The 138,120-nt window shown below is 52.8% G+C and overlaps 8 protein-coding genes across 20 annotated transcripts in view; 4 read left to right on the top strand and 4 right to left on the bottom strand.

Annotated features, from left to right (window-relative positions):
* ITGA7 (integrin subunit alpha 7) overlaps positions 1–12,198 on the bottom strand; it is a gene marked incomplete at both ends in the record, with an annotated part of 14,878 nt that extends 2,680 nt beyond the window's left edge. The window contains 9 exons of the mRNA XM_083880985.1: positions 1–52; positions 1,210–1,403; positions 3,050–3,257; positions 5,944–6,063; positions 6,182–6,313; positions 7,367–7,622; positions 8,495–8,574; positions 8,651–8,778; positions 11,966–12,198. The exon at positions 1–52 is cut by the window's left edge and continues 37 nt beyond it. Of these exons, the coding sequence (XP_083737111.1) occupies positions 1–52; positions 1,210–1,403; positions 3,050–3,257; positions 5,944–6,063; positions 6,182–6,313; positions 7,367–7,622; positions 8,495–8,574; positions 8,651–8,778; positions 11,966–12,198 (1,403 nt within the window). The remainder of the gene's footprint in view (positions 53–1,209; positions 1,404–3,049; positions 3,258–5,943; positions 6,064–6,181; positions 6,314–7,366; positions 7,623–8,494; positions 8,575–8,650; positions 8,779–11,965) is intronic.
* A 5,731-nt stretch (positions 12,199–17,929) lies between these two features.
* BLOC1S1 (biogenesis of lysosomal organelles complex 1 subunit 1) lies at positions 17,930–20,996 on the top strand. The gene is made up of 4 exons (XM_083881058.1): positions 17,930–18,007; positions 18,319–18,391; positions 19,348–19,480; positions 20,681–20,996. The coding sequence occupies exons 1-4, from the start codon at positions 17,947–17,949 to the stop codon at positions 20,789–20,791; spliced, it is 378 nt and encodes a 125-aa protein (XP_083737184.1). The 5' UTR covers positions 17,930–17,946; the 3' UTR covers positions 20,792–20,996.
* Positions 20,997–23,948: 2,952 nt separating this feature from the next.
* On the top strand, positions 23,949–27,624 carry RDH5 (retinol dehydrogenase 5). 3 transcript variants are annotated; one of them, XM_083880914.1, is made up of 5 exons: positions 23,949–24,342; positions 25,445–25,703; positions 26,299–26,326; positions 26,599–26,734; positions 27,399–27,624. In XM_083880914.1, exons 1-5 carry the CDS (start codon positions 24,006–24,008, stop codon positions 27,620–27,622), a joined length of 984 nt encoding a protein of 327 aa, XP_083737040.1. In that variant the 5' UTR covers positions 23,949–24,005; the 3' UTR covers positions 27,623–27,624. The 3 variants fall into 3 exon arrangements, with proteins under 3 accessions (XP_083737040.1, XP_083737042.1, XP_083737041.1); XM_083880916.1 differs by lacking the exon at positions 26,299–26,326 and adding an exon at positions 26,179–26,236 and having other exon boundaries at positions 26,629–26,734; XM_083880915.1 differs by lacking the exon at positions 26,299–26,326 and having other exon boundaries at positions 26,571–26,734.
* Positions 27,625–28,067: 443 nt separating this feature from the next.
* On the bottom strand, positions 28,068–37,101 carry CD63 (CD63 molecule). Of its 2 annotated transcripts, none has more exons than XM_083881154.1 (8): positions 37,063–37,101; positions 36,277–36,354; positions 33,523–33,711; positions 32,379–32,453; positions 31,136–31,231; positions 29,751–29,894; positions 28,875–28,958; positions 28,068–28,261 (listed from the first exon to the last, which is right to left on the bottom strand). In XM_083881154.1, exons 2-8 carry the CDS (start codon positions 36,340–36,342, stop codon positions 28,196–28,198), a joined length of 720 nt encoding a protein of 239 aa, XP_083737280.1. In that variant the 5' UTR covers positions 36,343–36,354; positions 37,063–37,101; the 3' UTR covers positions 28,068–28,195. The 2 variants fall into 2 exon arrangements, with proteins under 2 accessions (XP_083737280.1, XP_083737281.1); XM_083881155.1 differs by lacking the exon at positions 37,063–37,101 and adding an exon at positions 37,007–37,030.
* A 1,294-nt stretch (positions 37,102–38,395) lies between these two features.
* INPP1 (inositol polyphosphate-1-phosphatase) lies at positions 38,396–41,942 on the bottom strand (the record flags this gene model as incomplete). The annotated part of the gene is made up of 5 exons (XM_083881114.1): positions 38,396–38,896; positions 39,589–39,763; positions 40,662–40,865; positions 41,590–41,650; positions 41,739–41,942. 5 exons carry the CDS (start codon positions 41,940–41,942, stop codon positions 38,404–38,406), a joined length of 1,137 nt encoding a protein of 378 aa, XP_083737240.1. The 3' UTR covers positions 38,396–38,403.
* A 2,072-nt stretch (positions 41,943–44,014) lies between these two features.
* GDF11 (growth differentiation factor 11) lies at positions 44,015–57,026 on the top strand. Its single transcript, XM_083881209.1, has 3 exons — positions 44,015–45,317; positions 52,391–52,764; positions 55,890–57,026. The coding sequence occupies exons 1-3, from the start codon at positions 44,927–44,929 to the stop codon at positions 56,268–56,270; spliced, it is 1,146 nt and encodes a 381-aa protein (XP_083737335.1). The 5' UTR covers positions 44,015–44,926; the 3' UTR covers positions 56,271–57,026.
* An 8,001-nt stretch (positions 57,027–65,027) lies between these two features.
* SARNP (SAP domain containing ribonucleoprotein) lies at positions 65,028–79,673 on the bottom strand. Of its 2 annotated transcripts, XM_083881141.1 has the most exons (12): positions 79,609–79,673; positions 77,451–77,550; positions 75,744–75,790; positions 74,152–74,222; positions 72,810–72,861; positions 72,085–72,158; positions 70,783–70,811; positions 70,595–70,620; positions 69,123–69,191; positions 68,077–68,157; positions 67,007–67,077; positions 65,030–66,115 (listed from the first exon to the last, which is right to left on the bottom strand). In XM_083881141.1, the coding sequence occupies exons 1-11, from the start codon at positions 79,642–79,644 to the stop codon at positions 67,036–67,038; spliced, it is 627 nt and encodes a 208-aa protein (XP_083737267.1). In that variant the 5' UTR covers positions 79,645–79,673; the 3' UTR covers positions 65,030–66,115; positions 67,007–67,035. The 2 variants fall into 2 exon arrangements, with proteins under 2 accessions (XP_083737268.1, XP_083737267.1); XM_083881142.1 differs by lacking the exon at positions 69,123–69,191 and having other exon boundaries at positions 65,028–66,115.
* Positions 79,674–80,924: 1,251 nt separating this feature from the next.
* On the top strand, positions 80,925–98,208 carry MCRS1 (microspherule protein 1). Of its 9 annotated transcripts, none has more exons than XR_014592074.1 (15): positions 82,271–82,487; positions 83,747–83,902; positions 84,565–84,674; positions 86,430–86,538; positions 87,550–87,688; positions 88,541–88,616; positions 89,376–89,404; positions 90,174–90,266; positions 91,831–91,913; positions 93,318–93,405; positions 95,249–95,376; positions 96,826–96,937; positions 97,258–97,288; positions 97,535–97,599; positions 97,694–98,207. XR_014592074.1 is itself a non-coding variant. In XM_083881111.1 (14 exons), the coding sequence occupies exons 1-13, from the start codon at positions 81,023–81,025 to the stop codon at positions 96,910–96,912; spliced, it is 1,356 nt and encodes a 451-aa protein (XP_083737237.1). In that variant the 5' UTR covers positions 80,925–81,022; the 3' UTR covers positions 96,913–96,937; positions 97,175–97,476. The 9 variants fall into 9 exon arrangements, 5 of the variants coding, with proteins under 5 accessions (XP_083737237.1, XP_083737239.1, XP_083737238.1 ...); XR_014592075.1 differs by having other exon boundaries at positions 97,535–97,620; positions 97,704–98,207; XR_014592076.1 differs by having other exon boundaries at positions 97,175–97,476; positions 97,547–97,599; positions 97,777–98,207.
* The last annotated feature ends 39,912 nt before the right edge of the window (positions 98,209–138,120 follow it).

Below are 138,120 nucleotides of genomic sequence, written 5' to 3'. Positions count from 1 at the left end.
TGGTAAATGAACACTTTGCCCGCCCCGTCCAAAGGAGCCCCCACCGCCAGGTCTGGGGGAAAAAAAGGGGATTTTTTGGGGGAAAAAGGGTTTTTTTTGGGGAAAAAAGGGGTTTTTGGGGGTTCAGGGACCCCTTTGGGGTGCAGACCCCCGAGGGGGGTGGGAAATTCTCCTCAGCAAGACCCCAAAAAAATCCTGAGACCCCCAGGGTCGGTTTTGTCATGGTGAGGTGACCCATTGGAGCCATGCACAAAAAAATCCCCTAAAAAACCCCCAAATACCCCCAAAACCCCCTAAATCACCCCCAAAATCCCCTCTAAACCCCCCAAAATCCCTTTAAATCCCCCCAAACCCCCCCCAAACCTCCTGACCCTCAAACCCATCACACTTGAGGTCCATCCCAGACCCCAAACCCCCTCAAACCCCCCCCAAAGCTCCACAAAACCCCCTGAAACCCCCCCAAATCCCCCCTAAATCCCCTCACCCTCAAACCCATCATGGTTTTGGTCCATCCCCAGACCCCAAACCCTCCCCAAACCCCCCAAAATCCCCCCCAAACCCCCCAAATCCCCTCACCCTCAAACCCATCACACTTGAGGTCCATCGTCAGTACCCAAACCCCCCCAAAATCCCCCCCAAAAACCCCTCAAAACCCCTCAAACCCTTTCCAAATCCTTCCCAAACCCCCCCAAATAACCCCCAAAGCCCCTCACCCTCAAATCCATCACACTTGAGGTCCATCCCCAGACCCCCAACCCCCTGAAATCCCCCCAAATTCCCCCCAAAACTCCCCAAGTCCCCCAAAATCCCCCCAAACCCCCTCACCCTCAAACCCATCGTGGTCCAGGTCCCCAGCCGAGCTGAGCGCCGCCCCGAACATTGACCCCCATAAACCCCCCTCCAAGCCCCCCAAAACCCCCCAAAACCCCCCAAATCCCCCTCAAATCCCCCCAAATCCCCCTCAAACCCCTGATGTTCCCCCCAAATCCCCTCCAAACTTCCCCAAATCCACTCCAAACCCCCCAAATCCCCCCAAAACCCCCTGAAGCCCCCCAAAATTCCCCAAAATCCCCCTCACCCTCAAACCCATCATGGTCCAGGTCCCCGGCCGAGCTGAGCGCCGCCCCGAACATTGACCCCCATAAACCCCCTCCAAGCCCCCCAAAACCCCCTGAAACCCCCCCCAAAACCCCCCAAAATCCCCCTCACCCTCAAACCCATCATGGTCCAGGTCCCCGGCCGAGCTGAGCGCCGCCCCGAACATTGACCCCGGGGCCCCGTTGAGGCGCAGGGGGGTCGCGCTGCCCCAAAGCCCCCCCGGGTTGATGTAAATGTAAACGGCCCCCCCCAGCTCCTCCTGCCGCTCGAAAAAGTGCGGGGCGCCCACGGCGAGGTCCTGCCAGCTGGAAAATATGGGGGGATTAGGGGGAAAAATGGGGGGAAAATGGGGGGAGAAATGGGGGGAAAATGGGGGGGAAAATGGGGAAAAAATGGGGGAGAAATGGGGAAAATGGGGGGATTATGTGGGAAAAATGGAGGGATTATGGGGAAAAAATGGGGGAGAAAATGGAGAAAAATGGGGGAATTATGGGGGGAAAATGGGGAAAAAATGGGGAAAAATGGGGCAATTATGTATAAAAAAATGGGGAAAAATGGGGGGAAAATGGGGGGAAATGGGGGATTATGGGGAAGAAATGGGGGAAAATGGGGGAAAATGGGGAAAAATGGGGGAAAAATGGGGGGAAAATGGGGAAAAAATGGGGGAGAAATGGGGGAAAAATGGGGGGGAAATTGGGGGGATTATGGGGAAAAAATGGGGAAAAATGGGGGAATTACGTGTTTAAAAATGGGGAAAGAGGTGACAAAGGTGACAGGGACCTGTCCCACAGTGACAAAGGTGACACAGAGGTGTCCCACAATGACAAAGGTGACAGTGACTGTCCCACAGTGACAAAGGTGACAATGACCTGTCCCACACTGACCACGGTGACACAGAGGTGACAAAGGTGACAGGGACCTGCCCCACACTGCCCATGATGTGACAAAGGTGACAGGGCCATGTCTCACACTGATCAAGGTGACACAGAGGTGACAGGGGTGACAATGACCTGTCCCACAATGACCACGGTGACACAGAGGTGACAGGGGTGACAGGGCTGTGTCCCACAGTGACAGAGGTGACACAGAGGTGACACAGAGGTGACAAAGGTGACAGAGACCTGCCCCACAATGACAAAGGTGATGGGGACCTGTCCCACAGTGACAAAGGTGACAGGAGTGACAAAGGTGACAAAGACCTGTCCCACAATGACAAAGGTGACACAGAAGTGTCCCACAATGACAAAGGTGACAATGACACGTCCCACAATGACAAAGGTGACACAGAGGTGACAGGGGTGACAGGGCTGTGTCCCACACTGACCACGGTGACACAGAGGTGACAGAGGTGACAATGACCTGTCACACAATGACAAAGGTAACAATGACCTGCCCCACACTGACCACAGTGACACAGAGGTGACAAAGGTGACAGTGACCTGTCACACAATGACAAAGGTGACAGTGACCTGTCCCACACTGACCACAGTGACAGGGACGTGTCCCATAGTGACAAAGGTGACAGAGACCTGCCCCACAATGACAAAGGTGATGGGGACCTGTCCCACAATGACAAAGGTGACACAGAGGTGACAAAGGTGACAGTGACCTGTCCCACACTGACCACGGTGACACAGAGGTGACAAAGGTGACAGTGACCTGTCCCACACTGACCACGGTGACACAGAGGTGACAGGGGTGACAGGGCCGTGTCCCACAGTGACAGAGGTGACAGTGACTGTCCCACAATGACAAAGGTGACAGGGATGTCCCCAAGAGTGACAAAGGTGACAGTGACTGTCCCACAATGACAAAGGTGACAGGAGTGACAAAGATGACAATGACCTGTCCCACAATGACAAAGGTGACAGGGATGTCCCCAAGAGTGACAAAGGTGACAGTGACCTGTCCCACAGTGACCAAGGTGACAGTGACGTGTCCCCCCACGCACCCGTCGCTGTTGAGGTCCAGCACGGCCAGGGCGTGGCCGAAGGCCGAGGTCAGCTGCTCTCCGGCCAGCACGGCCTCGGCCACCAGGCGGTTGGCGCTGTCCTGGCGCAGGATGACCACGGCGCCCGTGTGGTTGGCCCGGGGCGCGCCGGTGACAAAACTCAGCTCCTGGCGCCGGGTCAGACCCGCCCCGGAGTCCACGGAGAAACCTGGGGGGACAGCCAGGGGTTGGGGACAGGCCTGTCACACCAGGAGACCAAAAATCCTGTGGGGACAGCCAGGGGTTGGGGACAGGCCTGTCACACCAGGAGACCAAAAATCCTATTGGGACATGGGGACAGTGAGGGGTTGGGGACAGGCCGGTCACACCAGGAGACCCAGAACCCTGTGGGGACAGCCAGGGGTTGGGGACAGCCAGGTCACACCCAGGAGACCCAAAACCCTGTAGGGACATGGGGACAGCCAGGGGTTGGGGACAGTCCTGGTCACACCCAGGAGACCCAAAACCCTATGGGGACATTGAGGGGGTTGGGGACAGTCTGGTCACACCAGGAGACCCAAAACCCTGCGGGGACACGGGGACAGCGAGGGGTTGGGGACAGGCCTGTCACCTCCAGGACACCCAAAACCCTGCGGGGACATGGGAACATTCCAGGATTTGAGGACAGTCCTGTTACCCCGGAATCACCCAGGACATTGTGGGGACATCGAGGGGTTGGGGACAGGCCTGTCACCCCCAGAAGACCCAAAACTCTATGGGGACATTGAGGGGACAGCCTGGTCACCCAGGACACTGTGGGGACATCAAGGGGTTGGGGACAGGCCGGTCACACCCAGGAACACCCAAAACCCTATGGGAACATGGGGACACTGCAGGGTTGGGGACATTGCAGGGTTGGGGACAGTCCTGTCACCCCAGGAACACCCAAAACCCTGCAGGGACATTGAGGGGACAGTCCAGCCACCCCCTGCCCGGTCACTCAGGACATTGTGGGGACATTGAGGAGTTTAGGGACAGTCTGGTCACACCAGGAACACCCAAAAAACTCTGTGGGGACATTGAGGGGACAGTCCGGTCACCCCAGAATCACCCAGGACACTGTGGGGACATGGGGACATCGAGGGGTTTGGGACAATCTGGTCACCCCAGGAACACCCAAAAAACTCTGTGGGGACACTGAGGAGACATTCCAGAGTTTGGGGACAGTCCTGCCACCCCCAGCCCTGGGAATCCTCCTGGTGGGAAAGGGGGGAAAAATGGGATAAAAAATGGGGGAAAATAGGAGGGGGAAATGGGGGGGAAAATGGGGGAAAAATGGGAAAAAATGGGGGAAATTGGGGGATTCTCTAGGTGGGAATTGGGGTGAAATGGGGGAAATCTGAGTCTGGAAATGGGGAAAAATGGGGGGAATGGGGGAAATCGAGGAAAAATGGGGGGATTCTCTTGGGGGGGATTGGGGAGGAGTGGGGGAATTTCCTCCTGGGAAATGGGGGGATTGTCCCAGTGGGAATTGGGGTGAAATGGGGGAATTCTGCATTGGAAATGGGGGAAAATTGAAGAAATGGGGGATTCTCCTTGTGGCAGGTCCAGCCCTCCCTCAGCACTGCCAGAAGGGCAGAATTTGGGGAGAAAAGAGGAGAATTTGGGGGGGAAAGAGCAGATTTTTTGGGGGAAAGGGCAGATTTTGGGGGAGAAGGGGCAGATTTTGTGGAGAAAATGGCAGAATTTGGGAGAGAAAGTTCAGATTTTGTGGGAAAGGAGCAGAATTTTTGGGGGAAATGGCAGAATTTGGGGGGCAGAGAAGAGCCTCCTCCCCACATGCAGTGATTGCTGTGAACAGCCCCCCAAAAACCCCCCAAAGCCCCCCGAGCCCCCAGGCAGGCTCCAGCCCCCCCCTCACAATCCATGCACCCTCCCCATGCAAAAACATCACCGGGGGACAGGCGGGGACAGGAGGGGACAGGAGGGGACAGGGATGGTGGGGACAGGAGGGGACAGGGGGACACAGCAGGTGCTGGGACCCCCCCTCAAAGCTCTGGGACCTCCCCAAAACTGGCAGTGCCCCCAAAACAGCCACAGAACAGCGAGGGGACAGGGATGAGGACAGGAGGGGACAGGGATGGGGGACACAGGGATTGGGGACAGGGACGGAGATTGGGGACAGGGACTGGGGACAGGGATGGGGACAGGGATGGGGACAGTGTTTGGTGACACCGGGGGGGAGGTGACAGCCACAAGAGGGGCGGGGCCGTGCAGTGGCGGGGGTGGGGGCGTGATGCGGCCACACGTGTGCGGGGTGACACCTGTGGGGACAGGTGTGTGACACCTGTGGGGACAGGGGCATGTCCGGGGACACCTGTGGGGACAGGGGCGTGTCCAGAGACACCTGAGGGGACAGGGGCGTGTCCAGGGACAGGTGTGTGACACCTGTGGGGACAGGGACGTGTCTGGGGACACCTCTGGGGACAGGTGTGTGACACCTGTGGGGACAGGGGCGTGTCCGGGGACACCTGTGGGGACATGGGCGTGTCCAGGACAGGTGTGTGACACCTCTGGGGACAAGGGCGTGTCTGGGGACACGAGAAGGAGGAATCCATGTCCAGAGGGGGGACACATGAGTGCACAGGTGACACCCGGGTGTGTCTCACACCTACACAGTGACAAAGGGACACTCCCCAAGGCCACACCCCTGCCCAGGTGTGATGACACGCACGTGCCAGCACCCCATGAGCCACGTGTGTGACACAAGAACACGAGGCCACACCCGCGAGGGGGACAGGGACAGGTGACACATCACAGGGGAAAGGCCACACACGTCACATGGGAGGTGACACACGCACACACAGGTGACACCCAGGCGGTGACACGGCCCTGTGTGTGCCGCACGCACGAACCCAGGTAGGAATTGTGCGCCACGTCCGCGGCCGCGCCGGGGACCCTCTCTCCGGGCTGGGGGGTCCGGAAGACCCTCTGGTCGGGGGCGGCGCTCTCAATGTTTGTCACAAAGAGCAGCCCTGGCACCGCGACACGCACACACGACACACACACACAGAACACACACGCAGAGAGGGGAGGGGGCGTCAGGGCGGCTCAGGGGAGGGGTCGGGGGTGTTGCCCCCCTCCCCAAAGTACCGAAGTAGCTGTTGGCGGGCACGGGGATGAGTGAGGGGTCCTGGTCCTTCTCGCCCCCCGCCTCGAAGGGGCCGGCGTCGGGCCGCAGCAGCTCCAGGGAGTTCTGGGTGAGCTGCTCCACGCGGAGGGTCCCTTTGGGGGGGCCGGGGGACATGGGGACACCGTGGGGACCCTCTGGGGACCCTCGAGCTCCGGGGAATTTGGATGGAGCAGCTCCATGGGCAGGGACCCCTCCCCAGGTGAGAGGGGACATGGGGACACCGAGGGCTCCAGGGAGTTCTGGGTGAGCTGCTCCACGCGGAGGGTCCCTTTGGGGGGGCCGGGGGACATGGGGACACCGTGGGGACACTGTGGGGACCCTCCTGAGACCCTCTGGGGACCCTCGAGTTCCAGGGAGTGCGGATGGAGCAGCTCCATGGGGTGAGAGGGGACATGGGGACACCCCAGGGACACCCCAGGGGACACCCCAGGGGACACCAAGGGCTCCAGGAAGCTCTGGTGGAGCAGGGACCCCTCCCCAGGGTGAGAGGACATGGGGACACCACAGGGGACACCGTGGGGACCCTCTGAGGACCCTCTGGGGACCCTCGAGCTCCTCCCAGCTCCATGAGCAGGGACCTTTCCCAGGTGACAGGGGGGACATGGGGACACCGTGGGGACCCTCTGGGGACCCTCGAGTTCCGGGGAATTCAGATGGAGCAGCTCCAAGACCAGGGACCCCTCCCCAGGGTGAGGGGGGGACATGGGGACACCGTGGGGACCCTCGTGCTGCAGCGAGCTGGACTTTTGGGTCCCCACCGCCCCTCACCTTTCCAGTTGTAGGTACCAGGGTCTCTGATCAGGAACACCCACCCAGACCCCCCAAACCTCAATTTTGGTGTCCCCTGGCCCCTCCCCTTTCCAGTTATGGGTACCCCCAGACCCCCAAACCCCCAACTCACCAGATTGTGAGTATCCCCAGACCCCCCAAACCCCAATTTTGCCCCCTGACCTTTCCAGTTATACGTCCCTGGTGCCCCCAGACCACTCAGACCCCAATTTTGGAGTCCCCTGGCCCCTGACCTTTCCAGTTATAGGTCCCCTGTGCCCCCAGACCCCAATTTTGCCCCCTGACCTTTCCAGTTGTAGGTCCCCGGGGCCCCCAGACCCCCCAGACCCCAATTTTGGGGTACCATCTCCCCTGACCTTTCCAGTTGTAGGTCCCCGGAGCCCCCAGCAGCACGTAGCGGCGGTCGGGGCTGAAGGCCGCGGCCAGGCCCTGCTGGCAGGTCCCGAAGCGCTCGTGGCCCTGGGGTCTCCCCTGGCAGAATTTCCACTCGCCGCCGTCCAGCTCGTCGCGCACCGTCAGGTCCTGGCTCAGCACGAAGCAGCGCCCGATGATGTCCCGGGTCTCCAGCGGCTGCCGGACGCGGTGACGCACCTCGTAACGGTGGGCGCAGGTCTGGGGGGGAAGAAAGGGTTAAAAATGTGGTTAATTAGTTAATGGATAAATGTATTTAATTATTTTAGATACATATTAAAATATATCTATTATATATATAATTATATATAATTGTATATTTAATTTTATATATAATTATATATAATGATATATAAAAATATATATAATTATATATATAATTATATATAATTATATAATATATATATATAATTATATATAACATATATAATTTATATATAATATATATAATTATATATAATTACATATAATATATAAATATATATATTTAATTATATATATAATATATATAACTGTATGTCTAATTATATATATATAATTATATACAATCACATTATATATACTTATCTATATACAATTCTATTATATAGAATATATATTTAATTATACATATTTAATTATATATATTAATATATTATATATACATATATAAGTGTATATAATATATATATGATATTATATATAATGTTACATGTAATAGATAAATATTATATAATTGATAAGTTTCTCAATTGTCCCTGGTGTCCCTCCTGTCCCTCAGTGTCCCCAGTGTCCCCCCTGTCCCCACTGTCCCCAGTGTCCTCGCTGTCCCCGGTGTCCCCAACATCCCCAATGTCCCCAGTGTCCCTGGTGTCCCCCAGTCCCCAGTGTCCCCCCTGTCCCTGGTGTCCCCAGTGTCCCCAATGTCCCTGGTGTCCCCACTGCCCCCAATGTCCCCAATATCCCCTGATGTCCCCACTGTCCCCAATGTCCCCGCTGCCCCCAGTGTCCCCCCTGTCCCCACTGTCCCCAGTGTCCCCCCTGTCCCCACTGTCCCCAGTGTCCCCCCTGTCCCCACTGTCCCCAATACTCACCACAATCTTCCCCCCGGGCCCCTGGCTCTTGACGCTGACCCCCAGCCACTGGTTCTCTTTGCTCTCCCTCTCTGGATCCTCTGGGGTGGGGGGCACAGGGAGGGCTCAGCCCGGCCAGAAACCCCCCCGGGACCCCCAGAAAGGGTCAGAGCTCACCTCCCTCATCGATGGGCACCCGCCAGCAGTCGGAGGGCTCGGGGGTCAGCGGGCAGGCAAAGAGACCCCCCGTCCTGTTGGCGGCTTGGCCGGGCAGGGCCAGGGCCTGGGGGGCTCCCACCAGCAGCCTGGAGGGGGGGGACCCCCGTTAGGGACTGGGGGGGGTCCCTGGGGGGCCAGAGGGGTCATGGGGACACTGTGGGGACACTGTGGGGGCACTGTGGGGACCCCCGAGCTCCGGGGAGTGTGGACAGAGGGAGCAGCTTCATGGGTAAGGACCCCTCCCCAGGGTGAGGGGGGACGTGGGGACACCGTGGGAACACTGTGGGGACACTGTGGGGACACTGTGGGGACCCCTGAGCAGGGGGAAGCAGGTTTATGGGCAGGGACCCCTCCCCAGAATGAGAGGGGGGACATGGGGACCCCCAGAGACACCCCAGGGGACACCAAGGGACCCTCGAGCTGCAGCCAGCTGGGCTTTGAGCACCCCCAAACCCTCATGGGGGGCGTCCCAGCGCCCCTCACCCTCCCAGTTATGGGTCCTGGGGTCTCCTCTGGGCCCCCCATGTCCAGCTGTGCCACCCCCATCCAGCTGTGCCACCCCCATGTCCAGCAGGTGCTGCCCCGACCCGTTTGGGGACAGCAAGTGACACAACCGGGACACCCCAAACACCCCCAAAACACCCCCCAGGACACCCCAAACACCCCCAGACCCCCTCAGGGACACCCCAAACACCCCCTGGGGCACCCCAAACACCCCCAGACCCCCCTGGGACACCCCAAACACCCCCCAGACCCCCCTGGGACACCCCAAACACCCCCCAGGACACCCCAAACACCCCCAGACCCCGCTGGGACACCCCAAACACCCCCAAGACCCCCCAGGACACCCTAAACACCCCCAGACCCCCCTGGGACACCCCAAACACCCCCCCAGACCCCCCAGGACACCCCAAACACCCCCAGTCCCCCAGGGAGGGGACCAGAGACGTTCCCCGGTGGCCCCGGGGAGGTGACAATGGCCCCGGGGGGAGGACAATGGCCCCGGGGGGGGGTGATAATGGCCCCGGGGGGGGACAATGGCCCCGGGGGGGGGTGACACACGGGGGGTGGTGACAGAGAGACCGAGGCGGTAAAAATAAACTGGAATTCACTCAAAATAACCCCGCGGCAACATGGCCAAAAAAGGAGGGAGCGCACGGGTGTGTCCCACGGGTGTCCCCCCCGGCCAGGGGACAGGGGGACAATGCCAGCCCCGGGGACAGCGAGGGGACAGCGGGGACACCGGACACCGGCGGCCAAAGCCGCCCCCGGGGACAAGAACGCGGGGCGGGGGCAGAGCTGCGACACCGCGGCGACAACGGCGACACCGGGGGGGACACGGGGTGGGGTGGGGGACAAGGGGTGACAGAGCTGCCCGCGCTGGGGGTCCCCACGGGTGAGACCCCCGGGAGAGGATCCAGAGAGACGGGGGGACATGGGGGATATGGGGACAGGGGACACAGGGACATGGGGGACACAGGGAGGGAGACACAGGGACAGGGGGACAGGAGGACATGGGGACAGAGGGACACACAGGGACACACAGGGATGTGGGTTGGGGGACATGGGGACACACAGGGGCACAGGGACATGGGGACAGGGGGACACAGGGATAGGGGGACAGGGGGGACATAGGGACAAGGGGCATGGGGGATGTGGGGACACACAGGGACACGGGGACATGGGGGACAGGGGACACAGGGACAGGTGACATGGGGAATACAGGGGACACGGGGACAGGGGGACAGGGGGACAGGGGGACAGGGGGACACGGGGACACAGGGATAGGGGGACATGGGGGATATGGGGACACAGGGACACAGGGATAGGGGGACATGGGGACACGGGCTGGGGGACATGGGGACACACAGGGATACAGGGACACGGGGACAGGGGGGCATAGGGACAGGGGGACACAGGGACAGGGGGACACAGGGACAGGTGGCATGGGGAATACAGGGGACAGGGGGACACAGGGATAGGGGGACACAGGGGACAAGGGACACATGGACAGGGGTATGGAGGACAGGGGGACACAGGAGACACGGGGGGCTGGGGGACAGGGGGGCACGGGGATATGGGGACAGGGGGACACAGGGGCTGGAGGACAGGGGACACGGGGGACATGGGGGACACTGGGGGACAGGGGACACGGACCCCTGGCCAGCAGTCCCGGGTGGGCGTTGGCCACACGCCCCGGGGGGGTCCCTCCAGGGGGGTCCCTCCAGGGGGGTCCCTCCAGCCCAGCGCTGCCCCCCCCGAATTCCCCCTCCCCTCCCCCGCCAATGCTGAATAATCGCGGCCTGGCGCTGTCCCCGTCCCTGTCACTGCTGTCACCGCCACTGTCTCCTCTGTCACTGTCCCCCGGCCCGCAGCGCCCTGCGGGGGTCCCTGGGCCCCCCCCGAACCCCCAAATCCCGGCAATAGGATCCCCCCAACCCCAGAACTCCCCGGCAATGGGATTCCCCAACCCCCAAATCCCCCTAAATCCCGGCAATAGAATCCCCCAGCCCTGGGGGTCCCGATCCCCCCCAAATTCCGGCAATAGGATCCCCTCCAACCCCAAAATCCCCCAAACCCTGGCAACAGGATCCCCCCAACCCCAAAATCCCCCCAAATCCCAGCAATAGGATCCCCCAGGGCTGGGGGTCCCGATCCCCCCCAAATTCCGGCAATAGGATCCCCTCCAACCCCAAAATCCCACAAACCCCGGTTACAGGATCCCCCCAAATCCCATCTCTCCCCCCCATTCTGGGGGTCTCTATCCCTGCCCAGTCCGGGTGTCTCATTCCTCCCCACCCCGGGGGTCTCTCCTCCCTCCCTGCCCACCTCAGGGGTCTCCACCCCGGAGGTCTCGGTCCCTGCCCACCCCAGGGGTCTCATCATTGCCCACCTCAGGGGTCTCCAGTCTGGGGTCTCCATCCCTCCCCATCCCGGGGGTCTCTATCCCGGGGGTCTCATCCCTGCCCATCCCGGGGGTCTCTCTCCATCCCTGCCCATCCCAGGGGTTTCTATCCCTGGGGTCCCCATCCCTCCCCACCCCGGGGGTCCCATCCCTGCCCACCCCGGGGGTCTCATTCCTCCCCACCCCAGGGGTCTCCATCCCCAGAGTCCCCTCTGACTCACTCCCCACCCCGGGGGTCTCTATCCCAGGGGTCTCATCTCTGCCCAGCCCGGGGGTCTCCACGCCGGGGGTCTCATTCCTCCCCACCCCGAGGGTCCCACCCCTGCCCACCCCGGGGGTCTCCCCAGGGTCCCCCCAGACTCACTCACCACCCCTGGGTCTGGGGGCTGAGCTGCCGGTGCAGCGCCACGGCCGCCCCGAAGAGACTCCCCCGCTGCCCGTCCTTCAGCACCGGCCCGCTCCCGTCCAGGTTAAAGGCGCCTGTCCCCGGTAGCCACGGGACCACCCACGGTAGCCACGGGACCGGCCCCGGTAGCCACAGGGTGACCCAGGGTAGCCACAGGGCCAGCCCCGGTAGCCCCCGGCAGCCCCCGCTCGCCATCCCCGCTGTGCCCCGGGGGAGGACCCGGGCCCGGTGTCGGTGCCGGTGTCAGAGCCGGCCCCGCCCGCAGAACCGGGACAGACCCCCGGGCCCGCCCCGGGGTGGGGATGGGCGGGGAGGGGCCCGAATAGGGCGGGGGGTGACCCTAAATAGAGTGGAGTGACCCCAAATAGGGCGGGGAGTGACCCTATAGGGTGGGGTGGGACCCTATGGGGTGGAGGGTGACCCTAAATAGGGCGGGGAGGGACCCTACAGGGTGGGGAGGGATCCTACAGGGCGGGGGGTGACCCTAAATAGAGTGGAGTGACCCCAAATAGGGCGGGGAGTGACCCTATGGGGTGGGGTGGGACCCTACAGGGCGGGGGGTGACCCCAAATAGGGAGGTGAGGGACCCTACAGGGTGGGGAGGGACCCTAAATAGAGTGGAGTGACCCCAAATAGGGCGGGGAGTGACCCTATAGGGTGGGGAGTGACCCTAAGTAGAGTGGAGTGACCCTAAATCGCAGGGACTGACCCCAAAGAGGGTGGGGAGTGACCCTACAGAGCAGGGAGAGACCCCAAAGAGGGCAGAGAGGGACCCTAAATAGAGTGGAGTGACCCCAAATAGGGCGGGGAGTGACCCTATGGGGTGGGGAGGGACCCTATAGGGTGGGGAGGGACCCTACAGGGCAGGGAGGGACCCCAAAGAGGGCGAGGACTGACCTTAAATCGCAGGGAGTGACCCCCAAATCACAGGGATTGGACCTAAATCACAGAGAGTGACCCCACAGAGGACATGGAGGGACCCTAAAGCGAGTGGAGTGACCCTAAATCGCAGAGGGGGACCCCAAAGAGGGCAGGGAGTGACCCTAAATAGCAGGAGTTGAACCCAAATCGCAGGGATTGAACCCAAATAGGGCGAGGAGTGACCCTAAATTGAGTGGAATGACCCCAAATCCCAGGGAGTGACCCCAAATCACAGGGAGTGACCCCAAATAGGGCAAGGACAGACCCCAAATCCCAGGGAGTGACCCCAAATCCCAGGGATTGACCCCAAATCCCAGGGAGTGACCCCAAATCCCAGGGACTGACCCCAAATCTCAGGGAGTGACCCCAAATCCCAGAGACTGACCCCAAATCCCAGGGACTGACCCCAAATCCCAGGGAGTGACCCCAAATCCCAGGGACTGACCCCAAATCTCAGGGAGTGACCCCAAATCACAGGGAGTGACCCCAATATCGGGGAGACCAAACCCCATATCAGAGTTCCTGCACCCCATATCGCCAATATTGTTTTGGGGGATTATTTTTGGGGTTTATTTATTTTTTTTTTTTTTTTTTTTTTTTTTTTTTTTTTTTGTTTGTTTGTTTGTTTGTTTGTTTGGTTTGCTTTGGTTTGTTTTTTATTTTTTTTTAAATTTAATTTTTTTTAAATTTTTTTTGGGAGGGTGTCAGTTTTGGGGGTTTTTGGGGAGTTTGTTTTTGAGTTTTTTTTTTTGGGGGGGGATTTATTTTCAGGGTTTGTTTTTGGGGTTTATTTTTGGAGTTTATTTTTAGGGTTTATTTTCGAGGTGGTTTTTTTGAGGTGTTTTTTTGGGGAGGGAATTTATTTTCAGGGCTTTTTTTGAGTTTATTTTTGGGGTTTATTTGGGGGGATTTGTTTTTGGGGTTTTTCTTGGGGGGGAAATTTTCAGGGTTGGTTTTTGGGGTTTATTTTTGGGGTATTTTTTCGGTTTTGTTTTTTTTTTGGGGGGGGGCTGTTAGTTTTGGGGGTTTTTTTGGGGGGGTTGTTTTTGGGATTTTTTTCGGGGGATTTTTTTTTTTTTTTTTGGGGGGGGGTGGTGTGATAATTTTGTGATTTTTTTAGGGGAGAATTAATTTTCAGAGTTTATTTTTAGGGTTTATCCCAAAACCAAATAACCCCCTTTCCTCCTCTTGCCCCCCTCCCTCCCCGGGAGGTATTTTTGGGGTGGAAAAGGGACTTTGTCATATTTTCCAGGCTATTTTTATCTCCTCTCCCAAGGCCCGTGGGGATTTTTGGGATCTGCCAGGGCCGTGTGAACCAGCCCAGCTCCTCCCCCGGAGCTTTTTGGGAGGGTCCCATTTATCTCCATTTTTTCCCCCAATTTTCCCCATTTTTTCCATATTTTTTCCCTTTTTTCCCCCCTATTTTTCCTTATTTTCCCCCAATTTTCCCCATTTTTTCCATATTTTCCCCCCCCATTTTTTTCCTATTTTTCCCCATTTTCCTCCCTTTTCCTTCCCATTTTCCCCCCCTTTTTTTCCTTTTTCAAGGAATTTTTTTCCCCAAGGGAAATTTTTTCCCCATTTTCTTCCCTTTTTTCCCCATTTTTTCCCATTTTCTTCCCTTTTTCCCCATTTTTCCCATTCCCCCCATTTTCCCTTTTTTCACATTATTTCCCTTTTATTCTTTTTCCCATTTTCCCCTTTTTTTTCACATTTTCCCCCCATTTCCTCCCACTTTTTCCTTTTTTCCCATTTTTTAACAATTTTTTTCTTTTCTCCCATTTTTCCTCATTTTTCCCATTTTCCCCTTTTTCTTCCCTTTTCCCCTCATTTTTCCCCTATTTTTTCCCCTTTTTTCCCCATTCCTCCCATTTTTTCCCATTTTTATTCCATTTTCCCCCGTTTTTCCCCATTTCCCCCCATTTTTTTCCCCTTTTCCACCTTTTTTTCCCATTTTTCCCCCCCAAATCCCCTCCCAGGGTGGGAACAAGGCTGATTTTCCCCTAGAAAAAAACAGGAAAAGAAAAACCACAACTGGGGTCAGGGATTTTCCCTCAAAACAAACTCAGAAATTCCCCAAAATTGAGATTTTTCACCCCAAAAACTGCCCCGGGTGAGGCCCCTGGACACAGAGCCCCAAATCCAGGGATTGGTTTATTTTTGGGGTTTTATATTTGGGGGTTTTATTTTTGGGGTCTGTTTTCAGGGTTTGTTTTTGGAGTTTGTTTATTGGGGTTTATTTTTGGGGATTTATTTTTGGGGTTTTTTTATTTATTTATTTTTTGGGATTTATTTTCAGAGTTTTGTTTTTGGGGTTCATTTTTTGGGGATTTATTTCTGAGGTTTAATTTTGGGCTTTATTTTTAGGGTTTGTTTTTGGGATTTGTTTTTGTTTTGGTTTTTTTTTCGGGGTTTGTTTTCAGAGGTTTTTTTGGGGGGGATTTACTTTTGGGTTTTATTTCTGGGGTTCATTTTCAGGGTTTATTTTTGGGATTTACATTCACGGTTTGTTTTCAGGGTTTATTGTGGGGTTTATTTCCACCACAAACACCCCAAACCTTCCCCCCACCCTGGAGTTGTGGATGGGGAGGATTTATCTGGAATAAATCCTGGGATTTATCAGGAATTAATTCCATTATTTATCAGAAATAAATCCCAGGATTTATCAGGAATAAATTCCGGGATTTATCAGGAATAAATTCTGGAATTTATCTGGAATCAATCCCAGGATTTATCTAGAACCAATCCTGGGATTTATCAGGAATAAATTCCAGGATTTATCTGAAATAAATTCCGGGATTTATCTGGAATTCATCCAAGGATTTATCAGCAATAAATTCTGGAATTTATCTGGAATCAATCCCAGAATTTATCACTAATCAATTCCGGGATTTATCTGGAATCAATCCCAGGATTTATCAGGAATAAATTCCGGGATTTATCAGCAATAAATGTTGGGATTTATCTGGAATCAATTCAGAGATTTATCAAGAATAAATTATGAGATTTATCTGGACTCAATTCCGGGATTTATCTGGAATCAATTCAGAGATTTATCAAGAATAAATTCTGGGATTTATCAGGAATCCATCCCAGGATTTAACCTGATTCCCATTTATCTGGAATCAATCCTGGGATTTATCAGGAATCAATCCTGGGATTTATCAGGAATAAATTCCAGGATTTATCAGAAATAAATCCCAGGATTTATCTGGAATCCATCCCAAATCCTCTTGCCCATCCCAAACCTCTCCCAGTCCTGGAATTTATTTGGAATCAATTCCAGGATTTATCTGGAATCAATCCCGGGATTTATCTGGAATAAATTCTGGGATTTTTTAGGAATAAATTCTGGAATTTATCTGGAATCAATTCTGGGATTTATCAGGAATCAATCCCGAGATTTATAAGAAAAAAATTGTAGGATTTATCAGGAATAAATCCCAGGATTTATCAGGAATCCATCCCAGGCCCCTCCCCAACCTCGGGGGCAGCTCCAGGATATTTTTATCCCTCCCGGGTTATTTTTGGCCAAGTTTCCCACTCAGATTCCAGTGAGATCCACTGGGAGAACTGGGAGGGACTGGGAGGGACTGGGATCTTCTTCCTCCTCCTCTTCTTCCTCTTCCTCCTCCCAGGGAGATAAATCCCAGGATTTTTGCCTTCCTCATCCTCCCCAATCCCAGGGAATAATGGGATTTTCCTCTTCCTCCCAGGGTGATAAATCCCAGGATTTTTGCCTTCCTCCTCATCATCCTCCTTCTCCTCCCAGGGTGATGAATCCCGGGATTTTTGCCTTCCTCGTCCTCCCCAATTTGAGGGAAAATAAAGGATTCTTCCTCCCAGCTCTGGGGTTGATTAATCCTGGGATTTTTGCCTTCCTCATCCTCTTCAATCTGAGAGAATAAAGGGATCTTCCTCTTCATCCTCATCCTCCTTCTCATGCCAGGATTTTTGCCTTCCTCATCCTCCCCAATCCCAGGGAATAATGGGATTTTCCTCCTCCTCCCAGGGTGATAAATCCCAGGATTTTTGCTCCTATAGCTCCCCCAGTTCCCTATAGCCCCTACAGACCCCCCCAATCCTCTATAGCCCCTATAGACAACCCCAGCCCCCTACAGCGCCCATAGATTCCCCAGGCCCCAATGGCCCCCTCCCAGTCCCCTATAGCCCCTACAGACTACCCAGTCCCCTATAGACCCTCCCCCAGACTCCTATAGCCCCTAGAGCTCCCCCAGTCCCATATAGGACCCCCTCCCAGTCCCCTATAGCCCCTACAGACTACCCAGTCCCCTATAGACCCTCCCCCAGACTGCTATAGCCCCTAGAGCTCCCCCAGTCCCATATAGGACCCCCTCTCAGTCCCCTATAGCCCCTCCAGTCCCCTATAGTCTTTATAGCACCCCCAGTCCCCTACAGCCTCTACAGCTCCGCCAATCCCCTACAGACCCCCCCAGCTCTCTATAGCCCCTATAGGCACCCACAGCCCCCTATAGCCCTCCCAGTCCCTTATAGCCCCTTATAGACCCTCCAGTCCCCTATAGCCCCTACAGATCCCCCCAGTCCTCTATAGCCCCTATAGGCACCCACAGCCCCCTATAGCCCTCCCAGTCCCCTATAGCCCCTATAGTACCCCCAATTCCCTATAACCCTTATAGTCCCCCCTAATCCCCTACAGCCCCTACAGACTCCTCCAGTCCCCTATAGACCCTACAGACCCCCCCCAGTCTCCTATAGCCCGTATAGACTCCCCCAGTGGCCTACAGCCCATTCAATCCCCTATAGACTCCCCACCCAATCCCCTATAGACCCCCCCAGTCCCCTATAGACCCTCCAGGTCACGTGGCTCTCCACGGGGGCGGTCACGTGCTGGGGGCGTGGTCGAGTGAGAAGGGGCGTGGTAGATACAGAAGAGGGCGTGGCAGAGTGATGAGGGGGCGTGGCGTAGGGGGAGGGGGCGTGGTGTTCCCCCTCACTCAGTCACGTGGCACTCGCGGCGGGTCACGTGAGGCGTTGGCCGCCATGCTGTCCCGGCTGCTGAAGGAGCACCAGGCCCGCCAGAGCGAGCGCCGCGAACTGCAGGGTGAGTCCCCGCCCTGTCCCCATGGCAACAAACCCCGCCCGCCGCCTCCTATTGGCTGATGGAGGTGCCGCTCACCGCAGAGCGGCATCTCATTGGCTGGCGCGGCTGTCCGTCAAGAGAGGAGAAAAGGGCGGGAAGCCTGAGGGGCGGCTTGGGGGGGGGGCGGCCCGTGAGGTCACTGCTCCGAGCGGTGACGCCACACAGTGGAAATGATGGCGTCACTTGGTGTCCTGCTGACGTCACGGGGTGTCGCAGGCCCGCTGGGGGTCCCGCCGCCCCTCACGGCCCCGTCCCCGCCTGTCCCCCCCCAGAGCGGCGGCGCCGGGACGCGATCGCGGCCGCCACCCGCCTCACCGAGGCCTTGGTGGATCACCTCAACGTGGGGTGAGCCCCAAATTCCTTCTGGAACCCCCAAATTCCTTCAGGGAACCCCCATAAAGCCCCATATCCTTCCTGAGGACCCCAACCCCCCCGGGGACCCCCAAATTCCTTCAGGGAACCCTCCCCATAAAGCCCTATACCCACCCTGAAGACCCCAACCCTGCCCGGGACCCCAAAATTCCTTCTGGGAACCTCCAAATTAATTCTGGGACACCCCCCGCATATAGCCCCAGCCCTATAAATCCCCCTTCAGCCCACGAATCCCCCTCCTGCAGACCCCCAGCCCTATAAATCCTTCTTCAGGACCCCCAGCCCTATAAATCTCAATCTCCAGAACCTCCAGCCCCACAAATCCCCCTCCTCAGGGGTCCCAGCCCAACAAATCCTCTTCCTGCAGACCCCCAGCGCCACAAATCCCCTTCCTGGAGACCCCAACCCCACAAATCCCCCTCCTCAGGGGTCCCAGCCCCACAAATCCCCCTTCTTTAGGACCCTCAGTCCTATAAATCCCAATCCTCAGGGGTCCCAGCCCAACAAATTCCCTTCCTGCAGACCCCAGCCCTATAAATCCCTCTCCAGCCCCACAAATCTCCTTCCTCAGAACCCCCAGCACTACAAAACCCTCTTCCTCAGGACCCCCAACCCCACAAATCCCCCTCCTCATTCTTCCCAACCCCACAAACCCCCCTCCTGCAGACCCCCAGCCCCATAAATCCCCCTTCATTGTGACCCCAGCCCCACAAATCCCGTTCCTGAAAACCCCAGCCCCACAAAGCCCCCTCCTCATTCTTCCCAACCCCACAACCCCTCCCTGCAGACCCCCAAATCCCCTCCCAGGACCTCCCCCCTCCATTTCCCTCCCCCAAACCCCTTCCCCCACCTCTCCCCTCCCCATTTTGGGGTCTCCTCTCCTCGGGGGGGCTCCAGGTGGGGACCCCCGACCCCAATGTCCCCCCCAGGGTGGCCCAGGCCTACGTGAACCAGCGCAAACTGGACCAGGAGGTGAAGACCCTGCAGGTGCAGGCGGCACAGTTCGCCCGGCAGACCGGCCACTGGATCGCCATGGTGGAGAACTTCAACCAGGCCCTCAAGGTGGGGAGACCCCAGACCCAAAACACACACCTGGGTACAAGGGGGAGACCCTCAGGGGGTGTCACTGGGGTGAGGGGTTTTGGGGGGGTCCTATTGGGGAGGGGCACTGGGGGTTCACACTGGGGGTGTCACTGGGTCTCCATGGTGGAGAACTTCAACCAGGCCCTCAAGGTGAGACCCCAGACCCAAAAAACACACCTGGGCATGGGGGACCCTTGGAGGATCCCATTGGGGGTGTCAGTGGGGAGGGGGCACTGGGGAGGGGGCACTGGGGAACCCTTGGGGATACAGCCAGACCGGCCACTGGATCGCCATGGTGGAGAACTTCAACCAGGCCCTCAAGGTGGGGAGACCCCAGACCCAAAACACACACCTGGGTACGGGGGAGACCCTCGAGGGATCCCATTGGGGGTGTCAGTGGGGAGGGGGACACTGGGAGTGACACTGGGGTGGGGGGTATGGGGGGTCCCACTGGATCGCCATGGTGGAGAACTTCAACCAGGCCCTCAAGGTGGGGAGACCCCAGACCCAAAACACACACCTGGGCACTGGGGGACACTCGGGGGTGTCACTGGGGACAGGGGCACTGGGGGACCCTCAGGGGGTGTCACTGGGGTGGAGGGTATGGGGCGTGCCACTGGATCGCCATGGTGGAGAACTTCAACCAGGCCCTCAAGGTGAGGAGACCCCAGACCCAAAAAACCCACCCGGGCATGGGGGGGTGTCACTGGGGATGTCACCGGGGGTCCCACTGGGGAGGGGGTCACTGGGAGACCCTCAGGGATACAGGAAGGAGGAGCTGGGAGGGACCAGTTGGGGTACTGGGAGCACTGGGAGAGGGGGGATGGGGGGGAGGATGAAGCCCCCAGACCCATATGGGGTGGTCCCCAGACTGTAACGGGGGGGATGAAGCCCCCAGACCCCTGGTTTTGTGCTGGAGCAGTTGGGGAGCACCCAGGGGGTCCCAGGGAACATCCAGGGGGGTCTTGAGAAGCACCCAGGGAATTCCAGGGGGTCTTGAGGAGCACCTGGGGGGTCTGGGGCAGCTCTTAGGAGGTCTTGGGCAGAACCCAGAGGGATCTTGAGGAGCACCCAGGGGGTCTTGAGGAGCACCCAGGGCGTCCCAGGGGATCTTGAGGAACACTCAGGGGTGGGATTTCCCCCACCCAGGGGTGAGCCCCCTCCCCAAATTGCCCGCAGGAGATCGGGGACGTGGAGAACTGGGCGCGCAGCATCGAGCTGGACATGAGGACCATCGCCACGGCCCTCGAGTACGTCTACAAGGGGCAGCTGCAGCCCTCCTGCTCCTAGAGACCCCCCTAGACCCCCCAGGAAAGCCCCCAGACCCCTGGGAACCCCCCAGTACCGAGTGGGGGTCTCACCGTGGTGTCCTCAGCACTGGGATCAATGGAATAAAATCTGGGGAGGGGCACAGGGGGGTGTAGGGGGTCAGGCCGGGCCGGGGGGACCCTGGCACAGCCCCCCCGTGATCCCCCCTAAGCCCCCTCATCCTCTTTAGTGCTTAACCAGGCTCTGAGGCTGCTTTGATTGGGGACAAAGGGACCTTTGGGGACAGAATTTCCTCCCCTCGAGGGGGGCTCGGCCCCCCCCAGATCCCGGGGATGGGCTTTAATATCTGGGGGAGGGGTCATGGTGCATTTTGGGGTGATTTCCCCCAGATTCTGGGGTTGGGAGGCTTTAATTCCTTTGGGAGGGGGGTGTCAAGGCCCAATTTTAGGGTGAAGCCCCCCCGGATTCTGGGGTTGGGAGGTTTTAATTCCCTGGGGAGGGGTCAGGGTCCCATTTTGGGGTGATTCCCCCCCAGATTCTGGGGATGGGAGGGGCTTCAATTCCCCCTCCTTGGGGAGAGGTGCAGCTCCTATTTTGGGGTGAAGCCCCCCCAGATCCTGGGGATGGGAGGGTTTTAATTCCTTATGGGGGGGAGGCAAGCCCAATTTTGGGGTCCCCAACAAGGCCAGGGGTGTCCCACCGCCCCAAAATGTCCCCAAACCCCCCCCGGAGCGTTCGGGGAGGGCTCTGGGGGTCCGGGGGGGTCAATCCCACCCCGTGCCGGGTACGGGGAGGAGCCGCCGTGGCCCCCCGTGCCCCAAACCGACCCCTCCCCTGTCCCCACGCCCCCCCCCGGGGTCCCCGCCCCCTCCCCCGGCTCACACGGCCCCGAGGCCGCGGCCGGAGCAGCGCCCGCAGCCCCTCTGCCCCCCCTGAGGTATGTGGGGACCCCCCAGGGGAACGTGGGACCCCCCCCTCTGCCCAAAGACCCCCCTCTGCCCCCCTGAGTGATGTGAGGACCTCCCCCCAGGGGATGGGGGGACCCCCCCTATACACCCGAGGGTCGTGGGGACCCCCCTCCAGGGGATGTTGGACCCCCTTCTGTCCCCCTGAGGTATGTGGGGACCCCCCCGGGGGATTTGGAGACCCCCCCTCTGTCCCCCAGAGGGACATGGAGACCCCTCAAGGGACGTGGGGACCCCCCCTCTGTGTCCCCCCACCCATACCGGGGGTCTCCTGTCCCAGGGAGGGGCTCTGGGGACACGGGACAGACCCCCGGAGTCACCCCCAAATCTGAGGGTGGGATTAAATGGGGGTCCTGAGACCCCCAAACCCCTCAAAGAGGGGGGCGCAGGACAGACCCTGTGTGTCCCCTCCCTCCTCAGTGTCCCCCCTAAATCCGAGGAGTGAATTTGGGGGTCCTGCACAACCTTTTGGGGGTCCCTGCTGCCCCTTTGGGGGTCCAGTCCCCAAACCAACAGTGGGGAGGGGTCCTGACACCCCAAAACCCCTGATGGGGGTCCCGAAGGGGAAGACAGGACAAATCCCCCAAATCCCAGGGTGGGGAAGGGGGTCCTGCCACCCTTTTGGGGGTTCCCTGCTGCCCTTCTAGGGGTCCCACACACCCTTTAGGGGGTCCCTGCCGCCCCTTTGGGGGTCCAGCCCCCAAACCAACAATGGGGGGAGTCCTGACCCCCCAAAGCCCCCGGTGGGGGTCCCGAAGGGGGAGACACAGGACAAATCCCCCAAATCAGAGGGTGGGGAAGGGGTTCCTGCCCTTTTGGGGGTCCCTCCCACCCTTTTGGGAGTCTCTGCCTCCCCTTTGGGGGTCCAACCCCCAAACCAACAATGGGGAGGGGTCCTGACACCCCAAACCCCCCGTGGGGGTCCCGAAGGGGGCACGGGGCACCTGCCAAGGGAGGACACATTGTCCCCAGGGTCCCCTCCCTGCCCGGGACAGCCCGGGGGGCTCGGCTGGGCTGGGGGTCCCGGGCGGGGCGGGGTCCGGGCGGGGGTCCCGGGGGTCCCCGCTGTCCCGGGGCGGTGGGAGGGGCCGGAGGGGACCCCCCCGGAGCCCCCCCGGTGCCGGGCGGTGACGCAGCGCCCCGTTAATCCGGGCTGGGCCGCCCGGCCCCGGCCACGCCGGGCCAAGGTGGGGCTGGGGGCTCGGGGAGGGGCTTTGGGGTGCCCCCCACCCCACTGGGACAGGGCAGGGACCCCCCCCGGGTCACCCATGGGGGACAGAGGGGACAGAGCCCAGCCCTGGGTGACCCTCGTGTCCGCAGGGGGGAGTGGGGGGGACACACCCCTGTTCTGGGGGCAGGGGGGGGGCCTGGGGGTCCCAACGGGCTCCTGGGGGTCCCAACGGGGGTCCCGCGTGTCCCCTGTGGGTCACCAGCCTGTGGGGTGGCCCTGGGGCTGGTGGCACTTGGGGACATTGGTGTGGGGCACGGTGGGGACAGGCTGGTGGCACTGGGGACAGTGTGGGGCAGGGTGGGGGTCCGGGGGTCTCTGCAGACCCCATATGGGGTGTGTGGGGGTCCCAACGGGGGTCCCGTGTGTCCCCTGTGGGTCATCAGCCTGTGGGGTGGTGGCCCTGGGGCTGGTGGCACTTGGGGACATTGGTGTGGGACACGGTGGGGACAGGCTGGTGGCACTGGGGACAGGAGCCACCTCTGGTGTGGGGCAGGGTGGGGGTCCGGGGGTCTCTGCAGACCCCAAATAGGGTATGGGGGGGTCCCAACGGGGGTCCCGCCTGTCCCTTGTCCCCTCAGGTCCCCATGGTGTCCCTGTGCTGGTGGCACTGAGGGACAGGAGCGCCCCCTGGTGTGAGGCGGGGTGGGGACAGGCTGGTGGCACTGGGGGGGGGGGGTCACACAGGGTGGGGGTCCGGGCTGGGTGGGGTGGGACCCCCATGGTTTGGGCAGGGTGGGGGTCCCTCCACACCCCACCCAGGGGTCCTGTTGAGTGTCCCACATGCCCCTGTCCCCCCAGGCCATGTGGCTGTCCCTGCTGGCGCTGGTGGCAGTGCAGGGTCACACAGGGTGGGGGTCCCTCCATACCCCACCCAGGGGTCCTGTCGGGTGTCCCACATGCCCCTGTCCCCCCAGGCCATGTGGCTGTCCCTGCTGGCGCTGGTGGCACTGGGGGGGTCACACAAGGTGGGGGTCTGGGCAGGGTGGGGGTCCCTCCAGGCAGGTGAGGGGCTGCAGGGGGGTCCTGGCAGGGGTCCCACATGCCCCTGTCCCCCCAGGCCATGTGGCTGTCCCTGCTGGCGCTGGTGGCCGTGCTCTGGGCCCTGGCCTGGCTGGCCCGGGACCGCCGCACGCTGCCCACGGTGACAGACAAGCACGTTTTCATCACGGGCTGCGACAGCGGCTTCGGCAACCTGCTGGCCCGGCGGCTGGCCCGGCGTGGCTACCGAGTGCTGGCAGCGTGCCTGACCCCCCAGGGGGCCGAGAGCCTGCGAGGGGACACCGGGGGACACCTCAGGACCACCCTGCTGGATGTCACCCGCTCCGACAGCATCCGCAGGGCCGCGGAGTGGGTGCACAAGGAGGTGGGGGAGAAAGGTGAGGGGAAAAAGGGTCTGGGGGCTTGGGGAGGGTCTGGGGGCTTGGGGGGGGGATAGAGGACATGGGGGACACAGCGGGGGACACTTAGGGGACATCCCTGCTCGATGTCACCTGCTCTGAAGTGTCCACAGAGCCACAGAGAGGGTGCAGAAGGAGGTGGGAGAGAAAGGTGAGGGGAATAAAAAGGGTCTGGGGGCTTGGGGAGGGTCTGGGGGATGCAGAGGACACAGGGACCTGCAGGGGGACACAGAGGGGACACAATGGGGACAAGGACGGGAGGGTCCCAGCAGGGCACAGTGGGCACAGGGTGGGGGTCCCAGGGGCACAAATGGCAGGGTGGGCACCCTGGGGACACTCTGGGGGTCCCGGGGGACACTGGGGGTGCCATTCTGGGGATCCCCCACTCTTTGTCACTCCAAGGCACCTTTGGGACACTCTGAGGGTCCCGGGGGACACTCTGGGGGTCCAGAGGGACACTGAGGGTGTCACTCTGTGCCCCCCCAGGGCTGTTTGGGCTGGTGAACAACGCAGGCGTGGCCAACCCCATTGACCCCGGGGCACCCTGGGGGTCCCAGGGGACACTTTGGGGGTCCTTGGGGACACACAGGAGGTGACATTTTGGGGATCCTCCATTCTCTGTGTCTCCCACTCCAGGGCTGTTTGGGCTGGTGAACAATGCGGGTGTGGCCAACCCCATTGACACCCTGGGGACACTCTGGGGGTCCTGGGGGACACTGGGGGTGACATTTTGGGGGTCCTCCATTCTCTGTCCCCCCAGGGCTGGTGAAAAACGTGGGTGTGGCCAACTGCATTGACCCCAGGGCACCTTTGGGGACACTCTGGTGGTGCCTGGGGACATTCTGAGGGTCTTAGGGGACCCTGGGGTCCTTGGGGACAGTCTGGGGGTGCCGTTTTGGGGGTCCCCCATTATCTGTGCCCCCCAGGGCTGTTTGGGCTGGTGAACAACGCAGGCGTGGCCAACCCCATTGACACTTTGGGGACACTGGGGGTCCCAGGGGACACTGAGGGTACCAGAGGACACTCTGGGGGTCCTTGGGGACACTCTGGGGACACTGAGGGTGTCACTCTGTCCCCCCAGGGCTGTTTGGGCTGGTGAACAACGCGGGCGTGGCCAACCCCATCGGGCCCACGGAGTGGATGGACATTGAGGATTTCCGCCGGGTCATGGCCGTCAACGCCTTCGGGGCCATCGAGGTGACCCTGCAGCTGCTGCCGCTGCTCAAACGGGCGCGGGGCCGGGTGGTCAACACGTCCAGTGTCCTGGGCCGCATCTCGGCCAACGGCGGCGGCTACTGCCTCTCCAAGTTCTGCATCGAGGCCTTCTCGGACAGCCTCAGGTGGGGGGAGCCTGGCCTGAGACCCCTGGCCATGGCCTGACCCTGTCCTGAGACCCCTGACCATAGCATGACCCCTCTGGCCATGGTCTGACCCCTCTGGCCATGGTGTGACCTCTCTGACCATGGTCTGACCATGGTGTGACCCCTCTGACCATGGTCTGACCCTGTCCTGAGCCCTCCAGCCATGGCCTGAGTCCTCCAGCCATGGTCTGACCCCTCCGGCCATGGTCTGACCATGCCCTGACCCTTCTGGCCATGGCCTGACCATGGTGTGACCCCTCTGGCCATGGCCTGACACCTCTGACCATGGTCTGACCCTGTCCTGAGACCCCTGACCAAAGCATGACCCCTCCGACCATGGTCTGACCCCTCTGGCCATGGTCTGACCCCTCTGACCCTGCCCTGACCCCTCTGGCCATCCTGGTCACCCTGGCCATGCCCTGACCCCCCTGGTCATCCCCTGACCCCTCCCCAGGTGGGACATGGGGCACTTTGGGGTCAAGGTCAGCGTGGTGGAGCCGGGCTTTTTCAAGACCCCTCTGACCACCCCTGTGACCCCTCTGACCACCCCCTGACCCCCCTGACCCCTCCCCAGGCGGGACATGCGTCACTTTGGGGTCAAGGTCAGCGTGGTGGAGCCGGGGTTCTTCAAGATGTCCCTGACCCCTCTGACCACCCCCTGACCACCCCTATGACCCCCCTGGCCCCCCCTGTGACCCCCTGACCCCTCCCCAGGTGGGACATGGGGCACTTTGGGGTCAAGGTCAGCATAGTGGAGTCGGGGTTTTTCAAGACCCCTCTGGCCATGCCCTGACCCCACCCTGACCACCCCTATGACCCCCTGACCACCCCCTGACCCCTCCCCAGGCGGGACATGCGCCACTTTGGGGTCAAGGTCAGCATAGTGGAGCCGGGCTTTTTCAAGACCAACGTCACAGATCTCTCCTCGCTGGAGGCGGCGCTGAGGCAGCGCTGGGAGCGCCTGGAGCCCCAGACCCGCAACAGCTACGGGGAGCACTTCCTGCCCCAGTGTGAGTGAGGGGCTCAGCCCCCAGACCCCAAATTCGGCCTCTTGACCTGCCTCAGTTTCCCCTTTTTCCTGCCTGCCCCAGATTCCAAAGCTCAGTCTCACTCCTGCCTCAGTTTCCCTTTTCCACCTTCCCCAGACCCCAAATTCAGAATTTCATCCCTGCCTCAGTTTCCTTTTTCTTGTATCTCCCAGACCCCAAATTCAGCATCTTGCCCTGCCTCAGTTTCCCCTTTTTCCTGCCTGCCCCAGATCCTGAAGTTCAGACTCATCCCTGCCTCAGTTTCCCTTTTCCCCACCTTTTCCCACCTCCTCCTGACCCCAAATCTCTGCATTCCCCCCCTGCCTCAGTTTCCCTTTGCCCAACCTTTTCCTACCTCCCCCAGACCTCAAAATTCACCATCTCATCCCTGCCTCAGTTTCCCTTTCCCTGACCTTTTCCCACCTCTCAGAGACCCCAAAACTCTGAATTCCCCTTTTCCCCCCCCAGACCTGAGGGTTCAGCGGCTGCTGCTGTCCCTGCTGTGTGACAGGGACCATTTCCCCTGTGCCTCAGTTTCCCTTTGTCCCCCAGACCTGAAGGTTCAGCGGCTGCTGCTGTCCCTGCTGTGTGACAGGGACCATTTCCCCTGTGCCTCAGTTTCCCCTGACCCCTCTTTGTCCCCCAGACCTGAAGGTTCAGCGGCTGCTGCTGTCCCTGCTGTGTGACAAGGACCTGTCCAAGGTGACGCGCTGTATCGAACACGCGCTGCGGGCGCAGCACCCGCGGAGCCGCTACAGCGCGGGCTGGGACGCCAAACTGCTCTGGCTGCCGGCCTCGTACCTGCCCTCGGCCCTGGTGGACCTGGCCCTGGCCCTCATCCTGCCCAGGCCGGCCGGGAGTGTGTCCTGAGAGACCCCAGACCCAAAATGGACCCCCAAAATAAAGCCCCCAGGGTGGGGAATAAATGCGCTGAACTCGCTTGGCCTTGTTCTTGCTCGGGGTCGTGGTTGGAAAGGGGATTTGGGGACATTGAGGTAGCACATGGGACCTGGCCCTGGCCCTCATCCTGCCCAGGCCAGCCCAGAGCGTGTCCTGAGAGACCCCAGACCCAAAATGAACCCCCCAAGGGTGGGGAATAAACACCTCAAACCTGCCCAGCCAGACTTGTTCTTTCTCGGGGTTGTGGTTGGAAAGGGCATTTGGGGACATTGGGGTGACACACTGAGCCCCCAAAGCCACCAGGACCTGTCCCCCGGCCCCCCATGGGGTCAGTGGGGCACAGGGGGGACCCCAAAACTCCCCCAAACACATCAGAGCCCCACAAGGGACCCCCCAAATCACACTCATCTCTCCAGAAGCTTTTCCTCTTTATTGCAAACACAGGGGGGCCCCCCGAGCCCCCCAGGACCCCCCGAGGGGGGGGTTGGCACTTGGGACCCCCCCAGGACACCCCCGGGGGGGGCAGGAATTTGGGGAGGGGGGCTACATGACCTCGTAGCCGCTGCGGATCCCCCGCATGAGGCAACAGGAGAAGAGAACGCCCAGGACCTGGGGACAGGGACAGCACAGTGAGGGGACACTGGGGACACTGGGGGGACAATGGGGGACAGGGACAGCACAGTGAGGGGACACTGGGGGACACTGGTGGGACACTGGGGGACACTGGGGGGACAGGGACAATGGGGGGACACTGGGGGACACTGGGGGGACACTGGGGGACACTGGGGGGACAGGGACAATGGGGGGACACTGGGGGACACTGGGGGACACTGGGGGGACAGGGACAATGGGGGGACACTGGGGGACACTGGGGGACAATGGGGGACAGGGAGTGAGGGGACACTGGGGGGGACAGGGACAATGGGGGGACAGGGACAGTGGGGGGAACACTGAGGGGACAATGAGGGGGACACTGACAATGGGGGGACAGTGGGAGGACACTGGGGGTGACACTGAGGGACAATGCGGGGGACACTGGGGGGACATTTGGGGGGGTCAGGGACAATGTGGGGACAGATCTGGGGTGACAGTGACACATTTGGGGGCTCTCAGCCCACCCTGGGGGTCTCCCAGCCCCACATTTGGGGGTCTCAGCCCCACATTTGGGGGTCCCAGGCCCACATTTGGAGGGTCTCAGCCCCACATTTGAGGGGGGTCTCACCTCGAAGAGGGCGACCCCCAGCGCCACGGCCGCCAGCAGCAGGATGTTCCTCCTGACCCACCCCTCGAGGCTGGGCAGGCACCCCTGGGGGGCACGGGGGGGTCAGGGGGCTCGGGGACCCCCCGAGGGGAGGGGGGACACTGATCATGCCCCCCCCGAGCCCCAAAAATTCCCTCTGTGACCCCCAGAACCCCCAAACCCCCTCTGTGACTCCCCAAACCCCCTGACACCCCAAACCCCCAGGCCCCCTCTGTGACCCCCCAGACAACCCTAATCCCCTCTAGGACCCCCCCAGATCCCCTTTATGACCCCCCAAACCTCTCTAAGACCCTCTGTGACCCCCCTGACCCCCTTTATGACCCCCCAGACCCCCCTATGACCCCCCACATCCCCCTAAACCCCCTCTATGACTCCCCAGACACCCCCAAACTCCCTCTGTTCCCCCCCAGAACCCCCCAAACCCCTCTATGACCCCCCCAACCACCTCTGTGACCCCCCTGACCCCCTTTGGGACCCTCCAGATGTCCCCAGACCCCCTTTATGACCCACCAAAACCCTCCAAACCCTCTTTGTGACCCCCCAGACACCCCCAGACCCCTTCTATGAGCCCCCCAAACCCTCTTAATGACCCGCCCCAGATGCCCCCAGACCCTCTATGACCCCTTAACCCCCTCTGTGTCTCCCCACAACCCCCCAGACCCCTTCCATGACCCCTCCAAACCCCCTTTATCACCCCCCACACCCTTCTATGACCCCTAAATCCCCTCTGTGACTCCCCAAACCCTCTCACCAGACTCCCAAAACCCCCTCTATGACCCTCCCCAGTGTCGGGGACCCCCCCGAGGGCTCCCCCACGATTTGGGGGGTGGGTCTCACCTTCTCATAGATGGTTTGGGGCGTGGGCCGCACGTTGCAGGTGTCGGTGTTGATGCGGCAGCACGAGCGGGGCACGGTGTCATTGTCCCTAAAGCGGGGAATGGTGGCCCAGTCCGTGTAGTTGTGCACCCCACAGCACTGGAACTGCTCAGAAATAAATTATATATTAGATATATTATGTATTTTATATATATATATAGCATATATGTGTGTAAGATATGTATATATAACATATATATGTATATATAATATTTGTATGCATGGTGTCATTGTCCCCAAAGTGTCCAATGGTGCCCCAGCCCGTGTCATTGTGCACCCACAGCACTGGAAGTGCACAGAAATAAATGTATAAATAATATAAAATACCTGTATACATAGTGTATGTATGTATATAATACATATCTATACGTATATAGAATATATGTATATACATATACATGTATGTATGCATTATGAATAGTGTATGTATATAGAATGTATGTATATATATGTATAACATGTACCTATATGTATATATAAAACATACATATATATAAATGTAGTATGTGTCCATATATGTATAATAAATATATATCATATATATACGTATAATAAAATAATATTACGTATACATATAAATATATACATATAAATAATAATATATCATATATATATGTACATATGTACAATGTACATATATATGTATACAGAACATATGTATATAGGTATATATGTATATACACATAATGTGGACATATAATGTATGCGTGAATATATAACATATGTATCTACATATATATAATATGTGTCTATATGTATATCTATATATAATATAGATGTACATATATACAATGTGCATATTTGTATGTAGAATATACGTATGTATATATGCATGTATTATGTATAGTATATATATATATAATGTAAGTATATACACATAATATATATATAATGTATGTATATACACATATAATATATATAAAGTACATATATATAATATATGCATATATATGTATAACAAATGAACATTAAAAAATATATAACACATGTATATACGTATATATGTACCTATATATGTACAATATATATAATATAATCTACATATGTACAATGTACATATATGTGTGTATATATAGTATACATATACACATATATATGTATCTATATATGCATGTATTATGTATAGTATATGTATATATAATGCATGTATTTACATGTATTATATATATAATGTATGTATATATACATATATACACATATGTACATATAATGTATGTATATATATATAACAGATGCATATACGTAAATATAACATGTGTCTATATACGCGTAATATATTTAGAGATATTAATTTTTTTAAAAATTCTATGAAATTTGAGCAGCAAAGTGAGTTTTTTCGCACTGACCTCCTTCTGGAAGGCGTCCAGCGCAGTGGTCAGTGAGGGGTCCTGGTCATATCTCCTCATGGCCTCCCACAGCCCGTCCTCCACCAGCCCCGGCACCTGGGGGGGGTCAGGGGGGTCACGGGGGGCTCAGGGACCCCCAGTGTGGGGCAGGGACAGTGTGGCCCCCCTTTCTGAACCCCCATGCGACCCCCTTTGTGACCCCCCATGTGACCCCCTTTGTGACCCCTCTCTTTGTTACCCCCCACTGCGACTCCCCCATTGTCACCCCCCCTTTATGATCCTCCATTGTGACTCCCCCATAGTGACCCCGATTTTTGTGACAGCCCCCCTTTATGACCCCCCATTGTCACCCCCCCTTTGTGGCCCCCCACTTTGTCACCCCCTCATTGTGACCCCCCCTTTATGACACCCCATTGTCACCCTCCCTTTATGACACCCCCATTGTGACCCCCCCATTGTGGCCCCCCACTTTGTCACCCCCTCACTGTGACCCCCCCATGAAACCCCCTCATTGTGACCCCTCCATTGGGACCCCCTCATTATGACCCCCCATGGTGATCCCTCCATTGTGATCCCCCCATTGTGACCCCACTTTGTCATCCCCCCCATTGTGACCCCTCCTCACCATGACCTTGACCCCTCCACTATGACCCCCCCCAAGCCCCTCACCCCAAATCCCTGCTGTGACCCTCCCCGACCCCACCCTGAGCCCCCCAAACCCCCCCCAGAGTCCCCCCATCCTGGTATTGGGGGGTCTTGGGGATCCTGGGGGTCAGGAAGGTCACAGGGGGGTCATAGGGGGGGTCAGGAGGGTCCAGGGGGTCATGGGGGGGTCCAGGGGGATCACGGGGGTCACAGAGGGGTCAAGGGGGGGATACAGGGGGTCACATGGGGAGGTCAGGGGTCACAGAGGGGTCTGGGGGGGTCATAGGAGGGGTCACAGGGGGGTCTGGGGGGGTCAGACAGATATGGGGGGGTGTCAGGGGGTTCAGGGGGTCACAGGGGTGACAGGGGTGGTCACAGGGGGGTCTGGGGGGTCCCAGAGGGGTCACAGGAGGGTCTGGGGTGTCACAGGAGGGGTCCAGAGGGGTGACAGGGGGTGTCGGGGGGTCACAGGGGGGGTGTCAGGGTGTTCAGGGGGTCACAGGGGGGATCACACAGGGGTCAGGGGGTCACAGAGGGGTCATGGGGGTCCAGGAGGGTCACAGGGGGGTCACAGGGGCTCAGGGGTGGGGACCCCCACCTTGTGTTTGAAGACGTATCCGGTGATGGCGGCGGCGATCTCCACCAGGAAGATGAGGCTGAGCAGGACAGCAAACTGGGGGGGCACGGGGGGGTCATAAAGGGGGTCTGGGGGGGGGGTCTTGGTGGGGTTTTCCCAATGTGGGGCTGGGTCAGGGGTCCTGGAGTGGTCCCAGGGGCGTCCTGGCGGGGGCATCCCGAAGTGGGGCTGGGTCAGGGGTCACAGGGGGGTTCCGAGGGGGTCCTGGGGGGATCCCAGGGTGGTCTGGGGAGGTCCTGGTGGGGTTTTCCGAATGTGGGGCTGGGTCAGGGGTCACAGGGGGGTCCTGGGGTGTCCCAGGGGTGTCCTGGGGGGTCCCAGAGAGAACCTGGGGGGGTCCTGGGGAGGTCTTGGTGGGGGTGTCCTGATGTGGGGCTGGGTCAGGAGTCCCAGAAGGATCCCAGGGGGGTCCCAGGGTGTTCCTGGGGTAGTCCCAGGGGTCCCGAGGGGGTCCCAGGAGGGTCCCAAAGTGGTCCCAGGGGGGATCCTGGCGAGGGTTTCCCAATGTGGGGCTGGGTTAGGGGTCCCAGGGGGGTCCCAGGGAGAACCTGGGGGGGTTCCTGGGAGGTCCTGGCAGGGGTGTCCCGATATGGGGCTGGGTCTGGGTTCCCAGGGTGGTCCCTGGGGCTGTCCCAGGGGTGTCCCGGGGGGATTCCCGGGGGATCTTGGGGGGGGTGTCCCACTATGGGGCTGGGTCAGGGGTCCAAGGGTGGTCCTGGGGGGATCTTGGTGGGGGTGTCCTGATCCTGGGCTGGGTCAGGGGTCCAGGGGCTGTCCCAGGGGTGTCTCGGGGGGATTCCTGGGGGTGTCCTGGCAGGGGTGTCCTGATGTGGGGCTGGGTCTGGGTTCCCAGGGTGGTCTCAGGGTGGTCCCAGGGGTGTCCCGGGGGGATTCCCGGGGGTGTCCTGGCAGGGGTGTCCCGATATGGGGCTGGGTCAGGGGTCCCAGGGTGGTCCCAGGGTGGTCCCAGGGGTGTCCCAGGGGGATTCCTGGGGGTGTCCTGGCAGGGGTGTCCCGATATGGGACTGTCCCAGGGGTCCCAGGGTGGTCCCAGGGTGGTCCCAGGGGTGTCCCGGGGGGATTCCCGGGGGCGCCCCCCCCTCACCGTGGTGACCATGCAGTAACTCTCCCTCCAGGCGCCGCAGCAGCCGAAGAAGGAGGTGAAGAAGATGACGACCCCCAGCACCACCACGGCCACCGGGGTCCACACCGAGCCCGACACCGGCGCCACCGGAGCCCGGCCCAGGGTCACCAGCGCCAGCACCCCGATGGCCACCAGGGCCACCCCGCACACCTGGGGGGCACAGAGGGTCAGGAATCATCCAAAAAAAAAAAAAAAAATCCCTAAAAAAATCCCCCCAAAAATCCCCCAAATAATGCCCCAAATAAATCCCCCAAATGAAGCCCCCCAAAAATCCCACAAATAATCCCCCAAATGAACCCCCAAATAATGCCCCAAATAAATCCCCCAAATTAATCTCCCAAATAATGAATCCCCCCAAATAAACCCCCCAAATGAACCCCCCAATTAATCCCCCAAATAATGAACCCCCCCCAAATAAACCCCCAAATAAACTCCCCAAATTAATCCCCCAAATAATGAATCCCCCACAAATGAATCCCACAAATGAACCAGTCAAATAATGAACCCCCCAAATGGATCCCCCAAATAAACCCCCAAATGAACTCCCCAAATAAATCCCTCCCAAATAAATCCCCCAAATTAATCCCCCAAATAATGAACCTCCCCAAATGAACCCCCCAAATGATCCCCCCAAATAATCCCCCCAAATGAACCCCCCAAATAATCCCCCCAAATGAACCCCCCAAATTATTCCCCAAATTAATCCCCCAAATAATGAACCCCCCCAAATAAACCCCCCAAATAAACCCCTCAAATTAATCCCCTCAAATTAATCCCCCAAATAATGAACCCCCCAAATAAGCCCCCAAATCATGAACCCCCCCAAATTATTCCCCCAATTAACCCCCCAAATTCCCCCTCGGGCTCCCTGTCCCGCTCTGATTTGGGGTCAAATTTAGGGGAGGGAGTGGGACACCAGTTCATCCCCCCCTCCCTCCCCCCCACCCGTGGGAGGAGACACGGGAGTGACACGGGAGTGACACGGGAGTGACACGGGAGGGGACAGCGGGAAGTGCAGGAAGTCCGGCCTTTCCGGCCACGCGGAGAGGGGGGAGCTGCACAAATTTGGGGGACTGTCTGTCCTCCCCCCCCTCCAGACCCCTCCCCATGGCAGGGGACTGTCCCTGCTGTCCCCAGTGTCCCCAGTGTCCCCAGGGCGGGGGGGTGGCACCGTGTCCCGCTGTTGTCACCGTGTCACCGTGTCACCGTGTCCCCCCCCACCCCGCCCTGAGCCACTCGAGGGGTGACTCAGCTCGGCGACATCAGGGTGGGGACATGGGGACACGGCCCTGCCTGGCTGGGGGGGGGGAAAGGGCTGCGTGTCCCCCACCATGTCCCCTCTGTGTCCCCCCGGGTCTGCTCTGTGTCTCCCCATCATGTCCCCCCCATGTCCCCTCTGTGTCCCCCTCATGTCCCCCCCATGTCCCCTCTGTGTCCCCCTCATGTCCCCCCCATGTCCCCTCTGTGTCCCCCTCATGTCACCCCCATGTCCCATCCGTGTCCCCCCATCTTCGCCCCCGTGTCCCTCTCCGTGTTCTCCCATGTCCCCTCTGTGTCCCCCCCTATGTCCCTCCTCTGTGTCCCCCCCTTTCCTCCCCCCATGTCCCCTCTCTCTTCTCCCCAGTGTCCCCCTTCCGTGTCCCTCCCGTGTCCCCCCATGTCCCCTCTCTGTCCTCCCCATGTCCCCCCTCCATGTCCCTTCTCTATCCCCCCATGTCCCCTCTCCGTGTCCCCTCTCTATCCCCCCAGTGTCACCCCATGACCCTTCTGTGTCCCCTTCATATCCCCCCATGTCCCCTCCGTGTGTCGCCCTGGGTCTGCCCTGTGTCCCCCTCCTGTCCCCTCTGTGTCCCCCAATGTCTCCCCCATGTCCACTCCTGTGTTCCCCTCTTGTCCCCTCCATGTCCCCCCCACGTGTGCCCCCGTATCCCCCCTCCGTGTCCCCTCTCTGTCCCATCCGTGTCCCCCCATGTCCCCTCTGTGTATCCCCCTCTGTGTCTCCCCATGTCCCCCCATGTCCCTCCTCTGTGTCCCATCCGTGTCCCCCCATGTCCCCTCTCCGTGTCTCCTCTCTTTCCCCCCAGTGTCCCCCTCTGTGTGTCCCCCCCATGTCCCCTCCTGTCCCTCCCATGTCCCTCCGGTATCCCCCCCAAGTCCCCCCTCCGTGTCCCCTCTCTGTCCTCCCAGTGTCCCTCCATACCCCTCCCCATGTCCCCCCCATGACCCCTCCTGTCCCCTCTCTGTGCCCCCCATGTCCCCCACCATGTCCCCCCCGTGTCTCCCCCACTCTCCGGCCGTTGGCTCTCGCTGCTCTTTCCTCACCCCGACTTCCCCAAAATCGCCTCCCGCCACTTTTGGGGGTCCCCCCTGTCCCCCTCGGTGTCCCCACAGTGTCCCCACAGTGTCCCCACATCCTCCTGCCCTTGAGGTCCCCTGTCCCTCCCCCTCGGGGACAGGATGTGGCTTCACCCCGTGTGACAACAACCCCCCCATTTCCTCCCCCAAAGCACCGGGACCCCCCAAATCCAGCACTAGGACCCCCTCAAAGCCCCGAGACCCCCCAGATCCAGCCCCGAGACCCCCCAGAGCACCGGGACCTCCCCAAATCCAGCCCCAGGACCCCCTCCCCAGCCCCGGGACCCCCCAAACCCGGAGGTCCCCCCGTTCTGCCGGTCCCGGTCCCCCCCCCCTCCCCCCCCGGTTCTCAGGACTCACCCAAAAGATGAAGTTGAAGAAGAAAACCAAAAACTTGACACATTTCATCCCTCCTTCCACCGCCATGGCCGGGCCGTGCTGCGGGACCCGCGGGGCTCAGCACCGGGACCGGGCCCGGTACCGCTCCCACGGCCGGGAAACCGGCACCGGCACCGCCCCAAGGCCCGGTACCGCTCCCATCCCCGGTCCCGGTGCTCTCGGAGGTCCCGGTACCGTTCCCTCCCCAAACCGGGTTCCCAAAAGGGTCCCGCGCCCGGTTCTGGTGTTGTTTTCATCCCCCGGGCTCGGTGGTCCCGGAAATTCCCGGGGTTGTCCCCCCCCCATCCTGGCCCGGCTCCCGGTGCCGCCCCCTCTTCGGTTCCGGGTGGTCCCGGTTCCGTTCCCTCTCCGGTTCCGGGTGGTCCCGGTTCCGCTCCCTCTTCGGTTCCGGGTGGTCCCGGTTCCGTTCCCCACCCAGCCCCGGTGGTTCCGGTCCTGTTCACCCACTTTTCCCGGTTCTGTTACCCCCCCCACCCCCGGCCCCAGTTCCGTTCCCCACCCAGTCCCGGTGGTCTCGGGCCCGTTCCTCACACTTTTCCGGCCCCTTTTCCCCCTTTCCCGGTTCCTTTCCCCCTCCCCGGTCCCGGTACCACTTTCCCCCAGTCCCGGCCCCTTTTTCCCCTCCTTTCCCGGTCCCTTTTTCCCCCCGGGTCCCGGTTCCTTTCCCCCTCCCCTGTCCCGGCCCCGGTACCGTTCACCCCCCGGTCCCGGTTCTGTCCCCCCTTTCCCGGTCCCGGTCCCGCTCACCGCCGCCCTTCCCGAGGGCTCCGGATCATGTGATGGGGGCGAGTCCCCGGGACACCGAGACCGCCCCGGGCCCGCCCCGGGACTGGGCCCGCCCCGGGAACCGGCACCGGGGGGACACCGGGGGGACACCGGGGGACACCGAGGGGACACCCAGGGGACACCCAGGGGACACCGGGGGGACACCCAGGGGACACCGGGACCCCCTCTGGAAACGGCACAGCAACGGCGGGTGGAGAGCCTTTATTGGGGGGTCATGGGGGGACACCCAGGGGATACACAGGGACACCCAGGGGACACCCGAGGGTCCCACACAGGGGACTCTGAGATCTCGATGAGTCCCGTACCGGGGTCCCAAACCCGCCCGACCCCGAACCGGGGGGGTCCCAGAGCCCCCCCGAGGTCCCTTGTCACCCCTGACCCCGCACCCAGGGGTCCCTGTCACCCCTGACCCCTCACCCAAGGGTCACAGACCCCCCTGACCCCACAGCCAGGGGTCCCAGAGCCCCCCCTGAGGTCCCTGTCACCCCTGATCCCACAGCCCGGGGTCACTGTCAGCCCTGACCTCACACCGGGGGTCCCAGACCCCCCGACCCTTCACCCCGGGGTCGCTGCTGTCCCCCTGTCCTTGGTCCCTGCCACCCCAAAGTCCTGGGGGAGCCCTGACCCCTCACCCTGGGGTCCCAAACACCCTGAACCCCTCACCCCGGGGTCACAGCCCCTCCTGACCCCTCACCCAGGGGTCCCAAACACCCTGAACCCCTCACTCCGGGGTCACAGCCCCTCCTGACCCCAAACCCTGGGGTCCCAAACACCCTGGACCCTTCACCCCGGGGTCACAGCCCCTCCTGACCCCTCACCCAGGGGTCCCAAACACCCTGAACCCCTCACCCCGGGGTCACAGCCCCTCCTGACCCCTCACCCAGGGGTCCCAAACACCCTGAACCCCTCACTCCGGGGTCACAGCCCCTCCTGACCCCTCGCCCTGGGGTCCCAGCCCCCCAAATCCCCATCCCGGGGGTTCTCCAGCCCCTCCTGGCCCCCCAGTCCGGGGTCCCTGCCCCTCTTACGCTTTACCCAGAGATCCCAGGCCCCCAAATCCTCTACCCCAATGTCCCACAGCCCCCCAAATCCCCACCCCAATGTCCCCCATCCCCTCCTGACCCCACTCCTGGGGGTCCCTGTCCCCCAAATCCCCCACCCTGGGTCCCCCAGCTCCTCCTGACCCCCCACCCCGATGTCTCAGCCCCCCAAATCCCACACCCCGGGGTCCCAGCCCCCCAAATCCCCCACCCCGGGGTCCCAGCCCCCCAAACCCCCTCCCCACTGCCCCCCTCCCCAATATCACAACCCGGGCAGGTCCCTCAGCGCCTCCAGCACCGCCCGCAGGTTCTGGGGGTGCACAAAGGCCACGAGCCCCCCTCTGTTTGCCCAACGCTCAGAGCCCTCCAGCCCCTCCTGGGGGCGGTGATAGAGCACCTCGGGGGGCTCCCCCTCGCCCCCCTCCCTCAGCACCCTCAGAGCCCCCTCCAGGGGCACCAGGCCGCCCCCCAGGGCACGCAGGATGGCGTGGGGGGCACACGAGTCCCAGGCGAAGGTGGTGGCCTGGGAGGACACGAAGGCGTCCGCCAGCCCCAGGGCCACGCAGAGGAGTTTGTACCCAGCCCCCGCCGCCAGAAGTGGGGGACCCCCGCCCAGGGAGCCCAGAGCCCCCCGCACCGCAGGGCGCTCGGCCCGGCTCAGCACCACACGGGGACACGGCCGGACACACGGAGGGGACAGCGAGCACAGCCGGGTGTCACCGTGAGCCACTCCCCAGTGGTAGCGGCCCTGCCACCTGTGGGGACAGGGGGGACATGGTGGGGACACAGGGAGGGGACAGTGAGCACAGCCGGGTGTCACCGTGAGCCACTCCCCAGTGGTAGCGGCCCTGCCACCTGCGGGGACAGGGGGGACACGGTGGGGACATGGTGGGGACATGGGGTGGGGACAGGGGGGACATGGTGGGGACATGGGGTGGGGACATGGGGGGGCACATGGTGGGGACATGGAGCACAGGGTGAGGAGAATGGGGGGACCCCAAAGTGGGGGGAATAGGGACCTCAGGGTGGGGAATATGGGGACCCTCAGGGTGCAGGGTCAGGGGGGATAGGGACTTCCAGGGCAAGGGGTATGGGGAGGACAGGGACCCCCAAGGTGAGGGGTTTGGAGACCCCCAGGGTGCAGGGTCAGGGGAAGAGGGACCCCCAGGGTGGAGGGATATGGGGGAATGGGGATCTCGGGGTCAGGGCGGACAGGGACCCCAGTGGTGGGGGGAATGGGGGGACAGGGACACCAGGGTGGGAGATGGAGAAATGGGGACCCCAGGGTGAGGGGAATGGGGAAACTGAGACCCCAGGGTGGGAGATGGGGGAATGGGGATCCCAGGCTGTGGGGTCAGGGGTCACAGAGACCCAGGGTGAAGGGTCAGGGACCCCCAGTGCAGGTTCAGGGGTGTCAGGGACCCCCAGTGCAGGATCAGGGCTGTACCTGCGGGTCTGGGGGTCCCTCTGGAAGAAGGGCTCGTTGATGACCCCCAGGACGGGCACCCCGGTGTGGCGGTCAAAGGCCCCCACCAGCACCAGGGCCGAGCAAAGCCCCCCGGGGGCCACCCCATCGATGGGGGCCACGTCCTCACGGCCCCCGATGAACTCGTTGGTGGAGTCTGGGGGATGCCGGGGGGTCAGACCCCGGCCCTGTCCCCATCCCTGTCCCCATCCCTGTCCCCATCCATGTCCCCATCCATGTCCCATCCCTGTCCCCATCCCTGTCCCCATCCCTGTCACCATCCCATCCCACAGTCCCTGTTCCCATCCTGGCCCTGGACTTGTCCCCATCCCTGTCCCCATCCAATCCCACAGTCCCTGTCCCTGTTCCCATCCTGGCCCTGGACGTGTTCCCAACCTGGCTCTGTCCCCAGCCTGGCCCTGTCCCCATCCCTGTCCCCAAGCCATCCCTGTCCCTATCCCTGGCCCCATCCATCCCTGTACCTGTTTGCCTTCCATCCATCCATCCCATCCCATCTTGTCCTGTTCACGTCCCTGTCCCTGTCCCCATCCCTGTCCCTGTCCCTGTTCCCATCCTGGCCCTGTTCCCATCTTGGCCCTGGCCCTGGCCTTGTCCCATTCCTGTCCCCATCCCATCCCTGGCCCTGTTTCCATTCCATCCATCCCATCCCATCCCATCTTGTCCTGTCCCTGTCCCCATCCCTGTCCCTGTCTCTGTTCCCATCCTGTCCCTGTCCCCATTCTATCTGTATCCCCGTCCTATCTGTATCCCCATCCCAGTCTCCATCCTGTCCCTGTTCCCATCCTGTCCCTGTCCCTGCTCCCATCCTGGCCCTGACCCTGTCCCCATCCCTGTCCCCATCCCCATCCCTGTCCCCAGTGTCCCTGTCCCCATCCCATCCCTGTCCCCATCCCCATCCCTGTCCCCATCCCTGTCCCCAGCATCCCTGTCCCCATCCCATTCCTGTTCCCATCCCTGTCCCCATCCCTGTCCCCAATCCCCACCCCTGTCCCCATCCCTGTCCCCATCCCGGTCCCCACCCCACAGCCCCTCACCAATGGGGTCTATCCATATCCCCAGGTCCCCCGGGGACACTCCGGGCTCGATGCCATCCAGCTCCGTGTCCCCAAGTGTCACCTCGCTGTGCACAGCCTGTGCCAGCAGCTCTGCCGCCCTCGTCTGCTCGGGGCCCAGCACGGCCACCAGCAGGGCCACCGTGTCCTCGGGGGTGTCACAGACCCGCACTGTCACCGTGCCACCTGTGGGGACCCTGTGTCAGTCCCTGGGGTGGCACAGGGACACCCAGGGGTGTCACAGACCCGCACTGTCACCGTGCCACCTGTGGGGACCCCAAATCAGTCCCCAGAGGTGTCACAGACTGGCACTGTCACCGTGCCACCTGTGGGGACCAAATCAGCACCCAGGGGTGGCACAGACCGCATTGTCACCCTGCCACCTGCAGGGACCCCAAATCAGCCCCCAGGGTGGCACAGGGACACCCAGGGTGGAACAGGGACACCCAGGGTGGCACAGGGACATGGCACAGGGACCCCTGACTCAGCCACGGCCCCACAGACCCCAGTGTGGGGACCCTGACCCAGCCATGGGAATGTTGGGACATGGGGACATGGGGCAGGGTGACACTGGGACATTGAGACATGGGGGCATGGGGACACTGGGACATGGAGACATGGGGACACTGGGATGTATGGGGACATGGGAATGTGGGACATGGGGACATTGGGACATGAGGACATGGGGACATGGGAATGTGGGGACACGGTGATATGGAACATGGAGTGGGGTGACATTGGGACATGGGGCAGGGTGACACTGGAATATGGGCACATGGAGACCCTCTCCTCATCCTTGGCCCCACATCTCCCATAGACATCCCCACCCTGCTGTCCCCACATTGTCCCCACCCTGTCCCCACGCTGTCCCCACACTGTCCCCACGCTGTCCCACGCTGTCCCCACTCACCGTGCGCGCCCCTGAAGTCGCTGGACTCCTCCCCGTGGATGTGTCCCCGCAGCTCGGGGAACTGGGGGGACACCGAGGGAGGGAGGGGACACTCAGGGGAGGCTCAGGCAGTGCCACCACCCCCCTGCCACCCCCGGGACTGTCCCCACCTGTGTCCCCAGGTCGTGTTTGATCAGCTCCTGGATCAGGACATCCGCCAGGGTCTTGAAGTCGCGCAGGAACCGCGCGTTCCTGTCCGGGCCCGACTTCTCGGCCACCAGCAGGCGGAAGAGCGGCTCCTCCGCCCGGCACAGCCGCGCCACCTCCGCCGCCTTCTGCGACACCGCCACCAGCGCCCGCAGCAGCCCCGACATGGCCCGGGGACACCGGACACGGCTGGGGACAGGGGGACACTGCTGGGGACACTGCTAGGGATATGGGGACATAGGGATATGGGGATGTGGGGACAGGGGACACTGGGGACACTGCTGGGGACACCGGGGACACTGCTGGGGACACGGCTGGGGACAGGGGGACATAGGGATATGGGGATTTGGGGACACGGTGACACTGGGATGTGGGGACAGGGGGATGTGGGGAGAGGGTGACATTGGGATGTGGGGACAGGGGGACACTGGGATTTGGGGACAGGGGGACACTAGGATGTGGGACACGGTGACATTGGGATTTGGGGACAGAGGGACACTGGGATGTGTGGACATGGACATGGGGAAGGGTGACACTGGGATGTGGGGACAGGGTGACATCGGGATTTGGGGACAGAGGGACACTGGGACATGGGGATGTGGAGATTTGAGGACATGGACATGGGGACATGGACACTGGGATGTGGGGACATTGGGATGTGGGGACAGGGCCATGTGGGGATTTGGGGACAGGGTGACATTGAGATTTGAGGACAGGGGGGCATGCAGATGTTGGGCCACGGGGACAGAGTGACACAGGGACACGGGGACACAGGGACATAACTGTGGAGACAGAGGTGACATGGGAACACAGGGCTGTGGGGACACGGGGACACGGGGGGGCGTGGCCCTATCCTGCGGGGACACACAGAGCTGTCCCCAGGCTGTCCCCAGGGGGGGTGGCCCTGTCCCCACGCTGTCCCCACGCTGTCCCCAGGGGGGGTGGCCCTGTCCCCAGGCTGTCCCCAGGGGGGGTGGCCCTGTCCCCAGGGGGGTGGCCCTGTCCCCAGGCTGTCCCCAGGGGGGGTGGCCCTGTCCCCAGGGGGGTGGCCCTGTCCCCAGGCTGTCCCCACGAGGCGGGGGGTGGCCCTGTCCCCAGGCTGTCCCCAGGCTGTCCCCAGGGGGGGTGGCCCTGTCCCCAGGCTGTCCCCACGAGGCGGGGGGTGGCCCTGTCCCCAGGGAGGGGTGGCCCTGTCCCCAGGGGGGGTGGCCCTGTCCCGCCGGCACAGGAAGCGCTGGGCACACGGGGGGGTCCCTTTTACCCCCCCTTAACCGCCCCAAACCCCCCTCCCCTCTACCCCCCCTTTCCCCCCCCCCCCACCCAGAGCGTGTCCCCCCCCTTGGGGACACCCGGGGACACCCTGGGGACACCCGGGGACACCCTGGGGACACCGGGGGGCGCCCCGCCCGCGCTGCCGTTACCGGGGCCGCTGACAGCTCCTGGGGCCGCCCGTGGGCGGGGACGGGGCCGCGTCACGGACACGCTTAACCCTTTCCCTGCCGGGCTCACTCCGACATCGCGGGGATATCGCGACAGCGGCGGGGAGGGGACAGAGCGGGATGTCACCCGTTCTGTCCCCGGCGAGAGCGGCTCGAGGCGGGATTGTGGCCCCGGTGACACGGCGGGGGGGACACCGGGAGTGTCGCGTGTCGCCTGTCGCGTGTCCCCAAAGCGCCCCCGCTGCAGTTCCGCCCCTCGCCGCCAGAGGGAGCGCTGTCCCCAGTACCGCCCCCCCCCTCTCCCCAAACCGGGGGGCAACGAGGGCACGACCCCCCCCAAAAAACCCACCCGGATCCTCCCTTAGAGCCCCCCAAATCCTGGGACAGCCCCTCCGGAGCGCCCCCAGACCCCCAGAGCAGCCCCAGGGGGGATTTCCCCTCTCCATGGTTCTGATGGGGAGAGGAACAGGGAAATGGGGGGGGGGGGTCCCCGAGGGGTCCCCACGGTGATTTCAGCCTCGTTATTCCTGTGGTTCCTCCTGAAAACACCGCCCGGTGCTGGTGAGGAGTGGGCAGCTTTCCCTGTGCCCCCCCCTCTTTATGAACAAGACCCCCGAGACCCCCCAGGGGGGTCCCCACGCCCCCCAAGCCGCTCCCGGATTTTCCTCATCCCAAACCAACGCTCCAGCATCACTTTCCCGGCACCGGGATCCTCCAGTCCAGCCCTTTTCCCTTGAGTTTAACCCCCCTGGGGGGGTCTCCGAGCCCCCCAACTCCCAGCCCGGGGGGTCTCCCGGTGGGACCGGCGTGTCCCGGCCCCGAGCGGCCCCGGGGGGCTTTGGGGAGCCCCGGGGGCCGTTCCAGGCTCGGGGGGCCGGCGGCGGCTGGTGCCAAGCCCCTGCCAGAACCTCTTTTGTGCGGCCGCAGCCAATCAAGGCCGCTGACGACACGCTTCTCTTGGGGTATAAAACCCCGGGGCCGCCGCTGCCGCCGCTTTTTTTCATCCCCCCCCCCCCCTTCGGCCCCCCCCGGGGTCCCCGCTCCCCGCCCCCGCCGCCGTTACCGCCTTCCCCCCCTTGAGCGCTGCGGTGGAAGCGGGGCGGGGGGGCGGCCCGGTGGGGAAGGCTTTGCTTATTTTCTTTTTTTTTTTCTTCTTTTTTTTTTTTTCTTCCCTTCTTCTTTCCTTTTATTTTTTTTAATTTTTCTTTTTTTTCATATTTTTTTTTATTTTTTATTTTTTTATTTTTATTTTTTTTCTTTTCATTTTTTATTTTTTATTTTTTCATTTTTTTATTTTTTCCTTTTCTTATTTTTCTTTTTTTTTCTTATTTCTTTTTTCTTATTTCTTATTTCTTTTTTTCTCTTTTCTTTCTTCTTTTTTATTTTTTCTTTTTTTCTTTTTTCTTCTTTTTTCTTTTTTCTTTCTTATTTTTTTCCCTTTCTATTATTTTTCTTTCTTTATATTTTTTAAATTTTTTCTTTCTTATTTTTTCTTTTTTCTTCCTTATTTTTTTAATTTTTTTCTTCCTTATTTTTTATTTTTTTCTTCCTTATTTTTTTAATTTTTCTTCCTTATTTTTACAATTTTTTCTTCCTTATTTTTTTAATTTTTTTCCTTATTTTTTTCAATTTTAATTTTTTTTTAAATATTATTTTTTATAAAAATTTTAATTATTTTTTTTTTTTCAAGCCTTTCCCCCTTTCCTTCGGGCATGTATCTGCTGCTGTCCCCCCCCGGCATGGCCCCGCTGTGGTGGCTGCTGGGCTCTCTGCTGGCCGCGGGGGCGGCCGGGGGGTCTCCGGAGCAGCAGCAGCCGCCCCCCGGCGGCGCCGAGCCCGCCTGCCCCGTGTGCCTGTGGCGGCGGCAGAGCAAAGAGCTGCGCCTGGAGAGCATCAAGTCGCAGATCCTGAGCAAGCTGCGGCTCAAGGAAGCGCCCAACATCACCCGCGAGGTGGTGAAGCAGCTGCTGCCCAAGGCGCCCCCCCTGCAGCAGCTCCTGGACCTGCACGACTTCCAGGGGGACTCCCTGCAGCACGACGAGTACCTGGAGGAGGACGAGTACCACGCCACCACCGAGACCGTCATCAGCATGGCCCAGGAAAGTCAGTGCCGCCCTTTGTTCCGCTGAGAAACTTCGCCGGAGGGTCCCCCCCCCTCCCCTTTTCCCTCTTTTCCTGGGTCCCCGCGGGCCCCCGGAGCCCCCAGCCCCTCCCCGGGTCCTCTCGGTGCAGGGGGGGTTGTTATTGATGGGCCCCCCGGCCTTGGGGGGAGACACGGCCCCTCCTGGGTCATCCCCGGGGGTCCCCGGAGCTCTCGAGGGTGGGTTTGGTCCCTCCTGTGGTCTGGGAGGGTCCCACGGGGATGGGGACAAGGGACAGAGGGACAGGGAGAGAGAAGGACAAGGGACAGGGGGACAAGGGACAGGGGGACAGGGGGACAGGGACAGAGGGACAGGGGGACAGGGGGACAGGGGGACAAGGGACAGGGGGACAGGGACAGGGGGACAAGAGACAGGGGGACAAGGGACAGGGAGATGGAGGACAGGGGGACAAGAGGAGAGGGGGACAGGGACAGAGGGACAGGGGGACAGGGGGACAAGGGACAGGGGGACAAGGGGACAGAGAAACAAGGGACATAGGGACAGGGCGATGGAGGACAGGGGGACAAGGGACAGGGGGACGGGGAGAGAGGGAGACAGAGGGACAAGGGGACAGGGAGATGGAGGACAGGGGACAGGGGGACAGAGAAAGAGAGAGACAGAGGGACAAGGGACAGGGGGACAAGGGACAGGGGGACAGAGAGATGGAGGACAGGGAACAAGAGGAGAGAGGGACAAGGGACAAGAAGACAGGGGACAGGGGGACAGGGAGAGAGGGAGACAGAAGGACAAGGGACAGAGGAGAGAAGGACAAGGCGATGGGAGACAAGGGATAGGGGGACAGAGGGACAAGGGACAGGGGGACAGGGAGATGGGGACGGGGACAAGGGACTAGGGACAGAGGGATGGGGAGAGAAGGACAAGGGACAGAGGGACAGAGGGACAGGGAGAGAGGCTGAGAGGGGGACAAGGGGACAGAGGAACAGAGAGACAACAGGGGGACAGAGGGACAAGGGGACAGGGAGAGAGGGGGACAAGGGGGACAGAGGGTCAGGACAGTGCACCGGGGACTGGGAGAGGGGCCCAGTGCTGGGGACCAGGAGCTGGCACTGGGAGCTGGGACTGGGAGTTGTTACTGGGAGCGGGGACTGGGGACCAGGAGCTGGCACTGGGGGCCGTGAGCTGGGACTGGGAACTGAGGACTGGGGACTGGGGACTGGGACTGGTCCTGAATGCTGGGAGTTGTTACTGGGAGCTGGGACTGGGGACTGGGGACCAGGAGCCGGTACCGAGTGCTCAGTGTGGGGACCGGGTGCTGATACTGGGGACTGGGACCTGGGACTGGGGACTGGTACTGGGATCGGGACCTGGCACTAGGAGTAGGGACTCAGAGCTGGGACCTGGTACTGGGAGCAGGGACTGATACTGGGAGCAGGGACTGGGAGCTGGGACTGGGGACTGGGAGTTGTTACTGGGAGCAGGGACTGGTACTGGGATGTGGGACTGGGACTGGGAGCTGGTACTGGGGGCTGGGAGCTGGGACTGGGAACTGGGACTGGGAGCTGGTACTGGAGTGGGACTAGTACTGGGAGATGGTAATGGTATGGGGAGTTGTTACTGGGAGCAGGGACTGGGAGCTGGGACTGGCAGCAGCACCTGGCCCAGCACCAGCACTGGGACCTGGCCCTGGGAGCTGGGACCAGGGACTGGGAGCTGAGACTGGGAACTGGGGACTGCGACTGGGGACTGGGACTGGGGACTGGGACTGAGATAGGGCACTGGGACTGGGACTGGGAACTGGGATTTGGACAGGAACTGAGGCCTGGGAGCTGAGACTGGGTCTGGGACTGGGAACTAAAGCAGGGGACTGGGATTGCTATCCAGGACTGGGGACTGGGACTGGGAGCTGAGAGAACACTGGGAACTGGGACTGGGAACCGGGAGCTGAGAAAAGGCACTGGGAGCTGGGACTGGGAACCAAGGCAGGGGACTGGGAGCTGAGACAGGGCACTGGGGACTGGGACTGGGAACTGGCACAGGGAACTGGAGACAGGGGACTGGGATTCGGACAGGAACTGGGGCCTGGGAGCTGAGACTGGGAGCTGGAACTGGGGACTGAGGACTGGGAGCTGAGAGAACACTGGGGAGTGGAAACTGAAACTGGGGACTGGGACTGGGAACCAAGGCAGGGGACTGGGAGTGGGCACTGGGAGCTGAGAGCGTGTACTGGGAGCTGGGACTGGGAACTGAGACAGGGCACTGGGAGCGTGTACTGGGAGCTGAGAGCATGTACTAGGAGCTGGCAGCGGGGACCGTGACCGGTCGCTCCATGCTGGGACTGGCACTGGGGACTGGGACTGGCACTGGGACTGTCCCAGGCCCTGGCACTGTCACCACTGGCCCTGGGGATGTCACCAGGCCCTGGCACTGTCACCAGTGGCACTGGGGATGTCACCAGGCCCTGGCACTGTCACCAGTGGCACTGGGACTGGCACTGGGGACTGGGACTGGCACTGGGGACTGTCACCAGTGGCACTGGGAGCTGGCACTGGGCACTGACAGCGGCCTGGGGACACAGGGCAAGGTGGCACCGTGACCTCGCTGTCCCCAGGGCACGTGGCAGGGTGACAGCGGGGTGACATGGGGGTGACAAACAGGGTGACAGCAGGGTGACAAAGAGGGTGACAGCAGGGTGACAGCAAGGCCACAACAGGGTGACAAACACAGTGACAGCAGGGTGATGGGAAGGTGACATTAGGGTGATGGCAGGGCCACAGCAGGGTGACATTGGGGTGACAAAGAGGGTGACATTGGGGTGACATGGGGGTGACAGCAGGGTGACAAACAGGGTGACAGCGGGGAGGGGACAGGGTGACCCTGCTCAGCTCCGCCCCTGCCGTGCCTCAGTTTCCCCCGGGATTTCTCCACCTGCTCCCGGCGCGGGACCCCCGGGGCGACCCCCGGCCTTTGGGGAGGGGGCGAGTGAAGGGGGGCGAGCGGAAGGGAGGGAGGTGTGAGGAGCTGCCGCCCCCTCCCCGAATTTCCTTCCCGGGGCATTAAATGCGCTCGGGCGGCTTTGAAATTTTATTACCCATAAAATTGACGACACGCTGGGGTTTTCCTCCCCGGGCCCCTTCCCCGCCCCTTTGGCAGCTCGGGGGGCCCCCCCAAAAATAAAGGGCAGAGCTTTTCCCCCCTCCCCACCCCCGGCCGGGGGTCCCGAGGGGCCGGATCCCCCCCGAGGAGGGGGCGGGAGGAGGGGAGGGGGCTTTTTTCTGTTATTATTTTGATTTTTTTATTATTATTATTATTTTTTCCGCTCTCCCCCCGCCCGCCTGGGGCAATTTGTGGGGTTTTTATGGTTCCTGAACAGAAGGAGGGGAAGGCGCTTTATGGGCCATAAAGGTCTCGGGTTCCCTCGGGGGTCCGGCCCTTCCCGGGGGGCGGGAATTGGCTCCTAAAGCAGCCGGGGCTACCCCTGACCCCGCGACCCCCGGCTGGGGGGAGGGAGGGGGGGCCCCCGGGAAAGGGGGACAGGGATGGAGGGGCCCGGGAGGCGCTCAAGGTCAGCGCGACACAGCGGGGACAACGGGACAGGGGGACACGGGGACAGGGGGACAACAGGGGACATGGGGATATAGGAACAGAGAGACGGGGGACTTGGGGACATGGGGATATGGGGACAGAGGGACAGAGAGATGTGAGGACAACGGGGACAGAGGGACACAGGGACAATGGGGACATGGGGACAACAGGGACAACAGGGACAACGGGGACAACGGGGACAACGGGGACAGGGGGATAACGGGGACATGGGGATTTGGGGACATGGGGATATGGAGATAGAGGGACAGAGGGACATGGGGACATGGGGACAGAGGGACAGAGGGACAATGGGGACATGGGGACAGAGGGACATGGGGATATGGAGATGTAGGGACAGAGGGACAACAGGGACAGAGGGACACAGGCATGTGGGGACATGGAGACATGAGGATATGGGGACATGGAGATATGGAGATGTAGGGACAGAGGGACAACATGGGGGACAGAGGGACAACAGGGACATGGGGGACAGGGGGATATGGGGACAGAGGGACATGGGGACAGAGAGATGTGGGGACAACAAGGACGTGGGGACAACAGGGACAGAGGGACACAGACAACAGGGACATGGGGATATGGGGACACAGGGAGAGAGGGACTTGGGGACAGAGGGACATGGGGACATGGGGATATGGAGACAGAGGGACACGGGGACAATGGAGACATGGGGACAACAGGGACATGGAGATATGGGGACAGAGGGACAACAGGGACGTGGGGACAGAGGGATGTGGGGACAGGGACATGGGGACATGGGAGTACAGGGACACAGGGACATGGGGACAACGGGGATATGGGGACAGATGGATGTAGGGACAACAGGGACATGGGGATATAGGGACAGAGGGACAGAGAGACGTGGGGACAACGGGGACAGAGGGGCACAGGGACAGAAGGATGTGGGGACAGAGGGACGTGGGGACATAAGGACATGGAGATGTGGGGACACAGGGATGTGGGGACAACAGGGACACAGGGACACAAGGAGTTGGAGACACAAGGACTTGGGGACAGAGGGATGTGGGGACACAAGGACGTGGGGAAATGGGGACAGGGGGACAAGGGGACACAGGGGACACGGGGACTTGGGGACACCAGAACAGAAGGACGTGGTGACACAAGAACTTGGGGACACCACGATGTGGGGACACAGGGATGTGGGGACACAGGGGACACAGGGACAGAAGGATGTGAGGACACAGGGACACCAGGATTTGGGGACAAGGGGACACGGGGACTTGGGGACACAGGGACTTAGGGACACAAGGACACCAGGATGTGGGGACACAGGGGACACAGGGACAGAAGGATGTGGGGACACGGAGACACCAGGATTTGGGGACAAGGGAACTTGGGGACAGAAGGACGTGGGGACAAGGGGACACAGGGACTTGGGGACACCAGGACTTGGGGACAACAAGGATATGAGGACACAGAAACACCAGGACTTGGGGACAAGGGGACACAGGGACTTGGGGACACCAGGACATGGGGACAAGGGGACTTAGGGGACAGAAGGACATGGGGACAAGGGGACACAAGGACGAGGAGAACACAAGGACAGAAAGGCTTGGTGACAACAAGGACACGGTGACAACAAGGACACGGTGCCAACACCTCGCACCCCCCGTGGCTGGGGGGCCGCGCTCGGGGGGCCCCGAATGAACAAACAAAGGAGCGGGGGGGCTCCGGGGGCCGCCCCCCGCCCGGGCCGGCCCAGCTGTGCCCGGTGTCCCGGTAACCTTTATCCCCGGTTGCCACAGCGACGGCACCGAGCATCCCCTCCCCACCCCGCGGGGTGGCCGTGTGTCCCCCCGGGGAGGGGACAGCGCTGTCCCCAATGTCCCCAAGGTCGGGGGGGGGGGTGGTGGAGACCCCTCCTCAAAATCTCAGCACCCACCGGGCGCTGTGGTGTCAACCCCCCCCCCCAAAGAGGGGTCACTGTGAGAGCTGGGGGGGGGTAAATTGGGGAGGGGTCTCTGCAGAGGGGAAAGGAGGGGAGGGGAGGGAGGGGAGGCGACATTCCCCATGTCGTGACCCCCGCGGGGCCGGCGCAGCAAATGGCCCCGAGCTGCAGCTGGGCGCTATTAAACCTGACCGGGGCGGGCAGGGGGCGGGGGCTCGGCCTGGGGGGCGAGAGGTGGCCCGGGGGGGGGAAATTCCCCGCTCAATTCGACACAGATGTGGGGCACGGGCTGGGGAGGGGGTGGCAGGGGGGGTTGGCACCTCCAGGGGGTTTGGGGAGGGGGCGAGGGGTGGGGATGTGACCCCCAGAAATGTGGGGTGTTCCCCCAGAGATGTGGGGCTGTGACCCCCCAGAGTTGTGGGGCTGTGACCCCCCCAGAGATGTGGGGCTGTGACCCCCAGAGATGTGGGGTGTCCCCCCAGAGATGTGGGGTGTGTCCCCCAGAGATGTGGGGCTGTGACCCCCAGAGATGTGGGGCTGTGACCCCCCAGAGATGTGGGGTGTGTCCCCCAGAGATGTGGGGTGTCCCCCCAGAGATGTGGGGCTGTGACCCCCCAGAGATGTGGGGCTGTGACCCCCCAGAGATGTAGGGCTGTGACCCCCCAGAGATGTGGGGTGTCCCCCCCCAGAGATGTGGGGCTGAGACCCCTAGAAATGTGGGGTGTCCCCCCAGAGATGTGGGGTGTCCCCCCAGAGATGTGGGGCTGTGACCCCCCAGAGTTGTGGGGCTGTGACCCCCCCAGAGATGTGGGGCTGTGACCCCCCAGAGATGTGGGGCTGTGACCCCCCAGAGATTTGGGGTTGTGACCCCCAAAGATGTGGGGTCTCCCCCCAGAGATGTGGGGCTGTGACCCCCCAGAGATGTGGGGCTGGGACCCCCCCAGAGATGTGGGGTGTCCCAGAGAGGGAATTTGGGGTCCCAAAGAAGGTCTCAGGTCCCTCAGTGGGGCTTGGAGGTCCCTGTGTGGGGCTGAGGGGTCCCAGAGAGGGAATTGGGGGTCCAGGAGAGGGTCTCAGGTCTTGCAGTGGGACTGGGGGGTTCCGTCGTAGGGCTGGGGGTGATCCCAGGGTGAAGCTTGGGGGTCCCAGAGAGGAAATCGGGCCCCAGAATGCAGCTCGGGGGTCCCAGGGTGAGACTTGGTGGTCCTAGAGAGGGAATTGGGGGTCCCGGAGAGAAAATCAGGCCCCAGAATGCAACTCGAGGGGTCTCAGAGAGGGAATTGGGGGGTCCCAGAGAGGGAATCAGGCCCCAGAATGAGGCTTGGGGGTCCCAGAATGCGGCTCAAGGGGTCTCAGAGAGGGAATTGGGGGGTCCCAGAGAGGAAATCAGGCCCAGACTGTGGTTTGGGGGTCCCAGAGAGGGAATCAGGCCCCAGACTGCGGCTTGGGGGTCCCAGAGCCCCCAGGGTGGGATCCCAACATGAGACTCAGGGTGATCCCACCAGAGAACCATCAAATCCCCCCAAAAAACCCCACCCTGACTTTTCCTCCTCTTCCCCTCGCAGCGGACCCGGCGGTGCAGATCGAGGGCAACCCTCACTGCTGCTTCTTCAACTTCAGCCCCAAGATCATGTTCACCAAGGTGGTGAAGGCGCAGCTGTGGGTGTACCTGCGGCCGGTGCAGCACACCTCCACCGTGTACCTGCAGATCCTGCGCCTCAAGCCCGTCACGGACGAGGGCAGCCGCCACATCCGCATCCGCTCGCTCAAGATCGAGCTCAACTCCAGGGCCGGCCATTGGCAGAGCATCGATTTCAAACACGTCCTGCAGAATTGGTTCAAGCAGCCGCAGAATAATTGGGGTATCGAGATCAACGCCTTCGACCCCAATGGAAATGACTTGGCGGTGACTTCGCTGGGGCCCGGCGCTGAGGGGCTGGTGGGTGACAGGGGATGGGGGGAAAGGGGTCTGGGGGACAGTGACAGCCCTGAGGGGATGGTGGGTGACATGGCTTTGGGGGGAAAAGGGTCTGGGGGGCAGTGACAGCTCTGTGGGGCTGGTGGGTGACAGGGGATGGGGGAAAAGGGGTCTGGGGGGCAGTGACAGCCCTGAGGGGATGGTGGGTGACAGGGGATGGGGGAAAAGGGGTCTGGGGGACAGTGACAGCCCTGAGGGGCTGGTGGGTGACATGGCTTTGGGGGGAAAAGGGTCTGGGGGGCAGTGACAGCTCTGTGGGGCTGGTGGGTGACAGGGGATGGGGGAAAAGGGGTCTGGGGGACAGTGACAGGCCCGAGGGGCTGGTGGGTGACAGGGGATGGGGGGAAAAGGGGTCTGGGGGGCAGTGACAGCCCTGAGGGGCTGGTGGGTGACACAGGCTGCGGGGAAAAGGGTCTGGGGGACAGTGACAGCCCTGAGGGGCTGGTGGGTGACAGGGTTTGGGAGGGGGGGAAAGGGGTCTGGGGGACAGTGACAGTTCTGTGAGGATGGTCACAGGTCATGGGGACAGTGACAGCCCCGAGGGGTTGACTGGTGGGTGACACGGCCTGGGGGGGAAAAAGGGGTCTGGGGGACAGTGACAGTTCTGTGGGGATGGTGGGTGACAGGGCCTGGGGGGAAAAGGGGTCTGGGGGACAGTGAGAGCTCTGTGAGGATGGTCACAGGTCATGGGGACAGTGACAGCTCCGAGGGGATGGTGGGTGACACGGCCCCGGGAGGGGAAAAGGGGTCTGGGGGACAGTGACAGCCCCGAGGGGCTGGTGGCAGTTTAGGGAGGGTGGTCACAGGTCATGGGGACAGTGACAGGCCCGAGGGGCTGGTGACAGTCTGGGTGACAGGTCTGGGGGACAGTGACAGCCCTGAGAGGCTGGTGACAGTTTAGGGATGGTGGTCACAGGTTATGGGGACAGTGACAGTTTCATGGGGCTGGTGACAGCTCTAGGGGACAGTGACAGTGACAGCTTTGTGAGGATGGTCACAGGTCATGGGGGACAAGTGACAGTTCTGCAGGGCTGGTCACAACTTTGTGGGGACAGTGACATCTCCATGGGGACAGTGACACCCTTGTGGGGGTGGTGGCAGCTCTGTGGTGACAGTCAGGGCTCTGGCAGACGGTGACAGTTCCATGGGGACAGTGACACTCTTGTAGAGCGGGTGGCAGCTCTTTGAGGCTGGTGACAGCCTGGGGGATTACAGGTGTGGGGACAGTGACAGCTCCGTGGGGCTGGTGACACCTCCAGGTGACACTCCCAGGGATGCCACCACCCCCTGGCACCTCCTCCGTGCCCAGCCAGGTGGAGCAGGGGCAGCGGGGGGTGCCTCAGCATTGTCCCCACCACTGTCCCCTGTGTCCCCTCACCACTGTTTGTGTCCCCTCACCACTGTCCCCATGTCCCCCCAGCAGTGTCCCCTGTGTCCCCCATGTCCCCTGACCCTCGTTCATGGAGAACAACAAGCGCTCCCAGTGGAACCTGGGGCTGGACTGTGACAGGTCCCCCCAGCTCTGTCCCCTGTGTCCCCTCAGCATTGTCTCCTGTGTCCCCTGTCCCCTCACCACTGTCTGTGTCCTCCCAGCAGTGTCCCCTATGTGCCCTGACCACTGTCCCCTGTGTCCCCAGCACTGTCTGTGTCCCCTGACACTGTCCCTTGTCCCCCCAGCACCCCTTTATGGAGCTGCGCGTCCTGGAGAACAACAAACGCTTGAGGTGGAACCTGGGCCTGGACTGTCCCCTGTGTCCCCCATGTCCCCTGTGTCTCCTGTGTGTCCCCTGACTGCTGTCCCCTGTGTCCCCCATGTCCCCTGTGTCCCCAGCACTGTCCCCTGACACTGTCCCTGTCCCCTGACACTGTCTGTGTCCCCAGCACCCGTTCATGGAGCTGCGCGTCCTGGAGAACAACAAGCGCTCTCGGCGGAACCTGGGCCTGGACTGTGCCCTGTGTCCCCTGTGTCCCCTGTCTCCTGACACTGTCCCCTGTGTCCCCAGCACCCGTTCATGGAGCTGCGCGTCCTGGAGAACAACAAGCGCTCCCGGCGGAACCTGGGCCTGGACTGTGCCCTGTGTCCCCCATGTCCCCTGTGTCTCCTGTGTGTCCCCTGACCACTGTCCCCTGTGTCCCCCATGTCCCCTGTGTCCCCAGCACTGTCCCTGTCCCCTGACACTGTCTGTGTCCCCCCAGCACCCGTTCATGGAGCTGCGTGTCCTGGAGAACAACAAGCGCTCCCGGCGGAACCTGGGCCTGGACTGTGCCCTGTGTCCCCCATGTCCCCTGTGTCCCCTGTCCCACCAGCACTGTCTATGTCCCCTGACACTGTCCCCATGTCCCCTGACCACTGTCCCCTGTGTCCCCCATGTCCCCTGTGTCCCCAGCACTGTCTGTGTCCCCTGACGCTGTCCCCTGTGTCCCCAGCACCCGTTCATGGAGCTGCGCGTCCTGGAGAACAACAAGCGCTCCCGGCGGAACCTGGGCCTGGACTGTGACGAGCACTCCACCGAGTCCCCTCACACTGTCCCCATGTCCCCTGTGTCCCCTGTGTCCCCCCTGTCTCCTGACACTGTCCCCTGTGTCCCCAGCACCCGTTCATGGAGCTGCGCGTCCTGGAGAACAACAAGCGCTCCCGGCGGAACCTGGGCCTGGACTGTGACGAGCACTCCACCGAGTCCCCTCACACTGTCCCCATGTCCCCTGTGTCCCCTGTGTCCCCCCTGTCTCCTGACACTGTCCCCTGTGTCCCCAGCACCCGTTCATGGAGCTGCGTGTCCTGGAGAACAACAAGCGCTCCCGGCGGAACCTGGGCCTGGACTGTGACGAGCACTCCACCGAGTCCCCTCACACTGTCCCCTGTGTCCCCTGTGTCCCCTGTGTCCCCTGTGTCCCCCATGTCCCCTGACACTGTCCCCTGTGTCCCCAGCACCCGTTCATGGAGCTGCGCGTCCTGGAGAACAAGAAGCGCTCCCGGCGGAACCTGGGCCTGGACTGTGACAAGCACTCCACCGAGTCCCCTCACACTGTCCCCTGTGTCCCCATGTCCCCTGTGTGTCCCCTGACACTGTCCCCTGTGTCCCCAGCACCCGTTCATGGAGCTGCGCGTCCTGGAGAACAACAAGCGCTCCCGGCGGAACCTGGGCCTGGACTGTGACGAGCACTCCACCGAGTCGCGCTGCTGCCGTTACCCGCTCACCGTGGACTTCGAGGCCTTCGGCTGGGACTGGATCATCGCGCCCAAGCGCTACAAGGCCAACTACTGCTCGGGGCAGTGCGAGTACATGTTCATGCAGAAATACCCGCACACGCACCTGGTGCAGCAGGCCAACCCGCGCGGCTCGGCCGGGCCCTGCTGCACGCCCACCAAGATGTCCCCCATCAACATGCTCTACTTCAACGACAAGCAGCAGATCATCTACGGCAAGATCCCGGGCATGGTGGTGGATCGCTGCGGCTGCTCCTAGAGCCGCTGCTTTCTCCTTCTTCTTTATTCTTTTTCCTCTCTTTCTTCCCCTTCTCTCCGAGTGATTCCCTCCTTTCCCTCCGCTGCCTCGGACTCCTCAACTTTTTTTTTTTTTTCTTTTTTTTTCTTCTTTTTTTATTTTTTTTCTTCTTCTTTTCTTTTTTTTTTCTTCTTCTTTTTTTTCTTTTCTTTCTTCTTTTTTTTCTTTTCTTTCTTCTTTTTTTTCTTTTCTTTCTTCTTTTTTTTCTTTTTTTTTTCTTTTTTATTTTTTTCTTCTTTTTTTCCTTTTTTTATTTTTTCTTCTTCTTTTCTTTTTTCTTCTTTTTTATTTTTTTCTTTCCTTTTTTTCTTCTTCTTTTCTTTTTCTTCTTTTTTATTTTTTCTTCTTTTTTATTTTTTCTTATGTTCTTTTTTCTTCTTTTTTATTTTTTTTCTTCTTTTTTATTTTTTCTTCTTTTTTTTTCTTCTTTTCTTTTTTTTTCTTTTTTATTTTTTTCTTCTTCTTTTCTTTTTTTTTTTTTTTTGACTTTTAAATTTTTTTCCTTTTTTTTTCTTTTTTTTTCTTTTTTTTTTTTTTTTTTTTTTTTTTTTTTTCTTTTTTTTTCTTTTTTTTTCTGCCTTTTTTTTGCCTTTTTTGTTGTCGTCGTCGTCGGTTCGGGGCAGCGAGGAAGTGACAAAGGCCAAGCGTTGAGCAGCCGGGTTTGGATGGCGGAGGGGACAGCAGCAGGAGGAGGAGGAGGAGGAAGGACCCCCAAGGACCCCCCGAGCAGCAGCAGCAGCAGCAGAGCCCCCCGCCCCACGCGCATTGTGCAATAAAACACCGGACCGAGAAGGGAACGGGGAAAGGGGAGGGGGAAACACGGAAAAACAACCGCCAGGACCCCCAGGCACGGCGGGGACACGGAGGGGACACTGAGGGGACACTGAGGGGACACTGAGGGGACACTGAGGGGACAGCAGCACCAGGAGGAGGAAGAAGGAGCGCACCCCGAGACTCCCCCGCTCGTGGAGCAGCGTTGGGGACACCCCTGGGGACACCCCAGAGATGGGGGGGGACACCGCCGGTGATACCCCAGGGCAGCCTTGGGGACACCGCTGGTGTCACCCCAGAGATGGGGACACTGCTGGTGACACCCCAGAGCAGTTGGGGACACCGCTGTGACACCCCAGAGCAGTTGGGGACACCGCTGTGACACCCCAGAGCAGTTGGGGACACTGCTGTGACACCCCAGAGCAGTTGGGGACACTGCTGTGACACCCCACAGTGTTGGCGACACCCCAGGACAGCCTTGGGGACACCCCAGAGCAGTTGGGGACACCGCCGGTGACACCCCAGGACAGCCTTGGGGACACCCCAGAGCAGTTGGGGACACCGCCGGTGACACCCCAGGGCAGTTGGGGACACCCCAGGGCAGCCTTGGGGACACCCCTGGTGACACCCCAGGGCAGTTGGGGACACCCCAGCGATGGGGCGGGGGGCACAGACCCCCAAGGCCGCAGGACCCCCCCCCAAACCCGGGCCCGGGAGGACCCGCCTCCCTTGTTTAATTTATTTATTTATTAACCGCCCTCCCGGCCGGCGCTCGCCCCCTGCCCTCCCCTGGCAGCCCCGGGACCCCCGGAGACCCCCAAAGACCCCCGGGGACCCCTGGAGACCCCTGGAGACCCCCGGAGACCCCCGGAGACCCCCGGGGAGGGCCGGAGACCCCCGGAGACCCCCGGGGAGGGCCGGAGACCCTCGGAGACCCCCGGGGAGGGGCCAGGGACCCCCGGAGCCCCCCGAGGAGGGGCCTGGAGACCCCCGGAGACCCCCGAGGAGGGGCCAGGGACCCCCAAAGACCCCCGGAGACCCCGGGGAGGGCTCGGAGACCCCCAGAGCCCCCCAGGGAGGGCCCGCAGCCCCAGCCCCGGCCCCGGGGGTCACCGGGAGGCGACAGCAGGATTGTTGGGAGGCTCCTGCTGGGGCTGAAATTCCGCTCACGCCGCACATTCGCCTCCCCGCTGCCCTCGGACGGGCTTGGGTTGGGTTGGTTTTGTTTTTGTTCCTTTTTCTGTTGTTTGTGGTTTTTTTCGGTTTGACGTGAGAACGAACCCCCCGAGGCTCCGCCGGGGCTCCGGAGAGGGGCCGGAGGGGCTCCGGGAGGGGGAGAGACCCCCGGGGCTCCTACAGCCCCCCGAGACCCCCAGAGAGACCCCCGGGGCTCCTACAGCCCCCCAGACCCCCAGAGAGACCCCCGGGAGCTCCTACAGCCCCCCGAGACCCCCAGAGAGACCCCCGGGAGCTCCTACAGCCCCCCAGACCCCCAGAGAGACCCCCGGGAGCTCCTACAGCCCCCCAAGACCCCCAGAGAGACCCCCGGGAGCTCCTACAGCCCCCCGAGACCCCCCCAGACCCCGGGAGCTCCTACAGCCCCCCAGACCCCCAGAGAGACCCCCGGGAGCTCCTGCAGCCCCCCAAGACCCCCAGAGAGACCCCCGGGAGCTCCTACAGCCCCCCGAGACCCCCAGAGAGACCCCCGGGAGCTCCTGCAGCCCCCCAAGACCACCCCAGACCCCGGAGCCCCTCGGTCCCCGAGACCCCCGAGGCTCTCGCAGCCCCCCAAGACTCCAGAGCCCCCCGAGACCCCCAGGAGCTCCTACAGCCCCCTCGATCCCCGAGACCCCCGGAGTCCCCAAGGCTCCTGCAACCCCCGAGACCCCCCGGAGCCCCCAGACCCCCCCAGCCCCCCGGAGCCCCCCAAGACCCCCGGCCCCAGCACTTATCCCCAGGGTGCCGGAGGGGGGTCTCCGGGGTGGGCTGGGGAGGGGGCGGCCCCGCACCCGCGCAGCACTTAAGGGGACCGGAGGGACAATAAGGGGACCGAAGGGACAATAAGGGGACCGGAGGGACAATAAGGGGACCGAAGGGACAATAAGGGGACCGGAGGGACAATAAGGGGACCGGAGGGACAATAAGGGGACCGGAGGGACAATAAGGGGCACGTTTAGCACTTGTGGCCCCCGAAGCGCTTACGGGGAGGGGATGGGGATGGGGATGGGGAGGGGGCCCCCCGGGCCGGACCCCCCTCCTGGCGCCGCAGCACTTAAGGGGCCCCTCCCTGGTGCCACCCGCCCCTTGTCACCGCCCTGGTGGCGCCGCCGGGGGCCCGAGGGAGGGGACGGGGATGGGGACGGCCCGGGGACGGGGGGGAGAGGTCCTGGGACCCCCAAAAAGGGGCTCACCGAGGTGGGGACACAAATGGGGGGTCGGGGAACCCCCCTGGGCCTGCCCGGGGGTGACTTGGGGGGTCTGGGGGTGGCAGGGGACACCCGGGACAGGCAGGGGACACCCCAGGGACAGGCAGGGGACACCCCAGGCTGGCAGGGGACATCCCAGGCTGGCAGGGGACACCCCCAGGACAGGCAGGGGACACCCCAGGGACAGGCAGGGGACACCCCAGGGACAGGCAGGGGACACCCTGGACAGGCAGGGGACACCCCAGGGACAGGCAGGGGACATCCCAGGGACAGGCAGGGGACACCCCAGGGACAGGCAGGGGACACCCCAGACTGGCAGGGGACATCCCAGACTGGCAGGGGACACCCAGGACAGGCAGGGGACACCCCAGGGACAGGCAGGGGACACCCTGGGACAGGCAGGGGACACCCAGGACAGGCAGGGGACATCCCAGACTGGCAGGGGACAACCCAGGACAGGCAGGGGACACCCCCAGGGACAAGCAGGGGACACCCTGGGACAGGCAGGGGACACCCCGGACAGGCAGGGGACACCCCCAGGGACAGGCAGGGGACACCCGGGACAGGCAGGGGACACCCCAGGCTGGCAGGGGACACCCCCGGGACAGGCAGGGGACACCCCGGACAGGCAGGGGACACCCCAGGGCCGGCGCTGTCCCCACCGGGAAAGGGCCGGAAGGGACTGGGAGGCAACTGGGACTGAACTGGGACTGAACTGGGAAGGGCCCAGCCCTGGGGCCTCAAAAACCCCCCTCGAGGCCCCAGGGCTGTCACAGGCCGGTGGCACCGAGGGGACAGGACGGGGAGGGCGGGGAACTGGGACCAGTCAGAACCAGAAACTGGGATTAGTTCAGGACTGGACACTGGAAGTCACCAGCTCCAGGCATTGGGACCAGTCTGACCCGGGTACTGGGACCAGTTACCCCCAGTGGTCCCAGTGCTCAGACCTGACTGGTCCCAGTATCCAGGTCTAACTGGTCCCAGTATCTATGTCTAACTGGTCCCAGTACCCATCACTGACTGGTCCCAGTATCCAGGTCTAACTGGTCCCAGTATCCAGGTCTAACTGGTCCCAGTTCCCAGAACCGACTGGTCCCGCAGGCAGGGGGGTGGCGGGGGGAGGTGGCGGCCCCCCCGAGTATATTATTATTCTAAAATTATTCTAATTATTCTAATTATTTCCCGCTCTCGGTCTGTGCGTGACGTCTTTAGGTTCCTTTTCTGTTGGTCCGTCCGTTGTTTTTGTCCCTCGTTCTGTCGCTCCGGGGGGACCCGGGGGGGGTCCTGGGGGGTCCCAGGGGGGTCCCCGGGGGAGGGGGGGGCGGGGCCGAACTCAGCACTTGAACAGCAAAAATATAAAAAAGAAAGAATAAAAAAAAAAAAAAAAAAAAAAAAAAAAAATCCAAAAAAAATTTTTAAAAAGTGAGAAATAATTTGAGAGTTCTGAGGTTTTGGGGAGGGGGGTTGTTCTCATTGTCACCTTTGTCACCTCTGGGGGGGGTGGGGGAAGGATTTGGGGACCTCGGGGGTGACACTGTGAGGGCTGGGACAGACCCTGGGGACAGAGGGGGGACAGGAGGGGACAGGGACACCCCACAATCCCAGGATGACATGGTGACAATGCCCCCATTGACCCCTGGATCCTTGGGGACACCGGCATGGGGACATCACTATGGGGACATCACCATGGTGACACCAGGCAAGGGGACACCACAATGGGGCCACAGGGCATGGGGACATCACCATGGGGACACTGCCATGGGGACACTGCCATGGGGACACTGCCATGGGGACATCGCCATGGGGCCACAGGGCATGGGGACATTGCCATGGGGACACCGAGCATGGGGACATCACTGTGGGGACACTGGGCATGGGGACATGGCCATGGGGACAACGCCATGGGGACATCACCATGGGGACACCAGGTATGGGGATGTTGCCATGGGGACATTGCCATGGGGATGTCACCAGGGGGACACCGCCACGGGGACACTGGGCATGGGGACATTGCCATGGGGACATTGCCATGGGGACACTGGACATGGGGACATCACTATAGGGACACTGCCACACATGGCCCAGCGTCCCAGGCAATGTCACCATCCCCAGGTGTAGGGGACAGGACGGGTTGGGGACACCCAGGACAAAGCTGGGGACACCCAGGACAGAGCTGGGGACATTTGGGGTCCTGGCACAGCCCCCCAGCTGTAAAAGGGGATTTTTAATGGAGGATTTTAAGGGGGATTTTTAATGGAGGATTTTAAGGGGGATTTTTAGGGGGGGATTTTAATGGGGGATCTTAAGGGGGGATTTTAATGGGGAATTTTTAGGGGGGATTTTTAAGGAGGATTTTAGGGGGAGATTTTTAATGGGATTTTAAGGGGGAGGGATTTTGAAGGGGGATTTTTTAAGGGGGGGCATCTTTAGGGGGGAATTTAAATGGGATTTTTAGGGGGGGTTTAATGGGGGATGTCAAGGGGGGATTTTTAGGGGGGATTTTAATGGGGAACTTTTAGGGGGGATTTTTAAGGGGGACTTTAGGGGGAGATTTTTAATGGGATTTTAAGAGGGGATTTTAGGGGGAGGGATTTTTAAGGGGGATTTTAATGGGGGATTTTTTAAGGGGGGGCATCTTTCGGGGGGATTTTAAGGGAGGGATTTTTAATGGGATTTTTTGGGGGGGATTTTAATGGGGGAATCTTAAGAGGGGGCATTTTTAAGGGGGATTTTAGGGGGAGCTTTTTAATGGGACTTCTAAGGAGAGATTTTAAGGGGGAGATTTTTAAGGGGGAATTTTTAATGGTATTTTTAAGGGAGGATTTTACGAGCGGCCCCAGGATCCGCCCCCGGGGCCGCTTTATGAAGCCTCATTAGGGGCTGCAGCTATGCTGGGAATGTCCCTGGCTAATTAGGGCTAATTAGGGCCGGCCTGAGGGGACACGGGGGTGTCACCATGGAGGGGACAGGGTGGGCAGTGACCCTCCGGTGTCCAAGTGAGGACTGGACACAAGGACTGGACACGAGGACGTGGCTCCAGATGTGTCAGTGGGTTTGTGGCCCTGTGGCCACTGGCTGTGTCCCCACTGTCCCCTCTGGCCATGTCCCCTCTGCTTCCCAGCTGTGTCCCCTCTGTCCATCTCCAGCCGTGTCCCCACTGTCCTTCTGTTCATTCCTGTCCCCATTCCCTGCCTCATTCCCATTCCCTGCCTCATTCCTATTCTCATTCCTGCCCCGTTCCCTGCCTTGTTTCTTGTCCTTTTCCCATTCCCTGCCCCATTCTCATTCCCGTTCCCTGTTCCTATTCCCTGCCCCATTTCCATTCTCTACTCCATTCCTGTTCCCATTCCCATTCCCATTCCCTTTCCTGTTATCCCGTTCCTGGTTCTTGTCCCTGTCCCATTCCCTGCCCCATTCCCATTCTCTGCCCCATGACTGTTCCCATTCCCCTTCCCTGCCCTATTTCCGTTCCCATTCCCCTTCCTGTTATTCCTGTTCCAGTTTCTTGTCCCTGTCCCTGCCCCATTCCCTGCCGTTTCTTGTCCTGTTCCCTGTCCCATTCTCATTCCCATTCCCAGCTCCATTTCTGTTCCCATTCCCTGCCCTGTTTCTTGTCCTGTTCCCATTCCCTGCCCCATTCCCACTTCCATTCCCTGCCCTGTTCCTGTTCCCATTCCCTGCCCTGTTCCTGTTCCCATTCCCTGCCCTGTTACTTGTCCTGTCCCCGTTCTCTGCCCCCCCCATTCCTGTTCCCTGTTCCCATTCCTGTTATTCCTGTTCCCATTTCTTGTCTCTGTTCCCATTCCCTGCCTCTTTCCCTTTCCCATTCCCTATCCTATTCCTGTTCCCATTCCCTACCCTGCTCCTATTCCCATTATTCCCATTCCTGTTCCTGTTATTCCCATTCCCGTTATTCCCATTCCTGTTCCCTGTCCCATTTCTGTTCCCATTCCCTACCCTGTTCCCATTCCCATTATTCCCATTCCTGTTCCCGTTATTCCCATTCCTGTTCCCTGTCCCATTTCTGTTCCCATTCCCTGCCCTGTTCCCATTCCCTTTCCCATTCCCAGCCCCATTCCCATTCCCTGCCCTGTTCCCGTTATTCCCGTTCCCGTTATTCCCGTTTCTTGTCTCATTCCCATTCTCTGCCCCATTTCTATTCCCTGTTCCCGTTATTCCCTTTCTCATTCCCATTATTCCCATTCCCAATTCCCATTATTCCCATTCCCTGCCCCATTCTGTCCCCTGTTCCCGCTATTCCCATTCCCTGCCCTGTTCCCATTCTCATTCCCATTATTCCCATTCCTGTTCCTGTTATTCCTGTTCCTGTTTCTTGTCCCATTCCCTGCCCCATTTCTATTCCCTGTTCCCATTATTCCCATTCCCTGCCCTGTTCCCATTATTCCCATTCCCGTTATTCCCGTTTCTTGTCCCATTCCCATTGCCGTTATTCCCATTCCCATTATTCCCATTCCCTGTTCCCGTTATTTCCATTCCCATTATTCCCATTCCCGTTATTCCCGTTTCTTGTCCCATTCCCGTTATTCCCATTATTCCCATTCCCGTTATTCCCATTCCCGTTATTCCCATTCCCATTATTCCCATTCCCATTATTCCCATTCCCGTTATTCCCATTCCCCGTTCCCCGTTCCCGGCCCCGCTGGCCGTGACCTATTTCAGGTTTGGGGACACAAATGAGGCCCGGGGACATCCGGGGCCACCCACGGTGACAGCAGCCCCCGGAGCGTCCCCCGGGCGGCGGCGACATCGGCCTTAATGAACGCAATTAACGGGGTTAATTAACGCGGCCGAGGGGCCTGGCCGAGCTCCACCCGCCCGGCCCGGAGCCACCGCCAGGGAGGGGACACGGGGGGGACAGCGAGGGGACACAGGGGACACGGGGGTGGCACTGGGGGGACAGTGGGGAGACAGTGGGGTCACAGTGGGGTGACAGGGGACAGTGGGGAACAGCAGGGGACAGTGAGGGGATAGAGGGGACAGCAGGGTGGCACTGGGGGGACAGTGAGGGGACACAGGGGACACTGGGGGGACAGTGGAGGGACAGTGGAGGGACAGAGGGGTGGCACTGGGGTGGCAGTTGGGGACACTGGGGTGGCCCTGGGGGGACAGCGGGGGACAGTGAAGGGACAGCAGGGGTGGCACTGGGGGGACAGTGGGGGGACAGTGGGGATGGCAGGGGGACAGAGGGGTGGCACTGGGGGGACAGTGAGGGGACAGCAGGGGACAGGGGGGTGGCACTGGGGTGACATTAAAGAGGGGACAGCGGGGTGGCACTGGGGGACACTGAGCTGGCCCTGGAGAGACAGGAGGGTGGCACTGGGGTGACATTGAAGTGGCCCTGAGGGGACAGTGGGGACACAGAGGGGACACTGGGGTGGCCCTGGGGAGGAAAACATGGAAAACCCAAAGAAAAACTTGGATTTAACACCAGGAATTCCTGAATAAACCTCAAGAACTCCTGGATAAACTCAAGAAAACCTGGAAAACCTCAAGAAAACCTGGATTTAACACCAGGAAATCCTGGATAAACTCAGGAATCCCCGGATAAACCCCTTGGAAAACTCAGAAATTCCTGGAAAAGCTCAGGAATTCCTGGATAAACTCAGGAAAACCACAGAAATTCCTGGATAAACTCAGGAAAACCTTGAGAAAACCCGGATTAAAGCTCAGGAATCCCTGGAAAAGCTCAGCAGAAATTCCAGGGAATTTCCCACAACTCCAAGCCCCTGGAAAAGGAATTCCTTGGAAAATCCTTGGAAAAGGGGAAGTTTTTTTATTATTATTGGGAAATCTGGGATGTGAGAGGCAGAGCCCGACCCTTCTGAGGGAAAAACCGGGGGAGTAGAAAAAAATAAATGGGAATATAAAACCTGGCAGTGGCTGGAACACCAGGAAAAACTGGGGAAAAACTGGGAAAATTTGGGGGGAAATAAATGGGAAAAAAGGGAAAAAAAGGGGGAAAAAGGGGGAAAAAAAAGGGGAAAAATAAAAAAGGGGAAAAATAAAAAAGGGAAAAATAAAAGAGGGAAAAATAAAAAAGGGAAAAATAAAAAAAGGGGAAAAATAAAAAAGGGGAAAAATAAAAAGGGGAAAATAAAAAGGGGAAAAATAAAGGGGAAAAACCGTGAAAAAATGGGAAAAAATGTGGAAAAAATGGGAAAAATTGTGGAAAAAATGGGAAAAAACAGGAAAAAATGGAAAAAAAAAAAAAAAAAAAAAGGAAAAATTAGGAAAAAATGAGAAAAAAATGGGGAAAATTGGGAAAAAAACTGGGAATGAGGGAGGAGCCAGGGAGGCACCAGGACACGAGGATTTCCCTGGATCCTGAGGATTTTTGGGATGGGAAGGAGAATCCTGGGATTTCCTGGAGTCTCTGAGGTTCCCAAGGGTGGGAAACATTCAAGGAAAAAGAGGAGAATTCCCAAAAAAATAGAAATTTTTCTCTTGGCCTGGGAATGGCCCCAGAATTCCAGGACTGGCCTTTGCTGCTCCCAAAGCTCCGGGAGGAGATTCCCCAAATTCCCGCCGGGAATTCCAAATCCTGGAGCTCAAAGTCTTCAACAGGGGAAGGGTTCAGGCAAAGCACACCTGGAAATGAAAGAAATCCCTGAGAAACTCCAAAATTCCTGGAAATAAAACCCCAAAATTCCTGGAAAATGAGCCCCAAAATCCCTGGAAAAACAACTCAAAAATCCCTGGAAAAACAACTCAAAATTCCGGGAAAAACAACCCCAAAATCCCTGGGAAATGAGCTCTGAAACATCTGGAAAAACAACCCCAAAATTCCTGGAAAAATAATTCTAAAATCCCTGGAAAAACAACCCCTAAATTCCTGGAAAAAGCAACCCCCAAAATCTTTGGAAAAACAGCCCCAAAATCCCTGGAAAAACAACCCAAAATCCCTGGAAAAACAACCACAAATTCCCTGGAAAAACAACCACAAATCCCTGGAAAAACAGCCCCAAAATCCCTGAAAAACAACCCCCAAATATTTGGAAAAACAACCCCAAAATCCCTGGAAATTGAGCCCCAAAATTTCTGGAAAAATGAGTCCAAAATCCCTGAAAAAACAGCCCCAAAATCCCTGGAAAAAACAACCCCAAAATTCCTGGAAAAACAGCTCCAAAATCCCTGGAAAAATAATTCTAAAATCCCTGGAAAATAAGCCCAAAATCCCTGGAAAAACAACCCCAAATCCATGGAAAAACAACCCAAAAATCACTGAAAAAACAACCCCGAAATCCCTGAAAAAACAATCCCAAAATCCTTGGAAAATTCCCAATATTTTGGGAATTCTACCAGGATTTAGGAATTCCCACCCTCCTCTTTTTCCCCTTGATTTTTTTTTTTTTGGGGGGGCAGAAAAAAAATTTCAAAAACCTTGGAATAGCAAAACCCACCAAGGAAAGGAAAAAATTCCTGGAAATTCCTGGAAATTCCATGGAAAAATTTGGGAATGAAGGAAAATGAGATCCTGACCTGAGGAGAGTTTGGAGCTCTGGAGGGGCTCAGACGATCCCAAACCTTTCCGCCCTTTTCCGCTTCTTTGCCTGGATTTGGGAAGGGAAAAAAGAGGGAAAATTGTGGGATTTGTGAGGGAAAATCCTGGGAAAAATTGGGGAAAAAATTGGGGAAAAATCCTGGGAATTTGTGAGGAAAGATTGTGGAATTTGTGGGGGAAAATCCCGGGAATTTTGGTCCCAAATCCTGGAAATTTCTGACTCCAAATCCCAGAATTTTGGCCCCAAATCCCAGGAATTCCCAGCCCCAAATCCCAGGAATTTTGGCCCCAAATCTTGGGAATTCTCGTCCCAAATCCAGAGAATTTTGGCCCCAAATCTGGGAATTTTTGGCCCCAAAATCTGGGAATTCCAGCCCCATATCCCAGCCCCAAATCCTGGGAATTTTGGCCCCAAATCCCGGGAATTCCTGACTCCAAATCCCGGGAATTCTGGTCCCTAATTCCGGGAATTTTGGCCTCAAATCTTGGGAATTTTGGCCCCAAATCCCGGGAATTCCTGGCCCCAAATCCCGGGAATTTTCGTCCCAAATCCGGAGAATTTTAGCCCCAAATCTGGGAATTTTTGGCCCCAAAATCTGGGAATTCCAGCCCCATATCCCAGCCCCAAATCTGGGAATTTTGGCCCCAAATCCCAGGAATTGTCAGCCCCAAACCCCAGAAACTTTGGCCCCAAATCCCGGGAATTTTCATTCCAAATCCTGGGAATTTTGGCCCCAAATCCCGAGAATTCTGGTCCGTAATTCTGGGAATTTTGGCCCCAAATCCTGGGAATTCCTGACCCCAAATGCCAGAAACTTTGGCCCCAAATCTTGGGAATTTTGGTCCCAAATCCCAGGAATTTCTGACCCCAAATCTTGGGAATTTTCATCCCAAATCCCGGGAATTCTGGTCCCTAATTCCAGGAATTTTGGCCTGAAATCTTGGGAATTTTGGCTCCAAATCCTGGGAATTCCTGACCCCAAATCCTGGAATTTTTGACCCCAAATTCCCAGAATTTTGTCCCCAAATCCTGGAATTTTGTCCCCACCTCGGAATCCTCGGCGGCTCCGGCCCCGGTGACGATCCCAAACCTTTCCTTCCTCTTCTTCAGCTTCTCGTCCTCCTCACTCTGGGAATGGGAATGTTGGGAAAAATCAAAATTCCCCCAAAAAAAACCACAATTCCCAAAAAAAACCCCATTTCCCAAAAATCCCAATTCTCAAAAATTTCAACCCTCAAAACCCCCCAAAATTTCTTAAAAATCAAAATTCTCCCCCCAAAAAACCACAATTCCCAAAAACCCCCAAAATTCCTTAAAAATCAAAATTTCCTTAAAAAAACCCACAATTTTTAAAAAATCCCAATTCCCAAAATTCCCCAAAAAACCCTGAAATTCCCAAAAAACCCCAAAATTCAAAAGAAAAATTCCCAAAATTCCTCCCAAAAAACCCCAAAATTCCCAGAAAAACCCCAAATTCCCAGAAAAAACCCCAAAATTCCCAGAAAAAACCCCAAATTCCCAAAAAAACCCCAAAATTCCCAAAAAAAAACCCCCAAAATTCTCAACCCCCAAAATTCCTGAAAAACTTCCAAATTCTCAACCCAAAAAAATTCCTGAAAAACCCCAAAAATTCTCAAAAAAACCCCCCAAAATTCCAAAAAAACCCCCCCAAATTCCCCCCAAAATTCCAAACTCCCCCAAAAAATCCCAATTCCCAAAAATCCCAATGCCCAAAATTCCCCAAAAAACCCTGAAAATCCCAAAAAACCCCAAAATTAAAAAAAAAATTCTCCCCAAAAAACACCAAAATTCTTGAAAAACCCCCCAAAATTCCCAAAAAACCCCCCAAAATTCCCAGAAAAAAACCCCAAAATTCTCAACCCCCAAAATTCCTGAAAAACCTCCAAATTCTCAACCCAAAAAATTCCCGAAAAACCCCAAAAATTCTCAAAAAAAACCCCCAAAATTCAAAAAAAACCCCCAAATTCCCAAAAAACCCCCTTTTTTTTGGGATTTTTGGGATAATCCAGAGGTGGGGAAGGTTCCCTGACATTCCCAGAATTCCCAAAATTCCCAAATTTCCCAATTCTCACCTTTTTGGAGAGGGAGGAGACGTTGAGGCCGAACCTTTGGGCCCTTTCCTTGAGCTTTTCCAGGTTTATCTGGGAAAAGGGAAACTTGGGAATTTTTTTGGGGATTTTTGGGATATTTGGGAATTCCAAAGGGGGAAAAATTCTGGGAGAAAAACCTGGAAAATTCCTCCCAGTGTTGAGATCCCAAAAAAAATCCCCCAGAGTTTGAGGATTTCAACCCAAAGTCCAGCTGGAATCCCAAAATTCCAACTATTTATCCCAAAAATTCCAGCTAAGATCCCAAAATTCCAGCCCAAATCCCAAAATTCCCACTTTTTATCCCAAAAATTCCAATCCAGTTCCCAAAATTCCAGCTGAGATCCCAGAATTTCCACTTTTTATCCCAAAAATTCCAGCCCAGTTCCCAAAATTCCAGCTGAGATCCCAAAAATTCCAACTGAGATCCCAAAAATTCCAACTGAGATCCCAAAAATTCCAGCTGAAATCCCAAAATTCCAACTCCTTATCCCAAAATTCCAACTGGGATCCCCAAAATTTCCACTCTTTATCCCAAAATTCCAACTGAGATCCCAAAATTCACACTTTTTATCCCAAAAATTCCAGCTGAGATCCAAAATTTCCACTTTTTATCCCAAAAATTCCAGTCCAGTTCTCAAAATTTCAGCTGAGATCCCAAAATTCCCACTCCTTATCCTGAAATTTCCATCTGGGATCCCAAAATTCCAGCCCAATTCCCAAAATATCAGGTCTGATCCCAAAATTTCCAGCCCAGTTCCCAAAATTCCAGCTGAGATCCCAAAATTTCCACTTTTTATCCCAAAAATTCCAGCCCAGTTCCCAAAATTCCAGCTGAGATCCCAAAATTCCAACTCCTTATCCCAAAAATTCCAGCCCAGTTCCCAAAATTCCAGCTGAGATCCCAAAATTCCAACTCCTTATCCCAAAAATTCCAGCCCAGTTCCCAAAATTCCAGCTGAGATCTCAAAAATTCCAGCTGAAATCCCAAAATTCATTCTCCTTATCCCAAAATTCCAACTGGGATCCCCAAAATTTCCACTCTTTATCCCAAAATTCCAACTGAGATCCCAAAATTCACACTTTTTATCCCAAAAATTCCAGCTGAGATCCAAAATTTCCACTTTTTATCCCAAAAATTCCAGTCCAGTTCTCAAAATTTCAGCTGAGATCCCAAAATTCCCACTCCTTATCCTGAAATTTCCATCTGGGATCCCAAAATTCCAGCCCAATTCCCAAAATATCAGGTCTGATCCCAAAATTTCCAGCCCAGTTCCCAAAATTCCAGCTGAGAACCCAAAATTCCCACTTTTTATCCCAAAAATTCCAGCTCAGATCCCGAAATTCCACTGGAATTCCCCAAATTCCAGCTCAGACCCCAAAATTCCACCTCAATTCCCAAAATTCCATTGGAATTCCCCAAAATTCCACCCCAGAATTCCCATTTTTTTCCTCACCGTGGGTTTGGAGTCTCCTGAGAGCCCTGGGGAGAGGAGGAAAAAATTCCTGTCAGGAATTCACCAAAATTCCCAAATTTCAGCCTGGAAATCCCAAAATTTCTGCCCCAAATTTCCCCAAAATTCCTTCCCTGAATTCCCCAAATTCCAGCCCTGAATTCCCAAAATTTCCAGTTTTCTTCCCTCACCTTTTGTGGGAATTGTGGCCAAACCGAACCTGTGGGAATAAAAATTTAAAAAAAGGGAATTAGAGCTGGAAAATTTGGGAATTTTGGGAATTTAGGGTGGAATTTTGGGAATTGGGGCTGGAATTTTGGGAATTAGGGGCAAAAATCCCCCAAAATTCCTCAAAAAATCCTCCAAAATCCCTCAAAATTCCCCAAAAAAAATCCCCAAATCCTCCCAGAACTCCCAAAATCCCTGAAATTTCCCCCAGAATTCCCAAAATTCCCAAAAAATGCCCATAAAATCCAAATAAACCCCTCAAAATTCCAAAAAAAATCCTCCAAAATCCCTCAAAATTCCCCAAAACCACCAAAATTCCCAAATTTTCCCCCCAAATTCCCAAAAAATCCCCATAAAATCCCCCAAAACCCCATAAAATCCCTCAGGATCCCCCAAAATTCCACAAATTTTCCCCAAAATTCCCAATTTTACCCCCAAATTCTTCCCAGAATTTCCAAAATTCCTCCAAAACTCCCCAAAAAACCCCCCATAAAATCCCCCAAAATTCCCAAATTTACCCTGAAAATTCCCAAAATTCCCCCCAGAATTCCCAAAATTCCTGAATTTCCCCCAAAATCCCCTGAACAATCCCCAGAATTTCCAAAATTCCCCCAAAAAATCCCCCAAAAATCCCCCAAAATTCCCAATTTTTATCCTGAGAATTCCCAGAATTCCCAAAATTCTCGAATTTCCCCCCAAAACTCCCCCAAAACTCCCAAAAAAATCCCCCAAATTTCCCCAAAAATCCCTCAGGACCCCCCAAAACTCCCCAAAATTCCTGAATTTTTCCCAAAATTCCCAATTTTACCCCCAAAATCCCCAAAATTCTCCCCAGAATTTCCAAAATTCCCCCAAAACTCCCCCAAAAATCCCCAAAAATGCCCCAAAATTCCCAATTTTACCCTGAGAATTCCCAAAATTCCCCCCAGAATTCCCAAAATTCCTGAATTTTCCCCCAAAATCCCCAGAACAATCCCCAGAATTTCCAAAATTTCCTCAAAACTCTCTCAAAAATCCCCCAAAAATCCCAATTTTACCCTGAGAATTCCCAGAATTCCCAAAATTCTTGAATTTCCCCCCAAAAATCCCTCAAATTTCCCCAAAAAATCCCCAAAAACCCCCCAAAATTCCCAAAAAAATCCCCCAAAATTCCTCCAAAATCCCTCAGGATCCCTCGAAATTCCCCAAAATTCCTGAATTTTCCCCAAAATTCCCAGTTTTCCCCCCAAATTCCCAATTTCTCACCAAAATTCCCAATTTCTCACCTGGCTGCCCTGGCGGCCTTTTTGCTCTCGAGGCTCACGGGGACATTGAACCTCTCGGCCCTTTTCTGCATCCTCTGGAAAAAATGGGAAATTTGGGGATTTTCAGGGAAAAATTGGGGGGTTTCAGAGGGAAATTGGGATTTTATAGAGGAAAATTGGAGGTTTTCAGAGAAAAAATGGGATTTTTCGGGGAAAATTGGGATTTTACAGAAAAAAATGGGGGGTTTTAGGGAAAATTTGGGAATTTCCAGAGGAAAAAATTGGGATTTTTCAGGAAAAATGGGAATTTACAGAAGAAAATTGGGGTTTTCCAGGGGAAAATCAGGGATTTTTTAGAGAAAATGGGGATTTTCCAGCAAAAAATGGGGATCCTCAGAGAAAAACTGGGATTTTACAGAGGACAACAGGAATTTTCCAGTGAAATGGGGATTTTCCCAGTGAAAAATAGAGATTTTCCAGGGAAATTTGGGGTTTTTCAGGGAAAATGATGTTTTTCCAAGGGAAATGGGAAAAAAGGGGGGGAATTTCTTCCTAAAATCAAAAAAAAAATCCCCCAAATTCCCTTTTTTTCTGGCATTTCCCTGTTCCAAAGTGCTCCAACCTGACCTGGAAAATTCCCCCGAAAAATTTCCTGGAAAATCCCAAAAAAAACCCAAAAAAACCAAAAAAAACAAAAACCAAACCTGGAAGGTCCTGAAAATTTGGAAATCAGGGAATTTTTTTACCTCCATCTGGGAGATTTCTGAGGAGATTTTCACCACTTTCTTCTCTTGGATCCTGAAAAAAAAAAAATGGAAAAAATTTGGGAAAAGTCAATTTGGATTCATTTAGGAAAGAATTCCAAGGGGGGAAGTTGGGAATGGCCCCAAAAAATTTGGAATGGGAAGAAAAATCAAAAAATTTGGAGGTTCCCAAATCCCAGAATCCAGATTTTCCTTTGGGAATTCTCAGTTTTCCTTTGGGAATTTTCTGCAGGAGAATATTCCCTGATTTCCTGTGGGAATTTCTTGTTTTCTTAAAGGAATTCCCAGTTTTCTTTGGGAGAGAATTCTCTGTTTTCCCAAATCCAGGGAATCCAAACCCCAGAAAATCTCAGATCCACAAAATTCCAGCCCCAGGAATCCCAAATCCATGAAATCCCAAATCCAGGAATTTCCAACCCCCTCCAGAATCCAAAATCCACAAAATTCCAGCCCCAGAAATCCCAAATCCAGGAAATTCCAGCCCCAAGAATCTCAAATCCAGGAAATTCCAAATCCACAAAATTTCAGTCCCAGGAATCTCAAATCCAGGGAATCTTCTCACTCCAAGGAATTCCAAATCCACAAAATCCAAACCCCACAAAATCCCAAATCCACAAAATTCCAGCCCCAGGAATCCCAAATCCAGGAAATCCCAAATCCACAGAAATCCCAAATCCAGGGAATCTTCTCATTCCGAGGAATCCCAAATCCAGGAAATCCCAAATCCAGGAAATCCCAAAATCCATGAAATCCTAACCCCAGGAATCCCAAATCCATGAAATCCCAAATCCAGGGAATCTTCTCACTCCAAGGAATCCAAATCCACAAAACCCCAAATCCAGGGAATCCCCAAATCCAGGAATTTCCAACCCCCTCCAGAATCCAAAATCCACAAAATTCCAACCCCAGGGATTCCAAATCCAGGGAATCCTAAATCCAGGGAATCCCAAATCTACAAAATCCCAAGAATCCTAAATCCACAAAATTCCAACCCCAGGAACCCCAAATCCATAAAATCCCAATCCCAGAGATCCCAAATACAGGGAACCCCAAATCCATGAAATCCCAAATCCAGGAATCCCAAATCCAGGGAATCCCAACCCCAAAAATCCCAAATCCATGAAATCCCAAATCCAGAAATCCCAAAAATCCCAAATCCAGGAATTCCCAATCCAGGGAACCTCAACCCCACAGAATCCCAATCCCAGGGAATCCCAATCCCAGAAAATCCCAATCCCAGAGATCCCAAATCCACAAAATCCCATCCCAGGGCTCCCCAGTTCCCCATTCCCGGGGATTTTTGGGAATTTTTGGGAATTCTCACACGTCGGGAGATTTCACTGGAGCCTCTTCCTGAACCTTCACGGGCGGCTCCGGGGCCTTGGGCTCCTCCTCCTGGAAATCCAAGGAAAAACAGGGAAAATCAGGGAAAAATCCATGGAAAAATCCAGGGGAAAATCAGAGGAAATTCATGGAAAATCCAGGGAAAAATCCAGGGAAAACCCCCAGAAAATCCATAGAAAAATCCATGGAAAAATCCATGGAAATATCCAAGGAAAATCCAGGGAGAATCCATTAAATCCATGGGAAAAAACAGGGGGGAAAAAAAAGGGGAAAAAAAAAGGCGGGAAAAAAAGGGCGGGAAAAAAAGGGCGGGAAAAAAAGGGCGGGAAAATCCGAGGAAATCCATCAAATCCAGGGAAATTCAGGGAAAATTATTGGAATTCCATGGAAAAAATCCAGGGGAAAAAACCATCAAATTCGTGAAAAAAATCCATAGAAATATCCAAAGAAAATCTATGAGAAAATTCAGAGAGAATTCATTAAATCCATGGAAAAATCCATGGGAAAATATCTGGGAAATCCACAGGAAAAATCACGGGAAAAAATATCAAATTAATGGAAAAATCCAGGAAATTCATGGAAAAAAAACCATCAAAAACATGGAAAACCCAGAGGAAAAACAGAGGAAATTAATGGAAAAATTAATGGAATTCCATGGAAAAATCCAGAGGAAAATCCAGAGAAAAAATGTCAAATCCATGGAAAATCTATGTGAAATACAGGAGAAAAATCCATGGGAAAAATCCATGGGAAAAATATCAAATCCAGGGAAATCCAAGGAAAATTAATGGAATTTCAGGGAATTTCATGGAAAATCCAGGGAAATCCAGGAAATTCCATGGAAAAATCCAGGGGAAAATCCAGGGGAGAATTCATTTAATCCATGGAAAAAATCCATGGGAAATCCAGGGGAATTCACAGAATTCCAGAGAATTTCATGGAAAACCCTGGGAAAAACCATCAAATCCATGGAAAATCCAGGGAAATATCCAGAGAAAATCCAGGGAAAAAATCCAGGGAAGAATTCATTAAATCCATGGAAAAATCCATCAAATCCATGGAAAATCCAGGGAAATCTATGGGAAAATCCATTAAAACCATGAAAAAAATGCATGGAAAATCCATGGAAATATCCAGAGAAAATCCATGGGAAAAATCCAGGCAGGATTCATTAAATCCATGGAAAATCCATGGGAAAAAAACATGGAACATCCATGGAAATAAATCCACGGAAAATCCATGGAAATATCCATGAGAAAATTCATTAAACCCATGGGAAAATCCATGGGAAAAACCAGGAAAAATCCATGGAAAAATCCATGCAAAAATTAATTAAATCCGTGGAAAAATCCAGAGAAAATCTATGGGAAAATTCATTAAATCCATGGAAAAATCTATGGACAATCCCCCACCCCAAATTCCCAAGATCTGAATCATCCCAAGCACCAAATCCAGCGGATTTAACCCCAAAAAATGATGGAAAAACAGTTAAAATTCCCCATGGGGTTGGAATGTTGCCTCATTCCCACAAAAATCCTTTGGAAAATCGGGATTTTTCCCAAAAATTCCCACCTCAATCTCCTCTCCCAGCACGTCCTCCTCGTTGGGCTCCTCCTCAGCTGGAAACGGAAAACAGGGAAAGGTCAGAGCAGAGAAAATTCCTGAGGGAATCCCAGAAAAATCAGGATTTTGGGAGGAATTCCGGGTAGGAATTCCAAGGGATTTGGGGGGAATTCGAGGCGGGAATTCCATAGTTTTTTTGGGAATTTTGGAGAAATTCCATGTAGGAATATTAGGAAATTTGGGAGGAATTCCAGCTGGGAATCCCAGGGGATTTTTTTGAAGAATCCCAGGGAATTTTTGGGATTTGGGAGGAATTCCAAGTGGGAATTCCTGGGAATTTTCAAGGAATTTCAGGTGAGAATTTTAGGGGATTTGGGACGAATTCCAGGGGATTTTCAAGGAATTCCAGGTGGGAGTTCCACGGTTTTTTACGAAATTTTGGAAGAATTCCAGGGGATTTTTGGAGAAATTCCAGCTGGGAATTCCAAGGGATTTTGGGATTAATTCCAGCAGGAATTTCAGAGAATTTTGAGAGGAATCCTAGGTGAAAAATTCCAGGGGATTCTGGAGAAATTCCAGCTGGGAATTCCAGGGAATTTTGGGAGGAATTCCAGGGAATTTTGGGAGGAATTCCAGGTGGGAATTCCAGGGAATTTTTGAGGAATTCCAGTGGGAATTCCAGAGAATTTTGGGAGGAATCCCAGGGCATTTTGGGGATTTTTGAGGAATTCCAGGTGGGAATTCCAGGAGGTTTTGGGAAGAATTCCAGGAGATTTTGGGAGGAATTCAAGGTGGGAATTTTAGGGAATTTTGGGACAAATCACAGGGAATTTTGGGGATTTGGAAGGAATTCCAGGTGGGAATTCCAGGGAATTTTGGGAGGAATTTCAGGGAATTTTTGAGGAATTCCAGGTGGGAATCCCAGGGGATTTTGGGAGAAATACCAGGTGAAAATTCCATGGGATTTGGAACTAATTCCAGGTGGGAGTTCCAGGGAATTTTGGGAGGAATTCCAGCTGGGAATTCCAGGGGATTTTGGGATTAATTCCAGCTGTGAATCCCAGGTGATTTCAGGAAATTTTTGAGGAATTCCAGGTGGGAATCCCATGGTTTTTTGGGAGGAATCCTGTGATTTTTTGGGAGGAATCCCATGGGTTTTTTGGGAGGAATCTCATGGGTTTTTGGGAGGAATCCTGTGATTTTTTGGGAGGAATCCCGTGATTTTTTGGGAGGAATCCCGTGATTTTTTGGGAGGAATCCCATGGTTTTTTGGGAGGAATCCCATGGTTTTTTGGGAGGAATCCCATGGGTTTTTTGGGAGGAATCCCATGGGTTTTTTGGGAGGAATCCCATGGGTTTTTTGGGAGGAATCCTGTGATTTTTTGGGAGGAATCCCGTGATTTTTTGGGAGGAATCCCATGGGTTTTTTGGGAGGAATCCCGTGGTTTTTTGGGAGGAATCCCATGGGTTTTTTGGGAGGAATCCCATGATTTTTTTGGGAGGAATTCCATGGTTTTTGGGGAGGAATCCCATGGGGTTTTGGGAGGAATCCCGTGATTTTTTGGGAGGAATCCCGTGATTTTTTGGGAGGAATTCCATGGTTTTTGGGGAGGAATCCCATGGGTTTTTTGGGAGGAATCCTGTGATTTTTTGGGAGGAATCCCATGGTTTTTTGGGAGGAATGCCATGGTTTTTAGGGGATTTAGGAGCTCTCACCGTGCTCCTCCAGGTAGGCCTGGAGCCGATGGATCAGATCCTGTTTGTTGCCTTTGGTCTCCAGCCCCCGGGCCAGGCACTCCTGCTTCAGCTCCGCCAGCTGCCAACACAAAAATCCAGGGATTTTGGGGAAAAATATGAGAATTTGGAGGTAAAAAATAAGAGGATTTGGGATGTAAAAGTCTAGGAATTTGGGAGTAAAAAATCGGGAAATTTGGGGATGAAAATCTGGGAATTCGGGAGGAAAATCTGAGGATTTCGGATATAAAAATCTGAGAATTCGGATTAAAAATCTGTGAATTCGGGGATCAAAATGTGGGAATTTGGAATATAAAAATGTGGGAATTTGGGGATATAAAAATCTGGGAATTCGGGGATAAAAGTACAGGAATTTGGAATATAAAACCCCAGGAATTTGGGAATTAAAATCCAGGAATTTGGGGATGAAAATCGGGGAAATTTGGGATATAAAAATATGGGAATTGGGGGATAAAAATCTGAGGATTCAGGGAAAAAAAATCTGGGAATTTGGGGATAAAAAATCTGGGAATTTGGGGATAAAAAACTGGGAATTTGGGGATAAAAAACCCCAGTAAATTTGGGGATAAAAAACTGGGAATTTGGGGTAAAAATCTGGGAATTCGGGATTAAAAACCCAGAATTTGGCAATAAAACATCTGAGAATTTGGGGAATTAAACAGCCCAGGGATTCAGGAATTAAAATCCAGGAATTTGGAGATAAAAATCTGGGAATTTGGGGATAAAAAAAAAATCTGAGAATTTGGGAGATAAAAATTCGGAAATTTGGGGATAAAAAATCTGGGAATAGAGGATAAAAATCTGGGAATTTGGGAGAAAAAAATCCGGGAATTTAGGGATAAAAAAATCCGGGAATTTAGGGATAAAAAATCCGGAAATTTGGGGATAAAAAATCCGGGAATTTGGGGATAAAAAATCCGGGAATTTGGGGATTAAAAATCCGTGAATTTGGGATATAAAAATCTGGGAATTTGGGAGATTAAAAAAAAAATGAGAATTTGGGGATAAAAATTTGGGAATTCAGGATGAAAACCTGAGCATTTCGGATATAAAAATCATCCCGGGGGAATCATCCCGACCCCTCCAAGGGGCCCCGGAGCTTCGGTTCCCTCTCGGTCCCGGTTCCTCCAGAATCTCCGGTTCCCCTCCAGCCCGGGGCTCCTGGAGCTCTCTCGGGTCTTCCAAATCCTTCCCGGGTCCTTCTCAGTCCTGGTTCCCCCTGGAGCCCTCCCGGGTCCCGGTTCTGCCCGCGTTGCCCTCAAAGCTCCTTTAGAGCCCCCTGAGCCCCTCAAAACTCCTTTAGAGCTCCCTCAGAATCCGCTCAGAGCACTCGGAACTCCCTCAGAGCTCCCCAGAGTCCCTCAAAGCCCCTCAGAGCAATCGGAGCTCCCTCAAAGCTCCGTGAACCCCTCAGAGCCCCCTCAGAACCCTTCGAGTTCCTTTAGAGCTCCCTCGGAGCTCCCTAAATCCCCCAGAGCCCCCTCAAAGCCTCCCAAAGCCCCTCAGAAATCCCTGAATCCCTCAGAGCTCCTTCAGAGCCCCCTGAACCCCTCAGAGCTCCCCAGAGCCCACTCAGAACCCACCCTTCGAGCTCCTTTAGAGCTCCCTCAGAGCTCCCTGAATCCCTCAATGAATTCCCCTCAGAGCTCCCCAGAGCCCCTCAAAGCCCCCACAAACCCTCAGAGCTACTTTAGAGCTCCTCAGAGCTCCCCAAAACCCTCAGAACTCCCCAGAATCCCTCAGAGCCCCCTCAAAGCCCCTCAGAAGTCCCTGAATCCCTCAGAGCCCCCTCAGAGTTCTCTCAGAGCCCCCTCAAAGCCCCTCAGAGTCCCTTTAGAGCTTCTTTAGAGCTCCCCAAAGCCCCTCAGAGACCCCACAAAGCTCCCTGAATCTCCCTCAGAACCCCCTGAATCTCTCAGAGCCCCCTGAGCCCCCTCAGAACTCCCACAGCCCCCTCAGAGCCGCCAACCCCGTTTCCCGCCGTTCCCCGTGCGCTCTCTCAGTGCCAGCCGCTCTGTCCGCGCTCCCCCCGCGGGCTGTCCCGGTTGCCGGGCTCTGTCCGCGCTCTCCCCGCGGTTCCCTTAGACTTTCCCAGCCCCGTTCCCGCTGCCGGCGGCACCTTCAGCTTGTGCAGCTCCACCGGCTCCGCCGCCATCTTGTCACCCCCGCCACCGGCCCCGCCCCTCTCGGCGGTCCGACCAATCAGCGCCGCGCGTCCTCCGCCGTCCCGCCCAAATCCGCCCCTCGCCATTGGCCAGCGCTGCCGGTAAGACCCGCCTCTGATTGGCCTGTCGGGCGCAGCGGGGGGCGCGGCGATATTGATTGACGTGAAGATGAACCAATGGGAGTAGGAAGATGCTGAGGAGAGGCCAATGGGAAGAGAGGGCGGGAAACGCGGGTGAGGGCAGGACCGGAGCGGGGTCATTGAGGGACTCGGGTGTAATTAATTATTGTTAATTGTCTCATTCCATTAAGCTATTAATTTTTAAACCATTACCGTACAGAGTTAGATGTTTATCGCTTACTAACACGAGCTACCATGTTGTTTTACTCCTTGTGATATTATTGTTTACAAAAATAGATTATTTGTTACTAATTAATCTCTGTATTGTGTAGTCAGTAAGTAGAATTGCTTTACTATAATTATCTAGATGTGCTATCGTGTATTAATTATTTTTGCTAATTTTTTGTTATGGATTTTGTCACCAGTTTTTTTTCCTCTTAATGGTGTAAAGCATAAATTTGGGGTCATTTTCCAGAACATTCCAGAGTTTCCCACTCCCTTCCCTTGTCCAGGTGCTGCTCCCAAGGGCTGCACGTTTATTCTATTAAAATAACTTAATTAATTTATGCTAGTATTTAGTAGTACTGATTATTTTACTATTTTGCGTTAAAAACACTTTGAGTGCCCAGAGGCTCCTGAGCTACAACCTCTCCCTTATTAATAATTAAAATCACCGAAATAATTAAACTAATAATTAAATAATCCCCCCACTTTTGGGTGTAGAGGCCGCCATGATGGGAGTGGCGGCCGCCATTTTGGGTGTGGCGACCGCCATTTTGGGTGTGGAGGCCGCCATTTTGTGTGTGGAGGCCGCCATGATGGGCGTGCCGGCCGCCATTTTGGGTGTGCCGTGTGTGGGCAGCCGCCATGACGAGAGTGGCCGCTTCACCAGCCCTTAAAACCGCATTTCCCGGACTAACGGGACACGTCTTCACCCCACGGGTAGGTCCCGGCCGCTCCGGCCCCGTCACATCCCCGGTAACGGCTCATGAAAGGTTAAAACGGCGGCCGTGCCCACACTCAAAATGGCGCCGCACTCTGAGGCCTCACCGGAACCTACAATATGGCCGCGCCCGTTGATGTATCAGTGACGTCATTCCGTTTCCGGTGCTGACCGGAAGTGGCGCAGCCATGGCGGCTGGGAGCTCCCGGGACTGGTGAGGCCGGGGAGGCCTTGGGGACACCGGGGGGGATTTGGGGACACTGAGGTGACACAGGTGACACCGAGGTGTCCTCAGACGCCCCCGCCATGGCCACCAGCCGCTCGGAGGACGAGGAGTCCCTGGCGGGGCCCAAGCGGGGCCCGGCCACCCCCGTGGGGACCGTCCCCAAACGGCGCAGCTCCTCCAGGTGAGGGGACAATGGGGACATTGGGGACATTGGGGACACCCAGGGGACACCAGGACAGGGACACAAGGAGGGGACACCCAGGGGGGGTTTGGGGGGTTTGAGGCTGAGCCCAGCCCGGGCTGGGGGTGGGGACACTTGGGGACACTTGATGGGGACCCCGAGGTCCCTCCCAGTCCATCCCAGTTCCCTCCTGGTACCTCCCAGTGCTCCCAGTGCCCTCCCAGTCCCTTCCAGTCCCCTTTTATCCACTCCCAACTCCCTCCCAGTGCTCTCCCAGTGGTTCCCAGTCCATCCCAGTGCTCCCAGTGCCCTCCCAGTCCCATGTTACCCACTCCTAACTCCCTCCCAGTCCCTCCCAGTGCTTTCCCAGTTCCCTCCCAGTCCCCTGTTATCCACTCCTAACTCCCTCCCAGTGCCCTCCCAGTCCATCCCAGTGCCCTCCCAGTCCCTCCCAGTCCCATGTTATCCACTCCTAACTCCCTCCCAGTGCTCTCCCAGTGCCCTCCCAGTCCATCCCAGTCCATCCCAGTGCTCCCAGTGCCCTCCCACTGCTCTCCCAGTGCTCCCAGTCCATCCCAGTCCCATGTTATCCACTCCTAACTCCCTCCCAGTTCCCCCCAGTGCTCCCAGTTTGTTCCAGGTGCTCTCCCAGTTCCTCCCAGTGCCCTCCCAGTGCCCTCCCAGTCCATCCCAGTGCTCCCAGTTCATTCCCAGTGCCCTCCCAGTCCCTTCCAGTCCCATGTTATCCACTCCTAACTCCCTCCCAGTCCCCCCAGTGCTCCCAGTGCCCTCCCAGTGCTCCCAGTGCCCTCCCAGTCCATCCCAGTGCTCCCAGTCCATCCCAGTGCCCTCCCAGTCCCTCTCAGTCCCATGTTATCCACTCCCAACTCCCTCCCAGTTCCCCCCAGTGCTCCCAGTTTGTTCCAGGTGCTCTCCCAGTGCTCCCAGTTTGTTCCAGGTGCTCTCTCAGTTCCCCCCAGTGCTCCCAGTTTGTCCCAGGTGCTCTCCCAGTCCCTCCCAGTTTGTTCCAGGTTCTCTCCCAGTCCCCCCCAGTGCTCCCAGTTTGTCCCAGGTGCTCTCCCAGTGCTCCCAGTTTGTTCCAGGTTCTCTCCCAGTCCCCCCCAGTGCTCCCAGTTTGTCCCAGGTTCTCTCCCAGTTCCCCCCAGTGCTCCCAGTTTGTTCCAGGTGCTCTCCCGGTGTGTTCCAGGTTCATCAAGAGGAGGAAGTTTGACGATGAGCTGGTGGAGAGCAGCCTGGCCAAGTCCTCCCGGGCCAAGGGGGGTCCTGAGCCCCCCCAAAAACCAGGGGGGGCCCCGGGAGGGGGAGGGGCGGCCAGTGAGACCCCCCCGGGGGAGAGGAGGAAGGTGAGGGGGGAAATGGGGGGAAAAAGGGGAAAAAAAAATGGGGAAAATGGAGAAAAAAGGGGGGAAAATAGAGGGAAAAGTGGGGAAAAATGGGGGAAAATAAGAGGAAAAAATGGAGGGGAAATGGGGGGAAAAGTGAGGAAAAAAGGGGGAAATGGGGGAAAATGGGAGAAAATGGGGGTAAAATATGGGGAAAAATGGGGGAAAAGGGGGGGAATGGGAGGAAAAAATAGGGGGAAAAACACAGGGAAAATGGGGGGAAAAATGGAGGAAAAGTGGGGAAATAAAATGGGGGAAAAAGGGAGGAAAAAAGGGAGAAAAAGGAAAATATGGGGGAAAAATGAGGAAGAAAATGGGAGAAAAATGGGGAAAAAACAGGGAAAAATGGGGAAAAAAAGGGACGTGGGAAAATAAAATGGGCAAAATGGAGGGGGGAAAATGGAGGGAAAAAGTGGAAATAAAATGAGAAAAAAGTGGGGAAAATGCAGGAAAAAAGAGGGGAAAAAGGAAAAAAAAGGGGAAAATAAAATAGGAAAAAAAGGGGGGAAATGGGGAAATAAAATGGGAAAAAATGGTGGAAATGGGGGAAGAAATAGGGGAAAAATGGGGGAAAATAGGGAAATAAAATGGAAAAAAAATAGGGAAAAAAGGGGGATAAATGGGGGGGGAAATGTGGAAATAAAATGGAAAAAAAAGGAGGAAAATGGGGGAAAAAATGGGGTAAAAAAGGGGAGAAATGGGGAAATAAAATGGGAAAAAATGAGGGGAAAAATGGGGGGGAAATGTGGAAATAAAATGTGGAAAAAATGGGGAAAATTGGGGGAAAAATGGGGTAAAAAAGGGAGAAATGGGGAAGTAAAATGGGAAAAAACGAGGGGAAAAAGGGAAGAAATTTGGGGAAAATGTGGAAATAAAATGGGAAAAAAGGGGAAATAAAGTTGGGAAAAAATGGGGAAAAAAGGGGGAAAAAAGGGGGATAAATGGGGAAAATGGGGGAAAATGGGAGAAAAGAACGGTGAAAAAAGTGGGAAAATGGGGAAATAAAATGGGAAAAAGTAGGGAAAAAAGGGGGAGAAATGGGGGGAAAAAATGCGGAAATAAAATGGGAAAAAAATGGGGAAAATTGGGGGAAAAATGGGTAAAAAAAGTGGAAAAATTGAGAAAAAATGCGGAAATAAGCAGGGAAAAACCCGAAAAAAATAGGGAAAAAATAAGAAAATGAGAAAATGTTTTTCTTTTTGTGAATTTTTCCCCCCCAGGTGTCCCGGGCCGTGCCCCCCCAGGGCCCCCCCGGGCCGGGCCCCCCCCCGGCTCTGCCCAAACGGATCAAAAAGAGCAAACCCAGCCCTGCCCCCCGAGACCTGGGCAGGTGGAAACCTGCCGATGATTTACTGCTCATCAACGCCGTGCTGCAGGTCTGGGGAGACCCTCACACACCTGGGGGGATTGGGGGGACCCTCACCTGGCTGGGGAACCCCCACACACCTGGGGAATTTGGGAGAATTTGGGGAAATTTGGGGAATTTTGGGGGGGAATGTCCAAAGCGCTCACCTGGGACTCGATGGGTTCTTGTGGTGCAGGTGAGGACACACCTGGAGGGATTTGGGAGACCCCCACACACCTGGGGAGACCCTCACCCACCTGGGGAGACCCTCACCTGTCTGGGGAACCCCCACACACCTGGGGAATTTGGGAGAATTTGGGGATTTTGGGGAGAATCTCCAGCGCGCTCACCTGGGACTCGATGGGTTCTTGTGGTGCAGGTGTGATCACACCTGGGGGGCTTTGGGAGGGTTTTGGGGACTTCTCCTCACCTGGAGAGGTTTAGGGGACCCCCACACACCTGGGGGGCTTTGGGGGACCCCCTCACCTGGGGAATTTGGGGAATTTTGAGGAATTTTGGGGATTTTTGGTGTCACCTGTCACCCGATGGCTCCTTATGGTCCAGGTGTGGCCACACCTGGTGGCTTTGGGGGGTCTTTTAGCACCTTCCCCCTCACCTGTAAGATTTGGGGACCCCCCAAGACCCCCCAGGACCCCTCACCTGTCTGATTTTGGGGCTTTTCCCCCTCCCCAGACCAACGACCTGACCTCGGTGCACCTGGGGGTGAAATTCAGCTGCCGCTTCACCCTGAGGGAGATCCAGGAGCGCTGGTACTCTCTGCTCTACGACCCCGTGATCTGCAAGTGAGGAGGATTTGGGGGGTCCTGGGGGTCCCCGGGGGGCTTTGGGGGGTCCCAAAGCCATGGGGGGGTCGTGGGATTGAAGGGACACAGGTGACACCCATGGGACACCCATGGGACACCCAAGGGACACCCAGGAGCGCTGGGAGGTTTTACTTTAAGACCCTGTTATCTGCAAGTGAGGAGGATTTGGGGGGTCCCGGGGGGTCCCTGGGGGTCTTTGGGGGGTCCCACAGGTGTGGGGGGGTCGTGGGATTGAGGGGACACAGGTGACACCCAAGGGACACCCAAGGGACACCCAGGGGCGCTGGCACTTTCTGCTCTATGACCTCATTATTTGCAAGTGAGGAGAGTTTGGGGGGTCCTGGGGGGTCTTTGGGGGGTCCCTGGGGGTCTTTAGGGGTCCCCAGGGGTCCCACAGGTGTGTCAGAGTCAGGGGACACAGGTGACACCCAAGGGACACCCATGGGACACCCAGGGGACACCCAGGGGCCCTGGGAGGTTCAGCTTTAGGAGCCCTGAGGGGTCCCCAGGTGTCCCCAGGGGGCTCCCAGGTGTCCCCAAGGGAGTCTTGGGTGTCCCCAGGGGGTCTCAGGTGTCCCCAGGGTGTCCTCAAAGTTCCAGGATGTCCCTACGGGTGTCCAGGGTGTCCTCAAGGTGTCCCCAAGGGTGTCCCCAATGTCCCCAGGCTGTCCTGTCAGGCCATGAGGGTGTCCCAGGGGTGTCCCCAATGTCCCCAATGATGTCCCCAATGTCCCCAGGCTGTCGTGCCAGGCCATGAGGGTGTCACACATGTCCCTGGGGTGTCCCCAATGATGTCCCCACTGTCCCCAGGCTGTCCTGCCAGGCCATGAGGGTGTCACACATGTCCCTGGGGTGTCCCCAATGTCCCCACTGTCCCCAGGCTGTCCTGCCAGGCCATGAGGCAGCTGCACCCCGAGGCTGTGGTGTCCCCAATGATGTCCCCAATGTCCCCAATGATGTCCCCATGTCCCCAGGCTGTCCTGCCAGGCCATGAGGCAGCTGCACCCCGAGGCTGTGGTGTCCCCAATGATGTCCCCAATGTCCCCATGTCCCCAGGCTGTCGTGCCAGGCCATGAGGGTGTCACACATGTCCCTGGGGTGTCCCCAATGATGTCCCCAATGTCCCCAGGCTGTCGTGTCAGGCCATGAGGCAGCTGCACCCCGAGGCTGTGGTGTCCCCAATGTCCCCAATGTCCCCAATGATGTCCCCATGTCCCCAGGCTGTCCTGCCAGGCCATGAGGCAGCTGCACCCCGAGGCTGTGGTGTCCCCATTGATGTCCCCAATGTCCCCAGTGATGTCCCCATGTCCCCAGGCTGTCCTGTCAGGCCATGAGGCAGCTGCACCCCGAGGCTGTGGTGTCCCCATTGATGTCCCCAATGTCCCCAGTGATGTCCCCATGTCCCCAGGCTGTCCTGTCAGGCCATGAGGCAGCTGCACCCCGAGGCTGTGGTGTCCCCAGTGATGTCCCCAATGTCCCCAATGATGTCCCCTGCTGTCCCCAGGCTGTCCTGCCAGGCCATGAGGCAGCTGCACCCCGAGGCTGTGGTGTCCCCAATGATGTCCCCAATGTCCCCAATGATGTCCCCAATGTCCCCAGTGATGTCCCCATGTCCCCAGGCTGTCCTGTCAGGCCATGAGGCAGCTGCACCCCGAGGCTGTGGTGTCCCCAATGATGTCCCCAATGTCCCCAATGATGTCCCCAATGTCCCCAGTGATGTCCCCATGTCCCCAGACTCTCGTGCCAGGCCATGAGGCAGCTGCACCCCGAGGCTGTTGCCGCCATCCAGAGCAAGGTCCTGTTCAGCAAGGCCGAGGAGCAGCTGCTGACCCGCGTGCCATCGGTCAGTGTCCCCAATGTCACCTAATGTCACCTTGTGTCACCTAATGTCACCCATCTCACTGTTCCTGACCCATGTGCCATTGGTCAGTGTCACCTAATGTCCCCTAATGTCACCTAATGCCACCTAATGTCAGTGACAGGGCACTGCTGACCCGTGTGCCATCGGTCAGTGTCACCTAATGTCCCCAAACGTCACCTAATGTCACCTTAATGTCACCTAATGTCACCTGGTGTCAGTGACAGGGCACTGCTGACCCGCATGCCATCGGTCAGTGTGTCCCCTAATGTCCCCTGCCCTGTCCTGGTGTCCCCAGAGCCCTGTCCTGGTGTCCCCTGCCATCTCCCCATGTCCCCTGCTGTGTCCCCAGTCCTGTCCTGGTGTCCCCTGCTGTGTCCCCTGTCCTGTCCCCATGTCCCCTGACCTGTCCTGGTGTCCCCTGCTGTGTCCCCTGCCCTGTCCCCATGTCCCCTGACCTGTCCTGGTGTCCCCTGCTGTGTCCCCTGTCCTGTCCCCATGTCCCCTGACGTGTCCCCAAATATCCCCGTCCCCCTGCCCTGTCCCCTGACATGTCCCCAAATGTCCTCAGAGCCCTGTCCTGGTGTCCCCATGTCCCTGTCCTGTCCCCTGATGTGTCCCCACCTGTCCCCAGAGCCCCGTCCCCATGTCCTGATGTCCCCTAACGTGTCCCCAAATGTCCCCAGAGCCCCGTCCCCATGTCCTGATGTCCCCTAACGTGTCCCCAAATGTCCCCAGAGCCCCGTCCCCATGTCCTGATGTCCCCTAACGTGTCCCCTGGTGTCCCCTGCCCTGTCCCCCTGTCCTGGTGTCCCCTAACGTGTCCCCTGGTGTCCCCAGAGCCCCGTCCCCCTGTCCTGGTGTCCCCTAACGTGTCCCCTGGTGTCCCCAGAGCCCCGTCCCCATGTCCTGGTGTCCCCTAACGTGTCCCCACCTGTCCCCAGAGCCCCGTCCCCCTGTCTTGATGTCCCCTAACCTGTCCCCACCTGTCCCCAGAGCCCGGTGCCATCCCTGGAGACGTTCCAGGAGCTGCTGCAGCGTCACCCGGCCGTGTTTTACCCTGCCAGGACCCCCAAGGCCCTGCAGCTGCACTGGCAGCTCCTGCGCCAGTACCACCTGCTGCACGACCAGACTGGTGGGTCCTGGGGGTCCTGAAAAAAATTTGGGGGGTCCTGGGGGGAATTTGGGGAGATTTGGGGGGTCCTGAGGGGGTTTGGAGAGGTTTGGGAGGTCCTGGAAGGTTCAGGGACACCCAAAGTCTTTGGGATCCAATGCCAGTAGCTCCTGCTGCACGACCAGACTGGTGGGTCCTAAAACAAATTTGGGGGGTCCTGAGGGGGTTTTGGGGGGATTTGGAAAAAAATTGGGGGGGTTTTGGGGAAATTTGGGGGATCTGGGGGGAATTTGGGGGGGTTCAGGGGGGGTTCAGGGTGGATTTTGGGATCTCTGGGAGGGGGAGATTTGGGGTCCCTGGATGAATTTAAGGGTCCTGGGGAAGATTTGGGGGTCCCTGGGGAGGATTTTGGGGTCCTGGGGGATTCAGGGGGGGTTCAGGGTGAATTTTGGGGTCCCTGGGGAGGATTTTGGGGTCCCTGAGGAGAATTTTGGGGTCCCTGAGGAGGATTTTTGGGGTCCTGGGGGGTTCAGGGTGAATTTTGGGGCCCCTGGAGTGAATTTTGGGGTCTCTGGGGAGGATTTGGGGTTTTTGGGAGGGAGATTTGGGGGATTTTGGGGTCCTTGGGGTGAATTTTGGGGTCCCTGGGTGAATTTTGAGATCCCTGAGGGTGAATTTTGGCATTTCTGGGTGAATTTGGTGGTCCTGGGTGAATTTTGAGATCCCTGGGGAGGATTTTGGGGTCCCTGGGGTGAATTTTGGGGTCCCTGGGAGGATTTTGGGGTCCCTGGGGGGGATTTTGGGGCCCCTGGGTGAATTTTGGGGTCTCTGGGGGTGAATTTTGGGGTCCCTGAGCCCCCCCTGGCCCCGCAGTGCAGCCCCTCCCCAAGGGGGATCAGGTGTTGAACTTTTCGGACGCCGAGGAGCTGCTGGACGATGGAAAACTCAGGTCTGGGGGGGATTTTGGGGGGTCTGGGGGGGATTTGGGGTCTTTTGGGGGGATTTAAGGGGATTTTGGGGGGATTTAAGGGGATTTGGGGAGATTTGGGGGGGACTTTGGGGAGTTTTAGGTGGGCTTAGAGGGGTTTAGGGGGGGTCTGGGGGAATTTTGGGGGGTTTTGGGATTGTCTGAGGGGGATTTTGGGGGTCTGGGGGGAATTTGGGGTCTTTTGGGGGGTTTTAAGGGGATTTGGGGGGAATTTGGGGAGTTTTAGGGGGGCTTAGAGGGGTTTGGGGGGGTTTTGGGGGGTCTGGGGAGATTTTGGGGGGTCTGGGGGGAATTTGGGGTGATTTTGGGGGGTCTGGGGGGGAATTTGGGGAGTTTTAGGGTGGCTTAGAGGGGTTGGGGGGGTTTTGGGGGGTCTGGGGGGATTTTGAGGGTCTGGGGGGAATTTGGGGTCTTTTGGGGGGATTTAAGGGGATTTTGGGGGGTCTGGGGGGGATTTGGGGTCTTTTGGGGGGAATTTGGGGAGGTTTGGGGGGATTTTGGGGAACTCTGGGGGGTCTTAGAGGGGTTTTGGGGGGTCTGGGGGAGAATTTGAGGTCGATTGGGGTTTTTTTGGGGGGGATTTGGGGAATTTTGGGGGGGATTTTTTGGGGTTTTTTTTTTGCGGTTTTGGGGGTTTTTTTGGGAGGAGTTTGGGGGGGATTTTGGAGTTTTTTGGGGGGGATTTGGGGTCTCACCATCTCCCACCCCTGCCCTCCCCAGGGACGTGCGGGACGAGGTGCTGGAGCACGGTGAGACCCCCGGGACCCCCTGGGACCCCCAAAAACACCCTTGGGACCCCCCCAGGATTCCTCAGGGACCCCCAAGACCCACCTGGGAGCTTCTGGAACCTTCCAGAACCTCACTGGACCCTCCAGGACCCCCTAGAACCCCTCAGGGACCCCCCAAGATCCCTTGGGACCCTCCCAGGACACTTGGGACCCTCCAGGACCCCCTGGAACCTTCCAGAGCCCCTCCAGGACCCCCTAAAAGTCCTCTAGGACCCCTTGGAATCTTCCAGAGCCCCTTTTGGACCCCATAGAACCTTCCAGAACCCCCCAAGACCTACCTGGGAGCCCTTGGAACCTTCCAGAACCTCTCCAGAACCCCCTGGACCCTCCCGGACCCCCTAGAACCCCTCAGGGACCTTCCAAGACCCTCTAGATCCTCTTCAGAACCTTCTGGAACCTTCCAGAACCTCTCCAGGACCCATCTGGAACCCCTTGGAACCTTCCAGAACCCCCCCTGAACCTTCCAGGACCCCCTAGAACCCCTCAGGGACCCTCCAGGACCCCCTGGAACTTCCAGAATCCCTCCAAAGACCCTCCAGGACCCTCTGGAACCTTCCAGAACCACCTCCAAGACCCCCTTGGGACCCTCCCAGGACACCTGGGACACCTCTAGGACCCCCTGGAACCTTCCAGAACCCCCCCAAGACCCTCCAGGACCCCCTAGAACCCCTCCAGGAGCCTCTGGAAGGTTCCAGAACGCCCCCCAGCCCTGTCTGTGTGTCTGTCCCAGAGCTGACGGTGGCTGACCGGCGGCAGAAGCGCGAGATCCGGCAGCTGGAGCAGGAGCTGCACCGCTGGCAGGTGCTGGTGGACTCCATCACCGGTATGTCTGTCCGTCTGTCCGTCCCTGTGTCTGTCTGTCTGTCCATCCCTGTGTCTGTCCGTCTGTCCATCGCTGTGTCTGTCCGTCTGTCCGTCCCTGTGTCTGTCTGTCTGTCCATCCCTGTGTCTGTCCGTCTGTCCGTCCCTGTGTCTGTCCGTCTGTCCATCCCTGTGTCTGTGCGTCTGTCTGTCCGTCTCTGTGTGTGTCTGTCCTTCTGTCCGTGTGTCTGTCCCCGTGTCCCAGAGCAGGAGCTGCCCCGCCGGCAGGTGCTGGTGGACTCCATCACGGGTCTGTCTGTCCTTCTGTCCGTCCATCCTTCCATCCATCCATCCCTGTGTCTGTCTGTCTGTCCGTCCCTGTGTGTGTCTGTCCTTCTGTGCATTTGTCTGTCCGTCTGTCTCTCTGTCCTTCTGTCTGTCCATCCATCCCTGTGTCTGCACCGCCGGCAGGTGCTGGTGGACTCCACAGCTCTGTCTGTCCGTCCGTCCATCCATCCGTCCATCCATCCATCCATCCATCCATCCATCCATCCATCCATCCCTGTGTCTGTGTGTCTGTCCGTCCCTGTGTCTGCACCGCCGGCAGGTGCTGGTGGACTCCACAGCTCTGTCCGTCCGTCCATCCATCCCTCCATCCCTGTGTCTGTCTGTCTGTCCGTCCCTGTGTCTGCACCGCCGGCAGGTGCTGCTGGACTCCATCACGGGTCTGTCCGTCTGTCTGTCCGTCCATCCATCCCTGTGTCTGCCTGTGTGTCCCTGTGTCCGTCTGTCCGTCCCCTGTGCCCCTCTGTCCGCCATTCTGTGTCCGTCTGTCCGTCCTTGTCTCCGTCCCTGCAGCCGCCTGTCCGTCCGTCCGTCTGTCCTTTTGTCCCTGTGTCCATCCATCTGTCCGTGTGTCCGTCTGTCCCTCAGTGTCCCCTGAGTGTCCCCACTGTCCCAATTGTCCCCTGAGTGTCCCCTAAATGTCCCCGAGTGTCCCTTGAGTGTCTCTAAATGTCCCCAAATGTCCCCTGAATGTCCCTAAATGTCCCTAAATGTCCCCTGAGTGTCCCTAAATGTCCCTAAATGTCCCCAAGTCCCCTGAGTGTCCCCTGAGTGTCCCCTGAGTGTCCCCAAATATCCCTGAGTGTCCCTAAATGTCCCTAAATGTCCCCTAAATGTCCCCAAGTCCCCTGAGTGTCCCCAAATGTCCCCTAAATGTCCCCTAAATGTCCCCTGACTGTCCCCAATGTCCCCTGACTGTCCCAATTGTCCCGAGTGTCTCTAAATGTCCCCGAGTGTCCCTAAATGTCCCCTCACTGTCCCAATTGTCCCCTGAGTGTCCCTAAATGTCCCCTAAATGTCCCCTCACTGTCAATTGTCCCCTAAATGTCCCCTAAATGTCCCTAAATGTCCCTTGAGTGTCCCTAAATGTCCCCAAATCCCCTGAGTGTCCCCTGAGTGTCCCATCCCCGTACGGGACAATGGGGACACTCAGGGGACACTCAGGGGACACTCAGGGGACAATGGTGACAATGAGGAGTGTCCCCAATTGTCCCCAAATGTCCCCAAATTGTCCCCCCCAGGGATGAGCTCCCCGGATTTTGACAGTCAGACTCTGGCCGTGCTCAGGGGGAGGATGGTTCGGTACCTGATGCGTTCCAGGGAGGTGAGAAAATGAAAAAAATACACAAAAATATGTCAAAAAACAGCCCAAAATAACCAAAAATATAAAAAAACCCCTCAAATGATCCAAATGTGCAAAAATACCCCCCAAAAAACCCCAAAATACACCAAAAATACACAAAAAAACCACCAAAAAACACCCAAAAAACTGCCCAAAATATCCCAAAATCTCATCTGAGGCCCCAAAATATCCCAAAACATCCCAAAATACCAAAAAAATACCCCAAAATACAGAAAAAATAGCCCAAAATACACCAAAAAACACCCCAAAACTACACCTGAACCTCACCTGAGGCCCCAAAATATCCCAAAACACCCCAAAAGAACCAAAAATATAAAAAAATACCTTCAAATGACCCAAATGTACTAAAAATACCCCCAAAAAATCCCCAAAATCCCCCAAAAAATCCCCAAAAAATCCTAAAAAGTCCTAAAAAGTCCTAAAAAATCCCCAAACCCTAAAAATCCAAAAAAATCCCCCAAAAAATTCCCAATTTTTCCCCAGATCACCCTGAGATCCCTCAAAAAAACCTCAAGAAATCCCCATAAAAACCTCCCAAAAATCACCAAAAAATCCCCAAAAAATCCAAAAAAATCCTAAAAAATCCCAAAACCCCAAAAAACCCCAAAAAAACCCAAAAAAATCCCATTTTTTCCCCAGATCACCCTGAGATCCCTCAAAAAAACCTCAATAATTCCCCATAAAAACCTCCAAAAAATCACCAAAAAATCCCCAAAAAAATCCCCAAAAAATCCTAAAAAATCCCAAAAAAATCCTAAAAAATCCAAAAACCCAAAAAAACCCAAAAAAATCCCAATTTTTCCCCCAGATCACCCTGAGATCCCTCCAAAAAAACCCTCAATAATTCCCCATAAAAACCCCCAAAAATCACCAAAAAAAACCCCAAAAAATCCCAAAAAAATCCCAAAAAATCCCAAAAAAATCCTAAAAAATCCTAAAAAATCCCCAAACCCTAAAAACCCTAAAAATCAAAAAAAAATCCCAAATTTTCCCCAGATCACCCTGAGATCCCTCCAAAAAACCTCAATAATTCCCCATAAAAACCCCCAAAAATCACCAAAAAATCCCCTAAAAAACCCCCCAAAAAATCCCCAAAAAATCCAAAAAAATCCTAAAAAATCCCAAAACCCCAAAAAACCCTAAAAACCCCCCAAAAATTCCCAAATTTTCCCCCAGATCACCCTGAGATCCCTCAAAAAAAACCTCAATAATTCCCCATAAAAACCCCCAAAAATCACCAAAAAAACCCCCAAAAAATCCCAAAAAAATCCCAAAAAATCCAAAAAAAAATCCAAAAAAATCCTAAAAAATCCCAAAACCCCAAAAAACCAAAAAATCCCAAAAAAATCCCAATTTTTCCCCCAGATCACCCTGGGCAGGGCCACCAAGGACAACCAGATCGACGTTGACCTGGCGCTGGAGGGGCCGGCCTGGAAAATATCCCGAAAACAGGGTGAGAATTTTGGGATTTTATTTTTATTTTTTGGGATTTTTTGGGGTTTTGGGGGTTTGGGATTTTTTGGGGATTTTTTTGGGATTTTTTTGGGGATTTTTTGGGGATTTTTGGGGGGTTTTTGGGAATTTTTTTGGGATTTTTTTGGGATTTTTAGGGATTTTTTGGGGGATTTTTTTTGGAATTTTTTTTTATTTTTTGGGATTTTTGGAGGAATTTTTGGGGATTTTTGGAGGGATTTTTGGAGGGATTTTTTGGGGGTTTGGGGAGGATTTGGGGGGTTTGGGGTTTTTTGGGGATTTTTTGGGGGGATTTTTTGGGGATTTTTGGTGGCATTTTTGGGGGGATTTTTGGAGGGTTTTTTGGGATTTTGGGGGTTTGGGGAGGATTTGGGGTTTTTGGGGATTTTTTGGAGATTTTTTGGGGATTTTTGGAGGATTTTTTGGGGTTTTTTGGGGGATTTTTTGGATTTTTTTGGGATTTTTTTTGGGGGGGATTTTTGATGGGATTTTTGGGGGATTTTTTGGGGGATTTTTTTGGGGGATTTTTTGGGGATTTTTGGGGATATTTGTAGGGATTTTTTGGGGATTTTTGGAGGGAATTTGGGAGTTCTTTTATTATTTTTTGGGATTTTTTGGGGTTTTGGGGGTTTGGGGAGGATTTGGGGGGTTTGGGGATTTTTTGGGGATTTTTTGGGGGATTTTTTGGGGGATTTTTGGAGGGTTTTTTAGGGATTTTTTGGAGGGATTTTTGGAGGGATTTCGGGGGATTTTTGGAGGGATTTTTGGGGATTTTTCTGGGATTTTTGGGGGATTTTTTGGGGATTTTTGGAGGGATTTTTGGGGGGATTTTTTGGGATTATTTGGGGGATTTTGGGGGGATTTTTTGGGATTATTTGGGGGATTTTGGGGGGATTTTTGGGGATTTATTTTGGATTTTGGGGTTTGGGGGGGTTTGGGATTTTTTGGGGATTTTTTGGGGATTTTTTTGGGGATTTTTTAGGGATTTTTTGGGAATTTTTATTTTTTGGGGATTTTTTTGGGGATTTTTGGAGGGATTTTTGGGGGATTTTTGGGGGATTTTTTTGGGATTTTTGGAGGGATTTTTTTGGGGATTTTTGGAGGGATTTTTGGGGGGATTTTTTGGGGATTTTTTGGGAATTTTTGGGGTTTTTTGGAGGGATTTTTGGAGGGATTTCGGGGGATTTTTGGAGGGATTTTTGGGGATTTTTTTTGAGGGATTTTTGGGGGATTTTTTGGGGATTTTTGGAGGGATTTTTGGGGGGATTTTTTGGGATTATTTGGGGGATTTTGGGGGGATTTTTGGGGATTTATTTTGGATTTTGGGGTTTGGGGGGGTTTGGGATTTTTTTGGGATTTTTTTGGGATTTTTTGGGGATTTTTTTGGGGATTTTTCTGGGATTTTTTGGAGGGGAATTTGGGGTTTTTTTGGGATTTTTTTTTTTGGAGATTTTTGGAGGGATTTTGGGTATTTTTGGGAGGTTTTGGGGGGGTTTTGTGGGTTTTTTTGGGGTGTTTTGAGGGGGATTTGGGGGGTTTGGGGTTTTTTTGGGGGAGCAGTTTCTTGAGGTGTTTTGGGGGAGATTTGGGGAAGTTCTGGGATGTTTTTAGGGGAATTTTAGAATTTTTTTGGGGGGAGGATTTGCCATTTTTTGAGGAGTTTTTAGGGCTCCAAAAACCTTAAAAACTCCCCCCAAAAACCCCAAAAAATCCCCAAAAAAACCCCCAAACCCCCCAAACCCCCAAAATTTTTTACCATTTCCCCCAAACCCCCAAAATCCCTTAAATTTTTATTATTTTTGGATTATTTTTGACCCTCCCAGGGGTGATCAAGCTGAAGAACAACGGGGATTTCTTCATCGCCAACGAGGGACGTCGCCCCATTTACATCGACGGGCGGCCGGTGCTGGGGGGCAGCAAATGGAAACTCTGCAACAACTCCGTGCTCGAGGTCAGTTGGGGGATTTTTGGGGTCCTGAGAAGTTTTGGGGGGGATTTAAAAGGATTTGGGGTTTTTTGGGGGGTCCTGGAGGGGTTTTGGGGAAGTTTTTGGGGAGTTTTGGGGGGGATTTTGAGGATTCCCGGGGGGTTTTGGGGTTTTTTTGGAGGGAGTTTTGGGGTTATTTGGGGGATTTGGGGTTTTGGGGGGGATTTGGGGTTTTTTGGGGGGTCATGAGAAGGATCTGAGGTTTTTTGGGGGGTCCTGGAGGGGTTTTTGGGGGGTTTTTGGGGGTCCCAGGGGGGTTTTGGGGGGATTTACATCGACGGGCGGCCGGTGCTGGGGGGCAGCAAATGGAAACTCTGCAACAACTCCGTGCTCGAGGTCATTTTTGGGGTCTTTTTGGGGTTTTGGGGGTCCTAGAGGGATTTTTGGGGTTTTTTAGGGGGTTTTCTGAGGGTCCTGGGGGAGCTTTCAGGGAGTTTTGGGGACATTTCGAGGGTTCCCGGGGGGATTTTGGGGGATTTGGAGGGTCCTGATGGGGTTTTGGGGGATCCTGGGGGGTTTAGGGGGTCCTAGAGGGGTTTTGGGGGGTCCTAGAGGGGTTTTGGGGGTTTTTTGGGGGGTCCTAGAGGGGTTTTGGGGGATCCTAGAGGGGGTTTCAGGGAATTTTGGGGGGATTTTGAGGGTTCCTGGGGGGAGTTTGGGGGGGATTTGGGGGTTCTGAGGGGGTTTAGGGGGGTCCTAAGGGCTTTTGGGGGCAGTTTTGGGGGGATTTGAGGGGTCCTGAGGGAGTTTTTAAGGAGTTTTGGGGGGTCCTGGGGGGTTTGGGAGAGAATTTGGGGTCTCAGGGGTATTTTGGGGTCTCAGGGGGGTAATTTGGGGAGGGGTCTCAGTGGATTTTGGGGTCAGGATTTGGGGTCCCAGTGTAATTTGGGGAAGGGTCCCAGGGGTAATTTGGGGAGGGGTCCCAGGGGTAATTTGGGGAGGGGTCTCAGGGGTGTTTTAGGGTCTGAGGGTAATTTGGGGAGGGGTCTCAGGTGTATTTTGAGGTCTCAGGGATATTTGGGGAGGGGTCTCAGGGGTTTATTTTGGGGTCCCCAGGGTTAATTTGGGGAGGGGTCTCAGGGTAATTTGAGGAGGGATCTCAGGGGTATTTTGGGGTCCCAGGTGTATTTTGGGGAGGGGTCTCAGGGGTATTTTGGGGTCCCAGGGGTGTATTTTGGGGAGGGGTCTCAGGGATAATTTGGGGAGGGGTCTCAGGGCTGTAATTTGGGGAGGGGTCTCAGGGCTGTAATTTGGGGAGGGGTCTCAGGAGTGTATTTTGGGGAGGGGTCTCAGGGGTATTTTGGGGTCCCAGGGGGATAATTTGGGGAGGGGTCTCAGGGCTGTAATTTGGGGAGGGGTCTCAGGGCTGTAATTTGGGGAGGGGTCTCAGTGTTCATTCCCGCCCCGCCCCAGATCGCGTCGCTGCGTTTCGTGTTCCTGATCAACCACGAGCTCATCGCCCTGATCCGCAACGAGGCCGCCAGGCTGGGCCACCAGTGACTCCAGTACGGACCAGTACGGACCAGTATGGACCAGTTAGAGCAGGATGGGACACCAGTGACACCAGTATAGACCAGTACAGACACCAGTGACACCAGTTTGGGACTGGGACGGTCCCAGTGACACCCCTGGGACACCATTGACACCAGTACAGACACCAGTGACACCCCTGGGACACCAGTGACACCAGTTTGGGACTGGGACGGTCCCAGTTAGACCAGTGACACCAGGATGGGACACCAGTGACACCAGTACAAACCAGTCACAGACACCAGTGACACCAGTTAGACCAGTACAGACACCAGTGACACCAGTTTGGGACTGGGACAGTCCCAGTTAGACCAGGCTGGGACACCAGTGACACCAGTACAGACCAGTTTGGGACTGGGATGGTCCCAGTAACATCCCCAGGACACCAGTTTGGGACACCAGTGACACCAGTATAAACCAGTTAGAGCAGGATGGGCCACCAGTGACACCAGTATAGACCAGTCTGGGACTGGGAGCCTCCCAGTGACACCCCTGGGACACCAGTGACACCAGTTTGGGACTGGGACCCTCCCAGTAACACCAGTGACACCAGTACAGACCAGTCAGACACCAGTGACACCAGTTAGACCAGTACAGACACCAGTACACACCAGTTTGGGACACCAGTGACACCAGTTTGGGACTGGGACGGTCCCAGTGACACCCCTGGGGACACCAGTGACACCAGTACAGACCAGTTTGGGACTGGGACAGTCCCAGTTAGACCAGGCTGGGACACCAGTGACACCAGTACAGACCAGTTTGGGACACCAGTGACACCAGTATAGACCAGTATAGACCAGTTTGAGACTGGGACGGTCCCAGTGACACCAGTTTGGGACCCTGGGACACCAGTTTGGGACACCAGTGACACCAGTTTGGGCCTGGGACCCTCCCAGTGCTCCCAGTTTGGGCCTGGGACCCTCCCAGTGCTCCCAGTTTGGGACTGGGACCCTCCCAGTGCTCCCAGTTTGGGCCTGGGACTCTCCCAGTGCTCCCAGTTTGGGCCTGGGACCCTCCCAGTGCTCCCAGTTTGGGCCTGGGACTCTCCCAGTGCTCCCAGTTTGGGACTGGGACTCTCCCAGTGCTCCCAGTTTGGGACTGGGACCCTCCCAGTGCTCCCAGTTTGGGACTGGGACCCTCCCAGTGCTCCCAGTTTGGGACTGGGACCCTCCCAGTGCTCCCAGTTTGGGATTTGGACCCTCCCAGTGCTCCCAGTTTGGGACTGGGACCCTCCCAGTGCTCCCAGTTTGGGATTTGGACCCTCCCAGTGCTCCCAGTTTGGGCCTGGGACTCTCCCAGTGCTCCCAGTTTGGGACTGGGACCCTCCCAGTGCTCCCAGTTTGGGCCTGGGACTCTCCCAGTGCTCCCAGTTTGGGATTGGGACTCTCCCAGTGCTCCCAGTTTGGGACTGGGACCCTCCCAGTGCTCCCAGTTTAGGCCTGGGACCCTCCCAGTGCTCCCAGTTTGGGACTGGGACCCTCCCAGTGCTCCCAGTTTGGGACTGGGACCCTCCCAGTGCTCCCAGTTTGGGCCTGGGACCCTCCCAGTTCTCCCAGTTTGGGACTGGGACCCTCCCAGTTCTCCCAGTTTGGGACTGGGACCCTCCCAGTTCTCCCAGTTCAATCGAGGGATGAATTTCCCTGGAATTTTCCCCCAAAATTCCCAAATTTTTGTCAATTCCCACCAAAAAAAAAAAAAAAAAATCACCAATTTTTTTTTTTTTTTTAAAGCTCAAAAGTTTTTATTGGATTTTTTTTTTTTTTTTTGTTCTTGAGTTTTTCCTTCATCAAAGGGGAAAAAATTCCCAAAATAAAAATAAAAATAAAATTGGAGGAAAAAAAAAGAGGGAAAAGGAAAATTGGGGGAATTTAAAGAAAATTCCCAAAAAATTTTTGGGTTTTGGGGGGTTTGGGGAGGGAAATTCTTGAAATAAATTCAAGAAAAAAAAAGAAAAAAAATTCTTGGAGTGTTTTGTTTGTTTGGGGGGGGGAGACCCTGAATTCCCAAAGGGAAAATTCCCAAAATTCTGGAGGAAAATTCCCAAAATTCCAAGAGAGAAAAATGGAAAATTCCCAAAATCCCAAAGGGAAAATTCCCAAAATTCCAAAAGGAAAATTCCCAAAATTCTGGAAGGAAATTCCCAAAGGAAAAATTCCTGAATCTCAAAAGGAAAATTCCCAAAATTCTGGAAGGGAAAATTCCCAAAGGAAAAATTCCCAAAATTCCAAAAGAAAATTTCCCAAAATTCCAGAAGGAAAATTTCCCAAATTAAAAAGGAAAATTCCCAAAATTCTGGAGGAAAAATCCCAAAATCCAAAGGAAAAATTCCCAAATTCCAAAAGAAAAATTCCCAAAATTCCAAATGGAAAATTCCCAAAATTCCAAAGGAAAATTCCCAAATCTCAAAAGGGAAAATTCCGAAATTCCAAAAGGAAAAATTCCTGACAAGAAAATTCCCAAAATTTTGGAGGGAAAATCCCAAATTCCCAAAAAGGAAAATTCCCAAATTAAAAGGGGAAAATTCCAAAAATTCTGGAAGGAAAATCCCAAAATTCCCAAAGGGAAAAAAGGGGGAAAAGATGAGGAAAAAAAGGAAAAAACAAAACAGGAGAAAAAAGGGGAAAAAGAGAAAAAAGGAGAAAAAATGGAGGGAAAAAAGAGGGAAAAAAGAGCAAAAAAAAGGGGAAAAAAGAAGAAAAAGGAGAGAAAAAAGGGGCAAAAAAAAACAGGAAAAAAGGGGAAAGGGGAAAAAAAGGAAAAATAATAAAAAAGAAGAAAAAAAGGGGGGAAAGGGGGAAAAAGGAGAAAAAAAGAAGGAAAAAAAAAGAAGGAAAAAAAAAAAGAAAAAAAAGAAAAAAGGAAAAAAAAGGAAAAAAGAAGGAAAAAAAACAAAAAAAAAGAAAAAAAGGGGGAAAAAGAGAAAAAAAAGGAGAAAAAAGAGGAAAAAAAGAGGAAAAAAAGGGGAAAAAAGGGGAAAAAAAGAAGAAAAAAAAGAGGAAAAAAAAGAAAAAAAGAGGGGAAAAAAGGGAAAAAAAGGGAAAAAATAGAGGAAAAAAGAGGAAAAAAGGAGGAAAAAAAAAGAGGAAAAAAAAGAAGAAAAAAAGGAGGAAAAAGGGAAAAAAGAGGGAGGAAAAAAGAGAAAAAAAAGGAGAAAAAAAGAGGAAAAAAAGGGTAAAAAAGGGTAAAAAAAAAGAGAAAAAAAAGTCTAAAAAAGGAGCAAAAGGCCCAGAATTGGGAATTGTAAACAATCCCGGGTTGGGATCCCAAAATATCCCAAAAATCCCAAAAAATTCCTCAGGAATTGGTGCCCTCGGGGCGGCTCCTCCGGGGCTTCCGGGGGGGTTTGGGGTTTTTGGGGTTTCCAGGGGCTTTTGGGGGATTTTCAGGGGTTTTTTTGGAATTTTCTGGAATTTTGGGAGGAAATTCTGGATTTTTTGGGGGAATTTCGGGGCTTTTTTTGGAATTTTCAGGGATTTTTTGGGGGATTTCTGGATTTTTTTGGGGATTTTTGGGGATTTTTTTGGGATTTTCGGGGCTTTTTTGGGGATTTTCAGGGTTTTTTTGGGGAATTTCTGGATTTTTGGGGGGATTTTCAGGGGGGTTTTTTGTATTTTCAGGGTTTTTTTTGGGAATTTTGGGGTTTTTTGGGGGAATTTGGGGGTTTTTTGGGGGGATTTGGGGGTTTTTGGGGGTCCCCGGGGGGTTTTGGGGGCAGGGTCGGGGTCCAGCTGCTCCCGGGGGGTTCCGGCTCCTCTGGGGGGGCTGCGGGGAGAGGGGGGATGAGCCCAAATCCCAAATTCCCAAAATCCCAAATTCCCAAAATCCCAATCCTGGGAACCCCCAAAATCCCAAATTCCCAAAATCCCAAATTCCCAAAATCCCAAATTCTCAAATCCCAAACTCTGGGAAAACCCAATTTCCCAAATTCCCAGTTCTGGGAAATCCCAAATTCCCAAAACTCCAAATCCTGTGAAACCCCAAATTCCCAAAATGCCAAATTTTGGGAAAGGGGGAAAAGCTGGAGCCCAAATCCCATTTCCCCTGATCCCAACATTCCCAACATTCCCAATCCCAGAGACCCCAATCCTGATCCCAAATCCCTGATCCCAACATTCCCAACATTCCCAACCCCAAACTCCTGATCAATCCCAACGTTCCAAATCCCTCAATCCCAACATTCCCAATCCTGAACCTCTGATCCCATTGCCCCTGATCCCAACATTCCCAACATTCCCAATCCCAAAATCCTCAATCCCAACATTCCCAATCCTGACCCCAATCCTGATCCCATTTCCCCTGATCCCAACATTTCCAACTCCAGAATCCCTGAATCCCAATCCCAACATTCCCAATCCCTCAATCCCAACGTTCCCAATCCCAACCCCAATCCCGACCCCATTTCCCCTGATCCTGACCCCAATTCTGATCCCAGAGCCCTGACCCCAACATTCCCAACTCCAAAATCCTGATCCCAACATTCCCAACATTCCCAATCCCTCAATCCCAACATTCCCAACAATCCCAACATTCCCAACGTTCCCAATCCCAACAATCCCAATCCTGATCCCATTTCTCCTGATCCCAGCATTTCCCAATCTCAACATTCCCAATCTTGACCCCATTTCCCCTGATCCCAATGTTCCCAATCCCAGAATCCCAACACTCCCAACATTCCCAACCCCAAACCCCTGAATCCCAACATTCCCAGTCCTGACCCCAATCCTGATCCCAAACCCCTGATCCCAACATTCCCAATCCCAGAATCCCAACACTCCCAACATTCCCAATCCCAAAATCCTCAATCCCAACATTCTCAATCCTGATCCCAAACCCCTGATCCCAACATTCCCAATCCCTCATTCCCCACCCCACAGTCCCAGCCCCACCTGTGGCTCCGTAGGGAATCCCGGTGTTGATCCCATTGGGAACGATGAGGACGATCCCAAAGCTCTTGGGGATGATCCCGTGGCTGATCCCGTTGGGAATGTTTGGGATGATCCCATTGCTGATCCCGTTAATGCTGCGGATGATCCTGGGGTGGATCCTGTGGCTGATCCCATTGGGAATGTTGAGGTTGATCCCGTTGTTGATCCCATTTGGGACAATCCCATTGGGGCTGTTCCCATTTGGGACGATCCCATTAATGCTGAGGTTGATCCCGGGGTGGATCCTGTGGCTGATCCCGTTGTTGTTCCCATTTGGGATGATCCCGTTGTTGATCCTGTTGGGAATGTTTGGGCTGATCCCGTTAATGCTGAGGCTGATCCCGGGGTGGATCCCGTTGTTGATCCCGTTGTTGGGAATGCTGGGGATGATCCCATTTGGGCTGATCCCATTGCTGATCCCGTTGGGAATGCTGTGGATGATCCCATTTGGGCTGATCCCATTTGGGCTGATCCCGTTGCTGATCCCGTTGTTGGGAATGCTGGGGATGATCCCGTCTGGGCTGATCCCGTTGGGAATGCTGGGGATGATCCTGTCTGGGATGATCCCGTTGTTGATCCCGTTGTTGATCCCGTCTGGGCTGACCCCGTGGAGGTGCAGCGGGAGCGGTTGGAGTAGCTGGGCCTGGGGTGGGAAACTGCACAGACACCAAGGGGTTAATGGGACTGGGACAGACTGGGACAAACTGGGAGCACTGGGAATGGCACTGGGACAGACTGGGAATGGGACTGGGATTAATGGGAACAGGACTTGGAGGGACTGGGAATGGGACTGGGATAGACTGGGATTAATGGGAATGGGATGGGGCAGACTAGGAATGGGACTGGGATAGACTGGGAATGGCACTGGGACACACTGGGAGCACTGGGAATGGCACTGGGATTAATGGGAACAGGACTTGGAGGGACTGGGAATGGGACTGGGATAGACTGGGATTAATGGGAATGGCACTGGGATTAATGGAAATGGGATGGGGCAGACTGGGAATGGGACTGGGAATGGGACTGGGATTAATGGGAATGGCACTGGGATTAATGGAAATGGGATAGGGCAGACTGGGAATGGGACTGGGACAGACTGGGAATGGACTGAGACACCCTGGGAGCACTGGGATAGGCTGGGATTAATGGGAATGGCACTGGGATTAATGGGAGTGGGATTAACAGGAATGGCACTGGGACAAACTGGGAATGGGACTGGGATAGACTGGGATTATCAGGACTGGCACTGGGACAGACTGGGACAGACTGGGAATGGCACTGGGATCACTGGGAATGGCACTGGGAGCACTGGGATCACTGGGAATGGCACTGGGAGCACTGGGATCACTGGGAATGGCACTGGGAGCACTGGGAGCACTGGGAATGGGGTTGGGATTTCCCAGGTGGGAGAGCCCAGACCCAGCCCAGCCACATCAGGAGAAATTCCCAAATTCCTGGGGATTTTCCCAGGATTTTCCTGGAATTCCAATGGGATTTTCCCAGGGATTTATTTCCCAGGATGATTTTCCCTGGGTTTTCCCTGGGATTTTCCCAGAATTTTCCCAGGTGGATTTTCCCAAGATTTTCCTGAGATTTTTCCCAGAATTTTCCAGAATTTTCCCAGGAATTTTCCAGGAATTTTCCCAGGAATTTTCCAGGAATTTTCCCAGGTGGATTTTCCCAGGAATTTTCTCAGAATTTCCCAGGAATTTTCCCAGCATTTCCCAGGCGGATTTTCCCGGGAATTTTCCAGAATTTTCCCAGAATTTCCCAAGATTTTCTCAGAACTTTCCCAGAATTTTCTCAGAATTTTCCCAGAACTTTCCTAGAATTTTCCCGTAATTTTCCCAGGAATTTTCCTGTAATTTTCCCACAATTTTTCCCATAGTTTTCCCATAATTTTCCCCGGATTTTCCCAGGATTTTCCCCAGAATTTTCCCGTAATTTTCCCCGAATTTTCCCAGGAATTTTCCCAGAATTTTCCTGGGATTTTCCCCTAATTTTCCCCGGATTTTCCTGTAATTTTCCTGTAATTTTCCCGTAATTTTCCCCGGATTTTCCCAGAATTTTCCCATAATTTTCCCGGGATTTTCCTGTAATTTTCCCATAATTTTCCCAGGAATTTTCCCGTAATTTCCCTGGATTTTCCCCGTCCCCACCTGTCCCGAAGGCGCCGATGGTTCCCCTGAGGGCGTCGATGTCGCAGCCGAAGCGCCCGGCCCGGCCCAGCTCCTCGTCCAGCTTCCGCTCGCTCACAAAGTGCTGCGGGAAAACAGGGAGAAAACCGGGAAAAATGGGAATTTCCATGGGAATTGGGCAGGGAAATCAATGGGAATTTCCATGGGAATTATCACACAGAATAATGGGAATTTCCATGGGAATTGGGCAGGGAAATCAATGGGAATATCCACGGGAATGAGGCAGGGAGAAATGGGAATTACTGGCAGGAATGGGGATGGGGAAAATGGGAATATCCATGGGAATGGGGAAGGGGAAATGGGAATTTCCACGGGAATTGGGGTGGGAAACAATGGGAATTTCCACTGGAATTATCACACAGAATAATGGGAATTTCCATGGGAATTGGGCAGGGAATAATGGGAATATCCATGGGAATTTCCATGGGAATGGGGCAGGGAAATCAATGGGAATTTCCACGGGAATTATCACACAGAACAATGGGAATTTCCATGGGAATTATCACACAGAACAGGGCTGGGAACAATAGGAATTTCCACAGGAATGGGGCAAAGGAAATGGGAATTTCCAGTGGGAATTGGGATGGGAAATAATGGGAATATCCACGGGAATGAGGCAGGGAAAAATGGGAATTACTGGCAGGAATGGGGATGGGGAAAATGGGAATATCCATGGGAATGGGGAAGGGGAAATGGGAATTTCCATGGGAATTGGGGTGGGAAATAATGGGAATATCCACAGGAATTGGGGTGGGAAATAATGGGAATTTCAATGGGAATGGGACTGGGGAAATGGGAATTTTCAATAGGAATGGGGATGGGGAACAATGGGAATATCCATGGGAATTCTCACACAGAACAGGGCTGGGAACAATGGGAATATCCGTGGGAATGAGGCAGGGAAAAATGGGAATTTCCAATGGGAATTGGGGTGGGAAATAATGGGAATATCCACGGGAATTGGGCAAAGGAAATGGGAATTCCCAGTGGGAATTGGGCAGGGAATAATGGGAATATCCACAGGAATTGGGGTGGGAAACAATGGGAATTCCTGCTGGAAATGGGAATGGGAACAATGGGAATTTCTGCCAGGAATGGGGATGGGAAAATGGGAATTTTCATGGGAATTCTCACTGAGAACGGGGCTGGGAACAATGGGAATATCCGTGGGAATGAGGCAGGGAAAACGGGAATTTCCACTGGGAATTTCCAATGGGAATGGGGATGGGAAATAATGGGAATTTCCATGGAAATGGGGAAGGGAAAACGGGAATTTCCAATGGGAATTTCCAATGGGAATATCCACTGGAATTGGGGTGGGAAACAACGGGAATTTCAATGGGAATGGGGCAAAGGAAATGGGAATTTCCAATGGGAATTGGGCAGGGAAAAATGGGAATTTCCAATGGGAATATCCATGGGAATGGGGCAGGGAAATAATGAGGATTTCCACGGGAATTGGGCAGGGAAACAATGGGAATTTCCACGGGAATTATCACACAGAACAATGGGAATTTCCATGGGAATTGGGCAGGGAAATCAATGGGAATTTCCATGGGAATTTCCACTGGAAATGGGAATGGGAACGATGGGAATTTCTGCCAGGAATGGGGATGGGAAAATGGGAATTTTCATGGGAATTTCCATGGGAATTCTCACTGAGAACGGGGCTGGGAACAATGGGAATATCCGTGGGAATGAGGCAGGGAAAATGGGAATTTCCAATGGGAATTTCCAATAGGAATGGGGCAAAGGAAATGGGAATTTCCAATGGGAATGGGGCAGGGAAAAATGGGAATTGCTTCTGGGAATTGGGGTTGGAAACAATGGGAATTTTCACAGGAATTGTGGGGGAAACAATGGGAATTTCCATGGGAATTATCACACAGAACAATGGGAATTTCCATGGGAATTTCCACTGGGAATGGGGATGGGAAACAACGGGAATTCCTGTGGTTTTGGGGCAGGTTTTGGGACATTTTGGGGCAGTTTTTGGGCAGGTTTTGGGTCAGGAATTCCCATATTTTTGGGGCAGTTTTTGGGACATTTTGGGGCAGGTTTTGGACAGAAATTCCCATATTTTTGGGGCAGGTTTTGGGACATTTTGGGTCAGTTTTTGGACAGAAATTCCCATATTTTTGGGGCAGGTTTTGGGACATTTTGGGTCAGGTTTTGGGGTCAGGAATTCCTGTATTTTTGGGGCATTTTGGGCAGGTTTTGGGTCAGGAATTCCCAGTTTTGGGTCAGGAATTCCCATGTTTTTGGGGACATTTTAGGGCAGTTTTTGGGTCAGGAATTCCCATATTTTTGGGACATTTTGGGGCAGTTTTGGGACATTTTGGGGCAGTTTTGGGTCAGGAATTCCCGTATTTTTGGGACATTTTTGGGACATTTTGGGGCAGTTTTTGGGTCAGTTTTGGGTCAGTTTTTGGGGACATTTTGGGGCAGGTTTTGGGTCACAAATTCCCGGTTTTGGGGCAGATTTTGGGACAGGAATTCCTGTATTTTTGGGGCAGGTTTTGGACATTTTGGGTCAGGTTTTGGGTCAGGAATTCCCGTGTTTTTGGGGCAGTTTTTGGGACATTTTGGGTCAGTTTTTGGACAGAAATTCCCATATTTTTGGGGCAGGTTTTGGGTCAGGAATTCCCGTATTTTTGGGGCATTTTGGGACATTTTTGGACAGGTTTTGGGACATTTTGGGGCAGGTTTTGGGTCAGGAATTCCCATGTTTTTGAGGCAAGTTTGGGGCAGTTTTGGGACATTTTGGGGCAGGTTTTGGACAGAAATTCCTGTATTTTTGGGGCAGGTTTTGGGTCAGTTTTGGGACATTTTGGGGCAGTTTTTGATGAGATTTTGGGGCAGTTTTTGGGTCAGAAATTCCCGTGTTTTTGGGTCAGTTTTGGGACATTTTGGGGCAGGTTTTGGGTCAGGAATTCCCATGTTTTTGGGACATTTTGGGGCAGTTTTGGGACATTTTAGGGCAGGTTTTGGATCAGGAATTCCCGGTTTTGGGTCAGTTTTGGGACATTTTTGGACAGGTTTTGGGACATTTTGGGGCAGGTTTTGGACAGGAATTCCCGTATTTTTGGGGCAGTTTTTGGGTCAGTTTTGGGACATTTTGGGGCAGTTTTTGATGAGATTTTGGGGCAAGTTTTGGGTCAGAAATTCCCGTGTTTTTGAGGCAGGTTTTGGGGCATTTTGGGGCAGGTTTTGGGTCAGGAATTCCCATGGTTTTGGGGACATTTTAGGGCAGTTTTGGGGACATTTTAGGGCAGTTTTTGGGTCAGGAATTCCCGTATTTTTGGGGCAGTTTTTGGGTCAGTTTTGGGACATTTTGGGGCAGTTTTTGATGAGATTTTGGGGCAAGTTTTGGGTCAGGAATTCCCGTATTTTTGGGTCAGTTTTGGGACATTTTGGGGCAGGTTTTGGGTCAGGAATTCCCGTATTTTTGGGTCAATTTTGGGACATTTTGGGGCAGTTTTTGGGTCAGGAATTCCCATATTTTTGGGACGTTTTGGGGCAGTTTTTGGTGACATTTTGGGGCAGGTTTTGGGGTCAGGAATTCCCGTATTTTGGGGACATTTTGGGGCAGTTTTTGAGTCAGAAATTCCTGTATTTTTGGTGCAGGTTTTGGGACATTTTGGGGCAGGTTTTGGGTCAGGAATTCCTGTATTTTTGGGGCAGGTTTGGGTCAGTTTTTGGGACATTTTGGGGCATTTTGGGTCAGGTTTTGAGTCAGGAATTCCCATATTTTGGGTAAGTTTTGGCTCAGGAATTCCTGTATTTTTGGGGGAGATTTGGGTCAGTTTTGGGACATTTTAGGGCAGTTTTGAGTCAGGAATTCCTGTATTTTTGGGTCAGTTTGGGACATTTTGAGGCAGTTTTTGGGTCAGAAATTCCTGTATTTTTGGGGGAGATTTGGGTCAATTTTGGGACATTTTGGGGCAGGTTTTGGGGCAGGAATTCCTGTATTTTTGGGGCATTTTGGTGGCAATTTTTGGGTCAGGAATTCCCATATTTTTGGGGCATTTTGGGGCACTTTTTGGGGCAGTTTTTGGACAGAAATTCCCATATTTTTGGGACATTTTGGGGCAGTTTTGGGACATTTTGGGGCAGTTTTGGGTCAGGAATTCCCATGTTTTTTGTGCAGGTTTTGGGCAGTTTTGGGACATTTTGGGGCAGTTTTTTGGGGCAGTTTTTGGACAGAAATTCCCATATTTTTGGGTCAGGTTTTGGGTCAGTTTTGGGACATTTTTGGGCAGGTTTTGGCTCAGGAATTTGGGAATCCTCACCTTGATGTCAGCCCTGAGCTCCAGCAGCTGCTCCTCCGACATCCCCGGAGCCGCCTCCGTCAGCGCCCGCAGGAACTCGGCCCGGCGCTGCCGCAGGGAGAGGAGCTCCACTGGGGGAAAACGGGGGAAAAAATGGGAATTTAGGACAAAAACATCAGGAATTCAGGGAAAAAACACCAGGATTTAGGGAAAAAACCCCGGGATTTTGGGATAAAATATCAAAAATTGGGGAAAAAACATCAAAAATTGGGGATAAAACACCAGGAAATGGAGATAAAACATCAGAAATTCCAAACCAGAGCTGACGGAGGGAGAGGAGCTCCACTGGGAAAAAATGGGGAAAAATGGGGGAAAAAAATTAAAATTTGGGAAAAAAACCAGGAATTTGGGGATAAAATATCAGGATTTAGGGAAAAAACCCCGGGATTTTGGGAAAAAACCCTGGAATTTGGGATAAAATAGTGGGAATTTGGGAATAAACATCAGGAATTTGGGGTAAAATATCAGGATTTAGGGAAAAAACCCAGGATTTTGGGATAAAATACTGGGAATTTGGGAAAAAATACTGGGAATTTGGGATAAAAGATCAGGAATTGGGGAATTTTATTCAGGTGCTGCCGCAGGGAGAGGAGCTCCACTGGGAAATGGGGGAAAAAAATGGGAATTTGGGACAAAAACATGGAGATTCAGGGAAAAAACATCAGGATTTAGGGAAAAAACCCCAGGAATTTGGGATAAAATATCAAGAATCTGGGATAAAACCATTGGGAATTGGGGAATTCCAAACCAGAGCTGATGGAGGGAGAGGAGCTCCACTGGGAAAAAATGGGGAAAAAATGGGAATTTGGGACAAAAACATTGAAATTCAGGGAGAAAACATCAGGAATTTGGGAAAAAAACATCAAAAATTGGGGATAAAACCCCGTGAAATGGAGATAAAACACCAGGAATTTGGGATAAAACATCAGGAATTGTGACCCGGCGCTGCCGCAGGGACAGCAGCTCCACTGGGGGAAAATGGGGGAAAAAATGGGATTTAGAGAAAAAATATTGGAATTCTGGGAAAAAACCCCAGGAATTTGGGATAAAATATCAAAAATTGGGGATAAAACATCAGGATTTAGGGAAAAAACCCCGGGATTTTGGGATAAAATAGTGGGAATTTGGGATAAAAGATCAGGAATTGGGGCATTTCATTCAGACGGAGGGACAGGAGTTCCACTGAAAAATGGGGAAAAATGGGAATTTAGGGAAAAAATATTGGGAATTTGGGATAAAACATTGAGAATTGGGGATAAAATATCAGGATTTAGGGAAAAAACCCCAAGAATTTGGGATAAAATATCAAAATTTGGGGAAAAAACACCAGGAAATGGAGATAAAACATCAAAAATTCCAAACAGGAGCTGCCACAGGGACAGGAATTCCACTGGAAAATGGGGAAAAAAAATTAAAATTTGGGAAAAAACATCAGGAATTTGGGGTAAAATATCAGGATTTAGGGAAAAAAACTCCAGGATTTTGGGATAAAATATCAAAAATTTGGGGAAAAAACATCAAAAATTGAGGATAAAACATCAAATATTGGGGATAAAACCCCGGGAAATGGAGATAAAACATGAAAAATTGGGGAAAAAACATTAAAAATTGGGGAAAAAACATTGAGAATTCCAGCCTGGAGCTGCCACAGCAACAGCAGCTCAACTGGGGAAAAAATGGGATAAAATGGGGTAAAAAATGGGATTTAGGGACAAAACATTGGGGATAATTTGGGGATTTTTGGGGGGGATTTTGGGGATAATTTTGGGGATAATTTTGGGGATTTTTGGGGATAATTTTGGGGATTTTTGGGGATAATTTTGGGGATAATTTTGGGAATTTTGGGGATAATTTTGGGGATAATTTGGGGATTTTTGGGGATAATTTTGGGGATAATTTGGGGATTTTTGGGGATAATTTTGGGATAATTTTTTGGGGATTTTGGGATAATTTTTGGATTTTTTCCTCACTTGCTTCAGCCTTGACTTTGTCCATCTCAGCCAGAAGAGCCACCTCACGGTCCATCAGACTGCAGGGGGAGAAACGGGGAAAATCAATTAAAATTGGGGGAAAATGGGGGAAAAATGGGGAGAAAACAGAAAATTTGGGGAAAAAATGGGGAAAAATGGGGGAAAAATGGGGGGAAAATGGGGGGAAATAGGAAAATTTGGGGAAAAATGGGAAAAATTGGGGGAAAATGGGGAGAAATTGGAGAGAAAATTGGGGAGAAATGGGGGAAAACGGGGAAAAAACAGAAAAAATGGGGAGAAATGGGGAATAAATGGGGAAAACTGGAGAGAAAATGGGGAAAATGGGGAGAAATGGGGGAAATTGGAGAATAAATGGGGAAAACTGGAGAAAAAATGGAAAAAAAAGCGGGAAAAATGGGGGAAAATTGGGGAAAATTGAGGAATAAATGGGGAATAAATGGGAAGAAAATGGGGGAAAACTGGGGGGAAAATGGGCAAAAATGGGAGAAAATTGGGGAAAGAAACAGAAAAAATGGGAAAATGGGGGAAAATGGGGGGAAAATGGGGGGAAAATGGGGAAAACAGAAAAATGGGAAAATGGGGAAAATTGGGGAGAAAATTGGGGAAAATTCAGGGGAAAAAAGGGAAAAATGAGGGAAAAGGGAAGAGATTTAGAACTGGAATGGAGAGAAAAGGGAACAATGGGGAAAAAGGGAAAATGGGGGGGAAAAAGGGAAGAAAAAATGGGAAAAAATGGGGAAAAAAAAGGAAAAAGGGAAGAAAATCTGGAAACAATGGGGAAAAATCAGGAACGGCCGCCAGGGGGCGCCAAAGGCCAAGAAAAATCGGGAATTTTGGGGAATTTGGGAATTCCCCCAAATTTCCCAAATTTTCCATCTCAAACCCCAAAAATTCCCCAAAATTCCCAATTTTTCACCTCAAACCCCCAAAAATTCCCCAAAATTCCCAAAAATTCCCAAATTTTCCACCTCAAACCCCCCAAAATCCCCAAAAATCCCCAAAATTTGGGAATTACCAGCTCTGGATCTCCTGGAACGTGACCTTGACCCTCCTGAGGGAATTTTCCATCCCAAACCCCAAAAATTCCCTGAAATTCCAAATTCTCCATCCCAAGTCCCCAAAAGTTCCTGAATTTTCCATCCCAAACCCCCAAAAATTCCCCAAAATTCCCAAAAATTCCCAAATTTTCCACCTCAAACCCCCTAAAAATTCCCAAAATTCCCAAATTCTCCATCCCAAACCCCCCAAATTTCCCCAAATTACCGAATTTTCCATCCCAAACCTTCCAAAACTCCCCTAAAATCTCCTAAAATTCCCTAAAATTCCCAAATTTTCCATCCCCAACCTTCCAAAATTCCCCTAAAATCTCCTAAATTTCCAAATTTTTCATCCCAAACCTTCTAAAATTCCCCAAAATTCCCAAATTCTCCATCCCAAACCCCCAAAATTCCCATTTTTTTCACCCCAAAACCCCCAAAATTCCCAATTTTTCCATCTCAAACCCCCTAAAATTCCTTAAAAATTCCCTAAAATCCCAAATTTTCCATTCCCAAAAACCCCAAATTTCCCAAATTTTTCATCCCAAACCCCCCAAAATTCCCCAAAATTCCCAAAATTCCCAAAATTCCCAAATTTTCCATCCCAAACCCCCCCAAAAGTCCCAAAAATTCCCAAATTCTCTATCCCAAGTCCCCAAAAATTCCCCAAAATTCTCCAAAATTCCCCAAAATTCCCAAATTTTCCATCCCAAACCTTCCAAAATTCCAAAAATCTCAAATTTTTCATCCCAAACCCCAAAAATTCCTGAATTTTCCATCCCATACCCCCCAAAATTCCCAATTTTTTCACCCCAAAACCCCTAAAATTCCGGAATTTTCCACCCCAAAGCCCCCAAAATTCCCAAAATCCCCCAAAATTCTGGAATTACCAGCTCTGGATCTCCTGGAACGTGACCTTGACCCTCCTGAGGGAATTTTCCAGCTCCTCCCTGAGCAGAGCCCGGAACCGCGCCAGGGCCACCGAGCAGCGCTGCAGGTCCTTCAGGGACTTCTCCAGACCTGAACCTGGGGGAAAATAGAGAATTTTAAATTATTCCAAATTAATTTCCTGATTTTTCCCCATTTTTCCCTGATTTTTTAGCAATTTTTTTGGATTTTTCAGGGATTTTTTTGGATTTTTCGCGATTTTTTCGCGATCTTCTCCCTAATTTTTCCTCCATTTTCCCCCATTTTTAACTGATTTTTTCCCCATTTTTTTCCCATTTTTATTCTGATTTTTATCTTTTTTTCCTGATTTTTTTCCCATTTTTCCTGATTTTTTTGTGATTTTTTAGTGATTTTTTCACGATTTTTTCCCTAATTTTTCCTCCATTTTCCCCCATTTTTAACTGATTTTTTTCCCAATTTCCCCCCATTTTTATTCTGATTTTTCCCCTTTTTTCCTGATTTTTTTCCCATTTTTTTCTGATTTTTCCTGGATTTTTTAGTGATTTTTTTCAGATTTTCGCGATTTTTTTTCCGATTTTTCGCTATTTTTTCCCCATTTTTTGCTTCATTTTTCCCTCCATTTTTCCCAATTTTTCCTCCATTTTCCCTGAGTTTTTCATTATTTATTCCTGATTTTTTCCCAATTTTTCCTGAATTTTCCCTGATTTTTTAGTGATTTTTTAGCGTTTTTTTCTGATTTTTCGCGATTTTTTTGCTACTTTTTTCCTGATTTTTCCCTCCCATTTTTCCCAATTTTTCCCCCATTTTTTCCCCAAATTTCCTCCATTTTTTTTCCCATTTTTATTCTGATTTTTCCCTTTTTTACCCTGATTTTTTTTCTGATTTTTTTTGATTTTTCTCTGATTTTTTAGCGATTTTTAGCGATTTTTTCTGATTTTTCGCTATTTTTTCCTGGTTTTTTTCCCCATTTTTCCTCATTTTTTCCTGATTTTTTTTCCCCCCAAATTTTCCCCATTTTACCCGAATTTTTCCCAGATTTTTTCCTGGTTTTTCCTGATTTTTCCCGGATTTTTCCCTGAATTTTTCCGAATTTTTGCAGTTTCCCCCCCCCGTTTTTTACTGATTTTTCCCCCAAACTTTTTACTATTTTTTCCAAATTTTCCTGATTTTTTTCTAATTTTTTCCCTCATTTTCCTCCATTTTTCCCAGATTTTTTTCCTGATTTTTTCTGATTTTTTAGCGATTTTTCTCCAATTTTTTCCTGATTTTTTCCCCCAATATTCCCCAACTTTTTCCATTTTTTCTCCATTTTTCCCTGATTTTTTCCCGATTTTTTTCCTCCATAATTCCCATTTTTTGACCCAAAAATCCTCATTTTTTTCCCCCAAATCCCCATTTTTCCCAGAATTCACTTCCTCCCCTCAATTCCCATTTTTCCCTCCCAAACTCCCATTTTTTGACCCCAAAATTCCCATTTTTTTACTCCAAATCCCCCAAATTTTGACGCCAAATCCATTTTTTATGACCCCAAATTCTCATTTTTCCATCCGAAATTCCCATTTTTTCCCCCAAATTCCCATTTTTTGACCCAAATTTAACGTTTTTTTTACCTCAAATCCATTTTTTCCCCCCAAAATTCCCATTTTTTTCCCCAAAATTCCCATTTTTCCCCATTTTTCCCGTTTCTCACCCATTTTTCTGGCCCCGGGGGATCCGGGGCGGCTCCGGAGGCTCCGGGGGGGATTCGGGGCCGGGGCTGAAAATTGGGAAAAAAATCACAAATTTTCCTCCAAAATTCCACATTTTCCCCCCCAAATGCCCCAAAATTCCCAAATTTCCCCCCAAAAATCCTGAGTTTTTTTCCCCAGAATCCCCAAATTTTTCCCCCAGAATTTCCAAATTTCCCCCAAATCCAAATTTCCCCCAAAATCCCCAAATTTTCACTTTTCTTCCAAAATTCCCATTCCCCCCAAAACCCCCAATTTCCTCCCAAATTTCCTATTTTTTCCCAAAATCTCAAAATTTTCCACCAAAATTCCCTTTTTTCCCCCCCCAAAAATCCCCCAAAATCCCCAAATTTCCTCCAAAAAATCCCTTTTTTTCCTCCAAATTTCCTCCCAAAATCCCCAAATTTCCTCCCAAAAATTCCCATTTTTTCCTCCCAAATCCCCCAAAATTCCCCCCAAAAATCCCCAAAAATTCCAGTTTTTCCCCCCAAAATCCCCATTTTCCCTCCCGAAATCTCCATTTTTTCCAAAACCTCCAACTTTTCCACCAAAATTCCCATTTTTTCCCCAAAAAATTCCCAAATTTTCCCCAAAAAATTCCCAAATTTTCCCCCCAAATCCCCATTTTTTCCTCCCAAAATTTTGATTCCCCCCCAAAAATTCCCATTTTTTCCTCCAAAATCCATATTTTTCTCCCCAAACTCCCCTAAAATCCCCAAATTTCCTCCCAAAATCCCAAATTTCCCCCCAAAATTCCCATTTTTTCCCAAAATCCCCCAAATTCCACAAATTTCTCAAATTTCCCCCAAAATTCCCATTTTCCCCCCCCAAATCCCCAAATTTCCTCAAATAAATTCCCATTTTTTCCTCTAAAATTCCCCATTTTTTCCTCCCAAATCCCAAAATTTCCCCCAAAATTCTCAAATTTCCCCCCAAAATTCCCATTTTTTCCCCCCCAAATTCCCATTTTTTCCTCCATAATTCCCATTTTTCCCCCAAAATCCGCAAATTTCCCCCCAAAATTCCCGAATTTCCTCCCAAATCCTCCAAAATTCCCCCCAAAAAATTCCCCCAAAAATTCCCATTTTTTCCTCCCAAAATTCCCATTTTTCCCCCCAAAATCCCCAAATTTTCTCCCCAAACCCCCAAATTCCCCCAAAATTCCCATTTTTTCCCCCAAAATTCCCATTTTTCCCATTTTTCCTGACCAGCCTCGGGGCCCTCGGCGCCGTTTCCATGGAAACCGTTGATGGAAATTCCCAATTTTTGCCCCAAATTTTCCGTTTTTTCCCCGTTTTTCTCCTCCAAAGGGTCGGGGCCGGGGCCGGGTTTGGGTTTGGGTTTTTTCTTCTTGTTCTGGGGGAAAAAATGGGAAAAAATGGGAAAATTTGGGGGAAAAAATTGGAAAGAAAAAGGGAAAAAAATGGAAAAAAAATCAGAAAAATTTTGGGGAAAAATTGGGTTTTAATTGGGGAAAAATTCGGATTTTTATGGGGGAAAAATAGAGGAAATTGGGAAAAATTTGGGGGAAAAAATTGGGGAAAAAATGGGAAATTTTTTGGGAAAATTCAGGTTTTTATTGGGGAAAAAATGGGGGAAAATTGGGGAAAAAATGGGGAATTTTCGGGAAAATTCAGGTTTTTATTGGGGAAAAATTGGGAGGAAATTGGGGGACAAAAGGGGAAAAATCAGGTTTTAATTGGGGAAAATTCACCTTTTAAATGGAAAAAAATTGGGAAAAAATTGGGGAAAATTTGGGGTTTTATTGGGGAAAAAATGGGAAAATTTGGGGGAAAATTGGGGAAAAAATGGGGAAAAATGGGGAAAAATTGGGGAAAATTCGAATTTTTATTGGGGAAAAAGTGGGGGAAAATTGGGGAAAAAATGGGGAAATTCAGGTTTTTATTGGGAAAATTTGGGGGGAAAAAGAGGAAAAAAATTGGGAAAAATTGGAAAAAAAATTCCACATTTTTACTGGGGAAAAAAATGAGAATAAATTTGGAATAAATTGGGAAAAAATTTGAGCAAAAATGGGAAAAAAATGGGGAAAAAATCCAGATTTTAATTGGAAAAAAATGAGAAAAAATTAGGAATTAATTCAGAAAAAAAAGGGGAAAAAAGGGGGGAAAATCCAGATTTTAATTGGGAAAAAATGAGAAAAAATTGGGAATTAATTCAGAAAAAAATCAGGGGAAAAAAGGGGAAAAAATGGGAAAAAAATCCAGATTTTAATTGGGAAAAAATGAGAAAAAATTTGGGAATTAATTCAGAAAAAAATCAGGGAAAAAAGGGGAAAAAATGGGAAAAAAAATCCAGATTTTAATTGGAAAAAATGAGAAAAAATTGGGAATTAATTCAGAAAAAAAAGGGGAAAAAAGGGGGGAAAATCCAGATTTTAATTGGGAAAAAATGAGAAAAAATTGGGAATTAATTCAGAAAAAAAATAGGACAAAAAAGGGGAAAAAATGGGAAAAATCCAGATTTTAATTGGGATAAAAATGGGAAAAAATGGGGAAATTTTGGGGAATTTTTTTGGGATTTTTGGGGAATTTTTGGGGAATTTTGGGGGGATTTTTGGGAATTTTGGGGGGATTTTTGGGAATTTTTGGGGAATTTTTGGGGGATTTTTAGGGAATTTTTTGGGGAATTTTTGGGGATTTTTGGGGAATTTTTGGGGATTTTTGGGGAATTTTTGGGGAATTTTTTGGGAATTTTTAGGGAATTTTTGGGGAATTTTTGGGAATTTTGGAATCACCTTTTTTTTCCCCGTCACCGTCCACTCCTTGAGCACCTCACTGGCATTTCCTGCGGAAAAATTGGGAAAAATTGGGAAAAATTCACAAAAATTCAGATTTTTTTTCCCCAAAATCCCCAAAATTCCCTCCCCAGAATTCCCAAAATTCCCAAATTCCCAAATTTTTCCCCAAAATCCTGATTTTTCCCCCCAAATTCGCAGATTTTTTTCCCCAAAATCCTGATTTTTTCCCCCAAATTCACCGATTTTTTCCCCCTAAAATCCTTAATTTTCCCCCCAAAAAATCCTGATTTTTTCCCCCAAAATTTCCGGATTTTTTTTCCCTCCAAAATCCTGATTTTTTTCCCTCCAAAATCCTGATTTTTTTCCCCAAAAAATTCTGAATTTTTTCCCTTAAATTTCCAGACTTTTTTTCCCCCCAATTTCCAGATTTTTTTCCCCCAAATTTCCAGATTTTTCCCCCCCCAAATCTTGATTTTTTTTCCTCCAAATATTCAGATTTTTTTCTCTGAATTTTCAGATTTTTTTCCCCAAAAATCCTGATTTTTTATCCCGAATTTGGAGATTTTTCCCCCAAATTTCCAGATTTTCCCTCCAAATCCTGATTCTTTTTTCCTCCAAAATCCTGTTTTTTTCTGCAAATTCACCGATTTTTCCCCAAAAATCCCAATTTTTCCCCAAAAATCCCAAACTTTTCCCCCTCAAATTTCCAGATTTTTCCCCCTAAAATCCTAATTTTTTTCATCCCCAAATCCCAGATTTTCCCCTCCAAAATCCTGATTTTTTTTTCCTCTAAAATCCTGATTTTTTTACCCCCAAAATCCTGATTTTCCCCCCCAAAATTCAGATTTTTTTCCCCAAAAATTCCGATTTTTTCCCCAATTTTTGAGATTTTTTCCCCAAATTTTGGGATTTTTTTCCCCCAAAACCCCAATTTTTTTTTTCTCTAAATCCCAGATTTTTTTTCTCTAGACCCAAATTTCTCAGATTTTTGCCCAAAAATCCCGATTTTTTTAATGCAAATTCACTGATTTTTCCCCGAAAATCCCAATTTTTCCCCCAAAATCCCAAACTTTTTTCCCCCAAATTCCCAGATCTTTCTGTCCCAAAATCCTAAATCTTTTCCTCCTCAAAATCCTGATTTTCCCCCCCAAAACTCAGATTTTTTTTTCCTCTAAAATCCAGATTTTTTTCCCTCCAAATCCCAGATTTTTCCCTCCAAAATCCTGATTTTTTTCCCCAAAAAAACCCCTGATTTCCCCCCCAAATTCCTGGATATTTTTCCTCCAAAATCCTGATTTTTCCCCTCAAATTCCTGGATTTCTTCCTCCAAAATTGTGAATTTTTTTCCCCAAAAATTCTGATTTTTTTCCCCGATTTTTGAGATTTTTTTCCCCAAAAAATTCAGATTTTTTTCCCCAAAAAATTCAGATTTTTTCCCCAAAAATCCTGATTTTTTCCCCAAATTTTGAGATTTTTTCCCCAAATTTTGAGATTTTTTCCCCAAATTTCAAGATTTTTCCCCCAAATTCCCAATTTTTTCTCCTCAAAATCCTAATTTTTCCCCTCAAATTCCTGGATTTCTTCCTCCAAAATTCTGATTTTTTTTCCCCAAAAATTCTGATTTTTTTCCCCGATTTTTGAGATTTTTTTCCCCAAAATTCAGATTTTTTTCCCCCAAAATTCTGATTTTTTCCCCGAATTTTGGGATTTTTGCCCCCAAAACCCCAATTTTTTTTCTCCAAATCCCAGATTTTTTTCCCAAACCCCCAAAACCTCCAGATTTTCCCCAAATTTTGTATTTTTTACCCTCCACAAAGGCGTGCACGGTGGTGTCCACGGCGTTATCAAAGTGCTGCAGCACCACCCCAAAATTCCCCCAAATTCCCCCAAATCCCCTAAAATTCCCCAAATTCTCCCCAAAAATTCTTCTCCAAACCCCAAAATTCCCTCCCTAGAATTCCCAAAATTCCCAAATTTCCTGAATTTTTCCAAAATCTTGGTTTTTCCCCCTAAATCTTCAATTTCTTCCCCCAAATCCAGATTTTTTCCCCCCAAAATTCCGATTTTTTCCCCACAAATCCTGATTTTTTCCCCCCAAATCCCAGATTTTTTCCCTCCAAAATTCTGATTTTTTTCCCCGAATTTTGAGATTTTTTCCCCAAAATATTCAGATTTTTTTCCCCAAATTCACCGATTTTTCCCCAAAAGTCCCAATTTTTCCCCAAAAAAATCCTGATTTTCGCCTCAAATTCCTGGATTTCTTCCTCCAAAATTCTCATTTTTTTTCCCCCAAAAATCCTGATTTTCCCCCCAAAATTCTGATTTTTTTCACCCAAATTTCTCATTTTTCCCCCTAAATATTCAGATTTTTTCCCCAAATTTGCAGATTTTTTCCCCCACAAATCCTGATTTTTTTACCCCCCAAAATCCTCCTTTTTCCCCAAAAAAAATTCAGATTTTTGTCCCGAAATTTCAGGATTTTTCCCCCCAAAAGCCCAATTTTTTTCCCCCGAATCCCAGATTTTTTCCCACAAATCCCAGATTTTTTTCTCTAGACCCAAATTTCTCAGGTTTTTGCCCAAAATCCTGGAATTTTCAGGATTTTTTACCCTCCACAAAGGCGTGCACTGTTGTGTCCACGGCGTTGTCGAAGTGCTGCAGCACCAGCACGATCTCGGTGGTGCTGCGGTTCGGGACCACGGCACGGACAGCCTGCACCTGGGGAAAAATGGGGAAAATCCAGGGAAAAATGGGGAAAATTCAGGGGAAAATTAATGGGAAAATGGGGGAAATTATGGGGAATTTATGGGGAGTTTATGGGGAAATTATGGGGAGTTAATGGGGAAATTATGGGGGAAATCTGGGGAAAAATGGGGAAAAATTCAGGGGGAAAATGGGGAAATTTAGGGGAAAAAATAAAGGAAAAATGAGGAAAAATTCATGGGAAAAATGGGGGAAAATAATGGGGAATTCATGGGGAAAACAGGGAAAATTAATGGGGAAAAATTCAGGGAAAAATGAGGAAAATTAATGGGAAAAATGGGGAAAATCCAGGGAAAAATTCATGGGAAAAATGGGGAAAAAATAATGGGAAAAATGGGGAAAAATTCATGGGGAAAATGGGGAAAATTCATGGGAAAAACAGGGAAAATTAATGGGGAATTTATGGGGAGTTAATGGGGAAAATTTAGGGAAAATCGGGGAAAAATTCGGGGGGAAAATGGGGAAATTTAGGGGGAAAATTAAAGGAAAAATGGGGAAAAATTAAAGGGAAAAATGGGGAAATTAATGGGGAAATTTATGGGAAAAATGGGGAAAAAATCATGGGGAAAATGAGGAAAAATTATGGGAAAAATGGGGGAAATTATGGGGAATTTATGGGGAGTTAATGGGGAAAAAGAGGGAAAAAATCCAGGGAAAAACAGGGAAAAAATCAGGGGGAAAAGGGGAAAAATTCATGGGAAAATCCAGGGGAAAACCAGGGAAAATTCACGAGAAAATCCAGGAGAAAATTCATGGGAAAAATGGGGAAAATTAATGGGAAAAATGGGGAAAATTTCATGGGAAAAATGGGGAAAATTAATGGGAAAAATGGGGAAAATTTCATGGGAAAAATGGGGAAAATTCATGGAGAAAATGGGGAAAAATTCATGGGAAAAATGGGGAAAAATTAAAGGAAAAATGGGAAAAAATTAATGGGAAAAATGGGGAAATTAATGGGGAATTTATGGGGAGTTAATGGGGAAATTATGGGGAAAATCGGGGAAAAATTCAGGGGGAAAATGGGGAAACTAATGGGGAAAATTCATGGGAAATTTATGGGGAAAATGGGGAAAAATCCAGGGGAAACTGGGGAAAAATTAAAGGAAAAATGGGGAAAAATTAAAGGAAAAATGGGGAAAAATAATGGGGAATTTATGGGAAAATCTGGGGGAAAATGGGGAAAAATTAATGGGGAATTAATGGGGAATTATGGGGGAAATCCAGGGGAAAATTCATGAGAAAACTGGGAAAAATTCATGGGAAAACTGTGAGAAAATTAATGGGAAAAATGGAGGAAATGAATGGGAAAATCCAGGGAAAAACAGAAAAAATTAATGGGGAAATCCAGGGGAAAATTCATGGGAAAACAGGGAAAAAATTCATGGGAAAACAGGGAAAAATCCAGGGAAAAATTCATGGGAAAAATGGGGAAAAATTAAAGGAAAAATGGGGAAAATTCATAGGAAAAATGGGGGAAAATTAAAGGAAAAATGGGGAAAATTCATGGGAAAAATGGGAAAAATTCAGGGAAAAACGGGGAAATTAATGGGAAATTAATGGGGAGTTAATGGGGAAATTATGGGGAAAATCTGGGGAAAATTCATGGAAAATGTGAAATTCTGGGGAATTGGGACCTCCTGGAAAATTGGGAATTGTTGGGAAATTTGGGAAATTTTGGGAATTTTGGGGATTCTTAGGAAAATTGGGGAATTTTGGGAACGAGAGAATTGAGGAAAAAATGAGAAATTTGGGGGAAAATTGAGAATTTTTTTTGGAATTTTGGGGAATTTTTGGGAAAATTTGAAATTCTGAGGAATTGGGACCTCCTGGAAAAGTGGGAATTGTTGGGAAATTTGGGAATTTGGGGAATTTTGGGGAATTTTGGGGAATTTTTGGGAATTTTGGGAACGAGAAAATTGAGGAAAAATGAGAAATTTTGGGGAAAAATTGAGAATTTTTTGGGAATTTTTGGGAAAATTTGAAATTCTGGGGAATTGGGAACTCCTGGAAAAGTGGGAATTGTTGGGAAAATTGGGAAATTTGAGGAATTTGGGGAATTTTTGGGAAAACTGAGGAGTTCGGGGAATGAGAGAATTGAGGAAAAAATGAAAAATTTGGGGAAAAATTGAGAATTTTTTGGGAATTTTGGGGAAAATGAAATTCTGGGAAAACGGGAATTGTTGGGAAATTTGGGAATTGTTGGGAAAATTGGGAATTTTGGGGAATTTTGGGAATTTTGGCACCTTTTCCTTCATGTTCTCGGAGCAGCCGTGGGCCCGCACGGCCCCGGAGCGAACGTCGAACACAAACCCCGAAGGATCTGCAGGAAAAAACCACAAATTTACATTTTTTCCTCCAATTTCTACAATTTTCCTTCAATCCTGAGGGTTTTCCTCCAAATTCCCACAATTTTGCCCCAAAAATCCTTTTTTTTTCCACTAAAATTCCCTTTTTTCCCCCCCAAATTCCCCCATTTTCCCCCAAAAAATCCCATTTTTCCCTTTATTTTCCCACTTTTTTCCCCAAAAATCCAATTTTTCCCTTTATTTTCCCACTTTTCTCCTCCAAAATCTAATTTTTCCCTTATTTTTCCCCTTTTTCCTGTAAAAAATCCCATTTTTCCCTTTATTTTTCTACTTTTCTCCCCCAAAAAATCCCATTTTTCCTCCATTTCTCCCCAAAAATCCCTTTTTTTACCCCCAAAAATCCCATTTTTCCCCATTATTTTCCCACTTTTCTCCCCAAAATTCCCATTTTTCCCCAAAATTCTTCCACTTTTCCCACATTTGTCCCAAAAAAAATCCCTTTTTTTTTCCCAAATCCCCATTTTTCCTCCATTTCCCCCCAAAAATCCCTTTTTTTGCCTCCAAAAATCCCATTTTTCCCCATTATTTTCCCACTTTTCTCCCTAAAATTCCCATTTTTCCCCCAAATTCTTCCACTTTTCCCACATTTGTCCCAAAAAAATCCCATTTTTTTTCCCAAACCCCCATTTTTCCTCCATTCCCCCCAAAAATCCCTTTTTTTACCCCCAAAAATCCCATTTTTCCCCATTATTTTCCCACTTTTCTCCCCCAAAATCCAATTTTTCTCCCTATTTTCCCCTTTTTTCCTCTAAAAAATCCAAATTTTTCCCTATTTTAACACTTTTCTCTCAAAAAAATCCCATTTTTTCCCAAATTCCCACATTTTTCCCCCAAATTCCCACAATTTCCCCCCAAAAATCCCATTTTTTTCCCACATTTCCCAAAAAAAATCACATTTTCCCCCAAAATTCCCTTTTTTTCCACTAAAATTCCCTTTTTTCCACTAAAATTCCCTTTTTTTTCCACTAAAATTCCCTTTTTTCCACTAAAATTCCCTTTTTTCGGATAAAATTCCCTTTTTTTCCACTAAAATTCCCTTTTTTTCCACTAAAATTCCCTTTTTTCCACTAAAATTCCCTTTTTTTCCACTAAAATTCCCTTTTTTTCCACTAAAATTCCCTTTTTTCCCCCAAAATTCCCTTTTTTTCTCCCAAATTCCCACAATTTTTCCCCCAAATTTCCTTTTGTCCCTTTATTTTTTCTCCTTTCTCCCCAAAAATCCAAATTTTTCCCTTTATTTTCTCCCTTTTCCCCAAAAAATCCCATTTTTTCCCTCTATTTTCCCCGAAAAAAAATCTCATTTTTTCAATTTTTTCCCTTTATTTTCCCCCCAAAAAAATCCCATTTTTTCCCTTATTTTTCCCTCAAAAAATCCCATTTTTTCCCTTTATTTTCCCCCAAAAAAATCCCATTTTTCCCATTTTTTTCCCTTTATTTTCCCCCCAAAAAAATCCCATTTTTTACTTTATTTTTCCCCTTAAAAATCCCATTTTTTCCCCTTTATTTTTCCCCCCCAAAAATCCCTTTTTTTTTTCTTTATTTTCCCCCCAAAAAAATCCCATTTTTTCCCTTTATTTTCCCCAAAAAAATCCCATTTTTTCTCCTTTATTTTTCCCCCCCAAATTCCCATTTTTTCCCTTATTTTTCCCTCCCAAAAATCCCATTTTTTACTTTATTTTTCCCCCATAAAATCCCATTTTTTACTTTATTTTTCCCCCCAAAAAAATCCCATTTTTTCCCTTTATTTTCCCCCCAAAAATCCCATTTTTTTCTTTATTTTTCCCAAAAAAATCCCATTTTTGTCCCATTTTAATCCATTTTTCGGCTCCATCTGGTGCAGAAAATGGAAAAATAATCCCAGAGAATAAAAAAAAAACCCCAAATTGTCTCTCAATAATTAATTAAAGACAAATAAAGATAAATGAGAAAATGGAAATTAAAATTCCAAATTAATTATTTATAAAGTGCAAAAAAAGGGGGGGAAAAAGGTCAAAAAATGGAGAAAATAAATGGAAAAAAAAAAACATTAAAAAATGGGAAAATAAATGGAAAAAATGGGAGAAAAATAAAGGGAATTTTGGGGGTAAAAAAAAGGGATTTTGGGGTTTTTTATTTGATTTTTTAAAGGGTTTAAGGTTCAAAAAAAAGGGAAAATAAATGGAAAAAAATACAAAAAAAAAAGGGAAAATAAATGGAAAAAATGGGAGAAAAATAAAGGGAATTTTTGGGGTAAAAAAAGGGGATTTTGGGGTTTTTTATTTGATTTTTTAGGGGTTTAAGGTCAAAAAAATGGGAAAATAAATGGAAAAAAAAACACAAAAAATGGGAAAATAAATGGAAAAAATGGGAGAAAAATAAAGGGAATTTCTGGGGTAAAAAAAAGGGATTTTGGGGTTTTTTATTTGATTTTTTAAAGGGTTTAAGGTTCAAAAAATGGGAAAATAAATGGAAAAAATGGGGAAAAAAATAAAGGGAATTTTTGGGGTAAAAAAGGGGATTTTTGGGTTTTTAATTTGATTTTTTAAGGGGTTTAAGGTCCAAAAAATGGGAAAATAAATGAAAAAAATGGGGAAAAAAATAAAGAGAATTTTGGGGATTTTTTTTGGGTCAAATCCCAAGAATTTGGTTAAAAAAATTCAGGATTTTTGACTAAAAATCCTCAATTTTGATTTAAAAAATCAGAATTTTGATTAAAAATCAGAATTTTTGGCTTTTTTTTTAGTTCAAATCCCAAAATTTTGGTTTAAAAATTCAAGATTTTTGGTAAAAAATTCAGAATTTTTAGTAAAATTCTGAGAATTTTGGGGTTTTTTGGGGTGAAAATCCAGAATTTTGGGTAAAATATTCAGAATTTTGGTAAAAAAAATCAGAATTTTGGGTTCCTACCTTTGGGTTGTTGTTTCTTGGACATTTTTAGGTTGAAATTCCTGAAGTTTTGGAGCAGAAATTTGGATTTTTTTTTCTTTTTTTGGGGAGAATTTTGAAGAGAAATTTCCTGGAGAAAAAAAAAAAAAATTTAAATGTTAAAGTGGAAAAAAAAGAGGAAAAAATATTTAAAAATATTTTAAAAATGGGAATTAAAGAATTAAAAAAATCTCAAATTTCCTCCCTTTTTTCTCCAATATTTTTTCCCAATTTTTTCCCAATTTTTTTCCCTTTTTTCCCTTTTTATTTTCACTTTTTCCTCCCAATTTTTCCCACATTTTTTCCCTTATTTTTCCTAATTTTCCCCCTTTTATTTCCCCTTTTTTACCTCATTTTTCCCCCATTTTTCCCCCATTTTTCCTAATTTTCCCCCCAATTTTTCCCTTTTTTCCCCCTTTTTTTCTCCAATTTTTTTCTAATTTTCCCCCTTTTATTTCTCCATTTTTTCCCCATTTTTCTCCCATTTTTTCCCATTTTCCCCCTTTTATTTCCCCATTTTTTCCCCATTTTCCCCTCAATTTTTCCCTCAATTTTTCCCCATTTTTTTCCCAATTTTTCCCAAATTTTTCTCAATTTTTCCCCATTTTTCCCCACATTTTTCTCCCATTTTTCCTAATTTTTCCCCTTTTATTCCCCCTTTTATTTCCCCTTTTTTACCTCATTTTTCCCTTATTTTTCCCCCTTTTATTTCCCCATTTTCCCCCCATTTTTCTCCCATTTTTCCCAATTTTTCCTAATTTTCCCCCTTTTATTCCCCCTTTTATTTCCCCTTTTTTACCTCATTTTTCCCCCATTTTTCCCTTATTTTTCCCTGTTTTATTTTCCCACATTTTTCCCCAATTTTTCCTAATTTTCCCCTTTTATTTCCCCATTTTTTTCCTATTTTTCCCCATTTTTCTCCCAATTTTTCCAATTTTTCCCCCTTTTATTTCCCCCATTTTTCCCCTTTTTTTCCCCTTATTTTTCCTAATTTTTCCCCTTTTCCCCCCAAATTTTTCCCGAATTTTTTCCCCATTTTTTCCCCTTTTTTCCAAGAATCCTGAAGAAATCCCTTAATTAATTAACCCTAATTAACCCTAATTAACTCTAATTAATCCAAATTAATCTGAATTAATTCCAAATCCTCAATTTTTTGGGGGGGGATTTTTCCAGCATTTTTTCATTTAAAAAAAAAAAATTCCCAAAGGTTTTTTTCTCTATTCCATTAATTAATTAATTCTTAATTAATTAATCCTAATTAATCCTAATTAATTCTGGTTTTTCTGGCTCCCAAATGTCTCATTTTTTTGGGGAATATTTTGAATTTTTTAGTAAAAAAAGAGATTTTTTTTTCCTTCTCCTTTGTTTGGTTTTTCTGAGGGAATTTTTCCTTCTGGAATGGGGGAAAAATGGGGGGAAAATGGGGAAAAAATGGGGAAAAATGGGGAAAAAAATGGGGAAAAAATGGGGGGAAAAAATGGGGAAAAAATGGGGAAAAAATGGGGGGAAAAAATGGGGAAAAAATGGGGAATATAGTGGGGGAAAAATGAGGAAAAAAGGGGAAAAAAATGGGAAAAAAGGGGAAAAAATGGGGAAAAATGGGGAAAAATGAGGAAAAAATGGGAAAAAATCGGGAAAAAATGGGGAAAAAATGGGGAAAAAATGGGGAAAAAATGGGGAAAAAAAGGTAATTTTTCTATTGGGAATAAAAGGGGAAAAAAGGGGGAAAAAGAGGAAAAAAGGAGGAAAAATGGAATTTTTTTTATTGGGAAAAAAGGAGAAAAAAAGGGAAAAAAAAGGGGGAAAAGGGAAAAAAAAGGGGAAAAAAAGGGAATTTTTTCTATAGGAAAAAAAATGAATTTTTCTGTTGGGAAAAAAGGGGGGGGGAAAGAGGAAAAAAGGAAAAAAAAGGGAATTTTTCTATTGAGAAAAAAAGTGGAAAAAGAGAAAATTTTTATTGGGGAAAAAGGGGATTTTTTTATGGAGAAAAAGGGAATTTTTTTATTGAGAAAAAAGGGAAAAAAAGAGAATTTTTCTATTGGGGAAAAAAGGGGAAAAAAAGGGGGAAAAGGGAATAAAAAGGGAATAAAAAGGAATAAAATGGAATTTTTCTATTGGGGAAAAAAAGGGGAAAAAAGGGAAATTTTCTATTGGAAAAAAAAGGGGGAAAAGGGGAAAAAAAGGGGAAAAAATTGAATTTTTCTATTGGGGAAAAAAGGGGGAAAATGGATTTTTTCTATTTGGAAAAGGGGGAAAAAAGGGAAATTTTTAATTGGGAAAAAAAGGGGAAAAAGGGAATTTTTTTATTGGGAAAATAAGAAAAAAAAAGGATTTTTCTATTGACAATAAAAGGGAATAAAAGGGAACAAAAGGGAATAAATGAGACTAAAATGGAATAAATGGGACTAAAATGGATTTTTCTATTGGGAAAAAAAAGGGCCTAAAAGGGCACGTTGGGGGTGGAAATAAATTGGGAATTGTTTAATTGGAGCTGATAAATAATTCATGGAATTCACCTGGAAAAGGTCAAAAATTCCCTGGGAATTCTGGGCTGGAGAGAAAAAAATGGAATAAAAAGGAGGGAAAAAAGGGGGGGTTGAATCTGTTGGGATTTGGGGGATTTTAATGGGAAAAGGAGGGGGAAAAAGGGAAAAAATGGGGGAAAAATGAGAATAAAAGATAAGGTTGGGGTTGGAGGGGGAGGAGGGGAAAGAGGGAAAAAAATCCTAAAAAAATCATTTAAAAATCCCCCCCAAAAATAATAATAATAAAATAAAAAATACCCCCCAAAAAAATCACCAAAAAAATCACAAAAAAAAACCCACCAAAAAAAAAAAATCCCCCAAAAAATCCCGAAAAAATCCCGAAAAAATCCCAAAAAAATCCTCAAAAAAATCACAAAAAAAATCCTCCAAAAAATCCCCCCAAAATCACAAAAAACCCCCAAAAAATCCCAAGAAAATCCCCCCCAAAAATAAAAAATCCCCCCAAAATCACAAAATAATCCCCAAAACATTAAAAAAAAAAAATCCCAAAAAAATCCACCAAAAAATCCTCCCAAAAATCACCAAAAAATCCTCCAAAAAACCAAGAAAATCCCCCCAAAAGTTCCCAAAAAATAAAAAAAAAAATCCCAAGAAAATTAAAAAAAAAAAACAAAACCACAAAAAATCCCCCCCAAAAATCCTAAAAATTCAACAACAACAACAACAAAAAATCCCTCTGGGATTTCTCCTTTTCCAAAGGGATAAAATCCCATTTTCAGCCCATTTTCCTTTTCCAATGGGGATAAAATCCCATTTTTTATCCCATTTTCCCTTTTCCAGTGGGATAAAATCCCATTTTCAGCTCATTTTCCCCTGAAATCAACTCCTCAGATCCCCAAAATCTCCCCATAAAACTCCTCAGATCCCCAAAATTCCCTCACAAAACTCCTCAGACCTTCAAAATCTCCTCAAGAAACTCCTCAACTCCCTCAAATCCCCTCACTAATCTCTTCAGATCCCCAAAATCCCCTCAGAGCCCCCAAAATTCCCTCACAAAACTCCTCAGATCCCCAAAATCCCCTCAGCTCCACCAAATCCCCTCACAAAACTCCTCATATCCCCCAAAATTCCCTCACAAAACTCCTCAGAGCCCCAAAAATTCACTCAGCTCCCTCAACCCCCTTCACAAATCCCCTCAGATCCCCAAAATCCTCTCAAAAAACTCCTCAGAGTCCCCAAAATCCCCTCAGTTCCAACAAATCCCCTCACAAAACTCCTCAGATCCCCAAAATCCCCTCACAAAACTCCTCAGAGCCCCAAAATCCCCTCAGTTCCAACAAATCCCCTCACAAAACTCCTCAGACTCCCCAAAAATCCCTCACAAAACTCCTCAGAGCCTCAAAATCCCCTCATAAAACTCCTCAGATCCCCAAAATCCCCTCAGCTCCACCAAATCCCTTCAAAAAACTCCTCAGATCCCCCAAAATTCCCTCACAAAACTCCTCAGATCCCCAAAATCCCCTCAGCTCCACCAAATCCCCTCATAAAACTCCTCAGACTCCCCAAAAATCCCTCACAAAACTCCTCAGATCCCCAAAATCCCCTCACAAAACTCCTCAGAGCCCCAAAAATTCACTCAGCTCCCTCAACCCCCTTCACAAATCCCCTCAGATCCCCAAAATCCTCTCAAAAAACTCCTCAGAGCCTCAAAATCTCCTCAGTTCCAACAAATCCACTCACAAAACTCCTCAGAGTCCCCAAAATCCCCTCAGTTCCAACAAATCCCCTCACAAAACCCCTCAGATCTCCCAAAATTCCCTCACAAAACTCCTCAGAGCCTCAAAATCCCCTCATAAAACTCCTCAGACCCTCAAAATCCCCTCACAAAACTCCTCAGATCCCCAAAATTCCCTCACAAAACTCCTCAGATCCCTCCAAATCTCCTGAGAACCCACAAATTCCCTCATAAAACTCCTCAGACTCCCCAAAATTCCCTCAGGAAACTCCTCAGAGCCTCAAAATCGCCTCATAAAACTCTTCAGATCCCCCAAAATCCCCTCAGCTCCACCAAATCCACTCACAAAACTCCTCAGACTCCCCAAAATTCCCTCACAAAACTCCTCAGTATCCTCAAAATCCTCTCACAAAACCCCCGAGACTTCCCCAAATCCCCTCAGATCCCCCTAAATCTCCTCACAAAACTCCTCAGACTCCTCAAAAACCCCTCAGATCCCCCAAAATTCCCTCACAAAACTCTTGAAATGCCCCCAAATCCCCTCAGCTCCCCCAAATCCCCTCATAAAACTCCTCAGATTCCCCAAAATTCCCTCATAAAACTCCTCAAATGCCCCCAAATCCCCTCAGCTCCCCCAAATCCCCTCAGATCCCCCAAATCCCCTCACAAAAGTCCTCAGACTCCTCAAAATCTCCTCATAAAACTCCTCAGACCCTCAAAATCCCCTCACAAAACTCCTCAGACTCCCCCAAACCCCTCAGATCCTCCAAAATCCCCTCAAACCCCCCCAAAATCCCTTCACAAAACTCCTCAGACCCTCCAAATCCCCTGAGAATTCACAAAACTCCTCAGATCCCCCAAAATCCTCTGAGACCCCCCAAAATCCACTCACAAAACTCCTCAGACTCCCAAAATCCCCTCAGCTCCCCCAAATCCCCTCAAACCTCCCCAAAACCCCTCACAAAACTCCTCATAACCCCCCAAGACTCCTCCAACCGCCCCCAAACCCCCTCAGGCCTCTCAACCCCCTCCAGCCCCCCACGAGCCCTCTCAGTTCTCCCTGCCCCATCCCGTCCCTCCCGGCCGGGTTCCCCTCGCTGTCCCCGGGGCTTTGGGGGGGTCTCTCGGGGGTCCCGAACTCACTGAAGGTTCCCGGGGGGGTCCCGGGGCTCCCTCAGCCCGTTCCCGGTGGGGGCCGCGGCCCGGCAGAGCCCTCAGGGTGAGGCAGCCAATCAGAGAGCAGATTTCACCCTGCAGCCAATCAGAGCGAGGCGCTTGCAGTGTCTACACCAATCAGAAAGCGGAAAAGCCTCATTGTCCCGCCCTCCCTCTGCCGCCATTCAGAAAGAGGAGGGGCGGGGCTCGACCGAGCCGCCAGCCAATAGCAAAGCGATTTTGCATCAAAACCCCGCCCACTCATCACAGCGAACCAATCACATTTCTCAATTCCCAAACCGCGCCCTTTGTGGGTGGAGCGGCGGGCGCCGAACGTGGACGGAAACTGCCGAGAGCGGCGGAAAGGGCCGAGCGCGCTCCGGGAACGGGGCGGAGATCGGGAGGTGGCGGGTTCGAATCCCCGCCCGGGAACGGCGACAGTGGGGACACCCCTGGGGGGGCACCCCAAAAATTGTATGGGGGGGAATGAGGGGGGGGCTACAGTGCTGAGACCCCCCCCCACCCACCGAACCCCTCCTTCCATCAGCCCCCCCTCATTTTCCTTCCCTTTGTCTCATCCATTTTTGGGGTCCCTCCCAATTTTTGGGCTCAAACTCTCCCATATTTGGGGTCCAAAACCCTCCATTTTTGGGGGTCTAATTCCCCCATTTTTGGAGTCTAATTCTCCCATTTTTGGGCTCCAAATCTCCCATTTTGAGGCTCCAATTCCCCCATTTTCGGGTCCAATTCTCCCCAATTTTTGGCTTCCAAATTCCCCCATTTTTTGGGCCCCAACTCCACCATTTTTTGGGGGTCCAAACCTCTCCATTTTTGCCTTCCAAACACACCAATTTTGGGTCCAACCCCCCCCCATTTTTGGGCTCCTATTCCCCAATTTTTGGCCTCCAACTCCCGCCATTTTTTACCTCCAACCTCCCCATTTTTGGGTCCAATTCCCCCATTTTTTACCTCCAACTCCCCCCCATTTTTTTCCTCCAACCCCCCATTTTTGGGCTCCTATCCCAAATTTTTGGCCCTCAAATCTCCCATTTTTCGGTCTAATTCCCCCCATTTTTGGGCTCCTATTCCCCATTTTTTTACATCCATTCTCCCCATTTTTTGGGTCAATTCCCCCATTTTTCGAGGTCCAATTCCCCCATTTTTTGCCCTCCAACCCCCCATTTTTGGGCTCCAATCCCCCATTTTTTGAGCTCCAACCCCTCCATTTTTTGGGTCCAATTCCCCCCATTTTTTACCTCCAAACCCCCCATTTTTTGGGCTCCTATTCCCCAAGTTTTGGCTTCCAAATTCCCCCCATTTTTGGGCTCCTATTCCCCAATTTTCGACCTTAAATCCCCCCATTTTTCGGGGTTCTTTCCCCCATTTTTTGCCCTCCAACCCCCCCATTTTTTGCCCTCCAATCCCTCTATTTTTTGGGCTCCTATTCCCCAATTTTGGCCCCCAAATCCCCCATTTTTTACCTCCAATCCCCCATTTTTTAGGCTCCAATTCCCCCATTTTTGGCTTCCAAATTCCCCCCATTTTTGGGGCTCCAACCCCCCCCATTTTTGGGTCTAATTCCCCCCATTTTTTGGGCTCCTGTTCCCCAATTTCTGGCCCTCAAATCCTCCATTTTGGGGCTCCAATTCCCCCATTTTTTGGGCTCCAATTCCCCCATTTTTTGGGCTCCAATCCCCCATTTTTTGGGATCAATTCCCCCATTTTTGGGTCTAATTCACCTAATTTTTGGGGCTCCAACCCCCCCAATTTTGGGTCTAATTCCCCCATTTTTTTGGCTCCTATTCCCCATTTTTGGGGTCCAAAACCCCCCCAATTTTGGGTCCAATTCCCCCATTTTTTGGGCTCCTGGTCCCCAATTTTTGGCCCTCAAAACCCCCATTTTTGGGGGTCAATTCCCCTATTTTTCGGGGTTCTTTCCCCCATTTTTTGCCCTCCAACCCCCCAATTTCTGACCCCCAAACCCCCCATTTTTCAGTCCCCATCCCCCTATTTTCCAGGTCAATTCTGTGTATTTTCTGCTCCTCCAAAACCCCCATTTTTGGGTCCAATTCCCCCATTTTTTGGGCTCCTGTTCCCCAATTTCTGGCCCTCAAATCCTCCATTTTGGGGCTCCAATTCCCCCATTTTTTGGGCTCCAATCCCCCATTTTTTGGGATCAATTCCCCCATTTTTGGGTCTAATTCCCCCCATTTTTGGGCTCCAAACCCCCCAGTTTTGGGTCTAATCCCCCCATTTTTCAGGGTTCTTTCCCCCATTTTTTGGGGCTCCTATTCCCCAAATTTCTGGCCCCCAAATCCCCCATTTTGGGGCTCCAATTCCCCCATTTTTGGCCCCCAAATCCCCCATTTTTTGAGTCCAATTCCCCCATTTTTTTGGGCTCCAACCCCCCCAGTTTTGGGTCTAATTCCCCCAATTTTTGGGGGTCCTTTCCCCCATTTTTTGCCCTCCAAACCCCCCATTTTTCAGCCCCCATCCCCCTATTTTCCAGGTCAATTCTGTGTATTTTCTGCCCCTCCCGACCCCCCCAGGGGTCTCCCCTCCCCTCCCCTCCCCTGTCTCCGTGTCGGGGCTGTGACAGCGCCTCCCCCGGGACCCCCCGGGACCCCCCCCCGGCCCCGCTCGGCTGCCCCCGGCCCGGGGGGGGAACAGAGACAAAACATCCATCTCTGGGATGGCGGGGCTTTTAGGGGGGTCTGAGACAATTTATGGGGGGGAACATCAATCTCTGGGATGGCAGAGGGATCTGGGGGGGTCTGGAGCGATTTAGGGGGGTCCAGACCCTTTTTAGGGGGGTTCAGACCCATTTTGGGGGTCCAGACCCATTTATGGGGGGTTCAGACCCATTTTGGGGGTCCAGACCCATTTATGGGGGGTTCAGACCCATTTTGGGGGTCCAGACCCATTTATGGGGGGTCCAGACCCATTTTGGGGGTCCAGACCCATTTATGGGGGGTCCAGACCCATTTTGGGGGGTCTCAGAGACTTTTGAGGGGATCTTGTCTTATTTGAGGGGGGGCACATCCATCTCTGGACTGACAGAGGGATTTGAGGGGGTCTGGAGAGATTTATGGGGGGTCCAGACCCATTTATGGGGGATTTAGACCCATTTGGGGGGGTCCAGACCCATTTTGGGGGGTCCAGACCAATCTGGGGGGGTCTTGTCCTATTTGAGGGGGGGTCACATCCATCTCTGGGATGTCAGAGGGATCTGGGGGGGTCTGGAGCGATTTATGGGGGATTTAGACCCATTTTGGGGGGTCTCAGACCCTTTTGGGGGACTCCAACACAATTTGGGGGGGTCCAGACCTATTTAGGGGGCTCCAGACCCATTTTGGGAGGGGTCAGACTGAATTGGGGAGGGGGAACATCCATCTCTGCACTGACAGAAGGATTTGGGGGGTCCAGAGTTATTTATGGGGGCTCCAGACCCTTTTTGAGGGGTCCAGACCCATTTGGGGGGGTCTAGTCCCATTTATGGGGGTCCAGACTCATTTATGGGGGGTTTAGACCCATTTTGGGGGGTCCAGACCAATCTGGGGGGGTCCAGAGTTATTTATGGGGGGAGAACATCAATCTCTGGGATGGCAGAGGGATTTGGGGGGGTCTGGAGCGATTTAGGGGGGATTTAGACCAGTTTGGGGGGGTCTGGACTGAATTGGGGAGGGGGAACATCCGTCCCTGGGATGTCAGAGGGATTTGGGGGGGTCCAGAGTTATTTATGGGGGCTCCAGACCCATTTATGTGGGGTTTAGACCCATTTGGGGGGGGGTCAGACCTATTTGGGGGGGTCCAGAGTTATTTGTCGGGGGGGAACATTCATCTCCAGCCTGGTAGAGGATTTTGGGGGGGGGGGGTCTGGAGCGATTTATGGGGGGTTTAGACCCATTTTGGGGGGCCCAGACCCATTTATGGGGGATTTAGACCCATTTTGGGGGGGCCCAGACCCATTTATGGGGGATTTAGACCCATTTTGGGGGGGCCAGACCCATTTATGGGGGATTTAGACCCATTTTGGGGGGGCCAGACCCATTTATGGGGGATTTAGACCCATTTATGGGGGGGCCCAGACCCATTTATGGGGGATTTAGACCCATTTTGGGGGGGCCCAGACCCATTTATGGGGGATTTAGACCCATTTTGGGGGGGTCCAGACCCATTTATGGGGGATTTAGACCCATTTATGGGGGATTTAGACGCATTTTGGGGGGGCCCAGACCCATTTATGGGGGGTCCAGACCCATTTATGGGGGGTCAGACTGAATTAGGGGGACTCTGGGGGGGGGGGCACATCCATCTCTGGACTGACAGTCTGGGGGGGTCCGGAGTGATTTATGGGAGGGGGCACATCCATCTCTGGGATGATAGAACGATTTAAGGGGGGCTCAGAGCGATTTAGGGGGGTTCAAACCCTTTTAGGGGGCTCCAAACCCATTTGGGGGGGGGCCCAGACCCATTTGAGGGGGGGCCACATCCATTACGGGGGGTTCAGACCCATTTTTGGGGGGTCCAGACTCATTTGAGGGGTGGGAACATCCATTTGGGGTGGGGGCACATCCATCTCCAGCCTGGCACAGGAATTGGGGGGTCTGGAGCGATTTATGGGGGGGGGTTACACCAATTTGAGGGGTCCAGACCCATTTTTGGGGGGGTCCAGACCCATTTATGGGGAGTTCAGACCAATCTGGGGGGGTCCAGACTGAATTGGGGAGGGGGAACATCCATCCCTGGGATGGCAGAGGGATTTGGGGGGGTCTGGAGAGATTTATGGGGGGATCCAGACCCATTTTGGGGGGTCCACACTCATTTTGGGGGGTCCAATAATAATTTGGGGGGGGTTCAGAGCCATTTGGGGGGTCCAGACCCATTTATGGGGGGTCCAGACCCATTTTGGGGGGTCTCAGAGACTTTTGGGGGGGTCTTGTCCTATTTGAGGGGGGGGAACATCCATCTCTGGGATGTCAGAGGGATCTGGGGGGGTCTGGAGAGATTTATGGGGGGTTTAGACCCACTTTGGGGGGTCTCAGAGCCTTTTGGGGGACTCCAACACAATTTGGGGGGGTCCAGACCTATTTAGGGGGCTCCAGACCCATTTTGGGGGGTCCAATAATAATTTTGGGGGGGTTCAGACCCATTTGGGGGGTCTAGTCCCATTTATGGGGGGTCCAGACCCTTTTTGGGGGGTCCAGACTCATTTTGGGGGGTCTCAGAGCCCTTTGGGGGGGTCCAATCCCCTTTTTGGGGGGTTCCACTCCCCCCATCCCCATTTTTGGGGGTCCCTCCCTATTTTTGGGGTCTCCCTTTCCCCCCCAGCCCCATTTGGGGGGGTCCAACCCCTTTTTGGGGACCCCAATCCCATTTTTGGGGACCCCAAACCCCATTTTTGAGACCCCAACCCCATTTTTAGGACCCCAAATCCCATTTTTGGGACCCCAACCCCTTTTTGGGGACCCCAATCCCATTTTTGGAGACCCCAATCCCATTTTTGGAGACCCCAACCCCATTTTTGGGACCCCAAATCCCATTTTTGAGGTCCCCTGACCCATTTTTGGGGACCCCAACCCCATTTTGAGGACCCCCAGCCCCTTTTTGGGCTAATCCCACCCCCCCATCCCTATTTTTGGGGTCTCCCTTTCCCCCCCAGCCCCATTTTTGAGACCCCAACCCCATTTTTGGGACCCCAACCCCATTTTTGGGGACCCCAATCCCATTTTTGGGACCCCAACCCCATTTTTAGGGACCCCAATCCCATTTTGGGGACCCCAAACCCCATTTTTGGGGACCCCCAACCCCTTTTTGGGCTAATCCCACCCCCCCATCCCCATTTTTGGGGGTCCCTCCCCATTTTCGGGCCCCCCCAGCCCCTCCCCCCCCGGTGATCGATCCGTGACCAATTCCCGGGATTTGGAAATGTCAGGATCGATACCGGGGGGGGGGTCCGGCCGCCCCCGCACCCCGGGGGGGAGTTTAGGGGGGGTCGAGATGATTTTGGGGGGGATTTTGAGGCGGATTTGGGGCAGTTTTGGGGGGATTTGGGGGATCTGGGGGGATTTTGGGGGGTCAAGGGAGGTTTGGGGAGGATTTAAGGGGGATTTTGGGGGGTATTTGGGGGATTTTAGGGGGTCTGAGGGATTTTGGGGGGTCAAGGGAGGTTTTGAGGGGATTTTGGGGGGATTTTGGGGGATTTGGGGGGGATTTAGGGGGATTTTGGGGGGTTTGGGGGGTGTTGGGGGGGATTTGGGGGGATTTTGGGAGGGTCTGGAGAGGATTTGGGGGGGTCAAGATGATTTTGGGGGGATTTTAGGGCAGTTTTGGGGGGTCTGGGGGATTTTGGGGGGTTTAGGGAGGGTCAAGATGGTTTTGGGGGGATTTTGGGGGCTCTGGGGGGATTTTGGGAGGTTTTGGGGGATTTGGGGGGGTTTTGGGGGGTTTGGAGGGGGTTTTGGGGGGATTTTGGGGGGGTCAAGGGGGATTTTGGGAGGGTTTTAGGGGGGTTTAGAGGGATTTTGGGGGGTTTTGGGGGATTTTGGGGAGGTTTTGGGGGTCAAGGGCGGTTTTGGGGGGATTTTGGGGGGTCTGGGGATTTTAGGGGGGTCAAGATGTTTTTGGGGGGATTTTGGGGAGGTTTTGGGGGGTCTGGGGGGATTTTAGGGGGGGTTAAGATGGTTTTGGGGGATTTTGGGGAGGTTTTGGGGGGTCTGGGGGGATTTTAGGGGGGGTTAAGATGGTTTTGGGGGATTTTGGGGAGGTTTTGGGTGAGTCGGGAGGATTTTGGGGGGATTTTGGGGGGTCTGGGGGGATTTGGGGGGATTTTGGGAGGATTTTGGGGGGCTCTGGGAGGGTCTGGGGGGATTTTAGGGGGGGTCAAGATGGTTTTCGGGGATTTTGGGGACGTTTTGGGGATTTTGGGGGGGTTTAGGGGGGGTTTGGGGAGGTTTAAGGGGGTTTAGGGGGTTTTGGGGGTTTGGGGGGTCTGGGGGGTTTAGGGGGGTCAAGATGGTTTTCGGGAATTTTGGGGAGGTTTTGGGGGGTCTGGGGGTTTTGGGGGGATTTTGGGGGGATTTGGGGGGATTTAGGGGGATTTGGGGGGGTTTGGAGGGGGTTTTGGGGGGATTTTGGGGGGTTTTGGGGGATTTGGGGGGGTTTTAGGGGGTCAAGATGTTTTTGGGGGGATTTTGGGGCAGTTTTGGGGGTGTCAAGGGGGGGTTTGATTGGTTTGGGGGAGTTTTGGGGGATTTGGGGGGGTTTGGGGGGATCAGGAGGGGGTTTGGGGAGGTTTGGGGGGTTTGGAGGGTTTGGAGGGGGTTTGGGGGGGTTTAGGGGATTTTGGGGGCACTTTGGGGGATTTGGGGAGGATTTGGGGGGTTTTGGGGGGATTTGGGGACGCTCAGGGGGGGATTTGGGGGGGGATACCCCCAAATGGGGCTGGGGGGACACACCTGTGACACACCTGTGACACACTCACACATCTGTGACACACCTGTGCACTGACACACCTGTGACACACTCACACACCTGTGCACACACCTGTTCACACACCTGTGACACACTCACACACCTGTGCACACACCTGTTCACACACCTGTGACACATCTGGGCACACTCACCCTCCCACCCCCCGTTCCCAAACCCCAAATAACCGACCCCAGACCCCAAATATCCCATCCCAAACACCAAAAAAACCCACCCCAAACCCCAAATCCCCAAATAACCCATCCCAGATTCCAAAAAACCGACCCCAAACCCCCAAAAAACCGACCCCAAACCCCAAATAATGAACCCCAAATATCCCAAATACCCCAAATAACCAACCCCAAACCCCCCAAATCCCAAACCCCAAATAACTGACCCCAAATCCCCAAATAACCCATC

Source organism: Zosterops lateralis, assembly GCF_965231275.1.
Source record: "Zosterops lateralis genome assembly, chromosome: 32".
NCBI classification, from domain to species: Eukaryota; Metazoa; Chordata; class Aves; order Passeriformes; family Zosteropidae; genus Zosterops; species Zosterops lateralis.
The sequence above is the reverse complement of the archived record's forward strand: the minus strand, read 5'-3'. Positions and strand labels throughout refer to the sequence as shown.

Excerpts from the sequence above, each read along its gene's own strand:
- GDF11 (XM_083881209.1), top strand. The coding sequence starts at position 44,927 with ATGTATCTGCTGCTGTCCCCCCCCGGCATGGCCCCGCTGTGGTGGCTG. Across the intron at positions 45,318-52,390 it reads CATCAGCATGGCCCAGGAAA|CGGACCCGGCGGTGCAGATC; the intron begins GTCAGTGCCGCC and ends TTCCCCTCGCAG. Across the intron at positions 52,765-55,889 it reads GGCCCGGCGCTGAGGGGCTG|CACCCGTTCATGGAGCTGCG; the intron begins GTGGGTGACAGG and ends CTGTGTCCCCAG.
- BLOC1S1 (XM_083881058.1), top strand. The coding sequence starts at position 17,947 with ATGCTGTCCCGGCTGCTGAAGGAGCACCAGGCCCGCCAGAGCGAGCGC. Across the intron at positions 18,008-18,318 it reads CGAGCGCCGCGAACTGCAGG|AGCGGCGGCGCCGGGACGCG; the intron begins GTGAGTCCCCGC and ends GTCCCCCCCCAG. Across the intron at positions 18,392-19,347 it reads GTGGATCACCTCAACGTGGG|GGTGGCCCAGGCCTACGTGA; the intron begins GTGAGCCCCAAA and ends TGTCCCCCCCAG.
- MCRS1 (XM_083881111.1), top strand. The coding sequence starts at position 81,023 with ATGGCCACCAGCCGCTCGGAGGACGAGGAGTCCCTGGCGGGGCCCAAG. Across the intron at positions 81,124-82,330 it reads AAACGGCGCAGCTCCTCCAG|GTTCATCAAGAGGAGGAAGT; the intron begins GTGAGGGGACAA and ends GGTGTGTTCCAG. Across the intron at positions 93,406-95,248 it reads GAAAATATCCCGAAAACAGG|GGGTGATCAAGCTGAAGAAC; the intron begins GTGAGAATTTTG and ends TGACCCTCCCAG.
- CD63 (XM_083881154.1), bottom strand. The coding sequence starts at position 36,342 with ATGGCGGTGGAAGGAGGGATGAAATGTGTCAAGTTTTTGGTTTTCTTC. Across the intron at positions 31,232-32,378 it reads GATACGTCTTCAAACACAAG|GTGCCGGGGCTGGTGGAGGA; the intron begins GTGGGGGTCCCC and ends GACCCCCCCCAG. Across the intron at positions 28,959-29,750 it reads CCCAAACCATCTATGAGAAG|GGGTGCCTGCCCAGCCTCGA; the intron begins GTGAGACCCACC and ends CGTGCCCCCCAG.
- SARNP (XM_083881141.1), bottom strand. The coding sequence starts at position 79,644 with ATGGCGGCGGAGCCGGTGGAGCTGCACAAGCTGAAG. Across the intron at positions 69,192-70,594 it reads CAGGAGACTCCAAACCCACG|ATAAACCTGGAAAAGCTCAA; the intron begins GTGAGGAAAAAA and ends CCCTTTTCCCAG. Across the intron at positions 68,158-69,122 it reads TCTCCTCCCTCTCCAAAAAG|AGTGAGGAGGACGAGAAGCT; the intron begins GTGAGAATTGGG and ends TCCCATTCCCAG.
- RDH5 (XM_083880915.1), top strand. The coding sequence starts at position 24,006 with ATGCCCCTGTCCCCCCAGGCCATGTGGCTGTCCCTGCTGGCGCTGGTG. Across the intron at positions 24,343-25,444 it reads CAAGGAGGTGGGGGAGAAAG|GGCTGTTTGGGCTGGTGAAC; the intron begins GTGAGGGGAAAA and ends CTGTCCCCCCAG. Across the intron at positions 26,735-27,398 it reads GGAGCACTTCCTGCCCCAGT|ACCTGAAGGTTCAGCGGCTG; the intron begins GTGAGTGAGGGG and ends TTTGTCCCCCAG.